The sequence below is a fragment of the Thalia democratica genome, chromosome 4 (assembly GCF_965202585.1).
Source record: "Thalia democratica chromosome 4, ktThaDemo2.hap1.1, whole genome shotgun sequence".
Lineage (NCBI taxonomy): Eukaryota > Metazoa > Chordata > Thaliacea > Salpida > Salpidae > Thalia > Thalia democratica.
Window position 1 is genome coordinate 58551970 of NC_139168.1, and position 101307 is coordinate 58653276.

A 101307-nucleotide genomic window follows, 5' to 3' on the forward strand; every position below is an offset into this window, starting at 1 on the left:
TATTTGTTTTACAATAAACAATTATGTTTAAAATAATTGATTTTACTCTATTCTTGTAAATTTTAAATATTATTACTAAAATGTGGCTAAGCTGTTTAAATAAAATAACTTTTGTAATCACATTAGTTGAGGTTCTATATTTATTCAGCTAATTTATACACCTGTTAAAAAACATAACTTTGTATTTAAAACTTTTTTATTTTTTAACACAATCTAGAGAAAATACAAAGGGGTTGCTCATGCCAATTCGATCGAAAACATGATCAACCCTTTTGTTAAATTTGAGCTTGTCTCACGGCAAACGAAAGTCCGGATTTCTGTTCTGCAGACTTTCGCCGATGTTTTTTGTTGATAGAGAAAATCCAGTTTAAAAACATTTTATTCAAAACAAATTAACAATAAAAGATACAAAATATGATTACTAATATTACTGACATGATACTTTTAGTTAATGTATTGTTAAAGCTTATTTTAAAGTAATCAAGCCCTAAATTTAAATAAATGTTTGCATTTTGTGAATCCAACGTTCATTATTAAAATGTTTAGTAAAAAAGCTCAAGCAAATACATAAAAATTTGTAAAGTTTCTAACTTAAAACCCTTCATGAACAATTTCACTTTTTTTTTTCCTTTTTCTAGGAATGGCAAGGTCTCTAGTAAAATAGACCAAAGCCGCCACCGGTCTACAGCTAAAAAAGTAATTTTTAAACAAATTTATTAGTTGTTACCTAGAAAAAATTGAGACTTAAGAGCCTCTGTTGTCATTACAAAAAAAAAATAAGTAATACATTTTATTATAATATATGACTTTACTTTATCTAAAATAAGCGAATATCTATGCCGTTATACCAAGTATTCGACAAAGTTGTATTGTGTTTTTGGATATTAATTATTTTTTTTAAACGTTCTTTGTATTGTTCGTTATTAACATAGTTTTTCAAGTCTGTCTGTACCACTTAAGAATTTTTACTAAATAAAATTTAAAATTTTTTCAATAATTAACTTGGCTACGATTTATCTAGTAATTTTAAGTGACGATTTTTTTAACAACTGTATTCAGCATGTACATTTCTTAAGAAATTTTGATAATTATTATCAAAAATTATTTAAGTTATTATGAAAAATAACTTAAGTAAACTAGCTTAGTTCATTGTTACTAAACAGTAGACTTGTTGTAACTAGTTAAGAAACTAGTTTAATAAAGTTATTAAGTAAAGAAATTGCTATGAATTATTTAGCAATCGTATTCATTAAGGGCACAGGGAAGGGGAAGGGTAACGTACATTTTTACATGTTGTTGTGATTTTAAAGATTGTATACTTTGCTAAAAGTTGCATTTTATTTATTGTGACTAATATATGTATCATTTTATTGGTGAATTAAGACGTTGTCTCACGGTATCAATGTTGATTGCTGTTTCTGCAAACTATGGCTCACTACTGCGTCCTCGCTTTCACGTTGTCATACAGTTAGTTTTCAAGAATTTTACAGAACACCTCTGATTGTGCGTCTATTTAAAGGACCTATATCACGAAATTTAGTCAACAGTAGTCGTTGAGTTTAAAGTACCGATATTAGTTTAATGCATTCTTCTACAACTTTTACTCTCCACTAGGCTCTAAAATATTAATATTTTTGGTTCATTTGGGTTTATATTGTTTATTTTTGATGGCTCTGAATATCAAACAAAATTTTAGTATTTTAAAAAATGGCTATAAAAAAATTAGTAGTACATTTTAGCCTAATTTATACATTTATTAGAGTTTTGTATTAATTTTTTACTAAATACTTAAATTTATAACTTTGTATCAAAATGACAACTATCCTTTTTACATTTTGTAACATAGTTCGTTTTAATGTTTTTTATTATGGATATAAATGAAACTAGATGCGGAGTTTCAACTACGATTTTTCTAATTCGTTTTGTGACTTTCTTTTATCTAGTTTTAGAGATACACTGAGCTCTAAAATATTTATTAATATTTAAGAAACGATTAAAAAATGTTTGATCGAACAACTACACTAATTTAATTCTATTTCTGGCATATCGCAAATGTAACTCTTGTTACAATAATTTAAGATTTTTCAAAAAAAAAGCTGGTAAGTTAATTAAAGTCTACGCATTGTGCATACAAAGTTGAAACTTCGTAAACCGCTAAAAATAAGAACACTTAAACTTATTTACTGTTTTTTATGATCTAATGGCAAATTCTGCATTTTAAGCTGATATAGCCTAGTTTTCTTACGTGTAAATCTTTAAAAAAGCAAAATAAGAAGTTTCAATAAGTTAACCTTCCTTTTTACAGACTTTTTTTTCTAACTATTTTAAAAATAATAAAACAAATTTTTGTTTTCGATATCAACGACGTAGCTGATATGTTTTGCGCCGATAAAAAAAAATCACCACATGACCAACATCAACAGCATCCGAGACAATTTACGATTGGTTTGTCTTTTTCGGAATTAATTTCTCGCAAATCTACTTGCCTAATTAGTCCTAATAAAGACGAAACCGGTCGTAGATTGTCTCAGATGCTGTCGCGTTGGTCGTGTGATAAAGTTAACTATTTATTATATAAGAATTATATAACAAATTCATAAACTCACGTCACATGCTTTTCCGTCTTTATTACTCACAGATCCTTTTAAAACTCATTACAATACTTTTAACATTCTTTGATAAAATACAATTGTGTAGCAGGTTTGCCAAATATAATCAATACTTATTAATTGACTCTAAATAACCGGTTGTTCGTTTTAACTTAAAATGTCAATTGCTTAAGTGCTTTTTTGCAACCAAGTGTATTAACAATGGCAACTGTGCTATTTAGTTAATTTATCTATAATTTTTTTTATTTTGTGATAAAATTACTTTATAAATTGTAAATTGTTTAATTAAAAATAAAACTAATATAAAACTGTTTTACAACTTGAAGGCTGAAGTAAGAAAGTATATTTACTGTACACAGTAAGTAATTTGTGCTCATAGATTCAATGAGACTTTTTTCATAGTGTTTAATAAGCTAAGTGTAGATTAAACCTAAACTTCTGACAATAAACCTTTGTATTCTAAGAAACTTGATACTTGTTGTAGTGATTTATCCCTATTCAAGGTTTTATAGAAAACCTAAAAGGGAGACCCCCTAATATGAAACTTATTAAATATTTCTTTTCTATTCTGCAGTTTAATAAATTTTTTTTATCTAATACATGTGTCAAATTTCTATTTTGATTGTGACAGTTAAAAAATCCAACCTTGTTAATCAATTAATTAAGTAGTAGGTTGCACTATAACAATATTGTTTAAATTTGTTCATGCATATAAAATATTAAATTAGCATATAATTTTAATTAATTCTTTACTAAATGTATGTTTTTAAAATCTACTCAATAATTTCTCCACTTGGTAATATTTTATAGTGAACGCATATTAATATATATCTATTTTGATAAAGCTCAGCACAAATTAATAAATTAAGTTTACTTATTTAAAATGCATAAAAGTATTATTTCAAAATATTGTGAAACTTAATAGTAGACTTAATTTGATCACAGATTAAACATAAAAATAACAAAATTTAATACACTTAAAACCATTATTAGTGATTGAAGTCATTAGTGTCTTTGTTGGCTACATGTTTCCTAGGCTACAATTTTGTAGGTTACTGTGGTTGGCTAATTGAAAAGTTACTAAATAGTAAGGTGCTTATAAAATAGGCAACCTTTGAATTTTCTGCTGGAAACTTTTTAAACTTTGCAAATACCTTAAAACCATTCTTTGCCCAAAAGTTTTACCTTGGAGTTTTTAGCTGAATATTTTTATATATGGCAATTATCACATAAAAATATAGTGCAAAATTTAAAACGATTTAAAGAAAATAAATTTGAAGAGGCAATTCTTGGTTTTTTGAAAAAAGAACCAAAAAAACAGGAAAAATTACAAAAAGTGGTTAAAATTACATAAAATTGAGATTATACCTACTATACTTGTGTTATGACCAAAAATAGCTCCAAAAATTTATACTAAATGATAAATACCATGCCTGAAAACTTTCAGTTGTTTGTTAAAAAAACTGTTTGTATGAGAAGTATTACAATTAGCTGATGTTTTAAAAAGCCACTATATTTCAGGGTTTCCAAAACACCTTGAGTCCTTGAAAAACCTGTAATTTTAAACTATTTTAAAATTAAAGTAACAAAGTTTTATTTAAATATGAAAAATCAATTATTTAAGATTAAAACTTAAAAAAAGACATACTTTTAAAGATTTACAGTATGTTTTCAATTTTTTTATTCTGTTAAAGATAGTATTTTTAACTTAAGTTTAATTTTGTACTATAAATGGGCATTAGGGTGCATCTGTTGCCCCAAGATTGGAACTTCGCTTAGCCCATTTTATTGTAGGTGGGAAATCGCACAAACAGACAGCACAAAAAAAATAAGCTTCCTAGCTTTTACCACCGTTGTGATGAAATTGCTAATTGGTCCTGCGTTGTGATAATAGTGAATAAATTTACAAATTAAGTAGTTGCAACACTGAGAAGTTTAAATTTTTTAAAGCACTATGACGTTTGCTTGATGACCAATTTTTAATACAAAATGCTATTCTTTTTGTAGCAACGGCAGTTATTGATGAACTCTGATGGATGACAGCACTTTCCATCACTTAAATTTTTTAAACTGTCACGCTATTTACATTTTTCTGAAAAAAACCCCAATGTAAATTGTATGGGACCTTGAAATTTTGATCTTTGAGTTTTTGACTGAAAATATTTTTTATCTTAGCAATCATCACAAAAACCCATTCTACACGTTTTCAGACCATTTGAAGAGAGTTTCATTGAGGTATTTTTAGATTTTCTGTATTTTTTTAATAATTTTTAGTTATTTTTAATTTTTTTGAAAAAACCAAGAAAATCCTCCAAATATAACTTCAAAGTTAAAACACACCCTAAACTTCAATATAGTTTTGTTTGTTTATAGTCGGTAGTTTCCAGTAACAAAATTTTAAACAACAATATTATTTTAGCTTGAAAGTATAAACAAGGTTGCCAAAAAATCTGGAATCCTGGAAAACCTGGAATTTGACAACTAAAGCAAAAAAAGGAAAAACCTGGAATTTGAGAAGTTTTAATAAAACTAAAAGAAGAGAAGTTTTACTAAGTTTTAAAGAATTTATATATGTAAAATATGAAATTTTATTAGATGTAAAAAGTTATCATACACATTTCTTTATTTACATTAACTTTTTCTTATTGTTAAAAAACACATTTAAAGTAGCTTTTAATATATTATATATAATATAGTTATACTATTTAAGATAGTTTTAACATTTAATTTTGTACTAGAACCAAAAAACTTATTCTTTTAAAAAACCTGGAAAGATTTTATACAACCTGAAAGATATAATCAAAAAACCTTTGGCAACCCTGTTAGATGGGTAGGAGTCAAATATGCACAAAGGGTCAAATATACACAAAGACGCCCCTATGTTACCCTTACCCACGGTGGTTAACTTTTTTTTTGTTTTTTATTAGTTTATCTTATTATTTTTATTTTATTTCTTTTTTTTTATAGTTAATTTAATTTTTTGTTATTTATTTTTACTTTCATTTTTACCCCTAATTTATACCCTCAATCAGTAACTTTTTTTTAATACTTTTTGTGCAAAAATGAACCTTTATGCAAAAGTATTCCTTTGTGCACATTTGACCCCTTCCCCTGTTAGATATTTGCAACCAGAAGGGTTGAATTACAGAAAAACCTTATGACTTAGAGTAATAATCTGATCCATCAATCTTAACAAGATATTAGTGTTAGTCTTTTAACTCCAATACTACTCCACTTTTTTTAACTCCTTAGGAAAACGACCTGTTTCATTTTGTATCATGAGATGTTCACAATAATTCATTGGTGGCAATAATTTAGTGTGCTAACTTGAATTTTTGAGTGACTAAAGGCAATGAGACAAATTCTTCTTCCTTCTTTGCCATTGATCCTGATTCTCCTGAAAATGTTACAGAAGTTTCCAGCAGTGCTAATACTGGTGAAACAAGTGAAGTTAAGGAAGAACCCACTCCTGCTCTAATAATCCCTATTTAAAATAAGGTGCCACTTGCCTTCTGTAGGTTAAAAGATTGATATGCCAGGGAAGCTTAAGAGTGGAGTACTCCAGTATAAATAACCTTAAGTGAAGTCTATTTGTTTTTATTTCACGATACTTGATGCTAAATATACAATTTTTGTTGTTGTGATCATTGCTAAGCCAGTAGGGATTCAGAGTGGTAATGATAAATTTGAGTTGTGCAGGATTTGTTTTTAGTTAGCTTTATTGCAGTTTTTTTTTAAACAGTCCCTTGTTTAAGAGTTTATTTTTTTCAACTTGTTTAAATCCCCCCCTTGATGAGCTTTAACATCACCTAAAATTTGTTATTGACTTTTTTGAGCTTAAGGGGATGTAGAATTATTCAAATGTAACTCATTTTAGTGTGTTTATATTTAAACTTGTTTAAATTTATTCATTAGTAATAAAATATTAAATTAATAATGAGTTATTCTTCAATATTATTTTAGCTTTTTATTGATAAGTATATTGTCTTGTGTCATATAAGTTATATACTAATATGACCAAAATATATAAACAATTTTTTAATAAATCTTGGTTAGGAAATGATTTTATAAAGGATTCCATGAAAAAGTTTTTGACTATTCAAATAGATTTAACATAGAAGTAGTTTGTCTTATACTGCTAAACTCGAGCAATTGTGTTATAAAATAAGCAGGAAAGTTTATTCACAAGAAAAAATGAGCACATTTGTAAACTTCTATTATAATAAAGCTTAAAATTACCTATGTATTAGTTTTTGCTAAAAAGCAGATTAAGAGCCACTTTCACTTAGCAGGTCACAGTTTGTCTGACCCTGTAGAAAATACAGACTGAGTATTTATAACAAAACTTTTTTTTGCAGATGTATTAGTTAAATATTTTTAGATCATTTGATTTTTTTGTAACGTTTAGAATACTTTGTCAGATACTTCAAGTAAAATATTATTTTTTACTAACTAAATATATATCTCCAAATTATAAAAACTATACTTAAACTAAACTTTTGAAATCTTGAAGTTTACCATGATGTTTTAATTTAAATTTTTTTTTTAATACTTTTACCAAAAATAAAAAAATATTGAACATTGTTAATTTTTAGACTTAATAATTTCAAACAATGACGAAAAAATTGCCACTTCTTCCATTTTCCGTACCTTCTTGGGGCACAAAGCTGTTAGCTTGCGTTTGTGCTGGTGAACTTCTTTTTGGCAGTTTTGCCTGGATGAAATACAAAAACATGGAAATTTTTTTGGAAAGAAAAAAAATGTATTTTAGTGGTAGCCCATTCGATAAAACCATGCTTGAAAGTTTGTTTTGTGTTAAGTAGATACCATAACTAACTATTTTTTCTAAATATTTTTAGTTCTTTCAAAATCTATTTTTATTTACTAAATACTTTATAAGGTTTGTTATAAATATTTTTAGAGTTTTTAATTCAACAATATCAAAAAGACTATTAAAAAGTTATAAGGAAAGTAGGTATTTTGTACGAAATAAAAGAAAATTTCATGCTAAAACAAAATTCTGCTTTTTTAGCTGAGCTTAACTCTAATAAATTCTTATGCTTTATGTTTTGAAGTTTCTTTAGATTTAATAACTAACTATGAACTTCCTTTATACAGGGTTGCCACACTCTCAGGGAACTCAGGGAACTCAGGGAATCTCAGGGAATTTTCAAACTGTAGAAAATCTCAGGGAAACTCAGGGAAACTCAGGGAATTTTGGCATTTTTCTTTTAACTCAGGGAAACTCAGGGAAGTTTTGATTTTTTCTCTAAATTTCAGGGAAGTTTTTGAAAATCTCAGGGAAATTTTTTTCTAGATCTAGAATGAGGTTTAGTTAATCCAGTTTCAATATTTTGTTCAAGTTGTAATTTTTATTATTTAAGTGGTTATTTAGAATTTTTTTAGCCTTGCGGCTAGTTCTTCAATATTCTTAGTATTAAAACATTGTAGTTTTTTTAAGTTTTAAATTTATATTTACTTAAGTAAAATAATGAAGTTATTATGTATGCATTTAAGTGAGTTCTTCATGTGAAATTATTACTGTAGTATAATTAAATTTTGTCAATTAAAATGTCAAACAAATTAAACTTTATTCTTTTATGTAGAAAGTTAACTAACAAGTTTACACAAAGTTGTGCAAAAATTTAGTTTTTAATTTTTAATTGGTTTAAACATTTTAAGATTGAGTTTTTGAAAACAGTTTTTTTTCATAAAATTAATGCAGAAGCATACACATACAACCTTCCTTTTATTATTAAAGAAGGAAATGAGAATGAGGTATTAATAATTTGTGTTAGAAGAGAAAATTTATTTTTTAAGATTTGAAAAATAATCAGGGAAACTCAGGGAATTTTAGGGTTACTCAGGGAAATTTTTGATCACTCAGGGAAGATTTTTTGGCTCAAAGAGTGGCAACCCTGTTTATACTACAATCTTGATTTGTGATATAATAAGCGTTTTGCATAGTTGAGTATGAAGTTTTAAACTGTTCCATAAAACACTTACTTTTATGGGTTTAGCATTCACCTAAAACTTCTAATCTATTTAAAGCTAAAAAAAAAAAAATCTTGAAGAACGTATTGCTTACACTAAGAGTATGAAAATGTTTTAGTTATACTGCAATTTATATAAAAAACTGCTAATAAAGTATATCTAGTTAAATTAAAAAAGCAATGTAGTTAATTTTCTACTAAGTACTTTAAATAAATTTAAAAGAGTGTTTTTTATTTGAGTAGAAAAATTTAATTGCGTAAATTTCTGAAACAAAATAAGTACAGTTTAAAGCTCTTTTTACTATTTTTACTAAAAACATTTGACAAACAAAGTAAAATTTAGTGGTGGTTTAAAATATAACAACTTGCTTAGACTTAAAAAAAGTTTCTTAAGTTTTATCTTTTACTGTTCATTTTAATAATCAGTTTGGGTTATTTTATATTATATATCAAAAATGAAAACTATTAATATATCATCATTCAAAAGCAATCAAGTTTTTATTAAGACTACCAAGATTAAGATAATGAAGAAAACCAGAAGCAAGTTTTCAGTGTAAGGATAGGAGTATTAAGTGTTAACAATGTTATACTTACCTTTTAGCACAAAAAAGAAACATTAAACTTTAAATTGATCATTTAACTGTAGCTTTAAATAGTAGAATATATCAGAACAAAATTTTATATACTTTTCTCATAATCTGAACCAGGGCTCAGTAGCTATTTTGATATAAGTTTTGGTCAAGTTTTTATAGATAAAGTTATTTCTGGCCGTAGTTGTTTTAAAAAAGTTGTAGTTATCAATACAAAAATACTTTTTTTATTCTAAGTGTTATAAAATAAAAACTAATAGAGCACTAGTAATAAGTAATATCAAGAAAAATCCTAGTTTTATGTTTTTAAAGCAGTATTTTAAAGGTATGTTTATTTCTATAATGTTTAGCTCGCTGAGCTTAAGATTTTTTCTTAAAGGGCCGTATTGACCCGCGGGCTGCAGTTTTCCAACCCCTGATCTAAACTAACTTTATAAAAACGAATATACTAGATCAAAAAGAGCCTTTAAAAAGTTGTGTTAATTTATCTTTGTTAGGACAATGTAATATAAGTTAGCTTTACTATTTTAAAAGTAAAATTAATGCTGGTTTGTGAAGAAAAAAAGAACTAATTGTAAACAATAAATTTTCATGAAATATATGTTCAAATGATAAAAACAAATAATAGAATGATTTATATATGGTATTACTGTGAAAATTAGTTAAAGAAAAGGTAAAATGGTCTTTTTTGCTTCTTTGTTTTACTTTTTCTATAAGGAGCCTATTGCACTCACCAACTTTGATTACTTGTATCGTAATTATAATCCGAAATTCTATATATAAGGTTTTTATCAATAATTTTAGATATTATACAGGGTTGCCAAAAGACTTGGAATCCTGGAAAAACCTTAAATTTGACAATTTAGGCAAAAAAAAAGCTGGAAAAACCTGGAAATTGAGATATAGAAGAAAAATTAGAATTTTGAACAAAAAACACTAAAAATCTGGAATTTCGACTATTTTTACATGTAAAGTAATAAAATTTGAAACTAAATACAAAAAATATACCTTAAAGATTAAAAAAATATATATCATTCATTTTTTAACTATTTTAAAACGCACTTTAAGTAGCTTTACAGCATCTTTTCAATGTTGTTTTACTATAGAGAAAAAATTTAACTTGAGTTTAATTTTATACTAAAAATTGTCCAAAAGTTCTGTTTTTTCAAAGCCTAGAAGAAATTTAGAAAAGCTAAAAATTTACAAAAAACCTTTGTCAACCCTGTATTATAATTAAAAGTTTTCAAACTTTATTAATCTTGTTATAATTAGTTTCCAGAATTCAGTTTTAATTATCAGAAAGCTTTTTCAGTTCTTGGTTCATACCATTTCAATTTAAATCTTATATTTATTATAACTTAAGATGATGTCAAAAAATTTGTAGTGATTTAGGTTACCTGTGTTTACTATATTCTTAATAAACTACCTTTTTTATCATAATATTTAGTTGATATGTTTTGGAAACATATGAAGTTTTTCAAAAAAAAAGTAGAGTCTTGTTATTTTAGAATTTTAAAGTTAAAAAAAAAATTCAGTAAAGTTCTACAAACATTAAAAATTTAGTGTGGTGGAATGTTAAAGAAAAAAGCGAACCGAATATGAACTACAAAAATGAAGATTATGAAAGATTTAATCAAATAGGTCAGTTGTTATTTTTTATGTTTATTGAAACAACGTTAAAATTACCTTTTTAGATTTAAAAAAAAAATACAAAAATTTACAAACAATAACTTTTGTACTAAAAGAATTGTCAATTTATTTTAAAACTGAACTGAAGTTCAATTGCTTAACAATATGCTAAACTTCATTAAGCTTTTGAAATATATTAAAAAACAGTTTAAAAACTAAAAGCAATTTTTTTCAAACATTTACAGAATTCATAAATTTTGTGAAATAAAAATTTTTATTATATAGAAAGTCTAAACTTCAAATAAATATTTCTTTAACAGTTTTTAATCGTATACAAAATAATAATAATAATAATAATAATAAAACAAAAACAATATTATGACCAAAACTAATAAAAAAGAAAACTTTATCTCAAATTTGTATATTTTCTTTACAGGTTCTCTTAACGATTAATGAGACTTGAGTGAAAAGTAAACAAATAGATCAAATTCAACAAGATTATTTATTACCCTTTTGACGTAATTTACTTCTCATTGTATATAACAAACATTAAGAAAAACTTTTTAAAATTAAATAAACAATTAAATTTTATAAGTTTACCTGTTCTGATAAAATAATGACTTGTTGCTATATCAAATTAAAAAATGAATATATATATACAAAAGTTTAAATGAACTTTAAACAAGTTTTTCTTACTATATTTTTCTTCGAACTGTATTAACTAAAATTCGAACTAAAAGAGTTGATTTATTTTTTACAGACTGTTTTGAAAAAAGTTAAAATAACTGTAATCTGTTTAGTCTTAAAAACAGTATTTAGAAAGTGGTTATTTCCACAATAAATAAACTTAATAATATACAATTTTAAACCTACAAAGTTATTTTTCAAGATTGTAATAAATAGTACGAAATCTTCAACTTTCGTATAGCTGTATGTTTGTTTTTAACAAATTCAGAATAAGACTTATATTAAGTAAAAATAGTAAATAATTATAAAGTAATTTTAAACTACTTACGTAAAATGTCACAAATAAAATTAAAAATTTTGGTTTTTAATAAAACAAGTTTTAAGGTTAATTTTGCCTTGAAATAGTTTAGTTATATGATGTTTTAAGAAGAAAAAAAAAGCATATTTAAGACGACTGTTTTAAGAATTTTGCTCGTTAAGTTTTTTAAACTGACAACAACATCTACTTACAGTGTACGTAAACGTTTTAAATGTTTTTAAGCTCATAATTTACAGCCTTTAAATTGAGTGCACGACTAAAAAAAAATTTAAAGTTTAATTTCTTAAATACTCAAAGAATAATACATATGTCAAAATAAATTGTGTATGTAGTCTAAATCAATATCTATAAGCACGTTTTTATGTAATAATTTATATATTTTTTGAGATGTGGCTTAAATTAGTTTATAAAAATAGTAAACTTTGATTTCTTTCTTGATTTTTTTTACTATTATAACTTTAATAATTAGAGACCTTAATAAACTTTTTTTTTTGTAAAACTTTTTGAGTTGTTATCCTTAGACATTTTTAAATCATTTGAATTGTCATGTAAACTAAAATTGATAATTTTAATTAAAAAATGATAAGCAAGAATTTTTAGATAGTATTTGTGTATGTAGTTATTGCTGACCAAAATATTTTTTTAAATTCACTTAAACCTTTTTCAGGAGTTAACATGTTAAAAGGATCTGAAAATAAAAGTTTACTGTAGCTATATCTGTTTTAACATTAATCAGCTTTTATAAGTGTGGTCATATTTTAAACAACTAGTTCTAATTTTTTTTTTGTTTCGTTATCAAAAGTTTCATTTTTGTTTAAGGTAAAGTTTTTTCGAAAATTAGTTACCAAACATAAAGTTTATTTAAAATAAAATCTGATCAAAAATATACCGATGTTTTTTTTTCTGAATTGTACAGTGTTACATAGACAATACAACTTATCAAATGAAAAGGTCTAAGTTAATTTGAAATTATTAACAGACTTCAATGAATATTGTAATGAGTTATCAATTTATTAATATTTTCTATGTTTCTAGTTATAATTATCTTATGTTAGTTAACACATCCGCAGTTCTTGAAAACACTAACATTCTCTATTTTTACTTTATACTTTTAGATTTAAGTGTTATACAAATAATTTTTAATTTGTAAGCTTTTTGAATCAACTGCCGTATTACATCTTTAATTTAAAAGGTATGATATTAGCTTCCTAAAAATCATTTATTCTAAATTTATTTACTACAAGTTATTTTTCTATCCTATTGTTTTATATCTTTTTACTGCAGCCCACTTTTTAGTACAGTGTACTACCTTTCAATTATAATTTTGCTAAAAAAATTGTTTCATCAAAAGCTTTTAACATTATCCATTAGCTTTATTTGATTAAAAAACATAATATACTGAATTTCATAGGTGTATATTTTAATATACTTGTTTTAACATTTAAATAATTTTAGAAAACAAAAATAAATTTCTTTTATACCTTATGTTGTCCTGACCTGATTTATTTCAATAGTCTATTATCCTATGAAATATGGAATTTTACTATAGTTATATAATGTAAATATAATTGCATTAACCCTATCGTAAAATTGCATAATCAATTAGTCTTTTAACTGTAAGATGTATAATAAATAAAATTGTTTATTTAACGAAAAAAAAAACGCTCAAATATTTGGTCCAAGGACCTGGTTTGCGAAAAAACTTTTCGATTATCGAGTCATACACCAGGATACAGTTTAAAGTCATGTCAAGGACATTATACTCCTAAAAAAATGATCACATTTTAATTAAAGTAATCTAAGAAGACTGTTATAAAAGCGTTATTATAATACAATTTTTTTAAGTCAAAACCATTAAATATACTACTTTTTATTTAACACTATGGTTAAAATATCTGACTTTCTAAACCTCATCTAGAACTATTTTTAAACTGATAATAGTTTTGCAACATTTGCCAGTTTTATTACAGCTAATGCATACCATAAGGGTCTATGCAAATTTTCTATGGCACCAATATTGTTATCCAACTAATGTAATCTTTCATATATTCGTGCTGAAAAGTTTTCCAGGAATAGTTAAATATCTACGATAAAACTTGATATTGGTATTGAATCTACTTTCCATGTGATTCATCAAACTATGGCTTTAGTTTTTTTAATTAATTGAACGCTGTTCGCAAATAAATTATGACCTAATGTATAATTTAAACTGTACTGATAACCTTCATGGCTTTTTTCTAGAACACTACTTAAAATTGTAATTAAATTTATGAAACCTAAGATCATCTAAAGCAAAGATTTACAGACTTTTATAATTCACAGGCCATTTTATATTAAAAAGTATATACTGTATATAATAAATTATTCCGTTGGTCGTAATTGTTTAAAATAATTGTAGCAATCAAATAAATTTACAGTTTTAAATCAAAAAAGTGGTAAAAAAGATACATAATTTATTAACTAATAAATTAAATGTCAATAAAATTTAAGTTTTCAAAATGAAGTTCTACTTCAATTTTTAAAAACGTATGATTTTCACTGAAAAGTACATTTTTGACTTTTTGCTTTTCAGACGACAATTTTCAACCTCTGATCTAAAGCAACAATTACAACTATTTTATCGTTCTGTTATCATAACTTACTAGTTATGTAAAAGTTAACTATAAGTTTGAATTTGTTAAGTAAGTACTTGATACTGTCGTTGTGATGAATTTCTATCACCATCTACATAAATTTTTGTGAAATAATTTTTAGCCTCTTTATTATCCGTGCGCTCAAGCCTGGAAGAAGTTAGGTTAAGATTATGTAAGGTCTTTTTTGTTGCTACATAACACTTAATATGTGTTAGAATACCCTTAAAATATCTCTGAGTGAGTTGGTAAGATTGCTCAAATGAGCGTCTAGCCAAATTTTACTCGAGCATAATATTCATATTAAAACAAATGAACGTTTATATAGTGTTTACAATTAATTTGTTTTTTAATGTGGTAACCTTTGCCTTCAACCTGAGTTTCCGAACAAAAATATTTAACTAATTCAAATTAAAAAGTGTAAAAAATTTTGAGTTTTCATCTATTTTATTTTCAAGAACTCTAAACAAAATCTAAGAAAAATGTTACATATTTATGCAACTGTTCAAAATATAGGTTTAATTGTTTGCTAACAAAAGATCCTAATAAAGTAACTTCACTGGAATATAAATAAAAACAAATTATACAGTAATCTTCCTTTATTCTACTAACATATGTTTCTGTGTGTCAACGAATCAACACACAGAAACATATGTTGGTTAAATAAAGGAAGATTACTGTATAATTTGTTTTTATTTACATATATATGTAGCTATTTTAGGTTACTTTAAAATGTTTGATCGAGATTTAATTTAAAGATTAAATTTTATTATATTTTCGGGTATTATTTGACTTGAAAAAAGCAAAAAAAATAGCCGCATTTAAACTTATCTAATATTTAAGGTACCTTTTGCGGGAACGGATCTAAATTGTACGAAGACAAAATTGCACGAGATCAAAATTGCACGAGTGCACAAAATTGCACGAAGCCAAATTTGCACGAGGGCACAAAATTGCTCGAGGGAACAAAATTGCACAAAGATGATTTTGCACGAGTTACATTTTTGAACGAGAGTAGAAAAGTACGAAAAATAAAAAAACAGAAAAAATAAAAAGAAATTTAATAAAAGTAAAATAAAAAGCTACTGACCGAGGATAAGGGTTGGGGGTAACAGTGATAATAAAAAAAAATGAAAATAAATTAAATTTAATAAAAATTAAGAAAAAAAATAACCCGTGCAAAAATGTCTCCATGCAAAATTGTCTGCTCGTGCAACAATGTCTGCTCGTGCAAAAGTATCTTATTGCAATTTTATCCCCTCGTTCAAAAGTGTCTTCGTGCAATTGTAATGTGCACTCGTGCAATTTTGTACGCTCGTGCAAATTTGACAGCTACCCACTTTGAGCACAAAACTTACAAAAAAAAGTTTGAAATTAAGATATTAAATTTTATTTAATTATATAAATTAATAACAATACAAGGTTTGATTTTCTAGACACTGAAAAAAGTTACTTGCTGTGCGAGCCCACAAAGCGATATAATTTAGTACATTTATACTTCAAAACATCAAGTTTTTGTAAACTTTTTTGGTGTTGTGTTTATACTTAGCTTTTTTTTTCTTAAAATTATTATTACTTTATAAATAAAAACTGCAAAGTGTGTTTCTTTTTTACCTTACTTATTTTTCTCATTTAGACTTCATTCCATAAAGGTATTTTACCTCAACCAGCCTGTTTATATCGTGTTAGTTAGAAAGATTTTATTTTAATCCAATCCTCAAAAAACTTCCTTATACTGCAAGTTGTCCTGGACACGACATTTAATTAAACTGTATTGTAGTGTATTACTCGATAACCTAAAGGTTTTTTCGTAAACCAGGTCCTTGGACCAATTTTTTGAGCGCTTTTTTTTTCGTTTAATAAACAATATATAGTTGTTGCAAAAACTGGGCACTGGGCAGCTCCACAAATCTGAATTCTATTTGACATGTTCAATGAAACAAGAATAATTTATACTGATATATTTTTTAGTTTTTAAAATGTTTTCCCTTACCCTTAACCTACACTACTTAAACATATAACAAACAATCCAAAATTAAACTTCTTTTTACTAAAATCAAAATAATATGAAAAATAAAGCTTGTTTTGATATTTGGAATTTAGTTGCAGGTTTTTGAAACTACCCAAAAGAGTTGATATTTACTTTTATAATTAGCTTGCTTTTGGTGATTTACCTAACTCGAAAACTTTATACAAATTTTTGAGTTTTAAATTAAACTTTTGCTTGGTGTAAATGAAATAATACCATTTTATTTTTACAAATAATGTTAGTTGTAGTAAATAAAGAAGTAACCCAAGTTTTGGTCATTTTTCAAATTATTATACAATTTAATTGAGTTGAGGCTAAATTAAAAGTTTTACAAAATATTTAGGTAGGTATTCTATAGTTTATAGTTTGAGATAAGTTGTTATGATAAAAATAAACTTAAGAAAATGATTAAGATAAATTAAGAAAAAATAACATTCTATAAATAATTTCAGTAAATTGTAATTTAGTTAATTTTCAAAATTTTTTATTAATAATGGAAATAACAATTTTTTCAGTATTTTATAGTTGTGACCCACTCAGGGTAGTTTATTATATAAGATAAACTTAGGCTAGTTAAAAACTTTTTCAGTTTAACAAAAAAACTCAGATGAACTTAGACTTATGTTAAGTTTTTTATGCAAAACTCATGACCTTTAACTGAATATTTGCAACCTTATATTCTTATATTTTTATCCTGGTGCACCAAACCTACAGTAAATGTTGTATAGTTTTAATACTTTTTATATATATTCTTTTAAGTTGTCTAAATCTAAGATTGAAGTTTAAAAAAAAAATGACTTCATAATCAAAACCTCAAACGAAATTTAAACGTAACTTCAATTTTATGTTAAGACAACTTATAATAATACATATACAAAGTATTAAAACTATACAATGTTAACTAAAGGTTTGGTGCACCAGGATAAAAATATAAGAATGTAAGGTTGCAAATATTCAGTTAACTATAGAAACATATTGTGATCTTAACTGGCTAAAGTTGGCTAAAGTAAAAGAATTCCTAAAATTTCCGCATGAGTAACTACAATAACAGTAGCTTGGCTAAAGTTAAACTTGACTAATGTTGGCTAAAGTTGGCTAAAGTATAAATTAATAGAAATGTAGTCCATTAATAATAAACAAACAAAATATAAAAAAATTAAACATCATTCTATTATAAGTTTCATTTATAATAATATTTTTTTCAAATAAAACTTTGCTTACCTAGAAAACTTAGCTTAAAACACAGTTTTCTTAACTTTTACTGTTTTAGAAGTAATCAATGTTCTTGTTTTTCACTTATCTTCTACAATTAAGCTTAAAAACCTATAAAACCTTGCAAGCATAATCTTAAATCATATATTAAACTTCATTTTTAATATTATGTCTCTATCTCGAAAATAAATTAAGTTACAGCGTTTTCAAATATAACTTTGCTTACCTAAAAAACTTAGCTTAAAACACAGTTTTCTTAACTTTTACTGTTTTAGAAGTAATCAATGTTCTTGTTTTCACTTATCTTCTACAATTAAGCTTAAAAACCTACAAGCATAATCTTGAATCATATATTAAACTTCATTTTAAATGTTATGCCTCTATCTCGAAAATAAATTAAGTTACAACGTTTTCAAATATAACTTTGCCACAAACAAAAAACTTTAGAAAATATTCTTCTTTATATTTATTAAAAAAACAAGTTGATGATAACTTGAAAAAAAAATACTGTCTATATCTTGAAAATCAAACAAGTACAGTCAATCATAACTTAACGAAAATTCTTCAAAAATCTTTGCCTTGAAAAGTAAATGTTGTTCTTGTAAAACATTTACAAAAAAGTTTAAAGCACAAAAAAAAACTCCAGTAACAGTGTTTCTTTCTTCACTAAACAAACAGGCTGATAATAATTTGAAAAAATTATCTTAGAATTTACAATGCAACGAATTTCCTTTTTTTTCTTTTAAAAGTACGAATCTATATCTAATAATCTATTTGCACATTGGATATCTTCATATCCGACCATAGTCATTTTATGAGTGTTTCTCAGTTGTATATTGCTTACATTAACTATCTTGTTATATACATCTTCGTCAATACTGAAATTAATATCTGTTGTTTCTTCTACGTTTTTAATAAAGTTTAAACTGTTGTTTTCTTCTAACTGCTTTTTACTATTTTGACTAGGCTCAGCTTCTTTCGTCTGATTTTTTTAGACATAAAGTAATTACAATTCTTTTTATGTAGTATATTTTAAATAAAAATATGAATAAAAGACTAACTGTTATGTTTTCGAGATAGAGACATAATATTTAAAATGAAGTTTAATATATAATTTAAGATTATGCTTGCAAAGTTTTATAGGTTTTCAAGCTTAATTGTAGAAGATAAATGAAAAACAAGAACAACAATTACTTCTAAAACAGTTTTAAGCTAAGTGTTTTAAGCTAAGTTTTCTAGGTAAGCAAAGTTATATTTGAAAACGCTGTAACTTAATTTGTTTTCGAGATAGAAAAATAATATTTAAAATTAAGTTTAATATATAATTTAAGATTATGTTTGTAAAGTTTTATAGGTTTTTAGGCTTAATTGTAGAAGATAAGTGAAAAGCAAGAACAACGATTACTTCTAAAACAGTTTTAAGCTAAGTGTTTTAAGCTAAGTTTTCTAGGTAAGCAAAGTTATATTTGAAAACGCTGTAACTTCATTTGTTTTCGAGATAGAGACATATTATTTAAAATTAAGTTTAATATATAATTCAATATTATGTTTGCAAAGTTTTATAGGTTTTTAAGCTTAATTGTAGAAGATAAGTGAAAAACAAGAACAACGATTACTTCTAAAACAGTAAAAGTTAAGAAAACTGTGTTTTAAGCTAATTTTTTTTAGGTTAGCAAAGTTATATTTGAAAACTACTGTAATTTGATTTGTTTTCGAGATAGAGACATAATATTTAAAATGAATTTTAATATATGATTCAAGATTATGCTTGCGAAGTTTTATAGGTTTTTAAGCTTAATTGTAGAAGATAAGTGAAAAACAAGAACAACGATTACTTCTAAAACAGTAAAAGTTAAGAAAACTGTGTTTTAAGCTAAGTTTTTTAGGTAAGCAAAGTTATATTTGAAAACGCTGTAACTTAATTTGTTTTCGAGAAAGAGACATAATATTTAAAATGAAGTTTAATATATAATCTAAGATTATGCTTGCAAAGTTTTATAGGTTTTTAAGCCTAATTGTAGAAGATAAGTGAAAAACAAGAACAACGATTACTTCTAAAACAGTTTTAAGCTAAGTGTTTTAAGCTAAGTTTTCTAGGTAAGCAAAGTTTTTGAAAACTACTGTAACTTGATTTGTTTTCGAGATAGAGACATAATATTTAAAATGAAGTTTAATATATGATTCAAGATTATGCTTGCAAAGTTTTATAGGTTTTTAAGCTTAATTGTAGAAGATAAGTGAAAATCAAGAACAACGATTACTTCTAAAACAGTTTTAAGCTAAGTGTGTTAAGCTAAGTTTTCTAGGTAAGCAAAGTTATATTTGAAAACGCTGTAACTTAATTTGTTTTCGAGATAGAGACATAATATTTAAAATTAAGTTTAATATATAATTTAAGATTATGTTTGTAAAGTTTTATAGGTTTTTAAGCTTAATTGTAGAAGATAAATGAAAAACAAGAACAACGATGACTTCTAAAACAGTTTTAAGCTAAGTGTTTTAAGCTAAGTTTTCTAGGTAAGCAAAGTTATATTTGAAAACGCTGTAACTTGATTTGTTTTCGAGATAGAGACATAATATTTAAAATTAAGTTTAATATATAATTTAAGATTATGTTTGTAAAGTTTTATAGGTTTTTAAGCTTAATTGTAGAAGATAAATGAAAAACAAGAACAATGATTACTTCTAAAACAGTAAAAGTTAAGAAAACTGAGTTTTAAGCTAAGTTTTTTAGGTAAGCAAAGTTATATTTGAAAACGCTGTAACTTTATTTGTTTTCGAGATAGAGACATAATATTTAAAATGAAGTTTAATATATAATTTAAGATTATGCTTGCAAAGTTTTATAGGTTTTTAAGCTTAATTGTAGAAGGTAAGTGAAAAGCAAGAACAACGATTACTTCTAAAACAGTTTTAAGCTAAGTGTTTTAAGCTAAGTTTTCTAGGTAAGCAAAGTTATATTTGAAAACGCTGTAACTTCATTTGTTTTCGAGATAGAGACATATTATTTAAAATTAAGTTTAATATATAATTCAAGATTATGTTTGCAAAGTTTTATAGGTTTTTAAGCTTAATTGTTGAAGATAAGTGAAAAACAAGAACAACGATTACTTCTAAAACAGTAAAAGTTAAGAAAACTGTGTTTTAAGCTAATTTTTTTTAGGTTAGCAAAGTTATATTTGAAAACTACTGTAATTTGATTTGTTTTCGAGATAGAGACATAATATTTAAAATGAATTTTAATATATGATTCAAGATTATGCTTGCAAAGTTTTATAGGTTTTTAAGCTTAATTGTAGAAGATAAGTGAAAAACAAGAACAACGATTACTTCTAAAACAGTAAAAGTTAAGAAAACTGTGTTCTAAGCTAAGTTTTTAAGGTAAGCAAAGTTATATTTGAAAACGCTGTAACTTTATTTGTTTTCGAGATAGAGACATAATAATTTAAAATGAAGTTTAATATATAATTTAAGATTATGCTTGCAAAGTTTTATAGGTTTTTAAGCCTAATTGTAGAAGATAAGTGAAAAACAAGAACAACGATTACTTCTAAAACAGTTTTAAGCTAAGTGTTTTAAGCTTAGTTTTCTAGGTAAGCAAAGTTTTATTTGAAAACGTTGTAACTTGATTTGTTTACGAGATAGAGACATAATATTTAAAATGAAGTTTAATATATAATCTAAGAATATGTTTGTAAAGTTTTATAGATTTTTAAGCTTAATTGTAGAAGATAAGTGAAAAACAAGAACAACGATTACTTCTAAAACAGTAAAAGTTAAGAAAACTGTGTTTTAAGCTAATTTTTTTTAGGTTAGCAAAGTTATATTTGAAAACTACTGTAACTTGATTTGTTTACGAGATAGAGACATAATATTTAAAATGAAGTTTAATATATGATTCAAGATTATGCTTGCAAAGTTTTATAGGTTTTTAAGCTTAATTGTAGAAGATAAGTGAAAATTTAGGACAACACTTACTTTTAAAAGCAAACATTTTGAAGAAGTTTCGTAAAACTATGATAGACTGTAACTTGTGTAACTTTCGAGAGTAAGATATAATTTTAGTTATGATTATTTATAAACTATTAAAGATTATTTTATAAAAGTTATAGAGTTATTGAAGCGAAATTTTAGAAGATATGTTAAAAACAAAGTTACCCTTTTTTTTTTATATGCAAATATTTTAACGAGTTTCCGTAAAGTATGACAAACTATAACTTTTTTATTTTTTAGATTTTGACGAAATAGCAATTGAGGTACTTAATGTATAATTCAAGATTAGCGCAACAAATACTTTATTTAATTACAGCAAACAATTTTAAAGAATATGAAAGCTAGATTGGCGGAAACTTATTATAATTTATACTTATTATTATAAATGAAACTTATTATAGAATGATGTTTGATTTTTTTTATAACTTTTTTATGCTAAGCTTGTAAAAAAGTTCGCTAAAGTTTATATTTTGTTTGTTTATTATTAATGGACTACATTTTTATTAATTTATACTTTAGCCAACTTTAGCCAACATTAGCCAAGTTTAACTTTAGCCAAGCTACTGTTATTGTAGTTACTCATGCGGAAATTTTAGGAATTTTTTTACTTTAGCCAACTTTAGCCAGTTAAGATCACAATATAGAAACATAAACTCATGCTAGATTTTTTTCTAAATAACAGGTTAGTTTCTGAGGTTTCCAAATAGATTTTTCTTGTATTTAAATATTTTGTTCACTCTTATAAAACATATATAATATAATGGTTCTTAAGTTATTTTTATGATTTTTAATATGGTTTAGCTGTTAAAAAGTTACAGTAACCTGCCACCTAGGTTCACCCTTCCTAGGAACGCCCTTCCTAGGTTTGCCCTTCCTAGGTACGATTTTTCCAAGATTTTCATAAGAACAAATTTTAGTTTTTGTAAAAGAATTTCTTTACTACTATTTAACTAAGTTGATATTGAAATTTATTTTCTTAACATATTTCCTAATAGTTAAAGAGTGCAATGAATAAAAGTCTGTTGTGTCTATTTGTTTAAGTTATAATTTAATGCCATTTAGTAGGATTGCTACTCTAAAAATATAGTCAGTTGAAAACTGTTGTTAGGTAGTCTTTAACTAGATATAATTTGAATATTTTATTTTTGTGATTATAAGTACAAAAAAAGTTAAACTACACTGTAGTTATAATAAAAGTATTTCTACAGTGCTTTATTTTTGATATTTTAAATATGTTAATGAAGATTTCAATGAAAATATTAATCTTTTTATTTGAATTTTAAAAGTTTTTTCTGTAGTTTTATTTTCCCAGACTAGCTTTATTTTTTCCAAAGAGCTGAACCCATGGCTCACGTTAGTTTTAAATCTGAGAAAGCTCAGCACACAAGCTACTTTAATTTATAAAAAAATCAGAAATTATGATAATTGAATTATTCAAATTAACTAAACAAAAGAGAGTTTAGGTTAGTTGACAATTTTCTATGAGTTTTAATTAAATTTAATCAATAAATTATTTAAAAGATTTCAAGTATGGTGTCACGTTCAGTTTAGAGTATAAATAGTGAATAAAAACATGATGAACTTCAAGTTTTAAGTAAGACTCTTTTAAACAGTTTAACTTAGTACTTAAGACTTACTAATGCTTTTTTTTTGTTTCAGAGTTTTTTAAATTTTTTATTAAAATAATTTTTTAAGACTTAGGTAATATTTTTTTACCTTTGACTTATACAAAAGAAAATGCTAGAAGAATTCGTACATAGGATTTCTTTGTTCAGCAAACAAGCTGTTTTCGTAAACAGTGAAGTTGCACTTGTACCTTACAACAAACACCTTGTAAAAACTTATCATAGTTGGATGAATGAAGAAATGCTTAAAGCTACTTCATCAGGTTAGATAAGTTAAGTAAACCATACTTGTATATTTATTAGCACTTCAGTTTGTTTTAAATAGCTGTTAAATATATTCTATGTGCAATCAATAATTTATTATAAAAATGTAAAAAAAAATTCAAAACAATTATAATTTTTTTTGCTATAATTATCTATAAATATTTTTTTGTATTTAGTCCTCCTTGTTTCATTGCAATACAATTAATTATGCTTTATAAAAATTGTTAATTAAGATCATTATTTCTTAAAAAAAAAAAAAAAAAAAGAATTACCCTAAATTGTGTGTTTAACATTTTTGTAGCTTGAGAATAAAATATGTTTGTTTTTTGATTTTTCCAATAAAACTCTGTAAATTAAGTTTTTGAAAGTTGTTTGTCTCAATTATATCATGTTTTTTTAAAGTCTGATAATCAAAATATTGATAAAGTCTTCTAATAGTAGCTTAACTAGTTTTAAAAATATTTTAACCATTATAGCTGCAGCTGAAATATGTTTATTCTAGGCTTAAATTAGACAACAAAGTATTAAAACTACTTATAATAGTAAACTTTTTGATTGTCTGTAGTTTTGTATAAAAAAGTTAAGTGGTTTAAAAATTTTATTTTACATAAAAAACATATTTAGTGTATTTTAATGTTTTAAAGTTAATAAACATTGGACTTGCTACAACAACTTAAGTTTTTTTTTTCGTTTCAAAACTCAGGCTAATTTAGTATTTGTTAAATTTAAATAGGACACAGTATATATGTTTTTTAGTTAAAATAGTGTATTAAATTTATTAAATTTGAAATACAATTTTGAATTTATTTAATTAGCTTTAAAATTTGCTCATTTTATATTAAAATAATTATATTTTTAGATAAAACTTTAAACATGTCTTAATCATGATTTAAGTATTTCTTTTATTTTCTAAAACATTTATTTGGAGTATAAATTTATTTCTTTAATTAGTTTTAATGATAAAACTTACTCTAAGAAAGAAGTAGTTGTTCAAAAATAACTAAGGTTTAAAACAATATAATCAAAATTAAAAAGTATTCTATGGTATAAATTTTACTAAAACAGTGAAGTTGTAAAATAAAGAATTCTAAAAAGTAAGCATGCTTACTCACACAATATCTATTGGTTAAAGCCGCTAAATTTGATATAATTTGTTATTTTTAACTGTTTTTATTTATATAACTAGCCTTAATTTTTAGTGTGAAAGTCCTATAGTCAATAACTGCGAGATAAAAAGTGATCAAAACATAACTAAAAAATAAAGTGTAATAAAGAAGTATCTTCTACCTGTTTTACAGATAAAAGTTCTGCATCATACATTAAACACAACGGGCACAAATTGGTTTTAACTAGAAATAGGGATTAAGTTTTGTAGGAAATCAAATTTTGAAACCTTTTTATATATAAAATTTTAATGATTTTCAAGATTATATTTGTTAGTTTTTTTTAACTACATTAAAAATTTCTAACAAAACAAAAGCTTTCAGAATCTAAATAGTAGATCTCTACAATGTTTTTGCTTTATGCATTTTTATTATAAAAATAGGTTTATTTAAAGATTAGAATAAAATTAAGTAAGTAGATTCATATTTAATTATTTTTTTAACAGCCTGTAAATGTGTAATAGATCTTAAGTATGAAGTTTAGATATTAAAATAGTTTCTACTTAAATTATATACAAAATTATTTAAAAAAAGTTTTATAGGGTGTTTTTGAAGAAAACCTTAGCTAAAACTGTATAAAAAACTCTAAAAAAGGACTTTTGGGATTAATTGGAAATGTTTTATTATTATTTTTCAATCTAATAAATCAGGTTGTTTTAACAATATATACATATATACTCAGCTTGGGCGCAAAAAATCTTTGAGAGTTTATTAAAAAGGCAACAAAAGACATGCAAAAATTACGTATTTTTAGAAATATGATAAAAATTTCATTAAGCTACTAATTGAATTAATAGACAAAGCCTTAGAATACCTTATTAAACTATGAAACGTTCAATAAAAACTTACTCGTTTAAGTTTTTTTTAGGTTGATTTTTATTTTTAAAAAAGATTATAATATAAACCAAGTAAAAACCCTTCAAATTGCCTTGCTTTGACTGGTATAACTTTTGTTGTATACTAAATGTTTTAGTTTGGTTTGAAGCTCTAAATATTCTTAAATATTGTTTTTTTAGCCACAAGTTTTCAAATTTTTTTTTTAATTTTAATGGTGGGCCAACTTTGTAACAAAGACTAACTCATTAAAAAAAAGGTATTTTTTCTATGTTTTGATAAGTTGTAAGCTATTGTCAAGTTTATTTTTTTTAACAATCGTATTATGACTATTTATGTATCAAATAAAGCAAAATGATGTTTGACTTGGTAAGAAAAAAAATCTCTTATATGTATATATTTTTTGAATGTAGTTCAATCCAACTAGTCATTAGAATTTGTTTGTGTATGTATATTATATATATATGGCCAATAAAAAAATGTAATTTATAGCTACTTACATTTTGTAATAACTTGTAGAACCATTAACATTAAAAGAGGAGTATGAAATGCAGAATACTTGGATTAATGACACAGACAAAATCACTTTCATTTTATTAGACTTGAAAAAGTGGATGTCAAAAACAGAGCTTGACCAAGATAAAATGTAAATTCAGTTTTTTAAATTTCTAAATTTAATCTATAAATAGTTACATATTAATTTTTTAGTGTTTATGACCAAAAAATTTATAAGGATATTTATATTTTTGTCAAGAAGTATAGTAAGTATATATTATAGACACAAATTAAAATTATCGGAATATTATTTTTTTAATAGATTGTATATATTCCAAACAAATTTTGACATTTTTCAAATCATTCTCATTTAACATTTAATTTTTTATATATTTTACTTAAACTTGTAAGTTAAAATAATAAGATAAATAATTGGTTTTTTTTACAAATATATGTTTTTTTAATGTAATTATAGGGAAACTTTTTTAATAAAACCAATCATTTCATTAGAATGATTAAGAGTTTAAAAATTTAATTTTTTTTTAAAGAAATGAACACGAAGCAAACTGTACATTTGGAGACATCAACATGTTTTTAACGGAAGAAGGAGACGCAATAGAAGGAGAAGTATCGATAATGATAGCACTTAAAGAATACAGAAGAAAGGGACATGCCTCAAATATCGTCAAGTGTTTTATTAATTTATTGAGAGCTGAGTTAGGTGTTACTAATGTTAGTTTTAGTTTTTTAAACTATTTTCAAACAATTTCTTACACTTTTAAGTATTTTAAGCAAGTTTTACAAGTTATTTAACAACTTACTTTTTTCTAAAATTTATTACTTTAAATCATTCAACTTAAAAATACTTTATTCAGTTTTAACAACTAAGTTGCTTGAATTGGAAATCAATAGACCTGAGATTGTTCATCTGTGTTTATTTAATTATTAAAAAAAGAAAAACAAATCATAACAATTCGATAAATAAAACATTTATATTTGTATTAACTATTTTGAAATTCTTAAATTATCCATAGCTAATTTTATATTTATTTGAAAATAAAAAGTTCTAACCCAAACTTGTAGCTCTAGTAGATCACTTATCAACGTTGTAAAGTTTAAGATAAAAAAATGATGTATCTAACAACTAGAGAAGTTATAATTTAAATAAGTTTTTGATTTCTTAACAAATTCGTAAATTTTTCAATTTATAAAGCTTATATCGTTGATATAGAAAAATTATAGTGTATTCAATGTAGCCAATGTTATCTTTATAGAGTTAAATAGTTTTATAAAAAAGTTCTTAGTTTTAAATAAATGTTTTTTTTATCTCTATAACTGTCAAAATTTAAAGTTTTACATTGTAATCATTTTAAGGTCGTTAAGTTTAAAGCTAAATAGTGTTTCAAAATTAATCAATAATATGAGTATTGAAAATGGTTATGTTTATTATTATGACATGATTTTTCTAATACCAATTACAATCTGGTAAAGTTTGTAACTGTTTAGGTTCGAGCCAAGATAGATTTAGACAACGAAGCTAGCATTAACCTTTTCAAAAAGAAACTAAATTTTGTAGAAGAATCTATTTGTAAGCCATTTCAACAGATTACTCTTGTTCAGAGACCAACGGTTGTAAATTTTGAAAAGAATAATTTGATTAGTTATGAAAAATTTAGAAAATCTTGCTGATTCATTGATAATCTTTTACAGTTTTTGGTATCACTATTAAAGTCTTTCATCTACTAAAACTTTACAGAATAAACATAATACATTTTAAAACATTAGAATTGTACAAAACTTAAAAGAATTTGTAAAGATATATTTAGAAAATTTAAAACTTTTTTGTTTTACTGTTAGTGTTAAGAAATCACTAATAGATATTTTTGGGAACGCTAAGCTAGTATATGTAACCAAATAAGGTGTTTACTCTCATCAAGTTTAATTTACTTCGGATTATTTCTTAACAATTTATATATTTAAAAACTAATACTAGTCAGTTTTATATTACACTAGTAAATATATGTGACAATTATTTATTTTTGTTTAACTGGTAACTTATATTAATAAAAACTACACAGTCATAAAGTTTTAAGTTGTTTTACATACATTATCTAAATATAGATAGGTTATGTTTTATTTTGATAAAAAACTTTATTTAAACATCAATTTTATAATTAAAATTTAAAGCTGTATAAACTTGTTTATTAATATTATTTAGAATTTTTTAAATCTCCTTGTTTTATAACAACAACAATTGCCTTTAATAATTCACTCTTTATCATTTTAATTATCATTCAGACCAATTTAAATTATAATCAACTGTTACTCCAATATACTTATATCTTTTTACCCTATTTACAACTATTTAGATTTAAAATTTATAGTTTTCCGAAAATTTGTTTTAAATAAATGAAAAAGTATTCATCTCGTTAAGTCTTTGTGTAATTGAATTTTATTTCATTGTGCTATTTTGAAACTTTTTGAACTTCCAAATTAATTAAGGTTGTCACTTTTTGATAAATTTGTGTTTTTTGGAAGTTTTTTTAATAAGGTATCATCTGCAAAATTTAAAACTCTTAAGCTACTACTAAATTTTAAACATTATTGTGTTTTTAAAACAATAAAGGTCCTAAGACTGATCCTTGTGGTACTCATACGTCACTTTTTCACTTGTTTATTCATACCCACCAAAAAAAAAGTTCCTTCTAGCTAAATATGACTTAACTAACATTTGGATTTACCCTAATATGTCATAGCATTTTAGTTTGTTTAGAAAAATCATTCTTTCAACACTACGCAATTGTATGAAAACTTTTTTGATTATAAAAATACTTGCATTATTGTTTTGTTTATTACTATAAAATTTATTAGAAAATCGTGTGGAGTGCTAAAAAACAGCTTTTAGAAATGAAACAAGATACAATTTTTTGCTTTAATATGAATATTTTTGAATTAATTTATTATTAATTTATATAAATTTCTGTGCATAGTAAGCTATTATCTATGCCCAGTACTGTAGCATACTTAAGTGCACTTTTTTGGAACACTGGTTTTATACATGTTAAACAAAACCCTTACTATAATAAAAGTTTTTGACTTACCAATAAAAGCATGTTAAACATTAAACCGATGATATTTTCATATATAGCTAAAGTGTATTTACCTGTAATAATGATTTTAAAACATTTTTTTTTGTTAAAATATAACGAGTACAAAGTTTTTAGAATGTTTAACTATAAAATGCATAAAGTTTTTAGTTTAATTTAGTAAAATTTATATGCTTTGATAAGTTTGACGAAGTAGTTAAGTTATAAATTTACTTAAATACTTGTAGGTTTCATTAAAAAGTTCGTTAAGATTTAAGTACATCTTTTTTTCATTTCTTTTCGAAACTTTACGATAATCTTTTACAAACTAAAAATACTGATACAACTTAAAGTATTATAATTTTCGGATATAAGTATTTTAATTAATATTAATTAAATATTAATATTTTTTTTTCATTATTAAAAAAATACTGGTTGAAATAATATCAATCTTTGAACAAAATATTAAAGTTTTGTTCTGAGGTCATTCTTTTGTTTTCAAAAAATAGTCCTACCTAACTTTGTTAAATTAAAAATGTCTACAGTGAGTAGGAAAAATTTAGAAAACTGAAATTAACATAACTTAGTCTTGACTTTTAAATTTTTTGATAAAATACTGTGGCAAAACATTTCGAATCATGTTTATTTGACTGATATAGTTATGAACAACTAATTATGATATTAATAAAAAATTACAGAAGTCATTTGAAAAAAAAATCAGATAAAAAAGACAGTACAATTTACTAGAATACTGAGAGTACTTTTTTTTAGTTTTAGACAACATTATAAAGATTAGAAGTGGAGTATGCACTACGAAATGACAAGAACAAATTTAATAGTAAAAATAATTTTTGTTAACTTAATAGATAAATTTAACCAATCAAGTTTTATCAGAAAGCATCATTTTTATCTATGTATTCGATGTTATTGTTTTGATTTTTTTTAATCAGGGTCGAAAACTTGAAGTTTGAGAACGCATCAGAACTACATATAATGCTTAAACGCGATATAAATTTAAACTAAACAATAAATTAAAACAGCTAAATGAAGTGTTATTTAAAGTAAACTGAATATAAAAATTCATTCAGATCTATTTAAAGATATAATTAAGATAGAAATTAATGAATAAGTTTGTTCATAATTGTGAGTAGATTCTTTTTTTAATTCTATACAAAAACTAAAATTTTTAAATATTAAAATAAATTACTGATTTGTTAAAATATAGAGTTTGAATTTTTAAGCGTAAAAACTGCTAATGTTTTATAAAAAGCAAAACGAAGTTAGTCGAATAAAGAATGTTTGTTTTCTGGGGAAACGTTCAAATCCACCCTGTCAAATTCGATAACCGCTTACTGATCGAGGGTTAGGGGTGATAGTGATAAATAAAAAATAAAAAAATTTGAAAAAATGCTAAAAATATATAAATTAAAATAATAAATAAAGAAAATATAGAAAAAATACCGGTCGGATTTTGATAGTATACCGTTTTCTGGCGGGCATTGGTTGTTTGAATTTTAAAGATTTATTGCCTTAATTGTTTATATTTAATACTAACAAAATTATTAATTTGGTTTAAGAGTATTACAATGTTTTAGAATGTAATTTTGTCAATTCTTTAAGATAATTTTTTGCAGATTGGCAGTGTTTATTAATTTTTGAAGGAAACTACAATACATTTTAAACTGTCATTGACACATTATTGGAAAATTTTCATTATTGTTTTTTAAACTTTTAATATATAAAACGTGTTTACAATATTTTTTGCTAATTTTTAATAACAAAAGTAGTGTTTTTAAGTAAATAATAAAAACATTAGACTGGGCGCTATTAGAAGTTTTTATTAAGTGAACATTTCGGAACCATTAATTATACTAAGTTTAAAGTTTTAGATAAACAACGAGTAATTCAAAGTTAGGTATTTAACTAAGATGTTTTTGTAAACACAAGTGATAGGATTGTGTAAAAAAACGTATATGTTATTGCTTCTTACATAAACACTTTAAACGGTAGAATAAATTTGAGTAAACATGTAAAAGTATAGCATAATTTAACAGTGGTTCAAACCGTTCAAAATATAAATATTACACTAATTGATATATAAAATAAAAACTTTTGACTTAAAAATATTCTGATCTAATATTATTTAACCTTGTCATAACGACTAAAAGTTCTAAATACGCTCAGTTCAAATCTGCGCAAAATTCCCAATCGAGTCAATTCCTACCCGAATCAATTCTCACCTAATCTATTTTGCACGTCGCTTTTATACAGTCTCACTTTTGCTCAGAGAGTAATTTTTGAAAAGTATCAGTTTTGCATAGGTGTCACCTTTTTAAAAATCAAAACTTTTGTATGACTTCACTTATGCACAAATATTAAGTTTGAATGGTGACAACTTTTCACAGTTGGTATTTTTTGAGCCAGTCGTCACTTTTGCACGGTTTACTTTTTAAATTAAGATAAAACTAAACTGTAAATTTTTATCTAAATACATTAAAAAAAAGTATAATCAATCAAAGATTGTATTATCATTCAATCTAAGCTGTTTGAAATTCGATTACGTATTAATGTATAATTAAACTTAAATAAATGTTGAACTAAACTTAATATAAAACTATATTAAAATTAAATATAACTATAAGCTAATTTAAAATTATTTTAAGTAGAATAGAAAAATTTATACTGAACTTTATTCTAAAATTATACAGAGGATTCTGGGAACAAATTATTTAATATTATTTTATTTTTTTCAAACTATATTTTGCTTTTACTTTGATATTCTTTGTTTTTCTACTACCAGGTCTAAATATCCACTCTTAGTTAAACGAACTTAAAACATCATCTTATTTGAAAGAGAGTATGATAACATTTCAAGAGAGATGACAATAAAAGTAAATTATATAATACATACCATACTTAAAACTTAGTATTAATTTAAAATTTTAAAAAGATTACTCGTTTCAATAGTTCAAAAAATAAGTTTGCACAATTTTAATCTATCACATTTAAATGTTTTTTTTAAAGTTTATAAAATATGAATCACTTTGAAGGTAATACCGACTTACATCTAAAACAAAAAACTGAAAGGCACACTAGAACAAGAAACATTACAAACATTTAACAACAAATAACTTCTACATTGTGCGGCAGATTGAGCTTGTAAAAAATTTAACTATTATAATTAAGTTTTATAAAAGTGTTTACACACGCATCCTGAAGAAATGATGAAACAAAAATTGTAATTTATCTAAATTATTGCTTAAAACTGCACTTACACACGATACGGGATAAACAAGTTATAAACTAAGATATTTTTAAATATCTTTATGTTTAAAAACTTGCATGTACTACAATCTAAAATTGAGCTTTAAAAGTCTGTAAAAGTGTATTAACATACGAATTGAAGCAATTTTTTAAACTGTAATGAAATCTTAAACATTTAAAAGTAAAATTTAATAAAACTACTAAGTTGTTAAGCTAGCTAAAATAAACTAAGTTTTATATTGTTGTTTTATTTTATTAAAAAAGGAAATTTTTAATAGGACAAAATTTTTGTGTTTGATATTTAAACAATTAAGTTTCAAAGGTTAGAATATAACATCAATGTCAAAAATCCTGATTTTTCATTTTCTGCGTTTATCTATTTGTTTTACATTTTTTAAAAGCCAAGTCAAAGTCATCTTAAATCTGACTTCTATCAAAAAACTTTAAAAAATGAACTAATCAAACAATATATAATTTTATAATTTTTTTATTTTATTTTTTTACTTTTGATTAGCAATAAAAAAAGTTTAAGTTTAGTTTTTAAATAAGTTTGTTTTAATTTTAAAAGTTTTTTTGAAAAATAAGTTCAAACTTTTGTACAATATAAAGTAGAATATAATTTCAGATTTATTTAGTTTTTATTTAAGTTGACTAAATTTTTCTTTTAGTTTTAATTTAACTTCTTTATAATTGAGTATTATTTTAGTTTCAATAAGTTAAACTGTGTAAAATTGTCACCTGTGTAAAAATGACGACTAGTTCAAAAGTGACAACTAGTTCTAAATTGAACTTGTTCAGTTAGGATGTAATGCAAAAATAGATACTCGTACAAAAGTTACACTTCATGTAAAAAAGACCCCATGCAAATGTAACGATCCTTGAAAAGTGACTAATAACTTTGGTAGAATTGTTTCGGGTTGGAATTAATTCGACTGGGAATTAATCGATTGGGAGTTAATCGCCTTTGAATTGATCGGGATGGAATTGATCGGTTGGGAATTGATTCATGTTGGAATTGCGCGAATGGAATTGTGCACAAGTTTGAACTTTGATTACAACAAAAATTATATAGTTATCAGTATAACACGTCCTAGACAAGAAGTTAAACCGTATCCAAGTAGTGTGAGAGTCGATAACCGAAAGTTTTTTTCGTACTTTAGGTGCTTTGACCAAACAACAATTAAAGTCGTACTCGTACATATTACTTAAAATATTGTTTTTAAATTTTACAATATACAATGTATTTAAACAGGGAGTCGGCAGCCTTTTACAAGTAATGGCCAACTTTAGTCGTAATTTTAGTTTAAAAATACTTTTTTAACTATTTTATAAATAATGTTTTTGTTTGAAAAGTGTATCGCAGGTCGAACGTTTTTGCTTCGAGGGTCGCAGGTTGATGATGACTCGAAAAAAGTCAAAAAAGCTCTAATTAAACATTATCGAGGAACTAGGAATTCATAAAACTTATAAGAAAAGTCGTATCAACTTTTATCAAATTCTTTGGCTTAAAAAAAGAATTACGTCCTAAAACTTAAACCTTCGTGATACTGAACGCAATTATTTATTTATAAATAATCGATTGTTTACAATATAAGGTTATTACATTATTTATTTATAAATATATTTATAAAATAATCTGTTTTTTTAACTTAAGTAGTATATAACTTTTTAGTACTACATATATTATACAAAAATCTAAGACAAGATTCATTCAAAAACATCTTTTATTAAAGCAAACAACAAATAAAATCGATTTCGGCTAACACTTATCAACTACTTTTGTTGGCAACTAATTTTAAGATTAAATTTTGGGTAAATAAATAGTTAGAGGTTCATCAGAAAAAAACAATCAATTAATACTAATTAGCATAATTGAGCAAAAACTAATTAGACATTACAATTCATAAATACATATTTGAAAATAGTTGATCAGTAATTTAACTAAGATAAGCAACAATAAGAAAACAAACAATAAAACAAGCGACAAAATTCGAATAAAACTAAACAAAATTTAAAGTTTTATTCTATTCTATTCCGACTTATAACAACTTGTAAAGATTAAAATTATAAACGTTTTGTTGCTTGCACAAATTAGGTTTGAACGTTTTTATAAATAAAGATTCAAAAACTTTTAGGTGATAATCATTACGAGCTTTACTTATAATTGAAAAATTATTATCACTGTAGTTCTTTGCACAGTCTGAACTGTTTAATAAGTGTTCGGCAATCGCCGATGATCTGTTAGATGTTTTTTTTTAAACCTGTGTCCATCCAACTTCTAAGAGCTTTAAAAACATGCTGATCTCTTCTTATATGGAATCTCTGGGACGTTCTGCCGATGTACACACTGTCACAGTGGCATTTGTATTTATAAATTACTTTACTTTTTTCGAGATCGGCAGTGTGATCTTTATAAATTCCATTTAAGGGCGTTCTTGTAGCATGACTGATTCTTAATTGTACAGAATTAAAAGTGGAGTTTACTGTGTATTTCAAATTATTTTCAAAAGCAGTTGCTACTTTACCAAGATATGGCAGTCTTAAATATACAGGATATTTACTAGGACCAAATTTAACAATTTTTTAAAATTTTGAGATTATATTGTTAATTGTCTTTTTGATTATATGTGATGGATAACCAAGAGCTTCAAAAATATTTTTGATGTTATCTAATTCTTCCTTAAACAACTTTTTCGAACAAATATTTTGTGCTCTAAATACTAAACAGGATACTAAGCCAAGTTTTTGGAATAAAGGACTGTCTTAGATTTTTTATAAGTAGTATATACTTTCCTAAGTTACTAAAAATTGTTTCTACTGTAAATGGTAAATATTTTTTTAATAACTACGAACCAAATAAGCAATTTCTTATTTTCAAAGTAAGGTATAGAAAATGTTTTTAACTAGCTAGAAACTTATTTTGCATAATATTTTTGTTAGTGTTTAACAAGCTTATTTTTATGTTATTCAAAATAAGTAATTTGTTTTCTGATTACGTTATCATTTGTTTGTAATCACTGCTAAATAGCTTTGATTCTTTCTAGTAGGTATTTTATGTTTGATCCTTAGCCTTAGTTTACTTTATTTATAGAAGAAAGCTCAAATAATAATAAGTTTTTATAAAACATAAATTATTTTAAGTTATAGATAGAATTTTAAAAACATTAGACAAAAAATCTGTAAAACTTAAATAAACTATATTAAAACTAATAGAACTTGCAAAAACAATAACTATTAAGAACTTTTAGAAAGACTACTGAAAATTACAAGTGTAAAATTTGGTAGGTTATTTGTACCTTTTGGATTAAGGTAAGTTTTCATCAAATTCTATGACTAGTTTACTTAAATTTAATCCAGTTTAAACCTTATACAAAACTTTTTTATTGATATTAAGAAGGTGTTAAACTTTTATACTTATCGACCTGGTATAAAAAATTAGATCAAAAAAGCAGTCTTAAAACCTGCTGTAGCTATTAAGGCAATAAACTAAATAAAAATAAATAAAAGAAAAAATTCTATTTCAAAATTAAATCTTAAAGCAAACCCTAAACTATGGCTTTTAATCATTGTTTAACGAAGTAAAATAAATTATTTAGAGGATGAAGTAGATAAAATAATTAAAACTTTTTTTTTAATAATTACATTTTTTTAAATTGTTGAAAAAAACTATTATATATTTTTGAAACATTATTGATGCAAAAGCATTCGTGAAAGTATGACATAATTGCGTGTCTGTTTTTATACTGCATTACTTTATTTCAAATAAATAATATTTAAAGTTTTCTAAAAATCAACAGATTTTGTCTAGAAAATTTATAAACTAGTTCTAAAAAAAATTCTAATCAAAAAATTTATAGCTTCAAACTAGTCAGCACTTTTAGAACTTAAAAAAAAAATCGTTAAAAAGGTTAATAATTCTTTTGTGTAAAGGTATATTAAGAAATTCTATAATATAATAGATTCAAAATATTAAATAGCAATTTCTTAATTAAATTACTGATAAAGATTGAAGTGAAAATGTCTTAATTAGTATTTTTATTATACACATAATAAACGACTTTAGTGTATTTTTTGGTACTTGTTTACGTAAGTATACAGTTCTAGTTGAATTTATAGGTATAAAATATATTCACAAGCGTGAACTTGACTTAATAGGATTTTTTTTAACCAAACTTTAAAACCAATTATTTTCAATTTAATTAATGCTAACTTGGATTTTTTTTTATTCTAAAGAACGTTCTTTTGCTTAGCTTTTCACAATAAGTTTCATCGAACTTGGGTTTTACTTTTGTAGTATGGCCCCTTTAAAAAGTTATTGTTTTTTTGCATTTTTTTACTTTGAAACGTTTTTCTTCAAAATTTTTTTTTTATTATTGACATACTTATTAAATTGGGTTTTAAGACGTTATTAATTTTTTCTTTCAAAATTTTTTTATAACATATGCTTAAATAAATTATTCAGAAAATTTCCAAATTTGCACAGTTTTGGTTTTTTTCTTTACATGGTTTTATAGAAAAAAAAAGTTTTTTTTAATAAATTTAATTTTATCATACTTATATAATTAAGTTTTATAACGTTATTATATTTTTTTCCAACTTATTATTATTTTTCAACTATATGACCAATAATATATTCTTAGTATTTGATCAAGAAATCCCTCAAATTACTTTTTTTACAAAAAAATTAATAACGTCTTAAAACCCAATTTAATGAGTATTTTTATTTAAAAAAAAAAAAAATAATATTTTTTGAGAAAAAACTGCAAAAAAAAACAATAAACTTTTAAGGGGCCCCACTACAAAAGTAAAACCCAAAATTGATGAAAATTATAGTGAAAAGCTAAGGAAAATAACTCTCTTTAGAATAAAGAAAAAAAGTTGCAAGTTAGCATTAAATCAATTGAAAATAATTGGTTTTAAAAGTTTAGTAAAAAAAAAACTGCAATAAAAAGCCATTCCAGTCAAGTTCACGCTCGTAATATATTCATAGTTATTAAATTAAAACATAAAAAAAAATATTTTGTTGTCTAAAAGCACATAGGTCTTAAGTTATTTATTCTCCTTGTTAAGTTTTTCTAAACTAATTGTCATATTGTCTTGTGTTCTTCTTTAGAAGCATGTTTTTTTTTCTTATATGTTTTGTTTTTATAATTGTAAAAGTTAAAAAAAATAATAACTCTTTATTTTAGGATGTAACGCCTCTGGCTTAAAATTAAATTCAGCAAAAGAGTTTTCTCTAATTAGGGTTTTTTTTATTAATTTGTTAACTTTGCCGCCTTAGATTGGAATAATGAGATTTGCAAAAAGCTCAAGCTGAACTTCCTGGTGCTAAATTGTGAGTATTGTCATTAATCTATTATTTTCTAGTTCCGTCTCTTAAATTGAAATTTCTAAATTAGTTAAATTGAAGTTAATTTTACTGTGGTTTGCATAAATTTGAATAAACTCTGCTGTTGATAAAATAAAATTGTAGTTAATTGTACTTTTGATTTTGCATAAATTTAAATAACTAAACTTTGGTGTTAATAGATCATTATATTGAAATTATCTGTAAATTGGTTATACAAAATTGAATAAATAAGCTTTGTTGTGGATAATTAGTTAAGAAGCAAGCTGCTTTTTGGTGCTCTTAATAATCTCTGAAATTTACAAACCAAATTTGATTAATCTAAATATCTAAATATCTAAAATATCTAAAATATCTAAATATCTAAAATATCTAAATTTAATTAAATAACTAGTGGGCCATACCTAACTATTATATAGTATATAGTGGGTATAGCATAATGAGTAATAGAGCCAAGCCCACCAAAAAGGATAGTATGTTCTCTAAAGAGGACATACATCATACCTTAGACAAGGTCAACAACCCCGAAACTCGCTGTAGCCAGCGAAACATTGACAGAGGAATCAATAAAAGGGGTGTTGACCCACACTCTTCGCGCCGTAGCCAACCTGGTCCATCAGAGCAACCACAACCTTCGTGCGAAAGATATGGTGACCACGACGTGATTGAACACGCTTTAATTGATACACAGAGTTTAGAAATCAGTGCCGAGATTGACATGAACATAGGAAGGGATCAGTCAGGAATTAACCAAAAGGAGGAAGAACCCCAGGCAGCAATGGGCAGTTATCAACAACCTAGAGACCAGCCTAATCCAAGTGGTCTGCCAAGACAAAGCTACCCACCCCAACAAAATTCTACACCTAGCAACTATGGGCCTCCACCAAGGGTGACAGGACCACCTAGCAACAGCTCCATTCCTCCAGCAAGAACCTCACCCTTGACACTCCAACAACAACTCCAACCTACTAACTTAAACATGGACTATTCCCTCCAAAACAACAGGAGACCCCCTATTCAAGTGCCACCTCAAGAACTGAGTGCTGAGGAGTTAGTACAGGGGGTCAAAGATTTGAAGGGACAAATTCGAAGGGCTAAACTTCTAGAGGAATTTCGAAAATTACAAGAAGAATTACATGAATTGAGAAGTCTAAATCCATTCACAAGGACAAATCACGACATCTCAACTCAGGTTAGACAGAATACATACATGGATCCTCAAATCCAGGTTCCCCACCAGGTTTCACACACCTCAAAGGCTCAAGACCTACCAAGGAGCCAGGTGATATCTCCGCCTCATGCAAAAAACGAGCTCCCAAACTCTCCGCAGTGAGAGGGAGAGTGATTGGGGCTACACTATCTCACACCCAAGCTGTCCAGTTTGTAAATAAAACCGCCCCACGACAGCAACCCCCATCTCAACCGAGACCAACCAGAAATGCCTCAAACTGCACTATAAGTCATCCAGGAAATGAAGTGTCCACACCTTCAAACAAACCGAAGATGACTTTTCATATAAAGCAAACAGCCTCACGTAGTGCAGCAGAAACACCTGATGAGAACCAAAGTTCTGAGCAAACACAGCCAGCATCACCAGGGCCAGCGTCAACGGTCAGCGCCGCCGAAGCCAGCACCTCCACGACAAGCGCCAACGATCCGAGCTACCTTAGCCAGCACCACAACGGGCAGTCCCAACGGTCAGCGCAAACACAGCCAGCATCACCAGGGCCAGCGTCAACGGTCAGCGCCGCCGAAGCCAGCACCTCCACGACAAGCGCCAACGATCCGAGCTACCTTAGCCAGCACCACAACGGGCAGTCCCAACGGTCAGCGCAAACACAGCCAGCATCACCAGGGCCAGCGTCAACGGTCAGCGCCACCGAAGCCAGCACCTCCACGACAAGCGCCAACGATCCGAGCTACCTTAGCCAGCACCACAACGGGCAGTCCCAACGGTCAGCGCAACCGCAGCCAGAACCACAACAAAAATCTCTCGACACTACCAATCACAACAAAGATAAAAGTGTAGAAAAATGGACATTTCAACTGAATAAATTCCCTGCACCCAAACTGAAGAACCTCCCTCAGGGCCTACTATTTGTAGCGGATTCAAACACAAATGTCATCTTTTTGGTTGACAGCGGATCCGAAATTTCAATCCTGCCGAAGGAATTGACTAACGGTATAGACAAATATTTTCCTAAACAAAGTAGAACCATCCAAGGGTTGTGTAACAAAACAACCCACCCTATTGGTAGCGCGGATGTCGAACTTCAATTGGGGAATTTAGAACCCATCAACCACTCGTTCTGGGTTACTCAAGAATCACGCCACTTTGGCATTATTGGCATGGACCTGTTAAGAAAGAACGAACTAGCGATCCTGCCATCTACCTCTCAACTATGCAAGATGGGGTCAAACGAATCAGCTAGACTGTTCGCACCTGCTGAGTTGCCCACCCCTATAGTCGCTTCAGTAAACCACATCAATCTGGGTGGTAAGAATACGACTCCGTTAGAAGAAAAATGCAAAAGACTATTAATGGACTTCCCTGAAATTACCAGGAAGCCAACCTACCACGCAAAGCCAAAACACAACTACGAGCTCGAGATAATATTGGATAATTACAAGCCTGCCATGGTCAAAGCCAGGAGACCTGGTGTTTTTTTGTACAAGCATAGAAAGATATTTGGTATTTTTTAGATGAATACTACTTAAGGGCTTATTCAAATAAGCAACAGTTGATTTTCACTGATTGTTTTGTACAACACCTAGAAGCTGCTTGCATTTTTTATATTATTGTTAAATGACTTAACTTTAAGAATTTTTTTAATTTTAAAATTTATGGGGTTTTTGATTTTATATTTATTTGTACAACCATTAAAAATTGGTATCTTATAGACATGTATTTTTTTTTTGTAATTATCTTAGCTAAAATAGGTACTGTGTGATATTTTATATAAAAATCTAAAATTTTCTATATTGCATTGTTTTTTGGTTGTCTCCTGTTTAGCACTGGGAAAGCTTGCCAAGCAAATTGTAAAAATCATGGCTCAGTAACTTTCACTCATTTAGTTTGGTGGGGTAAGTCGAACTGCCACACCCCCAGAGACCTCAGAATGAACCATTCTAATAGGAACAGACTGCCACTACGTACAGCAGAATTGTAGTGACGATGTCGATTCTTATGGAAATGCATACATGGCAGCACACCTTCGAATGCCATGGGGGGCAATGCCAACCCGTCTGCTGATGATGTCAAGCAGACCCTCAAATCCGTTGGCGTTGATGACGATGGTGAACAACGCCAGGTCGCCAGCGATTAATTCGCGGAGAAGGACGTCAGTGGAGCCAAACTTCCCGCCAGAGTTCCGGGAGAACCGCTACAAGAAGAGCGGCCGCAGCTGGAGCAACCAGAGAAGAGGAGGAGAAGGCGAGTAAGAAGAGGCCGAGCCTCAACCTCCAGTGTAAGAGTAAGGAACCATCATCATGAACGGTAAACACTGACTTTTAAACAAACTTTTGACTCATGATTGTAATTAGGAACTTGTAAATTTATATTTTAAAAAAGTCTTTTCTTTACAATTTCTTTAGAATTTCTTTTTTATTTTGTTAAAAAAAGCATTTTTACCACACTTAAAAAGTGTCTTAAGCATTTACTACATTTAAATACTTATAGTTTTAATTTTACTTTAAAAATAGCTAGTAGAGTGTTTAAATCCAGATTTTGAATTAGCTCAAAAATGTTGTTATATGCAAGTACCTTTTAGCACATAAAGTTGATGATCATAAGTATCTCTTAAAATATTATTTCTGATTATTACATGTAAATTAAAAAAAGAAAGTTATAAACTTATGTTGCATGCTTATATATCTCTAAGTTGAGCGCTCTAGTGTATAATGGTTTTAACCTTGACTATATTTAAAGTTTTTTTCAGTTTAACAAACGTTTAACACCTTAAAACTATTGTTTATCTAAAAACCCCAAGTTAAAATTCTAAAAATATTTAATAAGAGGGGAAAATGTAACGCCTCTGGCTTAAAATTAAATTCAGCAAAAGAGTTTTCTCTAATTAGGGTTTTTTTTATTAATTTGTTAACTTTGCCGCCTTAGATTGGAATAATGAGATTTGCAAAAAGCTCAAGCTGAACTTCCTGGTGCTAAATTGTGAGTATTGTCATTAATCTATTATTTTCTAGTTCCGTCTCTTAAATTGAAATTTCTAAATTAGTTAAATTGAAGTTAATTTTACTGTGGTTTGCATAAATTTGAATAAACTCTGCTGTTGATAAAATAAAATTGTAGTTAATTGTACTTTTGATTTTGCATAAATTTAAATAACTAAACTTTGGTGTTAATAGATCATTATATTGAAATTATCTGTAAATTGGTTATACAAAATTGAATAAATAAGCTTTGTTGTGGATAATTAGTTAAGAAGCAAGCTGCTTTTTGGTGCTCTTAATAATCTCTGAAATTTACAAACCAAATTTGATTAATCTAAATATCTAAAATATCTAAAATATCTAAATATCTAAAATATCTAAATTTAATTAAATAACTAGTGGGCCATACCTAACTATTATATAGTATATAGTGGGTATAGCATAATGAGTAATAGAGCCAAGCCCACCAAAAAGGATAGTATGTTCTCTAAAGAGGACATACATCATACCTTAGACAAGGTCAACAACCCCGAAACTCGCTGTAGCCAGCGAAACATTGACAGAGGAATCAATAAAAGGGGTGTTGACCCACACTCTTCGCGCCGTAGCCAACCTGGTCCATCAGACCAACCACAAGCAACGTGCGAAAGATAAGGACTAAAGATAAATAAAGCAAAATAAGGGGTGTGTAGCTCGATGACCAAAAGGTCTTTGTATACATCCGGTCCTTTGACCAAAGTTTTTGGGCGTCAACTTTTTATCGTGTTTTATAAACTTAAACTTTAAAAAAGTTGAAGAAGTTTACAGAAATTAAAAAGGTGTTATATAAAAATATCAAGTGCTTAACTGTAAAGCAAAAACTTTAACACAAGTTTCCCCCAAACAAATAAGGTGCCTAAACTTTTATTATTTTTTTGTAAAACAAACTAACCTACTTATAGGCAACTCAGGATCTGAATTCATTAAGTTTAATTTGTACAAAATTTCATAAATCTAAGTTAAAATGACCAAACAAGACCACATTAACAGGATTTTTTTCTTATTAAATACTTGCACCTCTGAAAATCGTGGTTTTGTTTTTAAGTTTAATAATAATTCGAAGTTTACTTTTTGATATTTTTTATTTATGTTTACACAGTATAGCTACGAATATCGAAAACTTTAATCAAAAGATTATTAATACTTCATAACTCATTTTGTAAAAATAATCATCCGTAAAAGAAGTTTTTAAATTGAGTAGTTAAACTCAAAGCCTTTACAAAAAAAAGTATACTAAAACATTCAATTTGTTTAAGCATTATATCACTTTATTAACCGGAATATTTTGCTCAGTTTAACTGGAAAAACTTCAGTGAATGTTTGTTTAATATCTAAGTTAATATTCTGAGGGAGAGCAATTCACATTGTTAAAAAAATTAAATTATTTTCATTCACTTTATTAGATGCCTCACATTTATTATACGACCTTTACATTATTCTCATAAACTAAGTGAGTTTTAAGCTTATGTAATATTACTAAGAAAATTAAACGAAAAAAAAAGTATGGTTAAGACTATAGAACTTGAAAAGTTATTGTTAAAACTAAATGCACCAAAAGTAAAGACAATTTACAATAATCATCTGACATAAAGTTTTGTTTAGAGTACTTTAAAAAAATTATATATATATTTGGAATAATCTTATTGAAAGAAACAAGTTAACCTTTTAAAAATAGTGTAAAAATATGAAATATTGAGGTTAAGTTGATGAACGATGATTTAAATAAAAATATATCACTATTCGTATTTAAATTTATGTTTCAACAAAGCCATTGTAGCAACTTAGGACAGGTTGAAATTAAGTGTAAGTAATATTTCGTAAAAATATACTGTTTTCAGTCATTTAATTTTTAAACGTATTTTAAAACAAAGTGAACTAACATACTTTTTGTTATCGTTACCCATTAAACACAAACAAATCTCTGTTATTTCTAGTAATTTAGACTTTGCTTTGTTAATATTAAATGCATTTTCACTAGTTATAACACAAACATCTCATCCAGAGTTATGAATAATAATTTAAACATGTTTTTTCAATTTTATTAATATAATTTTTGATAGTTAAATTTTTTCATGTGTTGTATTAGGCTATAGTTATACTTAAAAAGATACAAAAACTTTAGTATTTTCTATCTCACAACTATTTAACGTTGAAGATCGATAAAAAGACAAAACCACTCATTTAATTTTTTAAATACCTTATCGAAAAGTTATAATTTGTACTTTCATTATAAAGACAACTTAGTATTTATTCACAGTACATCATTAAATTTAAATAATTTTAGTAATCCATCACCTAGAAAATCCCCACAAATAACCAGCTATACAGTGAGAAAGGTGAAACATAACTTTATCTTGTTACCATCTGACATTAACTTCTTTAAACAGGGTTGCCGTTCGTTTTTTCAAAATCTTTTCCAGGTTTTCCAAATTTCTTTCAGGTTTTTAAAAGTACACATTTTTGGGTCTATTTTTAGTTTTAAGTTAATTTCTATATAAGAAACTGTGTTAAATAGTATAAAAGCATTGAAAAGATACTGTAAAGTTACTTTAAATGTGTTATAAAATTTTTTATGATGATGACAAAAAAATCTTATTTATATAATAGATTTTTTGTGTTAAATCGAAATTTTACTAAGGAAAATGTTAAAATTTTTAAAAATTCTAGGTTTTTTGATCAAAATTTCTCAAATTCCAGGTTATTTTTGCCTAAATTGTCGAATTCCAGGTAAAGTGGCAACCATGTTTAAACCTTTTCAAGTAGGCAGGAAAATTTACAAAAAAATCATTTGAGGGTTGGCTTTTTTAAGTTAAATTCTTAGCGGGACGCATAGTATTTATAAGCTGTACTAAACAGCTTTAAAAACTTCAAAGTATTAATAAGCATTTTTGGTACTAAAAATAAAGGCACATTTCGAAATATTTGTTTTGGAAACGTTGAACTTAGTTGATTAACACAAAATATTTTAAGGTTAACAGTACACAGTAGGCCAAAAATTTCCGGTCCGCCTACTCCATATACTTATCAAAGCCTAAAGATTTAGTTTAGTACTTTTTTTCATCTAGTTAGATTCACTAAAAAATAAGTAAAATTTATCATAATACATCACTTAAAGATCTTGGAAGTTTAAATATAAACATATTTAAATTTTAAGAAAATATGCTACATGAAAACTTTGTTAAACATATATCTTCGAAACTAAAAAATATTGTATTCGAAAGCATATATTTTTCAAAAACATTTTTTTGTATCCAAAAGTTTGTAAAACTTAGGTAGTCACAAATGTACCATAGTAAATTATTTTAGTAGAATAAACCTATTCACGTAATAGTTGATGTTCAACAATTTTTTTTTAATTCTTAATTTACTGTTTACAGATTTATCAAAGTTTAAGAACCAATGGTTTATGCTACTTTTTTAATTTCTTCTTTAATTTGATAGTCTATTATTGATATCATTGTATTTATTTTTATACAGATTCTTAATTAATTTAGCAGAACTAAGTTATTTTCAAAAGAAAAATCTTGTATGCCATATCTTTTAGTTTGTTTAAGTTAAGAACACTGTTTTTTTTTAAATTATATGCTTAGTTTGTATATTGTCGCACATTACATATAACTTTCTTAAATAATAGTAAATACTACCAAAAAATTATTCAAAACAAGGCAAAGCCATATTTAATTTCTTATTGTTCATTTTTATCCGGTATTTTGGGAAGACCAACAGGAAATCTTAACGGTAAGTATTTAACTAATGCTTCTAATGTTAATAAAATTCAAAATAAACATAAATTTTTTAATTCAAAATGTTATTTGATGTAAATTTTACATTTCCAAAAAAGTAAACTTGTACAAACATGGTTTGTTTTAATATTTATGGTTTTACATATAATCAAATTATACAAATAATTTCCAAAATAAACATAATTTCGTAAACAATAAGTATGAACTCAATTTAACCATATAACTAACACATCCGCACAAAATGGTTAATTTTAGCTCTTAAAAGTATATATAAACTTTAGAAAACTTATAATTATAGTTTTGTAAGAGGTAACCAACTAAAATATTTTTTAAAACAAAGCTTAAAATCATAAATAAACGCAGTAAAGTTAGTTGTATAAAAAATAAGATGTTTAAAACATCATTGAAAAATAAATCAGTGGTTATAAAAAAGCAATTAATAACAAAAATATATAAAAACTGTTGTATGACTTTCAAATTTAAAAAAATACGAAACTATTTTAAATTCTACATTGTAATTGTACATTGAAAATAAAAAAATTTTTTGCTAAGCAAACAAAAATTAAAAAACTCATATGGACTTGAAACCCAAAAAAAAAAAGACAACTACAAAAGAGCAGCAAACTATATGTTTTTTTTTTCCAAGCTATCAATTAATTTCTTCACAGTATTTGTAGACTTTGTAGGTGCCATAAAAAATGTTTTGTGACGTCACGATGACGAAACGAAGCACTCGTCGCACAGCAGGTGCTTGTGAAAGTTGGCGGGATGGAGGGTGCAGGTGGGGTGGAAGCTTCGGAGGCAGTGGCGGCACAACGTCAGTTCCTCCTTGCGCACCTCCCCACAAACCGCACATTTCCACAACTCCCTCGAGTGCGACGCTGGAAGTGAGTAACAAAAAATGAATCAGCTCTTTTAATTTTATTTATATATAAAAAGTAATTTTAACTAACCGTAATGAAAAAGAGAGTCTTGTCCCTCTCCGTCAAAAGCCTTCAGCAGTTTATCAAAATTTTCGTTCAAAACGTCGATGTGTTGCGGATTGGCCGGCAGCCGAAGGTCGTGTTTGCTGAGCAAAATTCCCTTGTTGTACTTTTGGAGAGCTGCTGGAGTGCAGTATTTAAGTATGAACTCTGTAAAGTTTTGTTGAAAGATGAACTTAATATATTTTAATGATAGGAGTTCCATTTCTATAACCTTTATTATTTACTTTCAGTCATGATTACTAAAGCAATAATAATAAAAACGTTAAAAATATATTGATATTAAAACTAGTTAAATAAAAATAAACCAATTCGTTTATCGTGAACACTTTGTTCTTCTCCTTGGTAATAGTCAATGTCGTCAACTATGACGTCATCGCTAGTTATTGTCACATCTCTGACGTTATAATCATCATGAGCTGATATGTCCGAGTAAACTTGCTGATGGCTCGTTTGACTATTGACTTCTTGATCCTACAAATGAATATTTATATTTGAAAACAGTATCCGATTTCTGACGAAGTATAAAAAATAAAGACCAGTAAGAATGTTTATTCAAAAATAAAAAGAGTATAATTAAACTAAAATACTTTATAATTATTTTATATAAGTGTTTTTAAAACAATAATTAATTAAATATATTATATTGATGGACTTAAAATTGTGCTAGCTTGGTCAAAAACACATTTGAACAGCAATTTTTAATGTGGATAGTTCGTTAGTACACAAACATATATGATCAAAATATAAATAATAAAGTTAAAATAAGTAAGATGAATAAAAGTAAAAACATGGTTGATGCTGGTAATTAGTAACTTTTTTAGAGGTTTATTGTTAAAAGCAGGGTTTCCTAAACTGCAAAGTATCATCCTTCTAGGGAAGTTATCAGCGGACGTTATCTAGTAAGGCAGCGAGTAATTAACTAGTTAAGGCCATAGGGGGGGGGGGGGGGTAAGCCATGTTTTTTACAAGTTGATCTTATTTTATAGAGTTTTTTTTTAGCTTCAAGATGCTTTTTATCGTTTTAAAAAACTTGAATTAATTTTTGAGATATGGTCAGTCAAAGTCGGCCGCATAATAGGTTCCCTATGGGAAGAGAAAACTAATACAGCGAAAAAAGACTATTTTATTTATAATCTATCTCCTCCTAAATTTTTCAAGCAATCTTCTTCAAACTTTCACAGTCTAATCTTTATACAATAACAAAAACACTTTTAATCGGAACTTAAAAAAAAAAAAAAATTTTTTTTGAAATAAAAACACTTCTTTTTTTAATTTTTGTGATAAAATTTTTATTTTTTCAAACTACTAAATCTCATAAGTAACGTTTTTTCCTTTCAGTATAAGAAACATTTCCTGAAAATTTGAAGAAGATTGCTTGAAAAATGAAAGAGGAGATAGATTTTTATTGAATCTAATAATTTCCAAGAAAATTGACCCCAAAAAATGTGCGGTCCATACATTTGTATAGGAAACTTTTTACAAAAAATTAAATATCTCAAAAGTTAAATGATACTTTTTAATTCTATAAAAACTGGCTCGTAGTTTGTATTTAAATATTTCATATAAAAGCCAAAGTTAATTTTTGTAAAAAATTTACTGACCGAGGGTAAGGGTTAGGGGTGAAAGTAATAGTAAAATAGAAAAAATAAATTAAAAAATATCTAAAGAAAAAATTCAACTCGTGCAAAATTGTCTGCTCGTGCAAAAGTGTCTTCGTGCAAAAGTAACCCTTCGTGCAATTTAATCCCCTCATGCAATTTAGTCCGCTCGTGCAAATTTGACACCTACCCATTTTATTAAGTTTCCGAGCAAAAAAAAAAAACTAATACCAATAATTAAAATTACATAAATGACCAAATAGCCATATTAAACATAAGTAGTTCTCTACACATAGACAAACATTTTACACTGATTGAAAAACACTGTCTAGAAAAATCACTAACCATTTCATCAACCACCTAAATTATTCGAACTTTACTTATAATTTTCTAGAAAAAAAAAACTATGACCCTACTAACCAAACGGCAACCATGTATAAACAAGAAACTTAAAAGAATAAGAAAATAATTAACTTTTTGTGCAGTGACGGCGGAAAGTATTTTGACAGGGTAGCCGTTCTTTCGGAGTGAATGGGAGTTGCAACTTGCTACTAGAAGCTTCAACTTCTTACTAATTTCTACCAATTCAGTATAGTGAACATCTCTCGTCAATAAACATCCTTGCAACGAAACACACATTTGCGCAACCTTGTATTTAAAATTAACTATTTAGGAAAAAATTTTAAACAATAATTTAATAAACTTATATACTCATTTTTATATAAAAAGTTAAGAGACTATTTTGTTCGGAATATCTATATGTCAGTATTCTTGTAATAAATTTTAAATTGTAAGGCAATGCAACATCAAAAAAAAAACAAACGTAGAAACTTTGTTAATTTAGTTTTCACTCGTTAGTTTTGTGTTATCTAAAACAGTTCAGAAAAAAATGTTTACTGTAAACTTATACTCCCTGCATATGAAACAAAAAAAAATTAACTTAGTAAATATAAACAGTTACTTAAAGTAAAGAAACTAGTGTTATGGAATCAGATCTTAAAAGAATTTTGTACTCCAAGTAAGAAACCAACAACAAGATATTTATTTATGCTTACTCTCAGTAATACATTTAAAAAAATTTGCAAAAGTCATCAGAGCCAGTGCAGTATGATAATTGATAAAACAAAATTTCATCATACCACAATGATTACTAGATCACAAGCTTTTGGTAGACTAAAAACTTTGCTTCTTTTTCATGGAAACTTGTAAGTCAGTCTTATCACAAAAAGATTTGCCTACAAACAGTTTTAAGAGTTACCACGAAGCTATCATTTGCTATTATGACCAACTACGTCATTTCGCTCTGATGACTCTCGCCAATTTCCTTTGATATTTTTAACAACGATCGTGCTCGCAAGTTGACAATGTTTTATAATTTAGTTGAATATGTGTTATAATTTACACTGCAATTAGACAACCTAACGTCATTAATCACATTTACAAACGGTAGCTTTGTGGTTAAACATTAAAAGTATATGTAGTAATTTGACTTTTGCAGTTATCTTCAGTAACTACTGGTTTAATAGTTTCAATGGTATCAAAACCAGGGTTTCAGTTTATTTACTAAGTAAAATATATTAGTCAAACGCCAAAACATTAAATCTAAATGTCCTGTTTTTATTCAGTAAAGTATTTGCAATCTACACATACTAAAACAAAGAAACAATAAATAAATGCCGCTTTGATTATATCAATAGTCTTAATAAGATATACTCTTTTAATATAAGAATAAATTATAAAATAAACAAAACAAAAAAGTTCTTTTTTAAACAAAGTAATTTGTAAGAGACAAATCAATAAAACTTAATAGTTAATGATAATAACATATATATATGATTTTAAACTTGTTTTGAAGCTGATGAGTGCATAGGCACGAAACTCGAGTCCTTTGAGTTATACATCTTGAAATAAACTTTTATATATATATATATATATAACTTTGGAACTCTTCCATACATTTTTTTTTAAATTATTGATTTAGAACTAGTAAGGCAGTAGGTTTTAATTGCAATAATAAAAATACTACCTTATAGACAATCATAAATTGTATTTTCACCTTACTTAATATAATCAATTTTGAATATAGATTTTTCAATTTATACAACTAGTTTTAGCCTGAAAAATAAGATACCAGTATAGTATCAAATAACATAAGTCAGAGAAAAAATAACCTCTTTCAAAAGTTTGTTGTACGAAGGAGGAGGGTTGCAATCTTGAACAACTTCTACTATTTGCAGCTTTTCATCTTGCAGGTATATCTCAACTTCTTCCTCCGGTTGCTTGCTATTCTGGTGTTAATTTAATAATGTCATAAGTTACACATTAATATTAAATTAAATTCAAGTAAGGAACAACTGGATGTTTCTAATAGTTGATTTTGTTGTTTTACAAAAATAATATTGTTTGGATTTAGTATTCTTATGATAATGTTTACTCTACAATTAATTTAGTACAATTTATAAATAAAACTGATTCAACCAACCGATTCAACAATGAGCTCAAGAGGTAGCGGTTGTGTGTGACACGGAACACTGACTCTGCTTTGTTTGATTGAACTTTCTGGCGGCTCTGCGATTACTTCAAGACTTCCTAGCTCGTTACCAACAACTGAGCTTTGAATATCTTCGCCTAAAGCTTGGGATCTTTTAATCAAAACACTTCGATTGATAGGCAAGCAAACAGTAACGTTGTTCTTGTTATGAAAATTATGGTCTCTTAAGTTATTGGCGTTATTTAATCTATAGTTAGTTTTGCGTTTTTTTGTTGGGTAGTCAAAATCAGTAGCCACGGCTCTTTTGTTAATAGCCGACTGAATGTTATGCAGATCTTTCCGTTTGGTCAACAATAGCTTTTGCTGGTCCATACTAACTGGATCTGATCGAATATCTTGCAATATTTTTTGTTTTGTACTTCCAGACAAAATTTTACCTTGGAATATGTAATAAGTTACAAATAATATATTTAGAACGTTACCAGAAAATATTTATATGAAGAGTAAAATCTAACAATTTTTCAATTTTCGAATCGAAAATTATACTCCGAAGTTAAAAGTAGGTATAATAAATAAAATAATCAAAATGACCTTAACATCTTTTAGCATAGTTATATATACTTTTTTTTAACTTAATGTTTGATTTAACAGAAAAAGTGCACTGTGTTCAGTATTAAACTAATAACTAAATTAATTTCTCTAATGCTTTTGGATTAATAATGCTTCAAAAACAAGTAGAAATAATTTTTAAACAGATTTTACTAAAGAAAACATTTTAAACTTAAGGTGTACCAATGCCAACCCGTTAAGTTTTTAAATACAATGTGTTGTACTACGAATGGAAGCTTTAAACAAGAACCTGCTTTAGGATTAAGCATTGAAACAAAAAATTCTTTTCAGATTTTTTTTAAACAAATTAATTGCTTTTATTACTAACAAGTAGCTTTCTTGTTCCATTAAAATACCAAGTTGGTAAGTATAAAGAATTAAAAACCCAAAACTTTTTCAATAATTACATTTTGACATTGAAAGCTATACTCTGACGATAAAAGTAAGTATAAAAATATAACTATTCAAATAACTTTAAAAATTTTTTAAGTATGATTTTATTCCTTTTTTTCAACTAACCTTATAAACTAATTAATTTAACACAAAAATGCACTGTACTTAGTAATAAATAAGTAAAATAAGTAACCACGAGGCTTAAAATTATGAAAAACAAGCATGAACCATATAGCAATGACTTTTCTCCTTTGGAAAACGAAATGTGACTTAATTCTTCGTCATGTCCATAATGGTCTAGTATAGCATCCACGCGAATTCTCGTTGTTCCATCAGTTAATTTTTCCTCTGTAGCAGCTAACCTAGCTGGACAGCACTGTCCTATCTTTCTGTATCCAACCTATTGCATACAAGTAATGTACTTTCTTTAATCACATAAAAATTATAACATTACTTCAGAAGTATTTTATAACTTTACTTGTAAAATATATGAAATGTAATTTGGTAAGTACATGTGTTTATACTTTCGATTTATATAAGTAAATTATTTAAGTTTTTCCTCAATATTTTACATAAAAGATAACAAGATAACTTACAGCTTTAATTTTTCTTTTTCTCTTGTCTCCAGGTAGTGGTTTGTAACTGCCACTTCGGTTACAGTTAAATATTTTGTGTAAGCTTCCATCTTTTTTTCTCCAGTCACTTTTAAATACGAACCTAGTACATGTACACTTTTCAACTTCTTCTTTCCATGCATTGAACTCTGCATATTGTAATTTTGTTTAGAAAGGATTGCCTATATATCTCGAGGTTTTTAGAGGTGATGTTTACAATCTTTTTAAGTAGCTATAATACTAGCGAATTTGCATAGTTGAAAGTCTGATTTAAAATACAAAATTAGAAACAAAGTAGTCTGAAGTTAACGTTTAAAATAAAAATAAGTTTTTCTAGTTTAAGTACCTATCCATGATTCGAAATAAAAAAAAGAAGTTTCAATAAAAATTTCATGTACTGACGATAAATGATTTAAAAGCTCTTCCATCAGACTAAACTCAGCATCACAACCAAATTCTAAACACTTGATATTTTTGGGAGTTACCTGCATTTTAAATAAAAGCTATATTAAAAACAGACAAGGGTTAATACAATTAAAACCTTTTTTTTGTTAAGTTAAAACAACTTTAAATACAAAACAGTTTAAAATTAATTTTGCACTTAAAAATAAAACATGTTGTAAAAAACTTGGAAATATTCCTTTACATATTTTATGTGAAATTACTGTAAAATTTAGTAATAAAAAAAATGTAAGCATGTTTAAAGATATTTGGATAGGTGTCAAGTTATTTTGGAGATAAACATTATAACACACAAAAAAAAATTGAAAAGGATTTAAATAAAAAAACATTCGTGTTTGATAACAAAAAAAAGTGTAAATAAAAAAAAAACTATATCAGCTGTAAGCAGGGTTCGTGCGCGAAATTTTTTTCATTTAGCCTGACTGAGACCAATTTAGCCTGACATTTTTTCAAAGTAAGGAAAATCCCATTTAGAAGTCATTTTAGGTATTGGGGGGTCTTGATTAGTACTATTGTAGTCTCTGACTTCAATCAGCTTTAACTCAAAAATATTTTGAGCTTTAAAAATATGCAAAAAGCAACTCATAGCTTAGTTACAACTCAATAAAATAAGACTAAATTGTGAAAAAGGTGATTGACCCCTCCCCCCCTTATGCCCCTTATATAACAAATTCAGTGATAAGTTTTAAAATAAGTGTTATATCTAATCTAATACTAGTGTAAAACTTTAATACATATTACTAAACACAATTGTTCAACTTAATTAAGCACTATAAAATTATTATAACCAGAAGATTTATAATAAAACGACGTGCATTGTCGTGTATTAATAAAATAAGTATTAAAATTCAAACAAATAGCTAAGTTATCGAACTAAACTGTAATGTTTAAACTGTATTTTTTTATGAATTTTCAGAATTATGACGTATACAATGTACTCAAAACAAAATAACAAAGATTCTTAAAAATTTTTGAGAGATTCAACAAAAGGTTTTAAGCATTTATTTTTACAAATACTGACTGATTTTATCTTTAAAAACTAAATCTTTATTTAGAAACAAATTCACATCTCAATTTGATCTTAAAGAGATTTCTCAATTTTTTTTATCAAAACTTTTTAAGCTTTTAAACTGAGAAAAACTGAGATTCTCAAATTTTTAAATAAAAAACTGATTTAGACTAACTTAGCCTGACGCGCACGAACCCTGAATTTGTTTTTATAAAAACTATTAACTTAAAATCTTTATTAACTATTAACCTCTAAAAATATAAAGAAAATATTTTATTTAATGAACACATGTATACACCTACTTTAGCTTCTATTCTTTAATTACAGTATTTATTTTTTACAGAACCCAGTTGAAGTGTTTTGATTTGTTAACACACAAAAACATATGTTGGTACAGTAAAGGAAGATCACTGTACAATTTGTTTTTATTTATATTCCAGTGAACTTGTTTCACTAGGATCTTTTGTTAGCAAACACTTAAATCTATATTTTGAAAAATTAATTTGTTTTTATTTATTTCTTATTCTCCTTACTTTAGAGAACCTTTGGCAATTGAAGATCATTACTAAACTTTCCAGGATGCTTCAAAACATTATAATGATAACAAACTTACAGTTTTAACTAAAAGACGTTACATATATTACTTAAGTGTATTGGAATCCCTTTTTATAAAAACCTATGAGCCAAAGTAGTGTAAAAAAAGCCTATTTACAATACTAACTTGTATAAATTGTTACTTTTTTATCTTTAATTGAAATTTACTTAAAAATTTTATTTAGTTTAGTTTTTAAATGTTTTTTGATTGCATAAGTTTTTTTTTATTGTGATAGTGTTGAAATTTTAAGTATTCAATACTATAGCTTTATTCCTTTTAAATAAGTACATTAACTAAATTCCGATAATCATACTTTACTATTACGTTTTCATAGGCGTTTTTTTTTAGTTATATTTACGTTTATATAAATTTGAAAATTGTATTTACATATTTTATTGTAATATTTTATCATCTTAAGTTCCTATTTATTTACTTATGCTTTAATAAGTCTTGTTTACTTAATTTTACCAATTCTTATCTTAAGAGTATTTATTTCACATTTTAAATTTACCTCATTATTGCGTACCTATTATCAAGCTTTCATATATGTTATCATTATATTATATATCTTAGTTATACACAATAGTAGTTAAAAAGTATGTTTTGAAAATTTTTATACTTGAATAAAAAGTATTTGTGGATATTTTCTACATAAGAGTTCAATTACTAACGGGTTGAATTCCATGATATTTTTTCAGATGAAAATTTAAAGACTTTTTGTACTGATACCTTTTTGTACAAATGTGACATAAAAATGGTTTATCAACTTCTGACTTTTTAATGTTACTTTCTGTTTTAACAACTTCTTCAAACCCCTTATATACCTGAAACAATTTCACTATTATAATCATTTAACAAGTAAAGAAATATTAAAACTAAACTTAATTTAAAAGTAAAACATTGAGCTAAAGTGTAATAAAACATGATGTCAAAAATTTTATATACCATTTGCAACTTATTATTAACAGATTACTCATTTTGTTTTATATTTTATTTCACAAAGCTTTTCGAAACTATACAAGTTACATTTTCAAGTGATAAATGTTAAATGAAATTTGAAAAAAATTGGTTAGTGAACAGTTCAAAAAATAACTTTAAATTATGATATATGAATAAATTAAAATAAATACAAAACTTAGAGGTTTAGCAAGTAAAACTAAAGTAAAGGTATGTTTATCAATAAATTGTTAATAATTTTGCTTTTCCATTTAATGCTATTTGAGTATTTAAATTAGGTCTCTCTTCCTCAATCAATATTGATTCCAGGCTGTAGAGTTTGCTTTGTTTACATCGTTTCAAAACTTATCTTTTGAACTATGTCAGAGTTTTGACAGGGTGTGCAATTAAAAAGATGTTCAAATATTGCGCTGTTTTTATATGTTCCGCAGTGGTCTGTAATTTGTTGGAATATTTGCCGTGATGTTTCTCCAATGTAAGAGATGCTCTGATCTGCAGAGCAGGTGTATTTATAAATAACATTTGCATCAAGTACTTCTAAGCATTTACTTTTGTTGCTTAAGTAGTCAGAATTTTTTTTGCTGGTGTAAGCGGGTTTAATATTAATGTTGTGCTTTTGAAATGTGGATGCTATTAGTTTTTGGAATCTTATTGAACAACTACCTATGTAAACTGTTATGAAATAAGAGCAGTTTTTGGTTTCTGTTTTTTTTTTTTTGTGTTAATATTTTTATTTTGTTTAAATGTTAAGTTGTCGATTTTGTGAGCATCAAAGAATTTGTTCATTTTGGACTCTATAAGGTTTTTTGGATACTGATTCTTAAGCAAAAAGTTTTTAATTTTTGTAAGTTCATCTTTGAAAACAGGTATATATTTAGCACTCTGTTTAGATAAAAGTTGATTAAACTGAGTTCTCAAGATTTTGGACAAATACTAGTCTATTGCATTATTAGACCTGTGTCTGTTGCTTTTCTGTACACATTTGTGTGTAGTTGGTTTGATACTTGTTTTACTTCAATGTCAAGAAACGGTAGTTTTCCGTCAACTGATCTTTCTAAGGTGAATTCTAAGTTTGGGTGTAGAGTATTAATTTCATGATAGAAGTTTGTTAATTCATTTTGTTATGTGTGACTACGAATATATCATCTACATATCTTGTGTAGAATAGAGGTTTTGTTTTTGAATTTGTTTGTAATTGGTAATTTTCTTTTGATGCTACAAACCAATTGGCTAGGATTGGGGCCAATGGGCTGCCCATTGAAATATAAATAATAGTACTAATGTCAAAAATGTTCTTTATTACATAAAACTTACTTCCTTAAAATATTGTGAAAAAAAATCAATTTATTAATATATTTAGCTACAACAGAATAAACTTTATACTAACAAATTGTGTGTAATGTTTCAAAAACTAATATAAATACTAAAATTTCAAGCTAATCATTTTTTGATAAAAATCCTATCAAAGCATGTTCGCTAGAATGTATAACTAAAACAATCTGCACAGTAATTTTTATATTTTTAGGTTCAGTTACTTTTTGGATCTTGATAAGTGCATGGAACTGTGAATTAACACAGAGAAACATATGTCCATTTAATAAAGAATTGTACTGTGCAAATTGCTATTATTATGAAATTTAAAATACTAACTTTACATTATATATCATTTCAGGTGTTAAATATTATCGTTAACAATTTGGTATGTCTTCAATCACATTTCAAAATTGAATAGTATTAATCCATTTACCCATACTTAAAATATTAGAACATAAGTGACCAGTAATTATACAATAAGTTACAAAAGACACACAATTTCAAAAAAACTAATTATATTTCGAGCAATTCTCATCAGTAGAGTACAAAGCTAACAAGTAATAAGATTTTACAAACTTATATAGTAACCAGGTAATCAAGTAATCATAAAGTAATCAAGATATTGATAAAAGACAAAAGCAATTAGCAACGGTTAACATCATATAAGTTTACTTAAGTTATAATTGATCTGAAGCAAAACAAAACAAAAAGTTTAAAAATACTTAAAAACCAGAAGTTTGCAAAAAAAAAAGGTTTTTGTTAGCTTAAAAAATAAAACTTACCTTCTTATCAAATATTTACAAAAAAAAAAGTTTAAAAAGCTTTTTCAGGAAATATGTATAATTAAAATATAAATATTTTGATAAACACTTGTACTTGCATCTATGACAATTAAAAAGTTAATTAACTTATAAAAATCTATTTTAGGTTATTTATATTTTGTACTAGATATATAATCTACAATTAAAAACAAACTATACAACTTTAAATAATTTTCAATTGTATTTAAAAGTTGTTGGTAAAATATTTAGTCATTAAAAGTAAATTTTTATCGAATTCTACTTACTATTTTTACATAACACACTACCATATAAGTTTAATATAAACTTACTGGCATTTCTATTTCACATTCAGCGTCACCTTCCATTTTAATGACTGTAAAAGTTTGTTAGAAATTTGTTAAAACTTAATATAAAAATTACCTTAAATTTTTTTTAGTTACACTTTTAAGAAAGGGCGTTGTTAGATTTGTATAATAATATAAGGTTGAAAATTTTATTTGAAATACTAGTATATAAAAAATTTAGTTAAATTAACAACACATATTTTTAACAAATAACAAAATATTTTTTTTTAAACAAAACAAAATACTAATTCAAATACTCTGTAGTTCAATTAATACTAAAAAAAATTTACTATTCGGCTTTCAATCAAATCTACTGAGTCTAAATCTTAGAGCTCAATTGACAGAACTAGAAAGTATTTGACCTATCTCTTTATAAACTTAAAAAATTCATAATTATAAAAGTAAGCAGGGTTGCCACTCAATTTTTTTTATAATTTTTTACAGGTTTTCTAAATTTTTTCCAGGTTTTTAAAAGTACACATTTTTGGGTCTATTTTTAATAATAATGTAACTTGTTTTAAATCAAACAATTTAAAGTTCCCGACTTAAATGTCTTTAAGGAGATTTATATCCAATATTTATTTTAACAGTTTATTACAAACAAAACAATGTTTCACTCCTATACTTGCATATAGGAGATCCTCAGTTGTTGTAAATAGGTCTTAAAAAGTTTTTTTGAATAAAATAAATGGAAGTAAAACAAAAACTAATGGTTTAAAAGCAAAAATAAATCTTTAATATACTAAACTTAAGTAAAAAATTTTTTTAGTTTATGTTACGCTTTTAAGAATTTTGTTGATAAGATAGACTAGAAAAAAACTATAGTGCTATATACATTAAAATAGTAAAACATGACTCACATTGAAGTTAGTTGCCAGAAAAAACAAATAGAATACTAAACACAACATTTGCAATTGATAATGCTATAAGTTGACTGTTTAAACTTAAAGCTCAAAATTTCAAAGTTAGGTTTATGACGTAACTGTATTGTTGTTTAAATTGGCGCACAATTTTAATTAATATACTTTAGTTACAAACTTAGAAAATATTTGTTAAATTGCCTTATTGAATAAAGATTATGTAATCAAAAGTTTTAATTTGGTATCGTGCTTTGGTGTAAATAAAAAAGAAAACAATTTTTACATGGGCGATAAAGACTCTTTACAATTACAAATAATTTAACTTACTAATCAGCGGGTGCTAGTTTAAGTTTTAAAGCAGAGCTTTTGGAAATGTGGACAGTTTGCAAATAGTTCGTACCTCTTATTTAAGTTGACTTTTTTCTTAGCATTGGCTATCTCTATTTTTTCTAAAATACAGGTTTTGCAGATGCTATGTATGCTTTTAATTTCCCCAATGTGGTGAAGGATGCTCCATTTTATGTCGTAGGTGATTTTTTTATAAAAATAAGGGCAAATGTTAATTTTTGTAAAAAATAAAATATGTTGGACCTTCCTATGCCCTTAAAAAGTTGTTGGTGGCTAACATCATGAAGTGCATTCAGCTAGAACAAATTTTAATACATCTAAATGAGACTAAATTTATCTCCAACTTAAACTACCTACTTTTTTCTATAAAATAAACTTGGAATATTTTAAGTTTATTAAAACTACATTCTTTTTTTGTCTTTATTATTAGCTTAGTGTTTAGTTTTCTGTATGTCTTTGTATTAATCTTCTTTTGTATTATCTAGACACCAATGCATTAACCATAGTTGTGAGCTTTCACATTTATCTTAAGATAAAAGCCAGGTTTACTTTAGTTTAAAAATAAATAAAATATTTTAAAATAACATGTTGGAAAATACCATTATAATAAAATTGAAATTGTTATACATACATATAAGATCTCTAAAACCTTATAATGGTTAAAAAACTCCCTTAATTAGACAGGTTTGAATAATATACCATACAAAACAAGGGCTAGTCTAAACTTATTAAAGTCTGGTTCAGAGATGTTAAATCGGAGAGCACAAAATCCCCGCAGTAGAATAAAAAAATAAAATCCCCGGCAATAGAATTAAAATTTCTTATGAAAGAAAAAGCTGTATTTTACAAGTTGAGAACATAAAAGTTTCATATATTCAATTACACCAACATATTTAAAACCATATTGTTTTTATAAATATGAATGCCTTAAATGTAAGATTATGTTTTTTATTTTCATAAGGTTAATTTTAGTCACTTTATTGTTAATTTAATCATAACTACCTTTTAACTTTATAGTTGTAGGTAATGTTAGAAAAATTAAAGAAAAGTATCTTCCACTTATTTAAATGGTTAATAAACTAAAAACATTGTAGCTTTGGAACTAATTGATGTTAAGTTAATTTATTATTTGATTTTTTTTTCCAAAAATTAGATGAAATAGACAATTTTTTTTTTCTTATATCCTACTTTTATCAAATTATTTGAATTTTTAAACTTGAAAATAAAGTTTGATTATTATAATTTTTTAAGATTCATTATTAATTATTTTATTAAGACATAGATTTCACTTAAAAGTAATTTGAATATAGTTTATTATTTTTGTTTACAAACTTGAAACTACTATTTGCTAAGTAGAAATCTATTTAAAATTTTTAATTTTTAATGTGGCAAATTTATTGAGTCTTTTTTTATTATAATTAGGTAATTTATCTAAAAAAAAATTATACCTGAAAGTTTTAGTGTACAACTCAAGGTTTTTACAACTAGTTTTGTAAATTAAGCAGAGTTGAAACAAGGTCAGGAAAAGCAGAAAAAAAAAGACAAATAACAAGAATAGTAAGGTTTTTTTTTAACAGTCAGGAAGTTTAACTAAATATTAAAAAATACCAGATTTTGTCAGTTTAAATTTACTGAATTCCTTATATTCAAAAACAAGTCTTTGAATGGTAAAAAATTAATTAAAATTCTTTAAAGTGTGATTAAAATTGAAAAAATTTCCAAGAATTTTACAAAATTACTTAATTATCAATGCCTTCATCTTGTAAAATTAAATGAATATCCTTTATAAAACTGCAAAATGTTTCTATTAAAATTTTGTTAATCTACCCTACTTGAACAGACAGTTTTTGTAGGCAGTATGATAATCTGTAGCATTTTTTAGTAAAACAATGATAATACACAAGAGTTTATCTAGCATACTTTAGAATTGAATTGTTTTTTTGTTTAAGTAAATAAATAATTTCATTCTAATTAAACACTAGGTTTAGTGTTTTGGGTAATAAGTTTATGTTTATAATTTACCTCATTACAATTTTTTCAAAATTGTTTAAATTTTTTAAATAAATTATAAAAGTGGTGAATTTCATGGTTAAGTTTAATTATTTATAGTTTATTGTAGAATAGTTGTTTTTAAATATTTTTTACATAAATAAGGGTAAAATATTTACTACTAATTTTATAATTATTGATAAGATGAAATATAAAATTGAAAGCTTTATTAATTCCTTTTATTAATATAATTTAATATTTTTATTAACAAACTTGAAACTACTATTTGCTTAGATGAATTCTATTTTAAATTTTTGATATGGCAAATTCATTGAGTCTTTTTTTATTATAATTAGGTAATTTATTAAAAAAAAAAATTATATTTGAAAGTTTTAGTATACAACTTTAAGGTTTTTACAACTAGTTTTGTAAATTAAGCAGACTTGCAACAAGGTCAAAAAAAGTCAGAAAACTCAGGAAAAGCAAAATAAAAACAAATAACAGGAATAGTAAATCTTTTTTTGAAAACAGTCAGGAAATTTGACTAAATTAAAAAAAAATACCAGATTTTGTCAGTTTAAATTTACTAAATTCCTTATATTTAAAAACAAGTTTTTGAATGGTAAAAGGTTAATTAAAATTCTTTAAAGTGTGATTAAAATTGAAAAAATTTCCAAGAATTTTACAAAATTACTTAATTATCAATGCCTTCATCTGGTAAAATTAAATGAATATCCTTTATAAAACTGCTAAATGTTTCTATTAAAATATTCTAAAACTACCCTACTTGAACAAGCAGTTTTTGTATGCAGTTTGATAATCTGTAGCATTTCTTAGTAAAACAATGATAATACACATAAGTTTATCTAGCATACTTTAAAATTTAATTGTTTTTTTTAGGTGAATGAATTATTTCATTTTAATTTAACACTAGGTTTAGTGTTTTTGGTAATAAGTTTATGTGTATAATTTACCTGTTTATAATTTTTTCAAAATTGTTTATATTTAAAAAAAATTATAAAAGAGGTGAATTTCATAGTTAAGTTTAATTATTTATAGTATATTGTAGAATAGCTGTCTTTTAATATTTTTACATAAATAAGAGTAAAATATTCACCTCAATATGTTACATGCAATGTTTAATCTTTTCTCTAATAAATAGAACTGTTCTAGATTTTAAAATGTAGTTTAAAAATAAATTAATTTAAATTAAAAATTAATAATTTGCCAAGGTTTATGTTGCACTAATAACAAGGATGAAAAATAGTTTCACCATTATATTGAAAATTTTATTTATAATAATAATATATATTATTAAATTTTAACTACATTTAAAAATCTAAAAACAAAGTTTCATTAACAATAAACTTGTTTTTAAAGCATGGCGTTGGTTTAATTGTTCTATTTTTATAGATTGAATTTAACCAAAATTATTATGGCCCATTAAAAATTGTTGTTAATGAGAAATAAAAGAAAAAAAAAATTGATTTTTAAGATCATAGGAGGATGAATATATTTTTTAACATTTTGATATTAATTTGTTTTTTTTATTAAGTATAACCATATCATTAATATTCCAAAGAACTTTTCCTGAAAATTTTTAAAATTTAATATTTAAAAACTTTTATAAATATATTAAAATGTTCAAACATTTAAATTTGTGGTACCTTGAAGAAATTATGTATTTTTTTAAACACATGATACAAAAAATTATAGTCAATAAACAAAAATGTTAATTAAAACTTAAAATCACAGAAATTTTTTTTTTGTACTTTTATAAGTTTTTTTTTTTAAAGCATTAAGCTAAAGAACTTTATTTTTGTTATAAAAGAAAGAGCTTATGTATAAAATTAATATGATATACTGTTTTAATCTTACAAACAAAATGTTATAATAATAAAGTACAATGTAAATTAAAAATTTTAAAAGTTAACTTTTTACTAATTTTATTAAAACAAAAGTAAAAAAAAAATAACTAATGAAATTTTAATATAAGGTAAAAAATGTGAAAAAGTCAGCTACAAATTCTTACTTTAGCATTTTAGTTGCTATAGTAAACAGCTGATATTAACAGCTGTAATTAACTGGCATCTTGATTATAACATGACTGGTCTGGTTATTTCTAGTTCTGGTAAGATAGTAACGTAAATTAAACTACACATCATAACTATATTAAACCAACTCAAACTGTAGCAACTAATAGTTATATATCAATTATTTGCTTTAAAACAACAGTAATTTTTATTAGATCTTAAAAAGGTCTTTATTTACAATAATACTATGTTTATTTAATACATACTTATCAGCTACCACTACATATAAGACGTCAATAACTATTATAATAAAAATTACTTAATGTTTTATAGTGAAACCATAAACTTGTTCTACTAAAAAAAACGTAAGCATCGTACTAAAGTATGGATTTTAGTTACTTTTGAATTTGAATAGTTTATGTAGTTGATGAATAAAAGTTCCGATTTTAAAATAGACTAGACAGATTGTATAACAGAAATTATATTTAGTTATATATAACATCGATAGTTTATAAAAAAATAAAACATTTAACAGTCGTAAATTTTTTTTTATTTATTTTTTTAATATTTTTATAAGTAAATTAACAACTAGATTAAAATAAATTAAATACCACCAGGATATGTTATTAGAGCACAATGGCTACAATACTGTGAGTAAACACACATACTTTTTAAATGTTTTATATAGGTAGTATCTATTTTTTAGTAAGAAGTTTTAAAGTCTTTAAAACACAGTAGAAAGTTTATAAAACTACATTTTTTTTGTAATGACTGAACTGTACAAATATGACAAAATACTCGTCAAACAACTATTAATTTTATTTTAACCACTAGAACCTGATACTTAGCATTTTTTCAATCAAAATAAACAAGCAAACTTAAAATTTGTAGTAATATCCATATGTATTTCTGTAATTTTAACAAAGCTTAGGTACATTAATGTAAAATAAAAAATCCAACTACTACAACTAATTTCAAGTTTAATGTTTTTAGTTTATAATGAAATAATTGTGTATGCACTAAAATTTTAAGCTTTTCATCTAACTATATATAAGTAGTAAGCTTTAAAGTAATAGGTTACGAGACCAAAGTATAAGTATCTTTAGTTGGATATAAAACAAGAAATTCTATGAATATTGATTGTTTTTTTACCATAAAAATTTAAATAATTGATATTAATTGAATTAGTTTAAGATTTTTCAAGGTTCAGAGTTTTTTATGTTATTAAACCACTTTGTTTCAATCTTTCAACATTTAAATCAGTATGTTTTCAGAGTTATTATGACTCTATGCTTTTAGGCTACACAATTTATGCTAGTTTAGAAGTGCTTTGAAAAACTTAGACTAATTTTTTATTACATTTTGATAATATTAGTGTTTAACTTGTCATATTCTAATATAAGTCATTTTCTGAAAGTTAATTTAGTAAAACGTCTAAAAATATAATTTAATAAATGTTTATAGTTGTTCATTATTTTTATCATTTTAAACTGAGTGATTTCATATAATGATAAAAGAAAACTTTCTTTCTCTTTTTTCTGCATATATAGTTTTTAAGTTTTCAATTGAATTTAACGTTTTACAGAGGTATCTTTTACATTGTTGTGTAAATATAAAATGTAAAAGCATGTATTTGCAGTCATGCCTTCAGTAATTTTTAAAAAATATTCAAGTTATTAAATTCTAAGATAAAAGTTGCTTTGTTAAAGCAAAAGTTTTTTTTAATTTTTTTTCTATTAATTTAGCTAACTTTTTTTTGCCTCAATAGTGAACAACCTTGTTTCTATCAATACTATACTAAATTAATATAATATACACTTTAATAATTTTTTTTGTTTCCTTAACAAAATTTTATGCGTTTAATAATCAGTATAGATTATAGTTTTTGACTAAGTTAGCTGATTATTATAAGACATTTTTGTTATATTATTCCTAGATTAAAGGTAATACAAATAAATTTGAACTATAAGTATAAAATACTAGTATACAATCATGAGTATTCTAGTACAAAAAGATTCAGCAAGAATGGTAACTTCTAATTCTACAAATTCAAAAAACGAAATTCTTCAGTTAGAAAGAGTTTTTGCAAAAGGTTTGTCACCAAATACTTTTGTGTACATTTTTTATTTCTGTTTTTTTATTGTTTTAAGTTAAAAAAAAGGTACAAACTAACAAAATAAACTATACAACATTAACCTTATAATATAGCATATACATTAAACTGCCAACTAGATACACACTTTGAACACAGCTCAAAAGTGAGTACCCAATTAACTGGCAGTGTGTACATAGGAAACTTGGTATTTAATTACCTATATTAACCCCAATACAAACACCTTTAAAATGTTTGTATATTTTTAACTATATTTATATTCAACCAATGAATTTTTTTAATCTTTCTTATATTTCCTTGTACCTTTAGAATTTACTTAGTACATATATTTAAATACTAATTAAAAAAAAAAGATTTATGAAAAAATTGATCGTGCTTTTATTTAAATTGTGTTTATTAATAAAACATAGTTTAAGGTTCTACATTATACTCCTGCTTACTCATTGTTTAGTATTCTTTTGCTTTTTAACTGGTTGTTTTGATAGAAAACACAACAACAGCAAAGAATAAAATGGTGTGGTGCTCATAGAAGCTGTGGTTTTTATAGTTAATGTTGGTAGTAATGTATGTAAGAAATGGTGATTAATAATTTTATTAATTTCAAAGGATTACCTTTTACTTATGTTGTTTATATATGTTTATCATGGTTACCACAATCTCAGATCAATTTGGCTAAATTTAGTTCCACTGTTCATTATTTTCTTTATTTATGTTTCATATGACTTTTAAGGTATTTTTTATTCCTATGCTGTAATCATGGAATATGCAAATTTAAATTGCACTGGTTGATATTTTTGTTAAACAAATAAACTGTAGTATAGTATTCAACCTGTAAGTTCATTACTTATTTTCTTATACCTTAAATTTTAATTTATTAAAATTTGATACAGTACAATTGATAAAAAGATATATTAGTTTTATGTTTTAACTTTTTTTTTTTTTCTTTCAAAGTAAAACTAAAATGCGTTTTGAACACACCGTTTTTCAGCTAAAGCGTGTGTAACATACTGGCAAGGATTACTTAGTTGAAAGGTTACTGTACTAAGCAAATTTTGTAAACCCTTTTTAAGTTTATACATAATAGTGACCTTTTTTAGTGCTTATTTAGCTAATTTTTTTACACATGTTTTTTGAGATTCTTGTTACTGTTAGAGGAATTTTTAACCTTTTTTTTTCATTGCAGATATGGTTTCAGCATTGATTGGAGCAACTTTTGACAAAGATGATAATGTAAAACTTTCTGCAACAAGTTCTTTACATAAGTATGGACAAAAAGCTCCTAATCTTGTTTTAAATTCATTGTATAGCTACTTAATGCCAATGATTGTTACAAGTCCACAAAAAGTAAATAATACTTGTAAATAATTAACATTATGATCTTTTTTAAAATCAAGTTATAAAAAAGTGTAGTTTTTCATTAGTATTTACACAAAATTATTTATAAACAATGAACTTCACCGCATGATTAACAACAACAGCATCCGAGACAATCCTACGACCGGATGCTATTGTGCGGTGAAGTTCATTGTTTATATTCGATGGCATAAAACATCTCAACTTTGTTGATGATGGCCGAAATAAATACTGGCACAAAATTATTTAAAATACTTTTGAAAAATACTTAAACTTTAATTTGTTTAATAAACAGAATTACAAGGATACTTATTTTAGAGTTATTAAAAGGTTGCTGTTTCCTTAGGATAGTGAATCTAGTTTAGGCTAGTTTGAAACTAAAACACAGCCTGACTCAAGTTAATTTTTTTATTTTGTAAATAAACTACGCAAGTACTTATATTATTTTTTTAAACAATTAATAAATTTTCTGTTTAAATATGTGTTATTTTTAAATACTGTAGACAATATTTTAGTATAAAAGTAAATGTAAACACCACAAACGATAGTTTTCATATACTTAAAAGTATTCAGAAAACTTTGTTTATATAGATCATCTTTACATCTCACATACTAGAAGTTAAAAAACTTAAAACTTTAGACTAAAAAAACTACATAAGTAAGTGAATATACTGATTCATAACAATTTATTACAAGCACAAGAGTTATTATTATATTTAAACAAAACTAATTCAATAAATTAGCATAGTAGACACGCTTAATATGTAAAGCTAGGCCAATACTTGTCAATCACCTTCCAGATTATGTATACCAGGGAGGTAAAAGTATATTGACATTGTCAATCACTCCATTTTAGGCAAACAGTGTTTAAGTTATTTTGTTTAAGGAAAAGCTTAGAAATATATTATTATCTTAAACTACATCATGAAAATATAATGAAAAGCTATAAAAAGGCTAATGATGATTGCATAAATACTGTAATTACAGAGGCCCATAACATCATACTGAACAGCAAAATCAAAGGTAAGATTAGAAAGATGTTCCTATCTCCAGCCTTTATTTCTCTAAAAGATCATAAAACTGCATTCCCTTATAAGGTAAAGTAGCAAATATTAAACCCAAATAAAGCTGACCTAGAGAAAGTAGTTAAAAACATCCTTGATAGCATCAACACATCCATAGGGGAAAAACACAAATCTCTTGCATTTGCAAAAGTCCTTAAGAGTAATTAAGTGGTTTGAAAACATAGATAACAAAAATGCATCTAACTTTCTTGAACTTTGACATTGTAAAGTTTTACCCTTCTATCTCTAAAAACCAACTCCAAAAAGCCCTTAAGCACACAAGTAATTACTCTTCTTTTACTAAAGACAATGAATTATAATTATGGACTTATGCTTAAGCATTCTTACCAATAACAATGGTTCTAGTTGGGTAAAGAAACATGATCACATGTTTGAAGTCACAATAGAAAGTTACATGGGAGCTTAGGTATGGGAGCTGAATATCTAGTAAAACTTTTCTTACTTCAATATCTGCAAGAAGTCCTGACACCTGGACGACAGATTAGCTTTCCTGCACAAAGCCTCAAAATCTGATCAAGAATAAACATCAAAAAAGATCAGGTAAATATTCAACACTCACGGATTCAAAAAAGCTATTGAAATAGGTTTGTTTGAAACTGATTTTCTCGACACATCAATATCTAAAAGAGAACCTACCTTTTAAAAAACTACCAACCTACCAACCCTTTAAAAAACTGAACATCAGAATTCTGTTCTACAAACCCCAAACAAATTATCCAAGGACACAATAAAAAAGTGCTATCCAAACCAAACTCAACTGATAAACTCTGTAACTGCAGAAACACCAAATGTCCGTTCAACGGTCAATGTCTACAGAAAGGGATATACAAAGCCACATTTTTAAACCAGAATATACCTAAGGCATTTATAGGCTCCACTGGTGTATATTTTAAGACTAGGTATAACCAGCACAAATCCAGCTTGAAGCCTAACAAATCTACCCAAACAACGTTGCCAGCATATATAAAGAAAAACAACTTAAATCACACAAACGTTTTATGGTCTATCATGTATAGAACTACATGCAACCCCCTACAAACCAGAAGCATGCACTATATGCAACTTGGAAAGAATTGCTATCACAGAGTCTAACAGAGAAAGATTGCTGCCATGTGTCCCCACTTCAGATTGTGCTATTTTTGATTAAATTTAATGTTATTTTATTTTTTGTGTTATAGTTTATGTTTTTTGAATTATCCTTTTAACTTGATTTATTTTATTTTAATTTTTTCATAAATGCTTAACTTAGCTGTATTTTATTTAAATTTTTGTTCTAACAACTACTAATACTTATAAATACTTACCAAAGTTTTAGTTATCACCTCTAATTACCTTCCTATCTCTGTATATTTAAAGTGCTTTAGATTGTTGTTTTGTTATTGTACTTGAAGATCTGCTATAAAGCAGTGAAACTGCAGTAGTACTATTTAAACGTTTGTTATATAAACGTCTTATTAATATTATGAATCTATTATAAATATAACCATTTAAAGTTAAGGGCATAGGGGGGGTAAACACCCTTTTTTGGTTTTTTATCTTATTTTATATAGTTTTTACTAAGCTACAAGATGCTATTTACAGATTCAAAAAATTCAAAATAATTTTTGAGATATAACCGGTCAAAGTCGGAGGCAACAACAGGTTCCTTATGGGAGGCGCAAACTAAAACGGCAAATAACTAGAAATCACTAAAAATCTATCTCCTCCTACGTTTTTTAAGATAACTACTTCAAATTTTCAGGAAATGTTCCTTGGAATATTTAGAAAATTCTGTCGGAACAGAATTTAAAAAAAATAAAAAATAAAAATTTTATAATAAAAAAACTAAAAAAAAACTGTTTTTTTTGTTTATTTTTTATATAAAATTATTATTATTTTATTTTTTAAGTATTCCTTCCGACAGAATTTTTTAAATATATCAAGGAACATTTCCTGAAAATTTGAGGTAGTTGTCTCAAAAAACGTAAGAGAAGATAGATTTTTAGTGAAATAGTCTATTTTTGCCATTTTAGTTTGCGCCTCCCATAAGGTACCTGTTGTTGCCTCCGACTTTGACCGGCTATATCTCAAAAAATATTTTGAATTTTTTAAATCTGTAAAAAGCATTTTGTAGCTTAGCAAAAACTATATAAAATAAGATCAAAAACCAAAAAAGGGTGTTTACCCCCCCCCCTATGCCCTTAAGCTATATGCATCATAAATTACAATTATTAAACACCATTATGCATAATACTATATGCAATGGTTAATACTTAGTATGTGAAAGTTTATTAAAAAAAGTAAAATGCTATATAATTTTCGGTCTTATGTTTACTAGTATATTTGTGGTAGAAATTAACGTTTTAATTTTATTCATCCTAAAAACACAAAACCATTGTGCTAATATCCATAACTCTGTAGAGCTGTGTTATTATATTAGTACAAGAAAACAACTTAGGTTTAATAAACAAAGTGCTTTAAATAAGTGGTGTTATTGTATAATGTATAAATATATATGAAGTCTACAAACAAGTAGAAATAGTACCAGTTCTTACTTATTTATTAGTTTATGTTTTCTATATTAGAAAAGTCATTATATGTGGTATTTTAGTTCAACCAACAATTCTTGTTGTAATTACTTTGTTGATAAAGCTTGTTAAAGCCTTAGGGGGAGGGGAAGATAAATTAATTTTTCTAAAGTTTAGTATTTTTTTTACATAAACTGGTTGTTTTTTACTGTTTTATAAAGCTCGAAGTAATTTTTGAGATAAAACGGATTAAAGTTAAAGAGTTGATATTTTTTTTTATGGGATGCTAAAACTAAAAAGACAAATACAGACTATTCCACCAAAAATCTATCTCTTCCTTTAGTTTTTAAGCAGTAGTTTTAAAATTTTTACAGTCTAATCCTTACTAAATTTTGAACAATTTGTGGGAAACAGATTATTATTATTTTTTTATTATCTCTTCAGGTTTCTATTAAAACCTATTTTATTGTATATACAATATAGATTTCAAGTATCAGCCAAAGTTAATTTATGTACAAAAAATGTTGGTTCCCCTCTTATGGCATTAACCTTTTTTTTACCATATTAAAAAATATCAAATAAAACTATTTTTTATATTTTTAAGATACAATTTTCATAATAAGTTATTTAAGTAAATTGTTCTGTTTTTTTAGTGTTACATAAGATTTTTATTAATAATGTGTATTTTGAATAACTTAAGGAGTTTTAAACTATACATTTAATGTGATACCTAGTTTGATTGATTTAATATTTAATGTTTTCTATAGAAAACTAATAACCTTAATTGATGTATGTTTGAAAATAAAATATAAAATACTTTAAGGTAGACACTGAGAAAAAAGTTCACTTGCTTGAATCAGTTTTTAAGATAGTTGATTCAGACGTAAAAGAGATAAACAATTCCTGTCGTAGTCAGATAATACTTTTAGCTACCGAAGAGCTTAACAAAGCACCAAAGGTAAAATATTTCATAATTTTGATATGTTTTATATATTTGTTTGTTGAAAATGTTATATTTCTTATGTTATATTTATATATCAATTTTCGTTTGTAAAATAATTTAATCTATATGAGTACTTGTTTTATCTAAATTCTAAATTGTTAGTTATTATATGACAAAATGTTATTAATTGCAGTAAACTTAAAAATATAAATACTTAAATTTCAAACTTTTTGATGTGTAGTTATTCTATATAAAACTTTTCAAAAGTTGTTTATCTTGTTTTGCATAATTTTTAAAAATATTTTCTTAAAAATTTAAGATAAGTTATTGCTAGTGGTGCAAAAATTAATTCTAAAATACTCGTTACTTTAATAGCTGTTATTTTCCTGCAGACTGTATTAGTCGAACAGGTCTGTCAAAATGGTTGATTTATTTATTTCTAATTTATTAAGTTTTGTGAGTTTTAAATAAAGCATAGGCGTAACTAATTCTTTACGTTTATTTTTTACTTGTGAACTTTGCCATTTGAGTAAATTCATTTTTAATTGTAATCCTGAATATGTGTTTTATAATATAAACATCTATCTATGCAATACAATTTGTGTAAATTTATCATACAATCTTCAAATTTATTTTTACATTTTTAAATGTTTAAAAAAATTATATTGGTATGTTAGGTAAATTTAAAAAAGTTTAAGTTGATAGTTCATTATAATTTAAAACAATAAAATTTCTGCTTTTATCTTATTTGAAAATTACTATATCTTATTTTTTCTTTTATTTATAGTTTTGTTTATCATAAATTATAACATAAGGTTTATAGTAAAATGTTTTTATTTTAAATCTTGTATCATGTAAGCTTTTATTTGATTACTTTTAACTTTACTTTTTTATTTCTCTAAAATCTTCATTTTTTATCAAATTGTTTTTATTCGCTGTATACAAAACTTGGATCCACACAATTTAAATTTTCTGTATCTTTATATTTTTTTCGTCAAAATCTTCGTTTGGCCTAGTTGCAAAAATACTTTTTTTTAGTTTCAAAGTTGTTAGTTTATGTGACAATGAAATATACTTTAAAGTACTTATAAACTTAATAAATCAATAAAAGGTTTTATATTTTTTGTAATAATCTTTTGTTTAACTGTTTACTGTAAAAAAACATATATGAATAAGGTTGTGTTATGCTTCTTTCGTTTTTTTAAATTATATATATTTGAAGAATAAGTTGTACTAACACTATTTTACTCAAAGAAATTTTAGTTTTGGTTTTATAAAAATAAGTCTTTAATATATTTTTTGAAAATGATGGTTGTAGTTTTATTAAAATTTGTTTATGAGGCTTATAATCTTTTAGAGTTATATGCGTTTCTACTTAATTTCGTTATACATATTTTTAATATTTAAAAGCAAAAACATATAGTTATAAACACAGAAATCTTTAGCTTCGTCTCAAAGCGTTTCCAGTAAAATTTTAGTTAGTTTGTCACAAACGGATGTAACTGATGTCATGCAGGAGTTGATGAAAATACTTCGCCCTGGTAATCTTCCTACTGAAGCCATCATTGACACATTAGCCAATCTTTGTTTAAATAATGGTGATTAGTTTCTTATTTAATTGTTCTTATTTTATTTGTTTACCCAGCGGAAGTTAAGGATGGGCGGGTTATATTTAAATGGTGGCTAAATATTCTTCTTTGAATGCTTTTTAAGGATTTATCTTGATTTAAATAGTAGTAAATTTTCTGTAGTAAATATTTAGAACAAAACAATATAGTTTCAGTAGGATTCATATATAAGACTATCTTAGAACAAATTAAAATAACTAGAAAAATAGTTTTATAAACATTTCACCACTTTTGCCATAAAAAAGTTTTATAATTTGTAGGTAGGCATTTAAAAAAAATAATGAAGAATTAGATGAAAATATTATTTAATTCTTAAGTTTAAAATGAAGTTTTATAAAACTTTAAATATATTTATTGTTTATTAACTTTTAGTTTATTTTAGTTAGATTTTTTACTTAAAACATAAGTGAAAAACTAGAAATACAATCAGTTTTTAAATTCTTAGATTTGTTTCCTACTAAATGCACTTAAAATTGTATAACAACAAAAAATGTTTTCAACTTAGTATTTACGTATAAAATTTTTGTTAAAATAAAACATTAATTAAAACGTTTTATTTTCTTTGATTGTAAGTTTCAAAGTTTTTCTCAGATTAAAAAAAAAAATTATTCATATTTTTTTAGTTGAAGGAATGGTGAAATACTTGGACCAAATATATAAAATTATTGTTCCAATGTGTGGTTTAGTTAAAGGGGATTCAATGAGGTAATTTATGCATGTATACTATTTGAATAATTTAAACCTATATGTATACTTTTTTGTTATTTTATTCATTTTTTTAAAGGTTTATTACTCAGTTAATTTAAAAAATTTATACTTATTTCTGTAAAATTTATTTAAAAAACTTGTTATTCATTAGTACAGTAATATTTTTTTATAAATATTTTAAGAAGAGTTTTATTTTAGTACATTTTTAAAGCTTTCAAAACTTTAACCAAAATCATGATCATAAAACTTTTTCAATTTACTAATTAGAAACGTTCAAAATAGCATATAAGTTTGACTTTTTTTGTGGATGACTTTTTTACAGCTTAATGTATCATTTTAGCGAGTTATTGAATTTTAAGAATGTGTGTTTTATAATTAATTTTGAATTGAATGTTAGTCATGAGTATAAAGTTAAAAAAAACACTTAACTCACAAATAATAATTTGACTTATGTTATAAAAAGATTAGAAAAACTCATTTTCAGTATTGTTTTAATAATAAAATGTATCTTTATTATACAGTTAAAAGCATGAGATAGTTTTTTTTTTAAACACTTTGTTATTGTTATAGATTGTTTGTGCTTGATGAAACTTTGTTATTATCAGGGTTGTGCTTGCGAGACTTTTTGGAAACTCGTGTGAAGCTATCATCGAAGTTTTATCAAGGCAACCGAAACAATCCATACAAAAAGAAGAACAAAACACAGACGAAAATGGTGTAGTTGTTAACAGTCAAGGTGAAGTAGAAGCTGCTACAGAGAAAACTAACTGCACAAATAAATTTTCTGTTGAAACATTCAGAAACGATTTAGAAGAAATTTATAACAGCATCAACAAAACTACTTGGATTACATCAAAAGATCTACAAGTACTATTTTGAGCTAGCTAGAATGTGATATTTTTGACATTATGTAACTAAAATACCATTTAAAAACTATATTAGAATTCGATTTGTTATGATATAACTAAAATGTTTTATTTTTAGTTTTCTAATTATTTTAAAGCAAACGTTATCTTGAAGTTTGCATTCTTTTTAATCTTGTGCAAATATTAATGTAACAAACATCAAAATAGGTTTAAATAAAGTTGAAATCTTGTTATGTTAATGATTGACATAAATGATGTCATGTTAGCTCTTATATTTGTTTATTTAAAGTCGTAATAGTAAAACAGTCTTTCTAATTCAATGATTTTAGATAAAACGTTGATAAAAGAAAAGTTTGCTAAATGATTGTGAAATAAATGCTTGATAATTTAAAAAATAAAAAAAGATTAGTTAAAAAAATTTGAAAAAATATATATATTAGGTATACCCAAGTATTTTCCTAATATTACTTTTTTAGGTATCAAGATTAACAGCACGCACATTAGGCAAGCTTTGCAAGCTATTCATTAAATCAAAACTAGAAGAAGTGGCGCCAAAATTGATAAGCTTACTTCTTAGTTTGCTGAGAAGGTGTGTTCGATTTATTATTCTTGTTTTAAGAAAAAAAAATTAATTAAATACGAAGTCGGCTTATAATTTTTTTATCTTTTTTAATCGGTAATCTTCTATAGTCTAGTCTAGTTACAAAAATAAACAATAATAACCTATCAAAAACATACTTAAATGATCATTAGACATAATTTGGATCAAATTCTTATAACGAAAGCTTTGTGTGATGTTATGGCCTCTTTGTCGCAAAGCAAAAGTATCGTACTGACAGATTGCAAAGAACAAATAACATCTGTAGTTCATAATGAGGTAATATTGTTTTATGAAAAACTACTTGAGGTTTTTAAATTCTTTAAAATGGCTCGGATTTAAAATAAACTTGCGTTGTTTTCTTTTTTGATTTTAGTCGCAGTTTTTAGTTAGTACTATAATTGATAGCAATAAATTTTAGCTAGAGTTCGAAAACACTTAAATTGAATAGTAAAGTATGACATAAAATTAGTATTGATTTTATTAGAAAATAAAGTTTTGTTAGGTATGTGCGTCGAATGTAGGCAATGAAGGCGAAATTTCAGCAGAAAAAGCAAAACGTTTTAATGAACTTTTGAGATGTTTTGCAATTTTAGGTTAGTAATAAGTTGTGTAGTTTGACTAAAGTGTGAAAATATACTTAAAGACTTTTGTTTATCTATAATTTAATGCAAATCTTTATATAAAAAAATAAGAAACTTAATAAAATTTAAAACAGTTATAGTAAAAATGGGCATCAAAAATTTTTTTTTTATCATGTTTAAAACAGCTTGAACTTATTTATACAATAGTAAAACGTTTGATTCTGATTATTTAGTAAAGTTTTAGCTGAATAAGCTTTAAACAGTCAACTAAACTTTTTTTACAGCTGAAACTAATTTAACATTCCTTATACATCAAATTTTGTACAAAGCAACATTTAGAGATGAAAAGACTAAATGTGGGAATTTGATAATTTTAAGACATCTAATCAATTCCTGTGATGAATGTTAGCTATAAGTTCTTATTATGTTTAATGATTAGAACAAAATAAAGTAAATGAGTATGCAAAAACAAATGTATGTATATATCTTTATTTTAATATAAATATTTTTTGAAAAACTAAATTAAACTTTATTAACTTTTTAAAGTTTTTTCTCTATTTTTATACATAAATAACTAAAAATAGTTTTAAAACAACTTTAAAGCTTTATACAATATTTTATTTTCACAGATATGACACCTAACGACAAAGAGCTTATAGTAAAAGGATTTCATAAACACCTAAACGACCCTAGCATAAAAGTACGGCATGAGCTAACTAAGGTTAGTGAGTTATACTTATACATATTTAGTTACTCAAATAAAGTAACCTGCCAACTAGGTACGCACTGTTTAGCCGAAAATCTCTGTGTTCAAAATTAAATTTTATTTTTACATTGAAATTTAAAAAACTAACTTCAATGTAGAGACAAAATATTATTATATTTTAAATAAATTGTGTAAAAAAATTATATAATTTAAAACTAAAGGAACCAGAAAAAAAGTTATTAACTTACAAATTGTATATAAAATTTAATATTTAAAACCAAAACAATACAGTTTGTTTATTTAACAAATTAAGGAATATTGCAATTTAAATTTGCATACCCTAAGATTAAAACAAAAATTTAAAGCTAGCCTGAATTATCCTGGTTAGCCTAAGCGAGCTAAGATTGTGGAAACCATGAAAAGTACAAAAAAAATAAGTAAAAGTAAACTTGTAAAATTAATAAAGTTGTTAAGCACTATATTCTAAATTTATCACTGCCAACATTGCGTATGGAAACCACGTCATTTACTCCTAAGATCACCTAAGACCAATTTATCTTTTGATTTTGTGTTTTCTATCAAGACAACAAGTTAAAGTGCAAATATCGCTAAGTGATAAGTAATCAGGAGTAAAATCTTATAACCTTAAACTAGCCTTTTTGTATAACACAATTTAATTAAAGCATGATCAATGTTTTCATAAATCTTTTTTTTTTCTAAAGTTAGTAATTAATTTTAATTAAGCTAAAGAAATACAAGATAAAAAAAATAATTGTAGGTTAAATATATAAATATACATACATAAATACTTACATATAAATTCATATGTAAATAAATACTGAAAAATAGTATATACAATTTCAGCAAATATGTTTTGTTTTTAGAGATTTTGCTTTATAGTCATTTGTAAACTTTATAGTGGCTTTCAACATGTTTGTATTAGGCTTAATGTAGGTAATTAATTCCTAGGTACGCATTTTTGCGCTGTGTTCAAAGTGCGTACCTAGTTGGAAGGTTAATGTAATTATTTTTTTAAGTATGAATAAGTTAGTATTTGTTTGATGACTAAAAAGTAGTTTTAAAATATTTAACTATTTTTTTTGCCAATTTAAAGAATATAAAATACTAACTTACTGTTTTTCCTAAAAATTATTTTTATATGTCAAATATGTACAGAATTTTTACTTAAGATATAAAAGAGCACACTTATTTAAAATTTTCATTTTTATTGCCTTTTGTATTATTTTTAATTTTTTCTTTTTGGCTGCATCTGTATAAAAAGTCTTAATTAAATTTTACTACTGCACCAGAAAAGTACTACCTTTGGTTTTAGCTGTAGGGGTCTAAATCTCAAAAACGTTGTTATTAATATATTAAATATATGTTTCTTAATCTATTCTCATTATTAATGGTTAGTATAATAAAACATTATGTTATTGTGGCTTAAAGAAATTTTACCCTAAAATTGTGTCATATTTACATTAAAAATACCATTTCGTTTGACTCTATCAACTTACAACACTTTTTTTTTTAAAGTTATTAATTTACTAATATTGAAATTTACTGTAAATATTAACAATTTTAGTTTAAATAATTTCACTCTACGTCTGTCGTCATTCATACAAAAGTTGATTTATTGCTACAATCAACACCAAACAGCTCATCACAGCCATGGCAACGCACAAGTTCCTTCCGCTGGACGGCGGACGAGAGTACGTGAGGTTTCTGGTGGGCGAGTGTTCGAGAAAGGTGGCGCCCGTGCTGCAGGAGGCGAGCGTGCACGAGAGGACGGGAGGAACGCAGCGAGCGTTGGAGGAGGAGGAGAGCATGCGGAGGAAGCAGCGGGAGATGAGCATGCACCTCATCAACTTGATGGCCCTCACCGTTGACGACACTGAACAGGTTATTTTTTAAACAGAAGTATTTTTTTATTGAATATTTTGATATGGTTTTAGCTATAGTTCTTGAAATTTTTTAACTTTTAATGTTATTTGATTCGCAGTTGTTCTGGCCATATCTCTTTGAATTTTTGCTCAAATTGAACTACGAAAACGCCTTGGGACCAGTTATAAGAGTTTTAAGCAACATAGCTCAGAAGAAAAGAAATAACGGACAACTTGAGAACAGTGATGAAAATCCACCAAAAATAGAAAATATTCAAGGTTAAAAAATATTGTAATCTAAAAGCAGTATTTCTCAAAGTTTCAAAAAGCTGTTACTAAAAAAAAATGTTGCGAAGTATAAATTTAAGTACTTACATTTATATTAGTATAAATATTTTTATGATCTATAGCCGTGCGGTTGTCCACCCTGTCTTTATAAGTTTATCTCATTCGTGGAGTTTTATCTTGTTAATTATCAGAAACTGTTTACCGCTAAACTAAAATGAAGGTAGTATAGCTTGAAATATAAGCAAATCGGTGAGTTCGATAGGTTCCTTATGGAAGGTGCAAACCAAAATGGTATAAATAGACTATTTCAGTTTCACTAAAAACATATCTTTTTTACAAATTAGCATTACTAATATTAAATCATTTTACTGAAAGAAGTTTTGAACTTTATTTTTTTGACATTAACAAGTTATAACACTAGAAATATTTAAAACTATTCAATGATTTTTTTTATAGATTTGACTTCTTCAGCTAAACCATAAAAAAAAGTAAATATATTTTAGTGAAATTTTAGATTTTTGAAAAACCGAAAAAAAAGTTGCCGTCTATACGTTTATATTGGATACTTTTTTTCAGAAAACTGCATCTGAAAGTTATACTCTTTTTTTTAAATGAATTTAAATCATGTTAATATTGTAGTTAATTGTTTTAAGTTCTATAACATTACTATTTCAAAAAATTTCATAATTATGTAGTAGTATGTTGAAAATTAATGTTTGTAAAGTGATACTGTATCTGGTTAATATTTATTGTTGCTTATTATCAATTTTTTACCAATATTTATAATTTAAATATGTTTACACTTATTGAAAATACACATATGATTTCAACTCCTTATATTCTGTTCTTTAAAGTACTACCGTTTTGTCAAAACTCCATAGAACTGTGTTATAATTTTAACGTAGAGAAACTAAATTAGTTTCCAAAAAAACTAATTACTTTGTAATTGTTGTTCTTGTTTATAAAACGATAGTTTTAATTTTTTTTCTATAAAAACTTGCTTATAATTACATCTTTACGCTTTGATATATAAGACAGTATTGTTTTTTGTAATAAATGCTTTAGTTGCTTCTATCTGTTAGTGTTATATAATAACTCGTAAAAATTTGTCAAAAATTAGATTTTTTTACAATATAAGGTATACTACTTGCTTATTTTAAAACTATTTTTAATGAATAATTTTTTCTAAATCAAAATTTTTAATCACAATGAAATCACTTGTATTCAGACTACTGTGCAGTGCATTGGTGCACACTTCGAGAAACACTTCTTTGAAATAATTCTAAATTAAACAACAATGTTTTTATTTTATTTTTTTTTAAATTAAAGTTTGTTATACTTTTTTTTTATAAACACTTAGCATAAAAACAGAAACAGAAATTTTAGTAAGGCTGTTGGTTATTCTTTCGGATGTTAAGAGTTTTCCAGACCTTTCTTGTGATGTAGTACTAAATCTGATGAAAAATATTTCTATTTATATTGATGAAAGGCTAGTAGGGCTTTGGAATGAAAAAGTTCAAAGTCTGTTGGAGTATAATGAAGGTTTTTGAATGTTATTTATATTAAGATTTTTTTTTAATCAAGCACAATTTGCGAGAAAACTAAATTATCTTTTAATTTAATAGTCGCAATATTTAACATGACTATTGTTTTAAATTTCATAAATACGTCTTGTTAGTGTATAACACAATTATATGTTTGTAGTTATATTTTTGAAAATATAATTTTAGTTTTAGCTGAATTTTGTTTACATATATTAAAGTAAAGTATACTTAAATGGTGTATGAATAACTTAGTCAGGGTTGCCACACGGTTAGGAAATCAGTAAAAACTAAAAAAATGACAAAAGTCAGGAAAAATAAGGGTTTTTGAAAAAACGTTAGAAATAGTCAGTAAATTTATAAAATAAAAAAAAATGGTCAGAATTTGTCAAACTAATTTACAAAATTCCTTATTTTCCAAAGCCTTCAAATAGTAAAAAATTGATTAAAAATCCTTTAAAGTCAGACTAAAATTGCAAAATTTTCCTAGAAATTTACAGAATAGTCTAATTTCCAATGCCTTCATTTGGTATAAATTAATAAAATATCCTTTGTAAAACTGCAAATTTTTCTATTAACATATTGAACAACTACCCTACTTTAACAAGCAGTTTTTTTGTGCTCTTTAGCATTGATGATCTGTGGCAAGAACACTTCCATAGTGAAACTGTGATATTACACAAACATTTTCTTGCATTTCTTTAGTTATATGATATCTCTTATGCAGCCTATTTTGACATTGTACCAGAGTACCCAGCCCGTTGTTGCCTTTATGCATGAGAACATTTCGTGCTTGATAATTAAATTGCTCTGCATCATTATGAAAGACGTGATAGTTACGAACCTCAGCTTAACCAGTTATTCAAGGTTGAATTAAATAATCAAGCTTCCCTAAAACCTGCCCTTGATCTTGGTTGCAAATTTGAGGAAAAAAGACCTAGTTGAGGAACAAAAGGTCTTAAATCCAACAAAAAATATAGATTATTTGTTATGAAAGCAGTTGAAAATCTCCGGAGCAGAATGGCTATTGGAAGTACATTTGTAAAAAATATGTCATGCCTAAATCCGCATAGCCTTGAAAAAATAAGAGTCACAAATGTTGTTTTGCCAACATTGTGCACTCCTTAACATAGTAAAAAATGTGCTCCAACTCTGAAGGTGGTACTAGCATTGAACAATTTAGAATTTTGGTAAATTGTCAAACATATGCATTAAAATTCAACAGCTTCAAGCAAAAGAAAGATTGTTTGGACCAGTTCTATTTTAAAACATTATAATTTCCTGCCAAATATTCTCTCAGAAAGTTGTTGCAACTATTATTTGTGTTGCACAATGACCAGGCTGAGGTTGAACTAGATTAATTATTAACAAAGCTCTGCTTAAAAACAGTATGAAATGAGAAACTATTACATCTAGAAGAAGACTTAAAGATTATATGTATGCATACAAACTAGAACTGTATGAAGTTAGTAAATACAAGTATTTTGCTGATAGAGCTGTTTATTGCAAATACATCAATCATACATAGATGGCTCAAGTGATGTAATGGAAGTTAGATGATTGAATTCATCAAAAACAAACTGTTGTTTTAACCTGTAAAAAAATAAGATTGGAAGATTTATATAGTTTCAAGTGTTTGATTATGTATTTTAGAATAAGTTTTACTTAAGAGTTTAGATTTAGAAAAGTCATGAAAAGTCAGGAAATTTTTCTCAGCTTGATCTGTGGCAACCATGCTTAGTTGAATTAATATAACAAGTAATTCGATAAATACTTTATTAAACATTCATGTTGGTAAAATACAACGTCTTTAAGTATCTTAGTTTATCACTCTCTTGTCATTAAAATTAAACAAATTGCAATTAAATACGTTTTATTGTATCTTGGATGCAGATTACGAAGAAAGAAAATACGGTAAGAAGACTAGCATGCTAGGAATAACGCTTGTTTTAGTACTTAGTTTTCTAACCTTGCTTAATCTCTATGTCTACTAAAAATTTTGAAAATCATTTAAGTTCAGTACATGTAAAATGTTGCTTTATATGATGTTTATTTCAGTAAACCTTATTTTTCTTTTCTTTTTTTTTTGAAAAAAAGTTACTAAAAAAAAGATTTTTTTAAATCTAGGTTTTATATAAAAAGTTTATAATTCTAAAACTAACATTTCTTATTAATTTTTTTCTAACAAAGTTATTTAAGGAATAGAATGCTTATACTAAATTGTAGTATTGAATTTTTAGCATGTTTTTATTTTTTGATATATTTTTGAAACACTACTGCAAGAAGTTAACTAAGTCAAAATTCAAAGTCTGTTTTGTTGTTATTGTACGGTTTTTTTTAATAAGCATTGTTTATTTTTAAAGACATTTGAACATTATGGTTGCTTCTTTTTTCAGTTTTGATATTAGCATCTATTTTAATAAGCTTGTAAACACGTAGGTATTGATAACTTCAGTAGTTTTTTTAAATTATTGAGTTTATTTATTTTATTTTTCACAAGCTTATAATTTGACTAGGTAACAAAGTTATCTAAACAATTTTTCGAAATAATTTTTAAAGTTAATTTTGTGATCATATATGAACTTTATACTACAGGCTGTGACGGATTAGACAAAAGGTTAATGCAAAACACTTGGGAAGAAAAATTACTTAGTGTTAGTTTTGTGTTGCTTATTTGGTTTAGAAAATTAAGTATTATTTATACATTATAAAATAAAAGGTTTACACAAGCTTTTTTTTTTTTTTAACTTTTATTATTTTCAATAAGCATTAGAGATAACAATGTAAAACGCTACATAAGTTTATTATAACAGTTTTCAAATAACTTGTTATTCTATAACTTCTAGTTTCTAACGAGCACACTTGAACTGATCAGCAGTGAGGAGTTTGTGTGTTCACTTTCAACATCCCTGTCCTCACAATTCAATTTGTACCAACCCAGCGCTCATTGCAAAGTTTGAAGCATTTTTGTTTGAATATTGCATAAAAAATTATAGCTTAATTTCTCTCTGTATATAAAACAATGAAAACATTTTGCTTAAACATATGGCTTAGTAAGTAAATAAATATGAAAGCAAAACTAAATTAATCAATTTTTATTTATGATACAAGCCTAACGAATAAGCTAAATATTAAATATTAAATAAGCTATTTAAATTATTTAAAAAATATTAACTCTCTAAAACTTACTATTTTTAACATTTTCAGACAAAAGATCAAATACTTATAATACAAAGATTTACTTTAGCCCTAATTTGAGAGCTCATAATATACAGTATAAAATAAATTCTATAGAATATATATAATTTAATTATCTTTGAGTTAGAGATAAACTTAGTTTAATATAAAGATTCAAATACCAAAAAGGAAAATATTTTTCGTAGTCAACTTTCTCAAAATTTCGAGAAGTTTACTAAAATTCCATCCTTTTTAATTTTTTTAGTAATTAGTCTTTGAATGTAAGAAGTAATTTTTGAATTGTAAATAAAATGTATTTTAAGCAAATAAAAACTTTTTTATAAACAAAAGTAAAACAAACTTATTATTTTAAAGAAAAAAATATAAAATAAAAGTATTCTACATTACTTCTGTTTTTTATTAAAGTAAAACTAGAGTAAAAACTTTAAAATGATTGCTTAAAAACTGTAGGAGAAGAAAAACTTGAACAAAATACTCTATTTTTCCTTTTTATTTAGTCCTTCATTACGGCACCTATCAAGTTTTCCGACTAATGTTTGATCAAAAACATTTTTCTTTATGTTAGTACAAATTTGATGAATTAAATTTATAATGTTTTATCTTTGTTTTTTTTACCAACAGAACTTTGCATTAAGATGTTATGGCGTCATATTGCGACAAATAAGTAACAAAGAAAGGGTAAAGCAAGATCTCAGTTTTGCAATTGAACATTTTATTCACTCCAGTTCTAAAGATCGACAGGTTTGTATCTCCTAGTTTTTATTTATGCTTTATGTTGCTCCTATTTTATTTTTAGAGGTCTAAAATAAAAACCATCCAATAAATGTTTTACTTTTGAATTTTATCAATTATCTTTTAAAATAATAATTATTTATTTTGTATTTATGCTTGATTTAACTTTTTTAAATTACCAATAACATTGCCCACTTAAACAACTTTTACCTGATCAAAAGTATTACACTTAAATCTGATTCTAGATGTTTTAATTAAATGAAATAAAATGTTATAAAAAAATTTTAAACTATTTATATTTAATTTCTACACATGTTTGTGAAAGGTAGAACCAAAGTTTTATTAGTGATGTAGCTGTTTTTTTAAGTTGTTTGTTGAAGTCATGTAAAAGGAATTTTTTTCGTTATTATTGTCTGTTTTAAACGTAACTGACTTAACAAGACCTTTTAATTAAAAATATATTCAAGTGTCTAGTAACTTGTTTATTTGTACAAAATCCATCCAACAGGGTTTAGCAATGATGATAGGTTACGTTGCATCTCAGCATTTCGAGGAGGTGATGCTGGAACTGCAGAATGCTGTAGCCGTCCACATAACTGCTCGCGACTCCTCATTCAGTTTCTTCAGTGTTTTTAAAGTAAAATGTTACTAATTCGTTGTGGCGCTAAAGCATTTACAGTTTAAAGACTGATTAAAATAATTAAAACGAGAACATTTTAAGTTTTGAATAAGATAAGTAAACTTAGGTCCTATACTATTTATACAATTCAATTATGTTTGCCTAGCTAGATTTAAATATGCTTTTAACAGAAGTTTTATTTTGTAAAAACTTTACTACATTAATGGTGTTCCTTTATAAAATAGTTATTCTGCAGAGTCTATGAAGTTAATCTGCAAAATATTAAATAACTAATAAGACTTGAGTATGCTTTTTAAGATTAGAGAAACGCAATTAGTAATGTAATTAATTAAAACGGTTGTTTTATTTTTCCGACAGCCTTGTTTGTTCTGGACTTAGGGTATAACAACTTACTACATTATTTTTTTTTAAACTACTTTGTAGTAAATGTTTTTTAGATAAATAGTTTTTAAATGTTTTTATATATAGTACATTATTAAACTGTTTAGTTATTATTCATATAAAAAACAGAGTGAAAAAAGTCTATTAGAAGTTGAAGAGGCGAAATCATGCATTGCCTTATCACTGGGTTATATAACTAACCATTTACCTAGTGATGTTATTGCTAGTAAGCTTGAAAGTGACATTATAAAAATGTTTGTTCCTTTGTTGAATGGACTTAAAGTAAGTTTAAATAAAGTTTTTTTACTGTGATAAAGTTACAAAAAGTAAAACTTTGTTTAGTAAAGAAAAGTATTTTTAATTTGATTTAAACTAATTTGAAAGTTATTTTAACGTAATTTAAATTTAAAATACTAAAACATTATAAACTTAAATACTAAATTTCATAACTTATAACGGATTGATAACATTTACTTTATACATTAAAGATTTAAGTTTTATTAAGTAGGTGATTCCACCCTGTTTTTACAAGTTGATCTTGTTTTAGCAGTTTAATAACAGCTATCGGAAATTATATGCCTCTTAATAAAATTCCCAGTAACTTTTGAGTTATGAGCTATTAACATGAGCGAGATAAGATATATGTATTTCTTATAGAAAACGCTGACTAAAAATGCGAAAAATGAGTATTTTCTTAAAGATATGAAATTTACTTAATTTCCTAACCTATGTTCTTCAATTTTTGTTCGAATTGTTTAAACTAATAAAAAGTTACATGTAGGATTTTATGATGAAATTTTTATAATTTTTTTTAATGGATATTTTTGGTCTAGTTTTATAAATTTAAAATATTTAATTTAATTTAATAAATTTTTTGAAAGTTTCCTAAACATAAAGTTTATAGCTTAAAATTGAAAAAAACTAATGGACTTTTAGTACTTTTTTTAAACATGAAAAAAATTAACATAAGAAAAATTGGATTTTTTTGTATAATTTTCTTTACAAGTTTACTCTATCGTATCTCAGAAGTTTTTTCTTATAAATACATAGATAGACATACATTTCATATTTTAAGTATCCATAAAAGAGCCGATGTTATTTCTGTGTTGAAAATATCTTGGCAGAAAATACTATGACCTTAACAGTATTAGTTGTATTTGTAATTTTGCCAAGATGCAGTGCTTAAAGTTTACAAAAACCTTACCTAATAACTTTTGTTTATGTTTGATGATTTGAATTTTGTCAGAGTTCGAATTCGAAGTTGCATGCAGCTGAGGCGATAGAGCTAATTGGAAGATCGCTGAACAATCCTCACAAAGTATTGATGATCGGTGACCACGATGCCGTTCACATGAACAAACAAAATGCCGAAATTAAGCCATCTCTCAAGTGTAGGGATCAGCTCGTTCACAAGCTCCTCAAATATTTTAACAAGGATATGAATGGGTTAGATGCGAAAGAAAAAGATGCTAAAAATTTTCGCGTTATGTTGAAGAACATCAAAATAATTCGAGGCTGCACGACTCTTACGTTAGTTACACAAACTATAGAAAATAAAAAATATATAACTTATTAGTTGTTAAACAAGTAGTAAATAGATAAATAAAACGTTTTTATGACTTGGTGCAGCACATAAAATACAATCAATTTAAAAATCATGATGCAAATTTTAAAATGTTAAATTATCAGTTCAAATTTACTTAAAACAATTTTTTAAATGCTTAGTTTTTTAAACTGAGACGTTTTTATGTGCTATTGATAGTGCTTGTAGGACGGAGCTTGGTACTTAAAGATGGTACTAACACTAATAGCACTAAAAAGTTATTAGTTTTAATAAATATGTTTTTGTTGTATTCTTTCAAACGTTTTTGTTTCGACCTTTTATTAGATAATATTTATGGGAACGGGTCAAATATGCACGAAGACATTTTTACATGAAGGAACACTTTTGCACGAAGGTACATTTTTGCACGAAGGGTCATATTTGCCCGAGGGGTCACTTTTGAACGAAAGCACTTTTGCACGAGATTTTAAAAAGATAGTAAAAAAAATTAAAAGAATGTACAAGAAAAAAAATATTTGATAAGTAAAAAAAGCAAAAAAGAAGAAAAACAGTTACAGACCAAGGGTAAGGGTTAGGGGTAACAGTGATAGTGAGAAGAAAAAAATAAAAGAGTAAAAAAGAATTCAACCCGTTCAAAAATTTCCATTGGTGCATATTTGACACCTACCCAACATTTATGATATTTTAAGCATTTCAAATTATAACTTGAAAACTTATTTTATGTTTTATTTATAATTTTTTCATTTATGTTTTACATTGTATTTCAGTGAGTTAGAACCTACTATGAGTGAAGACGTCGTTAACAAAATGCTACAATCTTGTTTCAACTACATAATGAATTGTGAAGCATCTAGAAAAGGAGAAATATCATATGAGGTGAGAACATTTGTTTTTATAAATTTGTAAGTTGTTCGTAGTTTTAAACAGCTTATAAAAGGGTGAAAAGTTAATAAACTAAAGAAGTTTTAGACCGATTAAAATTTTTTTTTGAATTTAATTCAAGTCATATTATTAAACTGTAATCTATAATTATGAAGTTAAATGGTAGTTTTTTAGTACAATTTTTTTTTACTTTAACTTTTAACCTCTAAGATAAAAACTTTCATGCAAAATTTTCTGTATTATTAATGAAATGTCATTTAAGTACTGCAATTTAGATTAATTTAGTTATTTTTTTATTATAAGTTAGCAATATTTTTAGACTTAATACTTTTATAGTGAATCTTAAAACTAAGTTACTTATATAACTAAACCAAATTCCTAAAGGGCTTTAAAATAAAATTAGTATTTTGTGCATGTAGTTTAATTGTATTTTTTATTAAGATTTTCAAATTCGGAGATTTTGCCATTTTTGCATACGAAAATGTCCTTAAGGTAAATAGTAGATTTAAAAGTGAATGCGAAATAACTAAATAAATTGTTTAGCATGGACATTCAAGTTTTTAATATCTAGTATTTAATATACTGAACTAGTATATATCCTGTTTATCCTATACTTTTTAGTGCATGCTATATCTGAATAATTTTTCTTTTATCAACTTTGTTAGTATTATGTCTAAATAAAAACTATGCACTTTAAATATGTTATGATGATTTTCAGTTCTATTGATGAATGAAGTTTTTAACTGTTTGCAATTGTTCTTATTAATTAAGTTAACTGATTTTAAGAAATAAGTTTTTGTTGAAATTATTTTTATATTTAAATAAAACTTCTTAAAACTCATACTTTTTCTAAATATGATTTAGTTTGATTGAATTTCTTAGTAATTTGAGTGAAAAAATAAAATGTTTTAATGCTTAATAGAGCAAGCCTACTTACTTTTGTAACTAAAAGTACTCTTTGTATAAACTTTTACTTTGTATTTCTTGATACGTTTCAATAATATTTCTCATCAAAAAATCTTCGTTTTTACTAAAACTTATAAACGTTTTTTATTTTCTTACGAAACTAATGTACTGAATTTTTTTTGTTTGGTTAAAAAAGGATAATTTTAAAATGCTGGTTTCTAATATGTTTTTAGATTAAAAACTTTATTAATCTTTGATTTAATACTTCAAGCATTTAAATAATATAAACAAAAATTTTTGCATTATATTAGGAAATACTAATGACAAATTCACGAGAGATGAACTATTTGCTTACTGCTCTTTTGAAAAAAAGAAAAACCTTGCAAAGTCTGAGCCTTATATTCCAGGTTATTTTCGTTTAGTAATACATATTATTTGAAATTTCAGTATACAAGTAAAAACAAACATATTTGTTCTGTTGCGTTTTTTATAGTTGTAACTGTAAATAATCACACTAGTAAAGTATGTATCATTTTTTTTGTGTCAAAAAAATAAAAAATTCAAAAAGATAGTTTAAAAAAATTATATATGAGTGTTTTATTTAGCTGTTTTTAATAAAAATAGTCATTTACACTTTAAGTCTTATAGTTCAGCTTTCAAGACGAATTTAAACAAAAGATAATGCTTTATCACAAAAATGTTGCTAAAAATCAATTAAATATTTTATTTAACAGCAATTCGAAGAGTTCATAAGATCAGAAGAACCTCATCAACGATTACGAGCAATTCAATTCAGTGAAACCTTATTTAGCAGTTTCCTCAGTTTAAACTTTGATAAACAAGTGAAATTCTTTTTTTTTTGCTATTTAGTTTTAATAAGATAAAGATTGAAAAACTTAACTAAAGATTATTTTGCTGATTATAAACTTGCGTTTAATTAATGTAAAGCAATTTCAATAATTATAAATGCTGTATACATATCTATGAAAAAATACCTTTCAGCTTTTAAAAACGTTTTTTTTGTACAAAGGGTTCTTATCTTTTTATCGACAAATTTTAATGAAAGTTTATAAATTTTAAAAAACTTTAATAAGAAACACGTAAACAACCAGTCAAAAGCTATATGTTATAAATGCTTTTATGCTGAAAATAATTTTTAGAAACAAGCAAACAATATCTTGTCACAACTTCTTGCAAAAATTCTACCTTCGTGTGGGGATGTTTTTGATGACGTCAGACTGAAGTCACTCATGTGTGTCCAACATTTACTGGAAATTCTTAACAGATGCTCTGGTTTGTTGCCATAATGTTTATGAAATAAAATTCACTGTGCCCACTTAAAACGGTTAAAAAGTAATTTATTTCATATAGCTTATTGTTATAATCCTCAGGTATTTGAACTCGAAATTACTCGAATGTACATTGCACTAGTAAACAAACTACACTGAAAAAATATATATACATTATGTCATTTTTAGACACAAGATCTAAACCTAATCAATAAAACATACATCCCTTTAAAAAAAAACAAAATCAGAACCACCCTAAGCAAATCTTAAAATAATTACGTATAATATTTCACGAAAAATTTTACAATTTGTGAAGCAATGAAGAATCATTTAACTACATAAAACAAGGCTTCAAAATCTGCCACCTACAATTTACATATATCACAAAACCAACGAAATATCCAAAGAGCAAAGAAATAGAAAGATTGTTTTATTCCACCCACCTTTTCCCTGCCAGTAGCCATCAAAATAGGCAAAGTTCAGTAATTTAGTACATTTCTTAATTTTAGTAAACCAGAACTTTAACAGAAACCATCCATGCCACAAAATTTTAAACAGAAATACGTAAAAATATCATACAGCTGCATGGAAAACTTTAAAACAAATATTCACAAACACGATACAAAAATGTTGAACAACCTAAACCTCAAAAAGCAAGAAAAAACTGCAACTATAGGAACGAAAATGCCCATTAGATAATAACTGCTTAGCAAGCAACCTAGTTTACCAAGACACCATAAAAAAATAGCATAACAACATTTTACGAAGGTTCAACCAGTACCACATTGAGAAGTAGATACAGGCAATTTTAAACGATGAACTAAAAAGATATAGCTCTGAACTATCAAATTACATATGGGAACTAAAAAACGCAAATAAAGACTACAATTTAAAATAGGAGATACTCAGCTGAACTAAAACAAAACCAAATACTAACAAAATATATAACTTTTGTAGCTTGGTAACAATAAAAAAAAAAGGGAAATTAAAAACGAATTAGCACTAAACATAAGAATATAAAGGCAATAACCCTGCATCCATAACCAATATATGTACTTCAAAAAGACAAAAAATATAAAACAATAGCCCAAAGTAGAAGCAAAATAAATTAAAAAATAAGAACAAACAATACAAAATATAGGTCTTTTTGTACAAAAAGTGGTTTTTAAATAGCCTCACTAATTTATTCAACGTTATTTGATGCGTCACTAATTGTGTTGAAACTTAAAAAAGCCAATAAAACTTTATTTTTGCTCTGAAGAGACGCTTTAAGCGTTGAAACAGTTATAGGCAATTTGAATAATGGTAGTTTTTTTATTAATAAATATTTATCTCTAAATCAAATTTAGATTTTCTCGAGTAATTTGAAATTACTGTTTATTTTTATTAGTAGTTGATAGCTTTAAATGTTGTTGTCACCAGCTATTTTCATGTAAAAAACCACGTCTCATATAATATTTATAAAAAAATTCAGATGCATGTAAATTAGTTTGTTGATGTAAGTTGTATTTTAAAAATTTGTTGTCCCGTTGACTAAATATTTTTAAAGTTTAATTTTTTAAATTGTTTATTTATTATTTTTGATAAACTGAATTTAATTTTTACTTGCAGGGGTAAACTCTGACAAATCACAAACAAGTGCTGGTTTTGGCCCTGTATTAACAAATGTTGCTGGTAAACTGGCATCGAATGATACTGAAACAATATATAACGGAGTTAAAGACCTTGCTAAAGTTTGTTTCAAACCAAAGTAGCTGATCACTATGTAAAGTTTTTTTAAGTACCAACTTAAATATTAAGTTGCGTTATTTTCATATAAAAAGTTTAAGTAACGCTTTAATCATTAAAACTCACTAAAAATGTTCGTACTTTATTTTCAACATATTATTTTACAGTCTTTAACTTATAAATGAGATTATCGATTGTTTACTACTTTAGTTTCTATAAATATAAACTCAACCTTAACAATTTCAACAGCTCGTATGCTTGAGATTGCCATTAGATGTGCTCCACTACCAACCAAACACGTTCACAAGCGCATTGATAGACGCGTTGCTTTGCAAAATTCAGAGTTGCGCCAACACTGCTTGTCTTGTCCTTGTGTACATTTTCAACACCAAGTCTTCGCTATTCGAACGAAAAGTAATTGTTTTTTTTTTTGCATTTTGAAATGTTTTAAAGCGTTAACTTGTTCGACTAACAAAACTATTGTTTTAATTTTTTGGTTTTTTATTTTATCATTTTGTTTTCAAATTAACGAAATAGTCAGGGTTCGCTCATATTGTTTTCTTTATAACCATTAACTACTTTTAAAAGATAATTGAAAGTTAAAGAAATTTAAAGCAAAAACAAACATCTCTGTTTTTCTGATTATAAGTTTAATCAAAAATTGGTCATAAAACCAATCATGCTTCCTTATAAAAAAAAAGCACATAAAAAGGTTTTATAATATTTCAATTAATTTATTGACTTTGTTTTTGTACCTACCTGTACAGTCGATTTGAAAATAAATCTATTAATTGTTTCAATTTCCAAAAAACAAATTAAACTACTAAACATGTCTCTATATCAAGTTTTGTACAATGAAAGGTGGAACAGCTAGTCACTTGCATATTGAGTAAGTTAGAGATGATGCCACAGGAAAACAACTTTACTAGGAGAGGAGTTCTTAATTTGTTCAACATACTGACAAAGCAACATTTGTCAGCGGTTCTCAACACTATTCTCAAGATGTCAATACCTTTTAGCAGGTTCGAACTTTTGCTGCTTTTGCCAAAATTTTATGTTTTTAAAATGCTAATTTTAACATCTGCTTAACCCAACAGCACATAAAGATTTTGTTTTGAATATTGCAAACCTTTTAGTTATCTAAAAAGTCTCACTTCTAGTATTTTTGGACTGTAAGACAGTTAAGTAAAATAACTAAAAACGAAGTATTAAATATTATGAATGATTATAAAAGCTCTAAGCTTACGAGATTTAAAGTTCAAGTTAGTTTTGTCAATTTGTAGCTAATTAATGTTGTGCTTAAAGTTAATTGTATTTTCTCAGTTCAGTTAGCGAGTGCTTACTAGAAATAGGTAGTGATGAAGTGTTAGTTGTAGAAGCCATCAGTTATTTGTGTGAACAACTAGATAATAACAATCCTTATGAGGATGCAAGTTTGTCTTCAAAACTTTTCAAATCTAACGTAAAGAAAATTGCTTCCAAAAGTTCTTTGACAGTAAGTTTTCATGATTTATCTTATATTTACTTTATTTTTTGAAATTATATTTTTATGATTGCTTGTTTAGTGAATAATTGGTTAAACATATTATCAGTGAATAAAAAGTTTAAGTTTAAGGTAAATACCTAAAACGTTTTTTTTGCTGCATTTTTATGTACACCTATAACAAGAATAAATAGTTTGTTAGAGATCTATATGATCAGAATTTTTCAATTTTTTTAAACTATTTACTGCTACAAAGGTTTTACACCAATGTTTTTTGTCAAAACTGTTTAATATGATAAATTAATTTAGTTTTCACGAGTTTAGTTTATAATTAAAATTTATTTTTGCAAAATTACGGTGTGTAAAAATTATTTTTGGCTTAAATTTTATTGAATAAATAAATACTTTTTATGTTTGACAATAACAAGCACCATATACAAAGTACTTTTATTAAGCACTAAAATTATTATAAACACCATATTGCTTTTAAATCTAGATATCGCTAGCAATCGAGTGGTTAGTAACAGCGCAGGCATCTAAGCTTGATGAATTACAAGAAAATGCAACAAGTCCTGAGAATGTTGGTAATCAATTAATAGCAAGTGTTCTTATAAGAATTGGATCCATGTGTGGTACTAAGTCACCTCACAACACAAAGATCAATTGCTACAAGTTAGTTTGACATAGAAAAAACTTTATAACTGGTTTAAAAAAGTCTCAGATCTAATGTATGACACATGTTGTAATGTTTTTTAAAATAAAATGTTTTTTTTATTTAGATTATGAGGCTGTAAAAAGTCATGTAGTCTTAACAGTTTTTATTACATTAAGCTTGTTTTAAATGTTGTTAGTGTTAATCGATTCGACAGGCAAGCCATGCTGCTATTAAGATTAAGTATTCGTGTGTTCTTCAACAATCAAGTGAACAGTAACTTGGAAAACCTTCAAGTTTGGAACCCAACTCCACCTTCCGACAAAAATTCCAAGTACGATGGTCTTGGTTTTGAAGAGTTCTACAATAAGTTGCACCTTATTGTTAAGTAAGTTTATTTCAAGTAAACTGTGTATTAGTTTTTAACAACTTTAAAAAAATTTCTTTAATCTATTTAAAAGTTGTAAGCTTTAAACAGTTTCATTTTAACTAAAACTTTAAAATTCAGTAAGTATTATTTTTCAAGTTTATAAATTATTCTTAAAACAACTCTCAATAAAATAAACATTTTCTTAACCTTAACGTGTATAAAAAAAAACTTCAGTAGTGTATTCGAGCAATTTAAGCTATAGTATTTATTTTTATTTTATGTGTTGTATAATTAGAGAGGAAAAAGTTTTCTAGTGTTTGTGACTTAACTTTCATAAACGTAGATTTTCCTAGTTTTAAAGTTATGTTACGATTTTGTTAAACTAATTAATATTGATACTTTTAATCATCGTTTAATTTAAGTTGTGCTATAGTTAAGTGTATTTAAATTTTTAATTGTGAATAGTATGTAAAAAAAAAAATTTTATACTCGTATTTTGTTTATTTACTAATTTATCAGTTTATCTAATTTATCAGTTAATTTGTTTATTTTATCCTGATGTATTTATTTAAAAATACATCAGGACAATTTGCAACAATGTTGATGACGACTCATTGTGGAAAACAGTTCAGTTGATAAACAAATATGTTAACAGCAAGTACGAGCTTCAGAGATGCACTGTCATCGCGTTTTACTCATTGGTTACTTTTTGCTTTTTTGATTAAAAAATCATGTTTGTTTTTGTTTTTAGTTTATTTTAATCAAATCAGCAATTATACATGTTTATACTTTTTAGTTTTTCAATTTAAGTTTTTTAACTTCTCTTTTATTTTACAGATTGTGCAAGAGTGTGTTGAATCATCACAAAAACTGGACTTGCTTCTCGATGTGATGATCAACAGCTTCCAACAGCGGCTTACATCCAGCGAGACTTCACCACATGTTCGACAGCTGTGCTTGAGAGGACTTTCAAATATCGTGCATGCGCCTGAACACCAGGTAAAAGTTTTGTTGAAATTAATGTGCAGTTTTAAATCTAATCAAATTTATCTGAATTTTTACTTCAAGTTTACTTAGACTAAAATGAAGTTATATCTAAAATATTTCAAGTTTTTTAAATTGATAAATTATGTTTTGTATGACAAATTATAATAGTAACGAGTGTTTGAGACAACAGTCTTGACATTAATAACTCTACAGATCACTAGGTACGGCCAGCAGGTGATGGAGTGTTTGGTCGGAGGAATGGAGGACAAGAACGACCACGACCAGCTCATCCTCCTCCAATCGATGAGGGGACTGCTCGCAATACTCCGAAAATTCCCCAATCTCAACATTGATTCGCTCGTGATAAATGTCGTGCTGAAAGCTCGACCTTGTTTTGAAAATGTGCGAAGTTGTTACTACCAAATAACTAATAGTTCTTATTTAGTGCTTTTACGCAGCCTAAATGGTACTAACTGAGTATCATATGATTTATAAATTAATGTTTTTCTTTGAAGTTAATGTTAAAATTGAGTGTTTTCAATTAGAAAAGAATTATATACAAATTGTTATTCTAAACCAAGTTGAAAATATTTAAAGGAAAATGTTAAGTTGAGAGCCACTTCTTTTGAGTTGTTTTCTATTCTTTCAAACTTCCTCAACAATGAAACATTGAGTAAGTACAAGCATCAAGTTGAAGACTGCTTTATTCAAATAGTACTGCATTTGTTTGACGATGATCATGCAGTTGTGAAAGTAAGATCTTTTGAAAATATTTTTGTTTATAAGTCATTTCGTGTTATTGCTGATATTGAAGAAAAAAAGTAAAGCTTAAAAACCTAAAAAACTTTTTGTATTCTATTAAAGTAGCACAAATGTATAATATTTTTGAAATAATATTATACTTGAATTGTAATAAGCAGATTTTCGTTTCATTATATTAAAAAATGCAACAGCTCACTATAGTAATGCTAAAAAAAAAGTAATTGATAAAGATAAAAAACTATAAGATAACAACGGATAAACTTTTAACTATTTTAAGTATTTAAATATGCAGTCTTGAAAAGAGTTGTTTAACAATTAAGTTGCTGTTACCAAAAACTAAATTATAATAATTTTTTAAACAACTTTGGAAAATTCAACAGGTTTGTAAACATTCACTGCTTCAGCTTTGCCATGTTTTCAAAAACAATACTTTGAGTGACTTATTTAACAAGCATCTATTAGAAGAGGAAGGTGTTGACTGTAATCAGTTTATGAGCCAGCTTGCTAAAATCACGGTATTCTTTAAACTTGTTTAGAGACTTATTGTATTCAATATTAATGCTACATAACAATTATAGACTAACGAAAAGTTATTAATAAAATAATCAGATTGTTTTAAACAAAAAAAATACAGCTTTCCGAAGGCGGAATAGGCGAGAGGTCGAAACAGTATGATATTTGCGTCCAACAGACAATTGCATTTTTCACTTCGTCGTCGTCCGGAATCAGAAGCGCATCTGCTACATTTGCAGGTTTGTTCATTATCATAAACTTCTTATCAAATTTAGTGTGAATTTTAATGGGAGAAAATTGAACTTGATATTTTTTCTAAAAGTAGCGTGTAAAATATAAATTAACCAATGAAGTATATTATATGACGAGTGTTTTTATCTTTTAAAGATAGTTATCAGAATTTTTTATCCAGTACATGTGTATACAAATAAAATACGTGTGGCTTTTAGCTGATTAAAGTCTAGCAACTTTGATTTAGGTATTTATCAAAAAACATGCTCAAGTTTTCACTTGACTGAACTAATTACAGGATATTAGATTTGCAAAAGCAGAGTTGTTGTTTTTTTAAAAAATTATGTCTTAAGTATTCATACAATATATACATCATAATTTGATTCCAGGTTACATTCTACATACTCTCACAGAAAAACAAAGAGGTACAATTAATAAGGATCAAATTGGGCTTGGTAAGCATTTTGTTTGTTAAAATGTTGTGTAAAAACTTATAACCCATATGTTTAAGTGTGTTTAGTCAAAAAAAAAAACAGTTTTAATATTTAATTCAAGTTATTTACGTAATATTTTTATTTTAATGGCATTCATTTGATATTTGTTTTTATTAAACAGCTTTCACTCAACTTTTAAAAGACTCGGATTCCAATGTTCGAAGTAGCGCTGCAAAATCTATTTCCTTCCTCTACTTTTACTAATTTTTTATTTTATAAATTATTATTTTTTCTATTTGATGTAGAAACAGAACATTCCAAAAGGGTAAATTTATTTAAAATGATATCTTAAACTTTATGTTGAAGTGAAAATGTAAACTAAGCGTAAGTACAACATGATTTGTTTTATTAGTATTTTATTTATTTTTTGTTTAAATTCTCTTTCAGTTTCTAAACTTAATATATCAAACTTTTGCACTTGTAACTTTTCGTTAATTAACAAACTTTTCGATATCAAATAATTTATCTTTTGTTATTTTTTTTTTTGCTATGCAATTAAGAACTTAATCTTATAACTTTTGCAATAGTATTTTTCATGAATCATTCACGTCATTTTCATCTATCTAAATGTTTTTGTAGCTAATTATAACTTATTCTGTTGTTCAAAAACAAATAAAAAAAAATTTTACAGTGATTTTATTAGGTCTGGTTTTTCCTAAATCAGGGTTTCTTAAAGTAGGCGAAGTCGGCGGCCATGAGCAGTAAAGGGGCCACTGGGAAGCCGTGAGATCAAAGCTCACACTAGATATTCTAGAGTTGATGATATAAAAAAAAAAGTTATACCTTAAACATTTTAATGGTAGTTTTGAAAGTTTAACTTATATTATAAAAACATTTAAGGAAATTAAGGGGGCATAATTTGAAACTAACATTAGATGTTCTGGAGTTGATGATGAACAGCAAGAAAAAAAAAAAAGGTCTTCAAAAAAAAAGTTGTTGCAGTTTTGGTTTTTTTTTGTGTTCATTACGTGGTTTATCATGTTAAAGTTATACCTGTAGGTTTTGAATATATATTTGATATTGTAAAATTTTAATAGTCTAAAATAGACAAACAACATGTTTTTTTTTCCTGGAAGCATATAGGTCTTCACATTGAAGATTCCAAGTATTTATATAACTCAAAACAATTGAATAGGTTGAGAAGACGAGTTGCCGAGACAAGAAATAAGTTTAAGAACACCTAATTAGATAGCTCTGAATTGTATAAAAGATTATAAAAACTGACCGTCGTTACATATTCATGGTGAAAAAGCTTTATTAAAGGTTTCTTCTTATAATTTTAGTTTATTTAACGATAAAAAAGCGCTCAAATTATTTGGTCGTAGGACCCGGTGCACGAAAAGTTGTTTTAGTTATCGAGTCGCACACCACTTGGATACCCTTTTAACGTCTGGTCTAGGGCATTAGTTAACATTTATATATTACTCTCGTTTATACATTTTTTGCTTAACTAAGCTGATAATTCATTTATTATAATATTTAACATTCACTTATAAATGTTTAAGCTGGACTAAACTGATAAACATGTAATAAAAAGTGGTACTCTACAGATATTCTCCAAAAAGTTATAGAGTATTTAAATAATCAATAATGATTCATAGCACTACTGATATATTAAAGTTTTAGTCTAAACTATGAGATGTAGTAGTTAGAAAAAACTTAAGCGTTAATCAGCGAGGAGCTTTTCTAAGTCGTTTTAAACCACGCAACACGTGCGTAAATATTTAAAAAGACTCTTGGAACTAGTAACAGGATTTTCAACAATTTTTAAAAATTTATTTTAGGTTTTTAAATTCTTCAAGGTTTTAAAAGTTACAAGTTGTACAGTCTTTTTAAATATAAAGTTAAATATAAGTTCTTATATTGTAAAAAAGTATCGAAAAGATACTGTAATGCTACTTTAAATGTGTTTTATGATAAAATTTCTAATCAACACGAAAAAATATTATTTTATGTGACGGAATTTTTATAATTAGTGTAAGTTTCGGTATTCTACATCTAAAAATATGTTTAAAACACCAGGTTTTTTAGTGATTTTGTTCTAAATTTCAAGCTTTTCAAAAATTTTTAAAACCAGTTTTTTGTCTTAATTGCAAAATTCCAGGTGTTTCAAGTTTTCCTAATTTTTTAACAAACCTAATCAAACAAATAACCACAAGCCAAGCACATTATCTGATCACACAGTGTGAAATCAGAACACCATGATGCAATAGAAAAGGATCATAACATATTTTCTAAAATAACTGTATTAGCAGAGGATTTTATAAAATTTATACTAAAGGCTAAAATTATTAAAAAGTACAAAAAAAAGAGCTTAATCATTTAGAGTAGTCTCTAGCTTAAACTAGCTATGTTGCGTGGTTTTTATTTCACCTTTTATTAAAAAATATTTAGAATAAATTTGCTTTTAAATGAGACAAAAAGCGTTACTATCTGCAATGTAAGTTCTAAAACTGTTGATAAGCTCGACAAAACTTGAAAATTTCTATAGTTCTTATTTGACCATGAATTTAAGTGTTTGAAGCTTTTTGGGCGAAATTTAATTTGCTATATAACTTTTGATAAAGAAAAAGATATTCTTACTACAGTAATTTTTGTAACATATAGCTTAAACATTGTTTTACACTATTTTGAGTCATTTTTTTGCTAATTTATAAATTTCTTTGTCTATGTTACTTACTTATAATTTTTTCTTTGAGTTTTATTATTTAAATTAATGTTAGTATACTATCAAACGTCAATCCAGACATCAAAATCTGGGATATTTGAACTGAAAGGCAAACTAATGATACAAAAGAAAAACTAATTTTTAATCTATTTACAATGCATAAAAAAAAATTATCGATGAATATAACAGTAAATTAATTTTATAAATTTTATACTAAATGGTATTTGTAGTTGAAAATAAAATTACATACAGTATCACAAGTTCGGTAGAGACGAAAGTAAAGTACATCAAACATTTAACTTTGACAGAGATCAATTATATAATTTATAAATTAAAGCCCCGAGCACATTATCAATAGACAGGTTAAAAAGAAAAATAGTTCCGACACTGAAAAAGAAATTAATATTTTTAGAGGTAGCTAATAAGTAAATCCAAGCACAAAATATAGCAGATCCTACAAATTAAATCAATGATAGATTGGCAAAAAAATATAACAAATGTAACAAATTATTTATAGACTAAATCGATAGAAAAAAAATTTAACCAAGCTTTTTAAGCTTTAATAGAAATATTTTTATCTTTTTACAAAAAAAAAATCATTTTGGAACTAATTCCTCAGTTTAATTTAAGGAAAAAAAAGTTTTGCCAAATCTATTGAAAATACGGCATGCTTGTAAATTTTTTGTTACTACCTCTCAAACATTGTTTATAATGGTTTGTAAATTAATTGTAGTCTCAATGTTAATTAGTTTTGAAAAGGAAAGTACATCAAACTCAAAAGTATTTAACTCCAGAAAATTAAATATTAAGCTTTTATAGTCTATTTATAAAAGACGTACTTCATCGATAAAAGAACATTCGGGTAAACTTTGTTTGAACTAATTCCAAATGTTTTTTTTAACATAAAGACCATGTTGGCGTGTTGTTTTCTAGTTTAGGATATTGTTGTATACCAATAATTTTTTTTAATGACTATATCAGTAGGTTTTAAACTTTTTAAAGTTAAAAAAAATGTAGTAGACTAAGTTTAGCAAGTTTAAATAACATGGTGGTTCTTTTTTTGTTTTTTTTAATATTTTCATTATTTCAGATAAAGTTTGTGTTGTTTATTTTAAAGTCAGTATAGGTAGCACTATTTTTATGACTAATTAGAACACGACATTTGCTAAAATTAAACTTATCTACAGACTTTTGAGAAACTTTGTTAGATTGACAAAACAGTTTTGTGACACCAGCAAAAAGGTTATTGTTTATGACAGGATCAAATTTTAAAGCTATATCATTTATACATGTTATAAATAAAATTGGCTAATACCCCCTTCTTGAGGCAATTTACTGTTAGAGATTCTAAAAATGTTTTACTAATCACTTATTTAAACTCTATTATAGAAACTCTACTTATAGAAACTCTTTTAATCAAATAACTGGACTATTATCAATTTTGAACTCGGATAATGTTTTTGTCAACTTGAAATTAGAAACAGTCGAAAGTTTTTACGATATCTGTATAAGTTAATTGACTTACTGCTCATAAAGACGCAAAATAATAATGCAAGACATCTAATAAATGAAAACAAGATGCTTGTTTTGGAAAATAATCAAATTTAGTATTTTTAATAAACAATCAAGTATTTTCTAAGAAATTATATGCTCGAAAACCTGCAAAACCTACTTGTTAAAAATATTGGTTTGTAATTAGAAGGGTTTTGTGTTCTTCTTTTTGTGTAATGGTATAACATAAGAATTTATTTACTGGTTTGGTATAGAAGATAAGAAATAGTTAGTGATAAATAAAATAGGAATAATTAATTCATTATATATGAAGGAATATTTTTTAGTTTTTTATTATTTTATCTCTTCTTTAAAAAACTTAAATTTATCACCGTTGCTTTTAAAGAAAATTTGCACTTCATGAGTTTTTT

General features: G+C 25.7%; 3 protein-coding genes and 1 long non-coding RNA gene across 5 annotated transcripts; 3 read left to right on the forward strand and 1 right to left on the reverse strand.

The window, feature by feature from the left end:
• The first annotated feature begins 7208 nt into the window (after positions 1-7208).
• On the forward strand, positions 7209-12556 carry LOC145834826 (uncharacterized). The gene is made up of 3 exons (XR_014369794.1): positions 7209-7412; positions 10756-10833; positions 11258-12556. It is a non-coding gene; the product is annotated as an uncharacterized LOC145834826 (long non-coding RNA).
• A 10799-nt stretch (positions 12557-23355) lies between these two features.
• On the forward strand, positions 23356-28360 carry LOC145834836 (alpha/beta-tubulin-N-acetyltransferase 9-like). Its single transcript, XM_082942351.1, has 4 exons — positions 23356-23579; positions 26097-26223; positions 26621-26804; positions 27579-28360. The coding sequence occupies exons 1-4, from the start codon at positions 23429-23431 to the stop codon at positions 27759-27761; spliced, it is 645 nt and encodes a 214-aa protein (XP_082798477.1). The 5' UTR covers positions 23356-23428; the 3' UTR covers positions 27762-28360.
• Positions 28361-46086: 17726 nt separating this feature from the next.
• On the reverse strand, positions 46087-57895 carry LOC145834677 (uncharacterized). Its single transcript, XM_082942170.1, has 11 exons — positions 57858-57895; positions 55147-55299; positions 52756-52894; positions 52392-52558; positions 52024-52195; positions 50785-51230; positions 50474-50590; positions 48777-48950; positions 47010-47175; positions 46672-46851; positions 46087-46599 (listed from the first exon to the last, which is right to left on the reverse strand). Exons 1-11 carry the CDS (start codon positions 57891-57893, stop codon positions 46430-46432), a joined length of 1920 nt encoding a protein of 639 aa, XP_082798296.1. The 5' UTR covers positions 57894-57895; the 3' UTR covers positions 46087-46429.
• A 7147-nt stretch (positions 57896-65042) lies between these two features.
• Positions 65043-97339, forward strand: LOC145833897 (maestro heat-like repeat-containing protein family member 1). Of its 2 annotated transcripts, XM_082941147.1 has the most exons (40): positions 65043-65194; positions 66399-66559; positions 70984-71118; positions 72539-72701; positions 73355-73436; positions 74045-74306; positions 74782-74894; positions 75059-75182; positions 75409-75499; positions 75772-75891; positions 76117-76208; positions 77853-78095; positions 78196-78355; positions 79736-79906; positions 81799-81819; positions 82501-82559; positions 82752-82859; positions 83725-83844; positions 84344-84472; positions 84986-85138; positions 86103-86386; positions 87188-87296; positions 87744-87794; positions 88520-88615; positions 88943-89050; positions 89369-89501; positions 91109-91230; positions 91475-91639; positions 92087-92247; positions 92549-92720; positions 93205-93380; positions 93578-93748; positions 94314-94431; positions 94568-94729; positions 94931-95119; positions 95315-95470; positions 95860-95994; positions 96114-96231; positions 96613-96678; positions 96839-97339. In XM_082941147.1, exons 1-40 carry the CDS (start codon positions 65095-65097, stop codon positions 96919-96921), a joined length of 5382 nt encoding a protein of 1793 aa, XP_082797273.1. In that variant the 5' UTR covers positions 65043-65094; the 3' UTR covers positions 96922-97339. The 2 variants fall into 2 exon arrangements, with proteins under 2 accessions (XP_082797273.1, XP_082797274.1); XM_082941148.1 differs by lacking the exon at positions 87744-87794.
• Positions 97340-101307: the final 3968 nt, after the last annotated feature.

Excerpts from the sequence above, each read along its gene's own strand:
- LOC145834677 (XM_082942170.1), bottom strand. The coding sequence starts at position 57,893 with ATGGAAGGTGACGCTGAATGTGAAATAGAAATGCCA. Across the intron at positions 55,300-57,857 it reads AATGTGAAATAGAAATGCCA|GTATATAAGGGGTTTGAAGA; the intron begins GTAAGTTTATAT and ends AAATTGTTTCAG. Across the intron at positions 47,176-48,776 it reads CCGCCGTCACTGCACAAAAA|GATCAAGAAGTCAATAGTCA; the intron begins GTTAATTATTTT and ends ATTCATTTGTAG.
- LOC145834836 (XM_082942351.1), top strand. The coding sequence starts at position 23,429 with ATGCTAGAAGAATTCGTACATAGGATTTCTTTGTTCAGCAAACAAGCT. Across the intron at positions 23,580-26,096 it reads GCTTAAAGCTACTTCATCAG|AACCATTAACATTAAAAGAG; the intron begins GTTAGATAAGTT and ends AATAACTTGTAG. Across the intron at positions 26,805-27,578 it reads CTGAGTTAGGTGTTACTAAT|GTTCGAGCCAAGATAGATTT; the intron begins GTTAGTTTTAGT and ends GTAACTGTTTAG.
- LOC145833897 (XM_082941147.1), top strand. The coding sequence starts at position 65,095 with ATGAGTATTCTAGTACAAAAAGATTCAGCAAGAATGGTAACTTCTAAT. Across the intron at positions 87,297-87,743 it reads AAGGAGAAATATCATATGAG|ATTTTCAAATTCGGAGATTT; the intron begins GTGAGAACATTT and ends TTTTTTATTAAG. Across the intron at positions 95,995-96,113 it reads GCCAGCTTGCTAAAATCACG|CTTTCCGAAGGCGGAATAGG; the intron begins GTATTCTTTAAA and ends AAAAAAATACAG.